This window comes from Lynx rufus, unplaced genomic scaffold, assembly GCF_022079265.1.
Source record: "Lynx rufus isolate CCGP_SWC_20201006 ecotype Redwood Valley unplaced genomic scaffold, mLynRuf1.p SCAF_2, whole genome shotgun sequence".
Lineage (NCBI taxonomy): Eukaryota > Metazoa > Chordata > Mammalia > Carnivora > Felidae > Lynx > Lynx rufus.
This window is the reverse complement of record NW_025814834.1, coordinates 204,604,568-204,728,905: the sequence shown is the minus strand read 5'-3', so window position 1 is coordinate 204,728,905 and position 124,338 is coordinate 204,604,568. Positions and strand designations below refer to the sequence as shown.

The 124,338-nt window shown below is 51.9% G+C and overlaps 3 protein-coding genes across 3 annotated transcripts; all 3 read right to left on the bottom strand.

Annotated features, from left to right (window-relative positions):
- Positions 1 to 19,993: 19,993 nt before the first annotated feature.
- Positions 19,994 to 63,867, bottom strand: MYOM3 (myomesin 3). The gene is made up of 36 exons (XM_047084316.1): positions 63,704 to 63,867; positions 62,163 to 62,243; positions 61,412 to 61,571; positions 60,506 to 60,663; positions 56,260 to 56,355; positions 54,583 to 54,671; positions 52,558 to 52,602; positions 51,949 to 52,089; positions 50,624 to 50,785; positions 49,829 to 49,970; positions 49,063 to 49,262; positions 48,054 to 48,107; positions 47,542 to 47,669; positions 44,695 to 44,878; positions 43,173 to 43,347; positions 39,705 to 39,826; positions 39,111 to 39,298; positions 38,724 to 38,850; positions 37,527 to 37,705; positions 34,461 to 34,575; positions 33,335 to 33,491; positions 32,565 to 32,674; positions 31,293 to 31,337; positions 30,468 to 30,604; positions 28,442 to 28,586; positions 28,269 to 28,328; positions 27,790 to 27,857; positions 26,894 to 27,004; positions 25,056 to 25,143; positions 24,482 to 24,520; positions 24,131 to 24,239; positions 22,804 to 22,967; positions 22,534 to 22,570; positions 22,322 to 22,344; positions 21,533 to 21,588; positions 19,994 to 20,350 (listed from the first exon to the last, which is right to left on the bottom strand). Exons 1-36 carry the CDS (start codon positions 63,865 to 63,867, stop codon positions 20,057 to 20,059), a joined length of 4,353 nt encoding a protein of 1,450 aa, XP_046940272.1. The 3' UTR covers positions 19,994 to 20,056.
- Positions 63,868 to 72,972: 9,105 nt separating this feature from the next.
- On the bottom strand, positions 72,973 to 90,350 carry IL22RA1 (interleukin 22 receptor subunit alpha 1). Its single transcript, XM_047085247.1, has 7 exons — positions 90,004 to 90,350; positions 86,800 to 86,932; positions 85,718 to 85,896; positions 83,879 to 84,054; positions 79,428 to 79,566; positions 75,226 to 75,347; positions 72,973 to 74,214 (listed from the first exon to the last, which is right to left on the bottom strand). Exons 1-7 carry the CDS (start codon positions 90,044 to 90,046, stop codon positions 73,261 to 73,263), a joined length of 1,746 nt encoding a protein of 581 aa, XP_046941203.1. The 5' UTR covers positions 90,047 to 90,350; the 3' UTR covers positions 72,973 to 73,260.
- A 10,143-nt stretch (positions 90,351 to 100,493) lies between these two features.
- On the bottom strand, positions 100,494 to 119,424 carry IFNLR1 (interferon lambda receptor 1). Its single transcript, XM_047085680.1, is given in 7 exon segments — positions 100,494 to 101,746; positions 102,723 to 102,853; positions 103,171 to 103,330; positions 105,602 to 105,744; positions 108,141 to 108,325; positions 115,563 to 115,686; positions 119,106 to 119,424. Coding segments are annotated over 7 exon segments (1,833 nt in total). The 3' UTR covers positions 100,494 to 100,975.
- Between the last annotated feature and the right edge of the window lie 4,914 nt (positions 119,425 to 124,338).

Sequence of the window (124,338 nt, the reverse complement as noted above, 5' to 3'; positions counted from 1 at the left end):
CTCTCTCTCTCTCTCTCTCTCAAAAATAAATAAAACATTTAAAAAAAATTTTAAAACAATCTTCCAAGTGCAATGAGTACCTCTATTACTTGAAATGGAGAGGGTTGGTCTCCTGTAGGCGTTAATATTAAAAAAAAAATCTTAATAACAAAGGCAGAGACAATATTTGTACATAGGAGGGCTTTAATTCTTCTGGGGGAAAAAAAACCCACCTCATTTAATTATGAAAGAGATTGATAGGAACCAGCCTTAGGAAATTGAATAAATGTCATTTGGAGGTGCAGGAAGGGACCAAGAGGCATTACCTCTATGGGCTTAGCCTCATCGTGGGTTTGGCAGATGGGTAATAAAAAGTCTAGTCCAGTCCGATATAAAAACCGCAGACTCTTGTCCAATTTAAAGTTTCTCGGGGCGCCTGGGTGGCTCAGTCGGTTAAGCATCCGACTTGGGCTCGGGTCACGATCTCGCGGTCCGTGAGTGCGAGCCCCGCGTCGGGCTCTGTGCTGACCGCTCAGAGCCTGGAGCCTGTTTCCGATTCTGTGTCTCCCTCTCTCTCTGACCCTCCCCCGTTCATGCTCTGTCTCTCTGTCTCAAAAATAAATAAACGTTAAAAAAAAAAAAATTAAAGTTTCTCTTTCGCCAGGCTTGCAATCTTGCGGAGTGGGCAAGGATGTCTGGTAGGCATCTTCTCTCTTTCTTCTCCCACTTCCTTCCTGTTCGCTGGCTGCTGGTTTGGGTCTCTGTATGGTTGGAGCAGGGAGGGGGGATGGTCTTTCATCCGGAGTTGGTGCCTTTGGGTGGAAGTCCAAGGAGAACTGTCTTGCGAGGCGATTTTGTGGACATTTTTTGAGGTTCTCCATCTACAGTTCCATGGAGAGGAGAACGCCCCCCTCTGGCTGGCCACCCCAACTTGGCTTCCATGTTTGATAGTCCAATATCCAGCCTCTTTCTGCCAATGACACCTAGTTTCTGGCAGGAAACTCTGTCGGTCAGATTTCCTTTTGGGCACCTCACCCCTGGCAGTCCCCTTGGGGTCTGCCCACGGAAAGCATGCCCCTTTACCCTGCTGTACGTTAAATTTCTCTCCTTGGAGATCAATACTTTGTCAGCTTCTTTTCTGTCCTTCTAAGGACAGCCTGTGTTACCGTTTGTGATGCCAGTTAACGATTTATTGTGTCTTAGCACGAAACCCACCCTTTAACGCCCTGCTTTGTGTTACTGAAGCCGGAACCCTGCAACTATTTCTCCTTTGCTGGTGGCCATCATGTGAAGCCTTGTCTGTAGAGCATACTGGAGGGACACTGCCGGGGGAAGGGGACTTCTCGTCCTGATTCCTGTGTTCTTCTTTTCTTGCTCCTGTGATGCATAATGGGCAGTAGTGTTTAGTGGCCACTGGCATGTGGGACAACCAGGGCTGCTTATGCCTAGTGAGTTTTAGAGTCACCCCCGTGGACTTCCCAGTGAGTTTCAGGGGCATCTTAAGTGAGTTCTATTGGCACCTAGCAGGCAGCTTCCCAACGGTTCTTCTCTGACAAGTAGTTTCCCCCCCGGGGTTTTGTTGATGCTCAAGAGGGCAGATTTCCACTTGCCAGCCCCGGCCTGTGTCACGTCAGCAAACTTCTCTGCCATCTAGTGGGCCAAGCCACATCTTCTCCGATGGGCTCTGAATCTCTTTCATATTCGATCGTTACCTATAGTAATGCCGGTCTTCTAGGTCAGCTCTTGTTTCATTCTTTCGAGTTCTTTTTACCACTTAGTAACTAACCCCCTGTTATTACTTAATGAGCTTTCCCTGTTCAAATTACTGTGTGGCTTCTGTCTCCTGACCAGACCCTGACTAATACATTTGTCTATTTCCTCCTGATCTTTGGTAATTTTTTGTATATTCTGAATCTTAATGCTATGTTATATATTTGTCATGTATCTTTCCCCAGACTCTCATTTATATAAAAAGTACGCATACGTATAATTTAATTTTTTTAATTTTATTTTTAATTTTTAAAAATTTACATCCAAATTAGTTAGCATGTAGTGCAACAATGATTTCAGGAGTAGATTCCTTAGTGCCCCTTACCCATTTAGCCCATCCCCCCTCCCACAACCCCTCCAGTAACCCTCAGTTTGTTCGCCATATTTATGAGTCTCTTCTGTTTGGTCCCCCTCCCTGTTTTTATATTATTTTTGTTTCCCTTCCCTTATGTTCATCTGTTTTGTCTCTTAAAGTCCTCAGATGAGTGAAGTCGTATGATTTTTGTCTTTCTCCAACTAATTTTGCTTAGCATAATACCCTCCAGTTCCATCCACGTAGTTGCAAATGGCAAGATTTCATTCTTTTTGATTGCCGAGTAATACTCCATTGTATATATATCCCACATCTTCTTTATCCATTCATCCGTCGATGGACATTTGGGCTCTTTCCATACTTTGGCTATTGTTGATAGTGCGGCTATAAACACGGGGGTGCATGTGTCCCTCTGAAACAGCACACCTGTATCCCGTGGATCAATGCCTAGTAGTGTAATTCCTGGGTCGTAGGGTAGTTCTATTTTTAGTTTTTTGAGGAACCTCCATACTGTCTTCCAGAGTGGCTGCACCAGCTTGCATTCCCACCAACAACGCAAAAGAGATCCTCTTTCTCCGCATCCTCGCCAACATCTGTTGTTGCCTGGGTTGTCAGTGTTTATAATTTAATTCTTAACTGTAGAGACAACTCTTGTGTGTCTTCCTACCCTAAGTCAAGAAGTACAACATTGTAAGCACCCCAAAATTCCTCAGCCTGCCCCCTCCCACTCACAATTCCGTCTTGCTCTCCCTCCGTCCCGCTCCAACTACTACCTGTATTTATTTATTTATTTATTTAAAGGCTTATTTATTTATTTGTTTTGAGAGAGTATGCACACGACTGTGTATGTGACCTGCGTGTGAGAGTGGGGGAGGGGCAGAGAGAGAGAGAGAGAGAGAGAATCCTAAGCAGGCTGCATGCTTGGAGCAGAACCTGACATAGGGCTCAGTCTCACGAACTGTGAGATCATGGCCTGAGCCAAAATCAAGAGTCAGACACCAAACTGACTGAGCCACCCAGGCGCCCCTGGCCTGACTTTTATAATGATAATATCCTTGCTTTTCTCTGTCGCTTTAGTACATGTTTGCATCCTCAAACGATGTAATCGTGTCTATTTTTAATCCTCTATGAACACCGTCTTACTCGATGTGTTCTTCTGTAACTTCTGTTTGTGAATTCATTGGCCTCATTGTGTATAGCTCTAACTAGTTTTTTTATGTTGCTGTAGAGTATTTCCTCGTGTGAATAGATAACATAGAGTGTATCTGTTTTACTGGTGGTGGACCACAGCCTTGTCCACAGTTTTTGGCTGTTAGGAACTATGCAACTAGGAATGTTTTTGAACAGGTCTCCAGGTATGGCTGGGAAAGCTTTTCTACAGTACATACTTAGAAGTGGAATTGCTGGGTCAAAGGAATAGAATATCTTCAACTTCATAAGAGAATTCCTCTTTTCCAAACTGGTTGCACCAGTTTACATTTCCACCAAAAAAGTAGGTGACATTTCTCTTCCTCTACAACCACACCAATACTTGTTATTACCAGATTAAAATTTTGTTGTTGTTATTATTATTATTATTATTATTATTATTATTATATTTTTGGCTATTTTGGAGGGTATGTAAATAGTATCTCATGGTTTTACCCAGCATTTCTCTGATTACTAATGAGACTGAGACCCTTTTAATCTGTTTATTGGCCATTTGTATTGCCTTCTTGTGTGTGTGTGACATTGTATGAAAAGCTCTTACCTATTTTTCTCCTGGGGTTGTCTGTCATTTTCGTATTGATTTGTGGGATGTATTCATTTATTCTGTGTCCTAGTCTTTGGTGTTTTTTTTGTATTTCAAACACCTTTTTCACTCTGTGGCTTGTCTTTTCACTCCCTGTATTATACGATTTGACAAACAGAAGCTTTACATTTTAGTGTTATCAGATTTATCCATTTTTTTCTTTATGGCTATTGCTCCTTGCGTGTTTTTTAAAGGAATCCTTCATGACCCTGAGGTCATGAAGATATTCTTTCTAAAATCTTTTTCTTTTTTTAAGTGTTTTACTTTTAAGTTGTCTTTACCGCCAGCATAGGGCTCGAATTCACAACCCCGAGATTGAGAGTCATATGCTCTACCGACTGAGCTAGCCAGCTAGCCAGGAACTAAAATCCTTATACTGTTTATTTTTCATACTTAGACTTTTTATGAATGCCGTATGGACAGTCAATTGTCTAGCACCATTTATTGAAAGACTGTCTTCCCACTGATGTGGGTTGTCACTTTGTCATCTTATTAAGGCTATATGGAAGTTCAAGTATGTTTCCAGACTCTATAATCTGTTCCATTGGTATGTTTGTCTATTCATGTAGCATCAATTTGTAAATTTTCATTTTCTTATCTTTTTCTTAAAGTATGGTTTATACCCAACGCAGGGCTCAAACTCACGACCCTGAGATCGAGAGCCACATGTTCTACCAACTGAGCCAGCCAGGCGCCCCCAAATGGATTTTTGTATATGTATTTTCTATCCAGAGACTTTGCTAAACTTTCTGATTGACTTGAGTAGTTTATTGGAGGTCATTTTGAATTTTCTATGTATTTACAATGTAGACAAATAGACCAATGGAATGGTTTAGAGACCCCAGAAACAGACCTAAGCTTTTATGGACCCTTGATATATGACAGGATTGACAATTTCCAGTCCTTATAACTCCTATTTCCCTGTTCTGCCTAATTGGCTTACTGCGTTAGCTAAGACCTTCAGTACATCGCTGAAAGGAAATGGTCATCCTGGGCCTCTTGGCCTTCTTCCTGATCTCAAACTTTTCACTGTTGCATATGATTTATGCTGTGGGTTTTGTTTTAAAATAGACATCCACAATCAGATTAAACAAATTGCCTTTTATCATAGTCTGCTAAGAATTTTTACCGTGAAAAGATGTTGACTTTTACCAAATGTATTTTCTGCACCTATTGAGATGATCGTATGACCCCCCCCCCCAACACACACACACAAACTTACTACTTTTTGTACTTCTAGTGCCTAGTAGAGGGCCTGGCACAGAGTGGATATTGAGAAAAATGATATTTGAGTGAAGTAATGAAATACTTGCTGAATAAATTAGGGGACTTGCGACAAGTAAGTAATGGAGCCTTAAGATCTAGGATTTTGGATTTTTAGTCCCAATATAGTTTTTCAACCCCCTACCCCTGTCACCACGATTTTCCCGAGGCCTCTCATATCAACCTCCCAGCTGGGGAAAATTGTTAGAAAGGTGACTTTCTAACATGGTCTTAATACTGTGCTCAAAAACCAGTCTAGCCTCAGGAGTCATGATACTAAGCTTACCATGGATGATTGGCAAGGCTTTCCTGCTCATATGCTTGCTGTATTTCACTGCAATCTACTTGATGACTACGAGATCGATGACAGTTGGTGACACCAAGAAGCTTTATGTCTTCACAGAGAATCTGAAGTTATTTACATAGAGTGTGGGACCTCATGAGGCACGCGGAAAACTATTAATTAAGGAACAATTGGTAAATGACTTTTTAGAAATGGCTAAATTACTTGTAGTTCATTGTGTTTTATGGAAAGATCATCTGGGTTACTTTTCCATTTGTGCTTCAACCCCTGCAGTTTATGATTAGGTTAGATTTTGGATGTAAAGTCGCCAGTTATATTTATCTCGGCATATTTCCTTTACCACAAGCCGTGCTGTCACTCAAGGCTCCTCTGTGCTCATGGTACTAGGGCCAGTCAGTTGGCCTAGAACTTGGCCGTAGATACTGTGGATGCCCAACTCGTGTTCTGGGCCCAACGTGGAGATGATCTGTAAACCATTACTGCAGGAGAAATGGCTTCCTATTTCCCCCACACCTGAAGATGCCCTCAGGCCTCAGGAACTTGCTTGGCTTGTGCACAGGAATACTAGAAATGGTGGAGAGTTAGTGCCCAAGATGAGGGATGCCCTGGTTAATAAGGGATGGAGTTGGGATGAATACCCCAGCCTTGCCCTTTGGGTGGACAACTCTGTGTGCTACGTAGTCTCTCAGAGGATCTCTCAGGGGGTCCCCGGGTCGGTCCCCACCTGGCCACGGCAGCAACCTGCTCCTTAACGCACCCTTTCTTGGCTTCCTCCCTTCCCTCTCCCACTTGCCCACTCCCCTACTGGTGCTTCCTGCCATCACCTCTCAACTAAACCACTTATACCCAAATTCTTGTCTCAGGGGCTGCCCATGAGGGAACTCAAACTAAGACAAACGTTGTTTGGTCCTTTCCTTCTGCCACTCATGAAACTGCATTGGCTCCTTCCCATCCACCGAGTAGAGTCCAAACTCTGCTCCCTGGGGTTGGATGCCATTTGTGATTGGCCACCTAATGTCGCTCTCAACACTCCCGCACCCCATTCTCCAGTTCAACCACTGATCCCTACCCATGCTGTGCGTGTGCCCATCTCTGTGCTGGAGCTTTCTCTTATTCCTCGAGGGATGTCTTTTAATCACCTGCCAGTGTTCTCTTCTCTGTCCCGCTAGACACAGCTCCCCAGAGACCAGCACATAGTAGGTATGAAAAGGATTTGTAGAACAAATCCATTAACGATTGAGATGTCATTTTTAGCCCGTTAGACTACTAAACTATTACAGAGTTTGATAATAACAAGGATTGGTTATTGGTGTTGGGATGTACGTATGTCCTGTGCTGCAGTAGGGGTATAAATTCGTAAGTCTTTCTTAAAGGACATGTGGCAGTATCCGTCAGAAATGTAAATATGCCTAACATTCAACACAACCGTTCCAGAAATACTTTATCCTGCAGAAATACTCTATTCCTTAGAAATATTGCACGTGAGCCCAGTGGTGTGTGAATGAGGGTCACACACTGTGTCTATCATCCTTGTTTGTAAAGATGAAAAAATAGGAAACTGCCTAAGTGTCACTGATAAAAGAATGGCTGTACATTGTTGAGTTCATGGTATAAAATACTCTACCTCAGAAAGGATGAGGAACGGTCATTAAAAATCTTTGACACTTATGTTCAAAAAGCAAGTAGAAGATGCATAGCATGATTCTATTTATATAAAAAGAAAGGTACACATGGGCATATTTATATATATATGTATATATACACATATATATAACATGGGTATATTTATATATATATGTATATATTATATATTTATATGAATGTACAAAAAGACTGGACAGATACACTCCAAACTGTTAACAGCGTTTACCTCTGGCAAGGGAAGTCTTGCATGTGTGACCCTGGACAGGGGATGGAAGGGGAGACTTCTGCTTTGAATTTTAGGCATTTTTGTTCTGTTTGCATTTTTTACAGCGAGAACATAGTTTTTCCATTTACAGTTACAGCAGCGGGCCTATAACCTATCTCTTTTAGCCAAGAGCCTTGGTGGGACGAAAAAAGATCTCCACTCAGATCCCCTTTGCAAACATTCTAGTAACCAGAGCTTCTGCTAAGGAAACAAATGGTATTTACTAGTGGAAAGATAATAGTCTTCATCTGTAAAATGCATTTCGATCTGCCTAGATGGTTTATTGTGAATAAACCCGGGATTTATGGGTTTACGAGGGCATAGCTTGGTGGAAAATGTTACCCATGCTGTGTAATTAATGGGTCATAAAAAGAAGATGCTGCATAACCAATATGCTCCCTCACGTAAGTGATGGCACGTGCAATTGCTTAATTGCTTAAGCCTTACGTGTGAAATCCAAATCACAATGTGTGCCTTGTGGGAGAGGAAGAATTTATGGGGAGCTATGGAGGTGGTCTCAGACTTCTCCAAGGAAGGGATGTTTTGCCAATGTCTTTCAACTGCTGTAGACTTTGAAATAGTAGTGTTTGGTCCTGAGTATGCTCTGTGGTGCATGTGAATCTGATTTATAAATCGGCAGATGGAAGTTGGATGACATCAGCAAATAAATGCACTTTAAGGCCACGGAGCTTGGGAGAATAATCTGGGCTGAGGGCATGGATAGGAGAGAGAAGATCTTAGACCACCGGGATAGCCTCTAACCTGGTCTCCTGGCCTCAGGGCTCTTGACCTCTCCCCAACTCATTCTCCACTGCCTGACGTCACCCTTTGAAACTTGGCAGTGGTTTGCCAACACCTTCAGAATAAATACAAAATCCTCACCATGCAAACAGGCTTCTGGTGACTTCTTGGGCTCAACTCCTGGTGCTTACCCCTTGTGTGCCAGTGGCCCCGCTAGCCTGGCCTCCCTCGACTGCCAGAGAGCCTCTCTCTGGCGTTGCCTCTGCCCGCAGGATCCTTCCCCTGGGACATTCTCTGTGTGGCTGGCATCTCTCATGTTTCAAGTCTCCAGTTCCAATGTCACCCTCTCGAGACTTGCCTTGATAGGCAACCTAAAATAGCTCCCTTCTCGGCCCCAGTCTCTCATCGCCACACCGCTTTCACAGGCTGCTATCTGAAATGGTTGTGGCTTTTGGACAGATTTTTTTTTTTTTTTTTATTGTGGTAAACTCTACATAACATCAAATTTACCATTTTCATCACTTTTAAGTCACAGTTCATGGGCGTCATATGTAACATTCACAGTGTTATGTAACCCAACGCCACTATTTTCCAGAACTGTTTTCATCCTCCCCAGCGGAAACTCTGCACCCCACAAACAATAACTTCCCATTCCCTCCTCCTCCCAGGTCTCTGGCCACCTCTAGCCCACTTTTTGATTTTACGATTGCCTATTCTAGGTTCCTCCTGTAAGTGGAGTCATCCAATACTTGTCCTGGCTTACAAGACTCATCTATGTTGTAACACGTGTCAGAATTTCCTTCCTTTCAAAGCTTGAAGAATATTCCATTGTATGGATAGACCACATCCTGTTTATCCATTCACCTGTTGACGGGCACTCGGGTTCTCTCTACCTTTCAGTTGTCATGAATACTGCTGCCATGAGGCGTACAGGTGTCTGAGTCCTTGTTTTCTATTGTCTTGGGTATCAACTCAGGAGTGGAATTGGCGGTTTACTATTGTTTATTTGTTCACTTGTTCATTGTCTCCTTTCCACTAGAATACAGACCCCCCCCCCCCCCCCCCCACTGCCCGGAACAGTGCCTGACCCACAGGAGGAGTTTAACACATATTTTCAAAAGGGACATATTTCTCAGGTAAACTGAACAGGGAATCATAATCATCACCTACTTCATAGGGCTGTTAAGAGGATGAAATGCAGACACTCACGTCCTAGCACGGGGCCCCAGCACCTTGTCACAGTTCGGGGTATGGTGGCTGTAAATGAACACTTCACAGCTCAAGTTCCTGACCTTCATAACTGCTATTTTGGCTCTGATTTATCTTCCCGTGGCCAGCAAAGTGTTTTGTTTTTTTTTTGTTTTGTTTTTTTTTTTTTGACATTCTCCAGCTGCCCAATGCCATGAAGGCACTAAACATCACAAGGATCGAGATCTCGCCCCTGTCCTCAAGCAGCTTATAATCTAATTAAACTCAGAATATAGCCTTAAAAGCGGGCACCAGAGGAAACGGTTCGTGGAGCGAAGCGGCTTGTGTTTCAAATCGAATCCAATTAGTTTCATAATTGACAACGTGACCTGGGAGTCTTATCCAAAATGGGTGAAAAGAAACCGAGAACAAAAAGTCGCCCCCGTGTTTATACGCTTCTGCCGTGTGTGATGATCCCAGCAGGACCTGAAGTTCTGGGCTAGAAGCGGGCACCCGCCTTTCAGGTTTTCTCTTCACCTGTTGCGTGTCGGGGGGCAGGAAGCTGCTTAAACGTTCGCCAGCCTATACTCTCATTTCATGCTTCTTGGAATTGTAATATGTGAATCTTCGGGGGCAAGTGGAGAGAGGAAGGAAAAGGACGCGGGAGCTGTTAGTAATGGACTTGAAACAAGTATCAAACCACCAGAGGGTTCTTATTAAGTGCCGACTATGTGCTTCTTACAGTGCAGTGAGAACAGGGGTGGGGGCAGAGGGGAGTTAATTTACTGTCACTTTGTCCTCACAGAGGTTATGGTCAGGAAGGGGCAGGTAGGACTCCTGGCTGAGAAACCCCCACCAGACAGAGTCGTAAGTGCTGAGAGATAAGGGGGTTACGGGTACAAACTTAGACTGTCAAGATGGAAGGGCTCATTGAAATAACGAGCTTGTCCCTCATTTTAGAGGGGAGAAACCGAGGCTCAGAGAGGGTAAGTGATTTGCTTAAGGCCACACAGCTAGATGATGTCAAAGGGAAGACTTGAAACTCGGGTCCCCTAACTTCTCCACCACAGTGTTTTTTTCTGTTGCGCCACCGATGACTCAGTGGAACAGTCAAGCTCGGCCGTGTCCAAGTTCTGTAACATGAGCCATATATAGAATTCTAAAATTTTAATGTGGCCACATTAAAAAAAAATTACAGAGAGACAGGTAAAGTTAATTTTCGTAATATTTTGTTTAACCCAATGTACTTGAAATATTATCATTTCATGTACAAACAATATACAATTATTAAATGAGATATTTTAAAATCTCATTGTACTAAGTCTGAGAGATTGATGTATGCTTTACGTTTTAGTGCATCTTTATTTGGACGAGCCACATGCCAAGTGTCTTATAGCCACATGTGGTGAGTGGCTGTTGTGTTGGCCAGGGTTAGCTAGCTATTTGAATTTGCTGATTGATGTGTGACGTTTTCAGGGGAAACACTGAAGAATGTGGAAGGCGTTATGTAGACATCAAGGTGTATAGACGAAAGAGTCTTAAAGTTGGCAGCCTGGGGTTTGGATCTCGATTTAACCTCTGAGGAGCGGTGTAGACTCTTGGCAGATCACTGAACCTCCTTGATCTCCCTTTCCCTAATCGGTTTCTACGCGTCAAAGGGCAATTGTAAAGATCTGTTGAGCAGCATATACGACATATACATGAAAATTATTCGCTAGTATGGCATCTGGTACTCAGAGTATTATTTTTATTCCCCTAGAATACAAACGATTTTGGAATGCTGTCATGTGGTGAAACAATTTGATCAAGCGTCTTTAGCACCCTGTGACATCAGTCCAGAAGCAAGCGGCAAGCAACTAAAGATGTCACAGGATGTTGAGCTGGGAAAGCCAGCTCATCCGGTCAAAGTCAGGAGGTGGCAATCTCTCTGAGTCCCCGGTCTGTTTGCCTCCTGGGCCCAACCCCAGATGACAGCCTGTGGAGTCACCACGGTCAGGGAGATCTGAGCTCTTGGGCCGGCAAACTGAATGCTTTTGTAATCTGCTATGTTAACATAGTCCCTTGAATTTAGGATGCGGAATTAGATGGGGAAAGTTCTACTAGGCACCCCGGTTATCCAGGTAGGTAAGCATGTTTTCATCACCACTTGGCCCATGAAAATACTGAGTTCTGGAAATTCAGAAAATATTGGGTTCCGCGGCGATTAGGCCAAAACAAACAAGCTGAGATTTGAACCGAGGTAGCCTGCCCCGGAGGCTGCGTTAGGGACCAGAGATGGGTATTAGAGAAATACTAGATAAACTGAATGTGGCGAGTGGCTTTCCCCTCTTCAGAAAGCAATCTGGAGGCACCGCTTTAGTTTTATTTTCTTTTTTTTTGACTTTTAATTAATTAATGAATTCTTTTTTTACCCTAAATATAACTTATCGCCAAGTTAGCTAACATACAGTGTATACAGAGTGCTTTTGGCTTCGGGAGTAGATTCCCAGGATTCAATGCTTCCATACAACACCCTGTCCTCATCCCAACAGGTGCCCTCCTCAATGCCCATCACCCATTTCCCCCTCTCCCCCGCACCCCCATCCACTCTTAGTTTGTTCTCTGTATTTAAGAGTCTCTTATGGTTTGCCTCCCTCTCTCTTTGAAACTATTTTTTTCCCCTTCCCTTCCCCCATGGTCTTCTGTTAAGTTTCTCGAATTCCACATATGAGTGAAAACATATGGTGTCTCCCTTTCTCTGACTGACTTATTTCACTTAGCATAATACCCTCCGGTTCCATCCACGTTGTTGCAAATGGCAGGATTTCGTTCTTTCTCATCGCCGAGTAGTATTCCGTCGTATATGTAAACAACATCTTCTTTATCCATTCATCAGTCGATGGACATTTGGGCTCTTTCCATAATTTGGATATTGTCGATAACGCTGCGATACACATTGTATGTGTGGAGGCACCACTATAAATGGGTCTGTTTTTAGTTCGTTAGTGGCTACCTGTATACCTCTAAAGATAGGTTTGTGTGGTTATTTCTCAATGTATTAATTTTAGACATTTCTATTGACTTCTCATTGTGGGTTACACAACCTCCTTTCCTTCCTTCTCGTTCTTGTGTTGATGCATTACATGCATTTAAGCTTCATAAACCTCTTTCCTTTTCCTCCAGCTTTCCGCGGTTACCTTTGGCTTCCAGTAAACAGAGTTTACATATCATCGTCGTGTAAGTAGAGCCCAGTAATGTTCTGACACGGCATTTCCTCCTCTATTAACTTAATGCCCCCGGAGTCAATTTCAAAAGGATTCCTCTTTCATACACATCGCCAATTGTTTAAAATCATGACATGTTTTACTTTTGGATTATGTCTTTCCCATACCATTTCTTCCCCCTGGCATTTCTGAGCCTCTGTTTTCTTGTTGGGAGCAGCTAGTAAAGATTACTAATCTTTTTTGAGCAATGACATGCTACACACATTACTGAGTGCTCTACACGTAATAATTTAATCCTTGCAGGTACCCAAAGGGGAAGGTGTGAGAGGCCTGAGAAAATTGAAACTTAAAAGCTTAAGTTACGGGAAACTGAGACCTAACCAAGCTTAACCAGCTTGTTCTGCTTCTGTACAATTGCTTGGCGCGCCCATGTATTCCTGATCAATCATTGTGATACCCGTACCCCCGGTTGTGGTCTGACCTAAAGGCCAATCGAATACTGTTAAGTGTCCAACTTTAAACACCAACCAATCGCAGCTCTGTAACTGTGGAAAATTCCTGATTTCCCCATGACTTGTTTGTACCTGTCTATAAAAGGGGTGTAAAAACCTCTCTCGGGGCCTCTTGGCGTCACCGGCAACGGGGGCGCAGAGGTCCAGGTTCGAACCTGCAATAAATGACCCTTGCTGCTTAGCTTTGACTCTGGACTCTGGTGGTTCGTTTTTGAGGGTCTCTTAGACTCTGGGCGTTTCAGGTGCAAGAACGTCCCCATTTGACAGATGAGGAAATTGAACCACAAAGACGTTAAGAGATGAGCTGGGATTTAATGCAGACGGCCTGGCTTTATATGCCTAACGCTACACTCTTCTCAAGGGACACATGCCACTGTCACCACCTCCCTACTCCATTCTCGCCCCCTACCCCTTCTGTGTCTTGCTTCCTTGTCTTAATCTAGATCTGTTTCCTTGCATTTAGACCATGTCTTTCTTGTCCAAGTATTACAGCTTATTTCAAATAGACGTCTTTGGGAGTCCATTGCTCTGCTTTCCACACCTGCGGAAGAGGTCCATGTAGGTCCTGGAATTGAGTTTGGAGACTTTCGGTCAGGGAATTCTGGTTTCTGGATACTGGGTGCACAGTTTACAAAAGAGGGATGTCACAGGCTCTGTGTGGCCATGTTCCCTTGGCTCAAAGGACTCCTTGACCCATAGAGAAGGGTGTAGCCAGCAGAGGGTCAGAGTAGCCACTAAAAAAACATGGGGCCCACAAAGGGTCTAAGGCCTGGGTCTTGCCTGGGTCTAAGGCCAATACTTTTTTCCCCAAGAGGTTTTTAACAGCTTTGGAAAATAAACCTATCCTCAAAGCTCAGTGATTCACTACCACTGAAATGATTCAAGAGAATGAACCCTAAGTTCTGACTGTCCAGGTGTGGGTGGCCATTTGAGGTCAGACCTGCTAGACAATCTCTCCAGCGCCAAGGCAAAGGGTGCCCAACCCGATCCCAAATCTGTGTTGCAGATCAAAAGGCAGATGTCAGAAATCCCTGGGGCATTTCCCAGAAGGAAGGGCTGCCCTGAGAGGCATGTCCTCTTGGCCATGTGGGCTCACCACCTAGAAGGGGCTACTGAAGATTGAAGAAAGGCCAGCAAGTCACAACGAGGAGCTGCACTTACGGTATGCCCAAGGAAGCTCTAAGTAGACTGATGCTCCTGCAGACGGCAGCTATTAACTTCTGCTCTGTGTACCTCGTCCTCACCCCCCAGCCACCCATTTACCTGAAGCCCTGGAAAATAAGCAAAAACAGGCAGATCCAGGAAAGAAGTTAACACTTGGAAGAAACGAGTGACACAGGATGAGTTTCTAATTATTTTATGGCTTTCAGCATACTGCAGTCAGCACGCTTCAAGGATGGCTAACATCCCAGTAGAAACCCTACAGTGTTTCTGGCCTGAAAACCCAGAGGACAGAGTTGAGGGCATCCACAGCCCCTGGAAAGTGGCTCAGGTGCCTGGGTGGCTGAAGTCAGTTGACTTCAGCTCAAGTCATGGTCTTGTGGTTTGTGGGTTTGAGCCCCACATCGAGCTCTGTGCTGACAGGTCGGAGCCTGGCGCCTGCTTAGGATTCAGTATGTCCTTCCCTCTCTGCCCCTCCCTTGCTGCACTCTGTCTCTCTCAAAAATAAATAGACATTGAAAAACAAAGCCCACAAAAACCCAGCTACCATCTCCTTGGATGGCCATCTGTCAAACGGCATTTCCCACGCGGGCAGGCTCCTTGTCTGGTTTGTTCATCACCGTATTGATAGCACCTAGCACATCGCCTGGAGTGAAATAGCTGCTCAATAAAAACATGTGTTGGCTGATCAACTAACTTCTAACCTGTGCCCCTGAGGGGAAGGCCCTGGGTACCATCACTGTTTGCTGGCTTGCATTCTTGCCGTGTGGCTAGTCTGTTTTTGATCCAATAACTTATGCTCTTTGACCAAGCGATTCCTCTTCTAGAATCTGTCTTAAATCTTTTAGAGATGTAGGCAAAGATTTATACATAAGGATGTCCATCCGAATTTTATTTATAAGAGGGAAAATTGAAATCGTTTCCATGATATGGAAATATGGGAATGACACATAACTACATGATGGATAAACACAAATATGGGGTTTTAGAGTGCTTTTTGATACTGTGAAAAAATCCTCACAACGTAATGGCATATGAAAAGCCCAGGATGTAAAATCATAAGATTTCCCAACTCTGTTAAGACTAGCAGGAAATATACCAAAAAAATATTAACAAATGGTATGTGAATTGGGAAGGCTTTCAGCTCTAAGGAACTCAAATCCTGACATATGGTGCCTTAAACACAGAGGGGTTTATTTTTCTCTTATAAGTGGTCTAGAGGTTTGAGGAAGTGGAGTTAGCGGTGTGGTGATGTTAGGTATGGCATCCTGTGATTTTTTTTTTTCTTTATGGTCACAAGATGGCCGCCACAGCTCCAGGCATCATGTCTACATTTGAGGCAGGAAGGAAGAAGGGGAGTAGCCTGGTGCCTGCAGTCTCTGTCCCTTTTATCAGGTACATCTAGAGCCCATTGAGGTGCCCCAGCAGATTTTTGCTTAGGTCTCTTTGACCAGAATTGGGTCCTGTGGCTGTCCCCCATCTACAAGGAAGCCCGGGATGGGGAATATTTAGCTTCCAAGTCTCCAGAGTGGAGGCTGCAATGGGGAAGGAGTAGGGATATCTGTTATGTTAATAAACAGTGTCTTTTACACTGCTTATTTCTGGTTGGTGGGCTTATGGACCTTTTTCCTTCTTTTTGTGGTTCTTTTCGGTCTTGTCCAACTTTTCAATGACCAGCCTTTATAATCTTTATCATTGACAAAAAATACAACAGACGCTACTTTAGAAATCCCTTGTGAGTACAGAAAGCATCTGTATTGTCATCAGTCACAAACGTGCAGAAGCAACTGTTGAATTCTGTGGGAGCTGGGCTGACCCATCTATTGTCCCCCCGGCAGACTGTGACCCGCCACCCCCTTTTCCCTCCTCCAAATTAGACACTGTGCTAGTTACTCGGCAAGCATCCCTTCACCTAATGCTCACAGCAGCCACCTTTTTCCAGAGGAGATGCAGGAAGGTTAAATAATTAAGTCACACACAGACTAAAGCAAAGCTGGGTCTCAGAAGATGGCACCAAGCTTTAATTTTGTATGTTCCTGCCACGCCGCAAGCTCAGCAAAGATTGTGTTGAATGAATGCAGAGCAGATGAATCATGGGCATGTGCAATTTTTTAAAAAGATGTTTAATGTTTATTTTTGAGAGAGAGAGAGAGCACGAGCAGGGGAGGGGCAGAGAGAGAGGGAGACATAGAATCCGGAGCAGGCTCTGGGCTCTGAGCTGTCAGCACAGAGCCTGATGCGGGGCTCAAACCCACAGACCGTGAGATCGTGACCTGAGCGGAAGTCGGAGGCTTAACCAGCTGAGCCACCCAGGCGCCCCTGGATGTGCAATTTTTTTCAACTGCAGCTATTACTTGATAATTATTTCTTGTAGTGCATCTATGTTACCACTAGCTCTCGCGTGATCGAAAAATAACGGGCTGTTACAAACTGCCTGCAAGAGAGGAGCTCTGCTCATTACCCTGTATTGAATACCCTTGCCTGAATAGCTGGATAAATAACTTGGTATGACTCCAGGTGAAAAGTCAGCTGAGGATTTATTTCTCGTGGAGCCTTTAAAGATTTTTATCATGACACGTTTCAAACATAAACAAAAGTAGAGAGAATGGGAATAGAACTGCATGTGCCTAGCACCCAACTTCGAGAATCCTTTTGCTAACTTTTTCATTTATCTTCCTCCTTCCACTTACAACAAGACAAAAGAAAACTGGAGGATTTTATTTTATTTTTTAGTTTTAGTTTTAGTTTTTACTTTTTTAAAACTTACATCCAAATTAGTTAGCCTATAGTGCAACAATGATTTCAGGAGTAGATTCCTTAGTGCCCCTTCCCCATTTAGCCCATCCCCCCTCCCACAGCCCCTCCAGGAACCCTCAGTTTGTTCGCCATATTTATGAGTCTCTTCTGTTTGGTCCCCCTTCCTGTTTTTATATTGTTTCCCTTCCCTTATGTTCATCTGTTTTGTCTCCTAAAGTCCTCATATGAGTGAAGCCATATGATTTTTGTCTTTCTCTAATTTCACTAAGCATAATACCCTCCAGTTCCATCCACGTAGTTGCGAATGGCAAGATTTCATTCTTTTTGATTGCCGAGTAATACTCCATTGTATATATATCCCACATCTTCTTTATCCATTCATCCGTCGATGGACATTTGGGCTCTTTCCATACTTTGGCTATTGTTGATAGTGCGGCTATAAACACGGGGGTGCATGTGTCCCTTGGAAACAGCACACCTGTATTCCGTGGATCAATGCCTAGTAGTGCAATTGCTGGGTCGTAGGGTAGTTCTATTTTTAGTTTTTCGAGGAACCTCCAGACTGTTTTCCAGAGTGGCTGCACCAGCTTGAATTCCCCAAAACCGGCGTATTTTAAAGCAAACCCAAAGGTTCATTTTATCATGAACATGTCTATAATTGGAATACAAAGGCTTCTGGGTGACCTCGTGTTTCTCTTTCTTTAGATCTGCTCACATAGGAAGCAGTGACATGAACCTCAGCCAGCCCAATGACATTGAAGGGGCCCAGGAGGGACACATTCCTTCCAGGCTGTGCAATTTGCTTTCCCTCCAACCCAGGCCACTCCTTTGCTGAAACTCCTCTGGCCTCAAGATTTATACTTTTCTCAAATGCTGAAAATATCTGGCTTCCTCTAGCTAGAGACATCTGGGGAGTGTGGCTTCTGAAAGTATTTTTGGCATGAAAATGTCACCCAAGTTGCTGGAAGTGATTTGGAAATTTTAAGGTATTGAAAGCATCTGACTGGCGTGGTGGCTGAGGCCGAGTGGGGAGAGGTTAATTGTAATAATGGACAGTCATTTCTCTTTAGGGCCCTTGCTGCCTATGCTCTCCCTGTTTACAGCTCTTAAAAATAAAAGTTTTTTTAATGTTTATTTTTGAGAGAGAGAGAGAGAGAGAGGGAATGAGCAGGGGAGGGGCAGAGAGAAAGGGAGACAGAGTTCCAGGCTCCAGGCTCTGAGCTGTCCGCACAGAGCCCGACGTGGGGCTCGAACTCACGAACCGCGAGATCATGATTGGAGCTGAAGTCGGGCGCTTAACCGACTGAGCCACCCAGGTGCCCCTGAAGCGTGGTGTGCGTGTGACCATCGTGATCTCCGCCTACCTCCTCCCTGTGTTGGGATGATCTCGTGAAGGAGAAGTGCTTTGTGTCATGACCCAGTACATACATAAGCAAATGTGAGGCTGTCACAGCTCTAGGCAGAAAGTGCATGGACACTGTGCTTTCTGATTTCTTTGAAGCAGGTGACATTTTGCAGTGACACGTGAAAGAACCCAAGTCCCCTCTCCAAGTACAAGAGTGGGAGCAGGGGCTAGCATACAGCCCTCTTTTCCACCAGTCACGGGGAAAGCAAAGCCAAAGGGAGTTAAGTTCTGGGAGGTAATACAACTCTTCGTGTCAGCCAGAAGGCCTTCAAAAGTGATCTTTCAGCTTTCTCGTGTTACAGATGGGACGCAGAGAGAGGCCCAGAGAAAGGGAAAGAATCGCCCAAGGGCACATGGCGAGCCTGTGGTTTCAAGCCTGGGCGTGTTTGCCTCCAAGATCCGCACAATCCCGATACTCGTTCCCAGCCAGGGACAGTCGCGTTCCCCCCACACCCCGTTCCCCCCGGCTCCCCTTGCCGAACACCCGTTCTGATCGCACCACGGAGCCTGGAACGCGAGCCTCTGGGGGGGTAGAAGTGAAGCCACCCTGCGTGCATGTGTAGGTAGTGGATGGAGGGGTGATTCGTTTCATCCTGAACTTCAGAAGCCATTTCAGAAATCGGAGGCGGGAGTTATCTCCTGCTGTTGGGAGTGTTGATGATTTTTATTTTCTCCTCTATCATTTTCAGGGTTTTTCCAAAATATTACAACACGCATCTATCATTTTATAAACCCCACTCCCTCCACATCTCATTTTTAAAAAAGAAGGAGATTGGAGTGCGGCGACACGACCGGCTCTGTGCTGAGGTCCAGCCGACAAGGCCAACCAGTATGGGCCGCGCCAGGCAGAGGCCCCAAGCTGGAGGAGGTCCCGAGGTTCTCCACCTCTCCAGCCTGGAGGCCAAGGCCACCGAGGCAGCGTCATCCTGAAATGTCCTCCTCTCAATACCGTGGCCAAATTGGACTCACTTTCCAGTGTCCAACTCTAATTCCGCTAGTCCTGTGAAGGTGTTTTAAAGCCCACCTTCCCCCACTGGGACGAACACCTATCTCCCTCCTCTGACCTCTGGGGGCACTTTCTTTGGATCTGTTTTGTCATCCTTCTCTGCCTTGTCCTGGAGTCTTTTATATCCAGGTCTGTCTCTCCTGCTGGGCTAAAGCCTCGAGGGCAGGGCCTGCATCTCAACTATCTTTGTGTTTCCTGGGATATTCTCAGCCTGGCACATAGGGACCTCAGAAGAGTGTTTGTTGAACTTCAGTGAATTGAAACTATAGACCCCTAAGGGGGGACGTGGCGATCTATGGGTTTATGGCAGGACTCATGAACCTCGGCACCACTGTCCTTTGGGGTCTGATAATTCTATGTGTGGGGGGTGGGGCGGCTGTGGTTTAGTAGCGTCCTTGGCCTCTACCTACTAGATGCCAACAGACGCCCCTGGTTGTGACAACCATAAAGCGTTTTCATAAACAATCCCTCGGAGTAGGAGTTCCCATTTAGCAGATGAGATAGGCAAGGTGCACGGCGAGTTTGGACTTGGAGTGGGGTCTTGTGTGTAATTCTCCACTCCAAGTCCAGTGCCCATCTCGCTACCCCGAGACCCCTGGGGACCCCAGCAAGGTCTTGGCCTCTGCGCTTTAGTGTACCCACTGCACTCTCACCCCCCCGTCCTGGGTTCCACCCTGTCCCCTTCCCCCCTGCCCGGCCCAGGGGCCTGTGCCAGGCTGTGACCCACGGGTTGACCCTCCCGGGCCATGCACACTAGGCCTCAGGCTGTGTCTGAACACGCTCTCTCATTTTCTCTAGCACCTTGGCCTCCTCCCCATGTTTAAACACGCTGATGGTGACCTGGCCCGTCTCGGAGCCATACTTGTTCTTGACGAAGACGCCATAACGCCCACTGTCCTCACTGTTGACTCTTTCGATGGTGATGGTGACCTCTGACCCCTTCACCTCCATGTGGTAGCGGTCAAGGAAGGTGACAGGCTGGTCGTTCTTCAGCCAAGAGATTTCAGGGGTGGGGTCTCCCGAGATGACACAGGTCAGGCACAGGGTCTGGTGGAAAGCACAGGAAGGGAACACTCAGTCTGGCTTCCCCATACTAACACTTGGCGTTCATCTTCACTACCCTCCCCACCCCCCACCGGAGAGCTCCCAGTACATTTCTCTTGGTGATAAATGTATTACATGTGTTCTCTTGTGACCCATAAAAGGATAACAGTAAAATGAGAGGCAATGTATTTTAATTCCACATCCTTCATCCCTCAAGTTTTCTACAGGCACATGTACTTGTTGGAATTTCAGACCATTGTTACCCTAGCAAATCTGCCCCAGATTGGCCTGAATTTTGCTTTATTGTTTTTTGTTGCATATCTGCCGTTAGGATTTTACCATGTAAAGAAGACTATACTGCTTTAATACAAAGATTTATGAGTTGGCTTTGAAACTTCTTTTTGTTTTTAAATGTTGATTTATTTATTTTGCGGGGGGGGGGGGAGAGGGAGAGAGAGAGAGAGAGAAGGAGAGAATGAATCAGCGTGGGGCTTGATGTCTCAACTTTGAGACCATGACCTGAGGCAGAATCAGGAATTGGACACTCACTCAGCCAGGCGCCCCTGAAATTCCTTGAACAAGCTCTAACACAGAGCGCTACAGTTTAACAAACACTCAGTGGGGAGCTGGGCACAGGCAGACTCTGAATCTCAGCTCTGCCCCTTCGAGCCGTGTAACCTTAGGAGAGTCCCTTAACCTCTCTGGGCTTCAGTTTCCTCAGCACAAAGAGGGACTAGTAATAATCCCATTTCATGTGGTTGCCTTGATGGTTAAACAGACTGAAGTATGTGCACGTAACGGAATAGCGCGTGGCACAAAGTAAGCACCATGCAAACATGAACGATCATTTTCTAGAACACTAGACTTGGGTATTTTCGGGTCTAGAGGGGTTTTTAGGGATCACCAAGTAGAACTCCTACGGAAACGGAAGTTCACTGACAGAGGCTGTGACGCCCAGGGCCACCCAGAGAGGTGGGGTGAGCACCCCCACGGGTCCGACACTAGGCTCAGTGTCTCTCCTTTACACTACACGTGCCCAGTGACTGTGGTCACTCGGCCAGACTCGGGTGGATCCGGCTCCTTCGGCTCTTGAATCCACGGTGCTACCTTGTATCAAGATCTGTAATGGATATGAGAGGGGGCATAGCGTGGGACTGCGGGCCACGGGCGGGGGTTGGTCAGTACCTTATCTTCCATGATGGTGGCTACATCTGGCAGGCCCCTCACCACCTTGGCACGATCTGGAAGGGAAAAGAGAGACCCCCGGTGATGAATGCTTTCCTGCCAGCTGCTTCCCGGGATCAGGTTCCACAGAGCGGGGGTTTTATTTTTAAGCAATGTTTCTTTTCTCCATTTTCATCATTTCGGGTAGAAATCTTTAAGTCTGTATTACGTGTTTCTTTGCCTTCACAAACAGAAGATAGGGACACGCTGTGCCTCTGTTATTGACTTGAAGTCACCCTTATGACCGGTGGTGCCTGAAGGTGACAGTGAGGTGCCCCTCCCCCTCCAGAACTGGGGAGGAGGAACGGGCCGGGATCACCTGATGAAGGTAACGTGTGTGGACTTGGTGGTGGCATCCTTGCTGCTCAGAGGCCAATTCACGTCCCTCTGGGGTTGGGGCTGTGTCCTGGGCTGCAGGAGGCCCCAGTGCCCCAACAGGCAGAACCAGCTTCAGCTTTAAGGCCGTCCCCTCCCCGGCCCTCACCCCTCACCCGGAAAGCCCGCCCAGCCTCCCTCCTGTCTATCCCTGCCTTTCAGGCCCCGGCTGCTGCACCTGCTCAGTCCACACCCACACATCAGGCGTCCGTGGACCCCTTATCCATCCATCCATCTGTCGTCGTGTCCCTGCCGCCCACAGCCACACAGACCCCATGGGGAGCTGGGACCTCAGAGCCCTGCCAGGAGGCACGAACTCACGGGAAGCTGCCCCAAACTCAGACATGAAAATAACAGAAATACGAGTGGACTTACTCTTCTCAATGATGGCCAAGGCTCTGAAAAACAGAAATGGAAAAAAGGCTTGAGTTCCATTTGTTAAAGGACAGGCCTGCCCGGGGTGGGGGTGAGGGGGCGATGAGGGAAAGGCAGAGCTGGCTGAGGCTCCCAGGAAGGGGTCCTGTACCCAGCTCGTGCCAGACCCCAAGGGGCCGATGGTTCACACAAGAAATGCAGGGGGCACTTACTTCAGCCTCTGGTGCTCAGCCAAGGCGTCGTCAAAAGCTGCCAGAAGGAAAGAGAGGGAGGTGGGGATGGGGGGGGAGCGTCAGAGCCTCAGCCCCTGTGACCTGCAGGTTACAGGGCTTAGCGCCGCCTGTTCCTCCATCGTCTTCCCATCCCTGGGTTCTCTCGGGGCAGTGCCAGGATTGGGTGGCGAGATGGGAGTCCCCTGCCCCCAAAAGACCACAGGATTTTCTAAACAGGTTTCTCTGCAGACAGACGGATGGACAGCTCACCTTGTCCCGAGAGATCAGTTGACAGCTGCCGGGTATCCTTCCCGGCGGCTATCTCCAGGGTGTATTTGCCCTTGTCTGAGTCCTTGGGGTCCAGGATGTGAAGCCAGATCTCATCCAGGGTGGTGCCAGCCCTCACCCGATCACCACTCTCCAGGCGTTTTTCTCTGGATATGACGGCAAAGAAATGTTGAACACGGCTCAGCCCGTCAGTGCTGCCCTGCTCGTCAGTGCTGGCTGGCTAGGGGGTCTACAGGCATCCCCCCCCCCCCCGCAAACTCCTCTCCCGGGGTTTTGTTTCCAGATCTGTGGGCTGACCATCCATCATTCATTCATTCATTCATTCATTCAGCAAATTCATGACACATCAACCATGTTCCAGTGCTGAGTCTGTATTTGTGATGTGTCCTTCAGCCTGGGACCTTAAAGAAACGGGGCTCTGGGGTCAGTGATCCCCACGTCCTCCACCCCCGGGGATCACTTCCTCACCTCTTCATTTTCCTCAGCTTAAACCCTCCCAGCGTGTCTTCCCACCATCATCCTTCCCTAGTCCTTAAAAACCGTATCGACTCCTTCCCTTCTTTACTTGTATTTCATTCCTGGAGATGCCCGGTCCATGTCCTCAATGTTGTGTTGCAGAAGTGACACCTGTGGACCTGGTCACAGGGCTCAGAAACTCTGGCTAGGAAAGGAGCCCTTGGCTTTGACTCTCACTCATTTGACAAACTTGACCAAGTCAGTCTAGCCTTCTCCATAGGATGAGTGCAGCAATGTCTGCTCTACAAGGCTGAGGCACGCAAATGGTAAGCAGTACCGGGAAAATAATGCTCTCAAACTGTCTGCAGTCACTTAGCTCCCGGCTGAGTTTCTGTGGGTAACTTACCCATCCTGCCTTCTGGCCCTGGCACGCAGTCCGTTGTCAGCCCCACACATCCCTCTGCCTGCACCTATCCCCTCAGCCTGGCTGCCTGAGTTTGCTAAGGCTGCAAAGACCCACAAAGGCACCGTAACCCACCCGACCATCTGATCCTCCCTCATTCTGCATCCTTCCAAGATGCTTCTCTAAGACAATGATGCTTCTGTGGCCGTGGATGTGCTAGAAAAATGGGTTTACCACCAGGGTTCCCACCTTCCCTGGGGAACCTCCCTTCTGTACCTTTCATTGCTCTTCCCTATCCTTGATTCTCTGTGGACAGTGTGACTAGTGAGAGACCCTGTCTCTGCCACCCCCGTGGGATTGGGCTCTGGGACAGATGCTGTCTGTCCTCCCCCACCCTCTACTCCCCCACCCCCAGAGCTGGGCTAGGGCTCTAGGGAAAGGCCAACTTACTTGTGGAACCAGGTGGTTTTCATGTACTGGATATTGTAGTACTTGACCTTGCTGAAGATCCGGATCCCCTCTTCGGTCCCCTGGATTTTCAGCGGGGTTGCAGAGAGGGCTGGGGAGGCAAAGGAGAAGGCCAAGGCCCTTTGGGCAGCACATCTGGGTGCCAGCCAGCTCCCCCCCTGCTCTACACGTGCGGCGGGGGAAATGCAGCATTGTGAGGAGGTACGAACTTCTCCGTCGATCTTTGAGGTTGGAAACTAAACCCATGCCTGGCAGCCAAGGCTGGCTGGAGGTGCGTTGGAGGCTATTTGGCATCAGGACAGGGCTGAAAAAAGGGTGGGGGGGCTTGCTTACCACCAATCCTGCCCAGCTCAGTGTAGATGGCATCCAGGGCTGGAGGGAGACAGAGAGATGGTCAGCTGACATAGGGTCCTTCGAGGGATGTGCCAGGGGTAGGCATGTCCCTGGGAAAGCCTGGTGGACCTCATGAACAGCTCAGGGTACAGGGAGCTCCACAGGATGTCCCCTCACTGGCTTGGGTCTGGGGCACTCACTGATTGATGGGACAGGGGGGCACCACGGATGGAGGACAAATAGGGCAGCCTGATAATTTTCTTGGAGGCTGAGTCAACCAGCCTGATGGTTGACTGAGCCTGGGGCTCAGTAGGGGGTGGAGGGGTGAACTCCGGCTTCGGGTCTCGAAACCTAGGCTCACAGCGGTATGCTGCAGAGAATCCAGATTTCGGTATCGCAGACCAGGTCCCTGCCACCCGCCCGCTGTGCAGCCTTGGGCAGGTCCCTTAGCTTCTCTATTGCCCCAAGTGATATGGTGATCTCATACATTTTACCCTACAGGTCGTATCACATCTTGTGGTTCTGTGTGATCCCTGGGTCCTCCTGGCCCATCTCTCACATCGCCAGCTCCTACCTTCACCTGTGAGGTCCAGTATGGTGTCATCCTCCCCTCGATTGTCAGAAACCGTTGCTCTATAAATTCCCTTGTCCTCTTTGGACAGCTGGAAAGAAGGATGAGAGCATGAGGGTATTGGCATAGGTTCTGGAAGGAGTGCCAATCAGCCTGGGCTCCAGGCCTGCCCCTAACTCTCTGTGTGATCGCAGGCAAAAACTCTTCTCCTCTCTGGGCCTTGGTTTACCCATCTGGAATGGGTGATTTCTAAGGCTTCTTCTACCTCTGGAGCTCTTTGATTCCAAGTTCAGGGCTGGTCTGGGCCGGGGGGCAGGTAGCGGGAGGTGGGGGGGAACTGAGGGCAGAAGCAGACACCCCACCTTTAGATTCACAGGCAGCTGCACCGAGAAGGACATGAGGACCTCTCTTTGCAGGGTTACCTGAGCTGCCCTGCTCCCTTGAGGCCCCGGCTGGAGGGACCCCTCTGCACTTCTCCAGAAGGAAGCATGCTATCTTTTGGCCAGGACAAGGAGCTCCTTTCTGGCGCGTGCTCGTCAACCCCAAATGAAGCCCGGACTGACACTCAGCAAAGCAAGAGCCTGGGTTGCGCTCCTGAAGCAAGGTCCAGCTGTCACAAGTGACCTCTCCTTGCACAGCATCTCCTTCGGGCCCTGGGAGAACTATCTGCTTCCCTGTCCCCCCTCAAAGGGTCTCTCCCACTCCGACCATCTCTCCATAGTGTGTTTTGAGGCAGAATCCAAGGCAGAGACAACCCTTAACCTGGGGATTGGAGAGCTGAACCCCAACAGACCTCTCCTGCTTGGCCCCCTCCTCCCCCAGTGGAGGCTCCAAAGTCCCAGCCAAACCGGGGGCGGGGGAGGGTGATTGTGTCTTTGCACTTAACCCCTCGGAGCCTCCATTTACTCGCCTGTGAGATGGTGGCATAATCCTCGCCCTGGCCATGGGCTGTCGCTACAAAGGGCGGTAACTCTTTGGAAGCCAGAAAGCCAAAGATAATCCAACCGATTATTACAACAAGCCTCGCGAGCTACGAAGCGCCTACTTGCCACCGAGCCCTGTGCCAGGAGCTTGCGCTGTGGCGACAAAGGCCGGTTGTGGCATCATCCCGGCCGGGATTTGGGGGAAGACCCTGAAGTCATTGTTCCCTTCCTGGTCAGCAAACTCACATTTGCTCCAGTCCTCCGTGGCACCCCGTGAGGCCGCAGAAACCAGCCGCAGGGCAGAGAAGCATCGAAAGTTTGAGCACAGGCCTTGTGTTTCCATCTTAACCAGGCCACCCACCCTCTGAAGGCCAAGTGGGCTGGAGAACGAAGCCTCAGGCCTGCTCTGCTCTGCCCAGACCCGCCTCACATAGCGATCGCCTTCCGGCCCTGAATCCTACACTCTTGGTCGGGGCAGGAACAAATCTTTGACTGAGCGTCCCTTCTGACCCATTCATGTTACAGACGAACGCTGAGCTCAGAGGACAATGACTAGCCCAAGGTCACACCGTTAGTGGCGGGGCCAGAAATGCAATCCAAACAAAAGGAAATATCAGTATCGCTGTTCCTGCCTTTACCTAAAACGTTTCTATTTTCCCCTCCATGGGCTTTTTTTTTTCCTTGCATTAATTTTGGTTCAAAAAATACTGCGTGAAATGTTATTTATCTTGATTACTGAGTTTTTAGTGCCCCTTAAATTCTGTGCTCGAAGTGAGTGTCTCACTGGCCTCATCCTGGTCCCAGCCCCGCTCCTGACTCCGTGCCCAGTGCTCTTGACTGCGTGTCCGGTGCTCCTGACTCCGGTGCCCAGCGCTCCTGGTGCTGCCTGGAGGGTGTGAGACCTGGGGTTGCACCTACCTCCTCGATGCACAGGATTCCCACTCCAGTCTGTGGGTCGTACTGACCGTTCGGTGTCTCTTTCTTCTGGAAGAACCACTGGAAGCAGGTTTCCTTCTTGGTGTTGGTTGCCTGAGGGAGGCAGGGAATGAAGAGACTCTCTCAGGCTTTCTTTTTAAGTAAGAACTCAACTCATCAGATCTCTCTTTTTTTTCCTACAAACTTGCCTCTCCCTCACCCCCATACTCGCTCGTAGCTAATTCCTTCTTAGATCTCAACTATTCCTTCCTTCACACCGCATGTCCTCTGCTCGTTCCACATTCTGGATTTGATCTCTTCTCTCCTCTATGTTTCCTTGTAAGCGTCTGTGCGTCTTACAGATCCTACCCTTCTCCAGGCATCTAAAGAGGCTGCAGGGTGCTGAGAAGGAGCACCGCCCTTGGAGTCTGACTGCGTTAAAACCACGCTCCAGACTTCACCTCCTACCCCGTGGTCTTGAGCTGTTTCTCTACTTGTTCTCTGACCCACGCCTGTCTCACAGATGACTGTGAGGCAGATGGGTGCTGAGCACAGGGTCTGGCAAGGCTACTAACAAACATTAGGGAATCCCTCTCCATATACAGACCCCTCACTTGCTCCTGGCCCCCCCCTGGCCCTACAGAACCCCTTCCTGGAACAGCTGGGAGATCTAGCTGAAGGCTGATGGGACCCCCACTAATTTGGCTCCTGGGGCTATTCCAGGGAGTAGCTTTGTTTTCTAGTTAAACTGGTCCTCCTGGGGCTACTTCTCCTTGGGATCAGCCAAGCACAGGAATTTGGGAAAGCGGGCAAGGACAGCCACCGGGCTGGGGGGGGACGAGCCACATGCTCCCCACATTGGGGGGGGGGCAGGGCTGGAGGCAGGGGCGGGGATTTGCCTTGCACGTCAGCAGCACTTGGCAGTCCTCCGTGACCTTCCACTGCAAGGGCTCCTCGAAATAGGGACCTGCGAGCACAAAACAAACACGCCCACCGTCAGAGCTCCAGGCTCCGCCAGGGCGCCACCTGGTGGTGAGATGGGGGGCAGCCCGCGGGGGAGGGGCAGCTAGAGACCACAGGTCCCTCAGATTCTGCCGCCACCAAGGCAGTGACGGAGGTGAAGCAGGAGAGGTGCCTGGGGCGCCAAATTTAAGGAGGTGTCACTCTCAGGGTTGGGCTTGACCCTCAAGGGTGTCGCTCTGTGTCTTGTTCTTGCACCGGGACAGAGCTGCATTGAATTGCAGTGGCCCTCCCTCGGGGACCCAGTGGGGCTGAGGGACCTGTTAGCCCACCCGTCCCGCAGGTCCCTAGCAGGTCCCCAGCACTGACCGCTGGCTTGGTGGCCACGGCCTCTGAACTTCACCCCAGCAGTTCTTACCCTGTTTTCTCTTCCAGTCTCTCCTCTTAGCGTCCGCTTTCCGCAGAAGTTTGTCAAAATCTGTGAACACATCGGGAGGAAGAGTTGTGAGCCGGGAGGAGCATGGGGATGGACACAGGCCCCGGAGCTGAGAGGCCAGGTTGGGCGTGTGGGGCGGGCAGGGCGCGGCTGACCGTCATCCACCAGTGCCAGGGTGATCTGGTTTTTGGCTTTTCCATCCTGGAGCTGAGCAGTATAGGATCCTTTGTCATCCTCCGACAAGTTCTGGATGATCACTTCCACCAGGCCCTTCGCTCGGTCAAAATTGATTTTGCGGTTCTGGGGAGAATAAAGCCGGAGAATCTTTTTTGCCCTTTTCCTGTCCCAGGGAATTTGTACCGTGGGACACAAATCAGGGCGTACCTGGACTTGAAGGGGTGGGGGGGTGTGATATGTGCAGAGTTAGATGCCTTCAGAGACTGGGGAGGAGGCCCTGGGTAACTCTGCTTCTCCTATAGACCCGGGCTGTGTCACACCGGCCCCGGGAACACCCTGGGGCCCAGCGGGCACAGGAGAGTCTTGGGTACTTGAGTTAACTGCAATTAATAATAAGCCCAAACCCCCTGTGCCACATTTTCTACAAATCCCCATACAAGTTTAAAGGATAATATAAAAAATGCCTGTGTGCTTGCTACCCAGAATTAACACTCATTTACATTTTGTCACGTTCTAACAGTTTTTAAAAGTTTTATTTTCCACATTTAGGACTGTCTTCTCTCTGGACTTATTTGTATGTATGGTTTGAGGGAGCCATCCAGTTTTATTTTTTTTATATTTTTTTTTAATGTCTATTTATGTTTTTGAGAGAGAAAGAGACAGAGGGTGAGTAGGGGAGAGGCAGAGAGAGAGGGAGACACAGAATCTGAAGCAGGCTCCAGGCTCTGAGCTGTCAGCACAGAGCCGGATGCGGGGCTCAAACTCACGGAGTGTGAGATCATGGCCTGAGCGGAAGTCGGACGCTTAACCACTGAGCCGCCCAGGTGCTTCCCCTGCCCTTTCTTCTAAGTTTATTCTGAGAGACAGCAAGTGCAAGCAGGGGAGGGGCAGACAGAGAGAGAAGCAGAAGCAGGCCCTGCACACTGTAAGTGTAGAGTCCCACTCTACCCGCGGGGCTCGATCTCACGAATAGTTTTATTTTTCTGTAGAGACAACCAATAGTCCCAATGCCATGCACTCAAGAGGGCAGACTTTTTCACACTTCCTCTACCATGTGCCAAGGTCGCTGTTAATCTTTGTGTAGAACTTTCATGTCTATTTTCTCGTTTGCTTCTTCTGATCCCGGGACAACCAGCCCCATTGTACACAGAAACGGAGGCACAGAGAGGTGCAGAGGCCTGCCCAAGGGCACACAGCCCACAGGTAGGAGTCCTGACATCCAGCCCTGAGCAGATTCTCCTCTGTCAGAACCAGTGCTCCTCTCTGTAACACATATTGGTCTGATGCCCACTTTGCCATCTGAAAATGCAATTTGCAAACAACATGGCAGCATGATCGAATCTCTCCTGAGACTGAAATTGCCATGTTTGTAAAAACAGTTGACTGTGGGCAACTCATGCTTCAATCTAATACAATCTATCGACAGGCATGATTTTTTTTTATACCACAACTGTAACGTGAAGAAGAAATAAAAATCATATGCACTTCAATAGTAGATGCTCAGCGATAATCTGTCTTGTTGCACTGATTTATGATGAACTGGTTTGAATTTAAGAGAAGTTCGGTAAAGCAAAAAGATCAAAAGCCATTTTGTACAAAAAAGAACAGGAAAATGAACGAAAGAGTGTAGGGTCAGGTGGCTAACGGAGTAACTTGTCTATTCGGTGTATATTAAAACTGTAGAAATACTTTGTATCACAAGGTGAGGGTCTAGGTTCAGAGAATTGTAAGCATGAATGTAGGTTTTTAATCTTAAGAATGTCTAGTAGGACAGTCAAAAGTTGTGGGGGGGCGGGGTGGAGAGTCTTTATCTGTGGGAGTGTTTCTCGCACTGGCGGGCCCTAGCCACCAGGTGTCCCCACCCCCATCTCATCGCTGTGACAAAGCATGTGGCCGTTCCTGAAATGTCCACTAGGGGGTGCTGTTGGCCCCGCCAGATGCCGCGTCCCGGACGGAAGGGGGGGGGGGTGGCACCTCCCCTAAGAAGTCTGAGCCCCCGGTTACCGGTGAGCTGAAGATCTCCTTCTCGTTGAAGATTAGATGCAGCTCAGCGGCGGGAGATAACTTTTCCACTTCCAGCCACAGCCGCACCTCTCCTTGCTCGAGGATGTCAACGTTCCAGCCAGAGATCAGCTTGATCACTGGAAAGGCGGAGGACACGAAGGGGGTGGGTGGGGCACCCGGTGGGGCACCCGTCTCCCCTCTCCACTCCCGACCAGCCCCACCGTGAGCACACCCTGGCCATTTAACAGGCAAAGCGCTTCAAGAGTCTGAGGGCCACGCCACTGGGATGGGGGTCCGGGGACGGTTTCCACATTCAGTCCCTCTAATGCAATTCATCTCAGAGAAGTGTCCCATCTCCCTAGGGATCTGAGGACATGGTTCTCACCCTGGCCGGGCACTGGATCCCTGAGGATTTTTAAAAAGGTGAATGTCTGGGCTCCAGCCCCAGAGGTTCTGATTTGTCTAGGGCACGGCCTGGACACTGGGGCTTTAAAAGTTATCAGGGTGACTCCCAGGTGCACCCAGGTGTGTGACCCCTGCTCCGGGGACCACACGCTACTGCTAAGCAACGGAAGGGGGCGGAGGTTGAGATGATCCAAAGTCCACAGGACGGAAGAGCCAATTATAACAATTACAAGAGGACGAAGCCATCTACTCTGCCCTCCTTTGCATTCCCTTCCCGCCCTGCTGCCCGCCCTTTTCTCCTTTGCGGACCGCAGACTCCCCGGGCCTCTGACCCTGCAGCCCCGTGATGCTCCCATCCTCTGTCCCCTCTGCTGGGCCCCAGTCAGCTCTGCTCCAGACACCCCCGAGGGCCCAGCCTACCTGGGTTTCTGATCTCATGGCTCAACTTCTTCAGCTTGTTCAACTCTGGGACCGGGAGGTACAAGGAGAAACAAAACAAAACAAGGAGAGTGAAGTGCCCGGGGCCAGTGGGGCTCATGGGAGCCATCCTAGCGTCCCGTGCTGGGTGAAAGTCCCAAGAGACCCCCCCCCCCCCCGCCTGGAGTCACTCGCTACACAGGAGGTGAGGGTGAGGGACAGTATTGTAGGCCACCTGAGGCGTGCTACCTCCTCGGGGAAGTTTTACCCTGTGCCGGGCTCCGCGTGCCCTCACCCGTCCTCACACAGCGCTGTGGGGTGAGCACTACTGTCCCCTCTGACCGCTCCAGGCCCACTGGTGGCCGGGGTGGGGCCCACACTTCATTTTCCCTTGTAAGCCCCAGAGCCCTGAGTATGGTGAGTCTCGACTCATGGCAAAGTGAAAACAAAATAAAACGAAAACCAGAAACGTGGCTTTAGTTGGCAGACAGTCAATCACCTGACTGTATCCGCATAACATGGTTTCTGCTGGGACAGCCCCCGGGGATTATAATCTCCCTTTGCAGATGAGCCAACCGAGGTCCAGAGAGGCGACGTGGCTTGCTCCACATCAAGCAGCCGGCAGATTATGGAAGTGGACTCGGAACCTGAGCCTGTGTGGCTTCTGCATCTTAACAAAATCAGAGGGCCTCACGAGCAAGCACTCAGCCGGGAAGACGGCGGCCCGTCGCCCCTCGTACTCTGGGGACAGCGGAGCCGGAGTCTTGTCCGTCAACAGCACTGGCTCCAGTTCTGTCTAAGCCATCAAACGTGGCTGACCCTTGAGACCCAGCATCCCCTCTCTGGTTTGCCACAGTCCCCGCTGCTCCCTATTGTCCTGGTTCCTCAGACCAGCGGCCATTTGCAATTTGCCCTCACCCTGCACTGTGGTATTTCTGGGGCGACAGAAGGAGGTGAAATAATTCTGGTACCTTTGCTTTTTATCAAAAGTAGAAAAGGGAAAGAGAGACAAGAAGAACGTGAACTCTGCCGAGCAGGGATTTTTGACTGTTGAGTTCGCAGTGCCCAGGACAGTGTCTGGACTATGGCAGGTGCACCACAGATACTCGTCAATGGACTGGCTGACTGAATGGGTGGGTGACGGCCTACTTCTCCGGAAATCGCTGCTTTATCAGTTTTTGTTGCTCCTTGCCAGCCTCTGGGGACATTTGTGTTCGGGACTCTTGATGTGGGCCTGTCTCTCTGGGGGAGGTGGCAGTGGGGCAGGGGCATTACCTTCCTCAGTCAGCGTGTGGCTGGCCGAGATGTCTTCGTCAGCATCGGTGACCACTACTGAGTAGGTGCCCAAATCCTCAAGGCCAGGCTCTTTCAGGATGACCTTGGACCTGGTGGAGAGAGGAGAGCAGAGACTCGGTGAGGAGCCTTGTGCCCTGGAGGCCTGAGAACTGCAGGCCCGGCACCCCAGCCCCACCCCTGGCCACGCCTCCTTACACTCCCCCGGAGTGCCCTGCCCAGGGTAGCTCTGGCCTGGCACCTTCAATGGCCCCGTTAGCCAGGCTCTCTGGCACAGGGTCTTCCTACTGGCCACACTGCCCTCTCTCTTGCCCCCCAGGGCTCAAGCCATCATCTGGACAGGGCCGAAGCCAGAGCTGCTGGGGGTGGGCGAGTGAGACATGGGGACGTTTGACCTCTGGTCCCAACCCCTCTTTTTACACGTGAGGACGCTGAGCCCAGAGAACTTTCGAGAGCAAGCCGTTGGCACCCAGGCTAGAAACCACGTGCTTAGCGTCTCCTTGGCAGCGCAATTCCTTGCAGAAGAAGAATCTTTAGTGAATGTTGCCATTTTTGCCCTTAAATGCATCGTCCCCTCATTTCTACCTAAGGTGGCAGCCGGCGTCCTTGGTGAGAGACCAAGCAGCCCCAGCCAGGCCCACTATCGTGAGTCCCCCCCCCCCCCGGTGGCCTTGCCCCTGAACTTCTCCCCACTCACCTGACAGCCTTTGGGACCTGTGGACTAGTTACACCGCCCCTCTGCCCTCACTTACTTGTTAGCTTTCTCCTCGATCTTGACCCTCTGGGGGTCTGGAGGGCCCTTGTAGTCCTTGGACCACTGAAACTCTGACGAGTCAGGGGCCTCGGGGGCTTCGAAAGCCAAGTAGATAAAGCCCTCTTCATCCACACCAACCTCGATCTCTCGGGCATCTGAGGGCAGGACCCAAGGCAGGGCACCAGACGTTGAGAAGCAATAAACCCAAGTCACTCGCCTTCCTGCTTAACCCTTTCCACGGCTGCCCATTTGCGCTCGAATAAAATGATAAACCCCAGTCTCCTTGCCCGGGTCTCCAAGGCCTTGTGTGATCAGCTCCCTTTCAGCTCTAATGTCACACCTCCTCAGAGAGGCCCTCCCTGACCACCCTGGCTAAAGTAAGCCCCGCCCCACCCCACCCCCCTGTTCATTTCCTTTACAGCACTTACCACCCCCTTAAGTCATCACCTTAGCATAAGGTCTGTCCGGTCCCTCCCCCATGCTAGGGCAGGGGCCCTGTGTCCCCAGTGCAGTGTGGGCATCACCAAATATTTGTGGAATGAACGGAGAATTGAAAGACTGGAAAAAGAATGTGGCTTATAGGCCGCAGAGATAAGTGACTCCGTCATGTGCTAGCTGCGTGACCGGACCGGTTAACTTCTGAGCCACGGCAGAGTCAGTTGTGAGTGGGGGCAATGATCCCTCGCCCAGGGGCCTGTTGGGAGGGCCGGGCCGTATGAGGACCTAGTGTAGCACCTGGCGCGTGTGGCAGGAGGGGACCTCGGGAGCTGTGGTTGCAAGAGAGACAAAGCCTCGCGTGGTATCTGGGATGGAGCTGGGTGTTAAATATCCACGAGGAGTTGTGGGAGTTTATGCATATGGCACGTGAAAGAATGGAAAACCCCATCGAATAGGAAGCAAACGTATGTTCGTATCTTGGGGTCCCACAGAAATGAGCAGGAGTGGGGAGTGGGCGAGAAACAGGCAGAAAGGAAAGGCGGAGCCGGATGATGTGCAGGGTGGCGGTGGGAGGGGGGCCCTTCCTGCCGCACATCTGCATGCTCCTCCTGACCCTCCGCTCACCTCTGCCTGTCCCTGATGGCACAGCCCGGCCTCGTGGTGCCCACGCCTCCCCCTGCCCTTACCTGGCTTGTCTTCCAGGAGTATGGGGTCGGTGGGCATGGATGGCTGTCCCGGACCCGCTGAATTCACGGCCTGAACCTGGAACCTGTACCTCTTTCCCGCCTGCAAGTCAGAGACCTGGGGGAGGTGGAGGGGTGGGCCAGGGTGAGCACTGAGGACAGCAAAGACTCGCCCTGGGGTGGGGGGCAGGCCAGGAGCACCCCACTCTCCCGAGTCCCAGTCTGCAGTGGGTTCCTGCACTGGGATTACTTTCCATGCCTGTGACATGTGGAATTCTGCCCACTTAACTCATCACCCGCCTCAACAAGAAAGCACCCCATCTCTTCTCCATCCATCACCCCAGAGAGAAGCCTGGAGATCATCTTTGACATCTTTCTCTTGAGCCCTACACTTCTCATCACTGAGTTCACACTTCCCCAACATTTCTTGAACGTGGCTACTCTTCTCCACATCCCAGCCGTGGCCCTGATTGAGGCTTTATTTCTCCTCACCTGGATTAGTCCAACAGTTCCCCGAATGGTGTCTCTGACTCTAGATCCTTCTTCCCAGACTTCCCCTCTGCCAGTCTTTCCAAGATGCCGGTCTGATCATGCTTAGCATGCTTAGCGCAACATCTTCCTAATCTGGCCCTAGCCTTCTGTGTCTTCTGTGTTCCTGCCGTTCCGTGTGGCCCCTTCACTCCATGACTCCCTCCGGGTGCCCAGATTCACCTGATCGGTTTCCCGTTTCACGTCTTCCTGCCTTTGTCCTTGCTGAGCCCTGTGCCTGCAAAGCCCTCCCCTTGTTCTTGGTCTAGCCAACGCCAGTTCATCCTTGACCACTCAGCGCAGCTCGGGCAGATTCGAGGACTCCAGGAAGGGTCTCTTACCTTCCTCCTTGGAACTCCCAGAATCCCTTTGGGCCTCCCCCTCAATCATACAATACACGGTAAGGTAACTGCTTGCTGCCCAAAGACCGCGGCTTATTTCGCTCTTTACGTCTAGGATCCGGTTCCAGACCTGGCACTAAGAAGGCACCAAGAGGTGTTCAGTAAACGGCCAACCACCCACAATGCAAAAATGGTGCCAAGTCACGAGGGCCTGCCCAGCCTGGCCTGGGCCAAGCTACGTGGGGAGGCAGAAGGACCGTCCCTCTCGTGTGGCTCTCTGGGACCAGCTGTTCAACGCTGGCCGACTCTACTGCAGGGGGCCTGACCCCGTGGGGCAGAAACTGCAGAATCGCAGAGCATTCCACTGGCCAAGGCCTGTCCTCCCCGCTCATTTCCAGTGGCCTTATGGTTATTGTTTCAAAATGAAAGGTTTTAACTGTTTTGATTATAAAAGAAAGACACACTTGCTGGGAAAATATTAAAGCAATAGAGAAGAATGTAAAATGAAGGGTTAAGCTCTCCTGGCAGTCCCACCCCCACAGACGACCAGAAATAACAATTTTTTTCCCCCCAAAACAAATCTGGCTTTACTTTCCAGCGGAAGCCGATCCTAGATCTCACACTGCACAAGGTTTCTTGGACGATGACAAGAGAAGTCCCTTTACACTGCCTCACTTTGCCAGAGAATCCCCATGGAAGGCTTCGCGAATCTGCATGCTGTCCTCCTGCTGGGACCATTGCTCATCTTCTCTGATGGTCCCAATTTTAGTATAGGTGCTGCCCAAGCGAGCACCAGAAATAACAACTCTGTAACACTCCGTTTGGGCTTTGAAATGCACATAAACCATGTAGAAACACGACAGGCGCCACGTTTGTTAGTTTCGCATTCTTTCCACATTGTTTGGGGCATCGTGAACGTGCCTTCCTCTCTCTTGGTGCTAACTGATGGGACGCTAATGTGTGGTCTTGAAAAGTGAGTTGGGGAAGACACATTCCTCCTTTCCCTAGAGCTCCAGAAAATAGAATCTAGTCCACGTCACAGGACTATCCTCACAAATGTTCCTCAAACACAGGCGGCCCCGGGGGGACTTGGTGGCTGCAGAGATGGGCGCTGGGTGTGTGGAAACAGCTTCAGGCACCGGGAAGTCTGGGATTCTGACGGACTGTCTAAGCAGTGATTTGTGCCCACTGAGAACGCTTCCTTGACACTTTGTTTTCTGGCCTGTCCGATATTGGCCAGTTGGTGGAAGTTCCAATGACCATCACAGGTGAATAAAACCAATGATTCTGCTAGATTTCTTATTTATCCAAAAAGTTTAGAGTTTGTTTCTCATTTAAATTAGGAAATACTGGGGCGCCTGGGTGGCTCAGTCGGCTAGGCATCCCACTTTGGCTTAGGTCATGATCTTGCGGTCTGTGGGTTCGAGGCCTGCCTCGGGCTCTGTGCTGACAGCTCAGAAGCCTGGAGCCTGCTTTGGATGCTGTGTCTCCCTCTCTCTGCCCCTCCCCCATGTGCACTCTGTCTACGAAAAATAAACATAAAAAAAAGAGAAATATATATCTATGTATATGTTTGTTAATGTATAATATTATATATATACATAGTATGTTATCGAACATATAAATATTCTACTTTGTATTCTGCTTTCCTTAGCCACAGATGATGGATCTATTTTCATGTCAGTACATACATGTAGGTACACCTCATTTTTTGTACTATTGTCACTCCTTAAACTATCATCGCCTTTCTACTACCTGGCACAGGATTACACGCTAAGGATACACTGATTGATTTAAGCAAACCCCCTACCGATGGACATTTAAGTTGTTTCCAACTTTTGCCTGTATAGGTCTTTGTGCACTTGCTTAATTATTTCTCTGCAATCCAATCCCAGAGCAGAATTCCTGGCTCAAGGGAAAAGGCCTATCCAATGCTGACATACCTGGATGACTGTGAGTGAGGGTTTAGGGAGGAGTCTGCCCAGCTTGGAGCAGTTTAAGGCAACCGGCCAGCAGGTCAGACTGCCAACTTGCTGTGTGACCCTGGGTATGCCACTCCCCGTCTCTGGTCCTGTGCTGACATTAAGTGAGGGCAGTGATCTCTGAGGGTCATCCCAGCTCCGGCGTTCTGTAGTCCTGCTATGTTCAGTGGCAGAGAAGGCTCGGGGTGGGGCAGGGGGTGAAGGGGCAGGGGACTCACCCTCAGGTGGGTGCCAGAGATGTGGTCTGGGGTGACTGGCTGCCACTGTTCAGAGCCTTCTTCCTGGACACTGACGAGGTAGCCTGTGACCGGCCCAGCCCCGGTGTAAAGGGGGGGCTCCCACTTCAGCATCAGGGAGGTGGCCCGCACCTCGAACGCCTGCACGTCATACGGGGGGCCTGTGGGAGGTGGGGTAGAGGAGGAGTCGGCCAGCCAGCCAGCTAGGCAGCGAGCTGGGCGGTCTGTCATCAACCTTGTCAATCTGGAAGCGCCTGCTCTGGGCATAGTGGGGACCTGGTAGGACTTGGCTTCGTGACAGAACTTGGTCTTGGTCTGGGCCTGAGAGAGCGTTAACTTTTCAAAATGTGCTCAGCATCACTTCTTCCGGAAGCATCCACGATCTTCTCCCTCCCTATCCCAGGCAGCAGTAACCCTTCTAATGTCTTTGCTATTTCAGTGATTAGTGTAGGGGCTACGGCATGACCCCCAGAGTCAGATCCTCGGGGTTCGGGCCCCAGCTTCAGGCTTTGGGGCCTCTGCTCAAGTTCCTCAACCCCTATGTTCCTGTCTCCTCATCTATAAAATACAGATAATGGTAATTATTATAATCTAGTGTTGCTGTGAGCATGAATGGCATGACTTGTGGGATCTGTCCACACATGGTAAGTACCCAATAAATATCAGTTGTTCATAATTACCGTCTAAAGCATCACGCATACTAATTATCTATCATTTAGTTAAAAATAAAAACCAGCACTGAGCTGAACAGCATTATGGAAGGTTGCGATCCTTCCTTCCTGGGGAGGAGGTGGGGGCTCATCTGAGAGAAAGTTAACGGGGTTGTGGGGAACGGCGTGCAGGGTGTCAGTCACCCTAACAGCGTGCTCCTGGGGTCTGACATTGGCCTGCGGCCAAAATCAGAGCTCAGATAGTGTGCTGAGCTAGGGGATAGTTTATGTGGAGGGTGCAGAGCCAGTTGATGGCCAAGGTCAGGGGTCCTCTAAGGTAAGGTGAAGACTGTCTGTGTCAGAGATTATAGGGTTTGTTGGTGGAAGGGACCAGGGGTCTGAGGTCTGGGACCAACAGAGCAAGCTTGGATGCACAGAAAGCTTGGTGACGCCCATCCCATCTCACTGGTTGGATTTGGGGGACGGGGTGAGGGCAGGTGCTGGGCTTCGGCATCTTTAGACCCCTCACCTGGTTGGGGCATCGTCCACTCTTTGCACTCAAACAGGCTGCTGGGCGCCGACAGCTCGCCAACACCTGCCCAGTTTGCCGCCCGGGCACGGAACTCGTAGAAGTGGCCTTCACGAAGGTTACTGATCTTGAAGAGCAGAGACAGACAGTGAAAGCCAAGGCTGAGGCAAAAGGGAAAGGGGTGTGGCAGGGGCAGCCCGGAGGTCAGAGCAGGAAGTCCCTGGGGCCTTAAACAAGGTTGGTCAAGTGAGTCTGCATTTGAAAATTAGCCAGATTATTGAGTCCAGGGAACCCGAGGCCTTCTTGGCTTCAGGGCCTCTAACAGTGACCTCTGGTCTCCACCGGCACAGGCCAGGACACGAGGCGGTGGCCACATTCCAGGCTTACCTTGCAGACCCGGGTGGGGATGGGCTGCTGGTTGACCGGGTGCCAGTCCAGCTCCTCTGAGTCGTGCTGGTCCAGGAAGTAGCCCAGGATCTTGCCGCCTCCACGACGCTTGGGGGGCTTCCACCCAATGACCATGTCATTTTTCCCACAGCTCAGGAGTGCGAAATCATATGGGGCAGATGGCGTGGCTACGGGGAGGAGGGAGGTGAGGACAGCCGCTTCCTTAGGGGCGGCCACATTGGGCAGTGGGGCCCGAGGGAGCCAACATGCGTCCTCCAGTGGATGCCCACCTTGCTTTGGGGTACTAATTTAGCCAACAGCATTTGCCGGTAATCCTGACTCCACTCCCTAGAGGGCAGCTGGGCCTCAGAGCTGGTGAGACCTTTGCCCCATGGCCTCAGGCCATTGTCACTTCCTCCCCAAAGAAAAGGCAGGGAGGTGCTAGGGGTCAGCTTTAGTTCCCCTCAGAGGACTTATGCCCCCTTGGTCTCTGGGACTGGACCCTCCAAGATGTGGTCGATAAGCCCCCACTCTCTGCCCCGCTCAGGGCTGCCCCCAGGAGACATGCAGGCTGGACCTGCCCTTTGGACTTACCCAGAGCCTGCTTGACCCTGATGGGTTCGGTGGTCGCTGAGCTCTCACCTACCCCAGCCTCGCTGACTGATCGGACACAAAACTCGTACTCTTTCCCCGTCCTCAGCCCAGGGACCGTAAACCTGGAAGAGAAATGTGTAAGCTTTCAGGGAGGGTCAAACAGCTTGCAGATGTCCCTGAACTTTCTAGAACAATCTTGTGGGCTAAGTGGCCACCAGAGGTAGGATTTGAGGTTTTGGGCCAGTTCTTTGTTTGTTTGTTTTTTTTTTTAATTTTTTAAAGTTTATTTTATTTTATTAAAAAATTTTTTTCAGGGGCGCCTGGGTGGCGCAGTCGGCTAAGCGTCCGACTTCAGCCAGGTCACGATCTCGCGGTCAGTGAGTTCGAGCCCCGCGTCAGGCTCTGGGCTGATGGCTCGGAGCCTGGAGCCTGTTTCCGATTCTGTGTCTCCCTCTCTCTCTGCCCCTCCCCCGTTCATGCTCTGTCTCTCTCTGTCCCAAAAATAAATAAAAAGGTTGAAAAAAAAAATTTAAATAAAAAAAATTTTTTTTTCAATGTTTATTTTTGAGAGAGAGAGAGACAGAGTGTGAATGGGGGAAAGGCAGAGAGAGAGGGAGACACAGAAGCTAAAACAGTCTCCTGGCTCTGAGCTGTCAGCACAGAGCCTAACGCGGGGCTTGAACTCACGAACTGTGACATCATGACCTGAGCCAAAGTTGGACGTTTAACTGACTGAGTCATCCAGGTGCCCCTTAAGCATATTTTTTATTGATTTTGAGAGAGAGGCAGAGAGAGCGAGTGGGAGGGGGTAGAGAGAGAGGGAGAGAAAGGATCCCAAATAGGCTCCGCACTGTTAGCACAGAGCCCAATGCAGGGCTCGAACCCATGGATCGTGAGATCACGACCTGAGCCGAAATCAAGAGTCGGACGCTTAACTTACTGAGCCACCCTGGCTCCCCTAGGGCCAGTTCATGCCTAAAGATTATTGCCTCTGCCTCCAGAGTGATGCCCGCACCCTGGATGGTGAGTTATTAAGATTTTTAAAGGTTGGAGGAAGGTGGTCAAAAGGTACAAACTTCCAGTTATAAAGTAAATCAGTACTCGGGATATAATACACAATGTGGGGACCACAGTTATTATCACTGTGTGATATACAGGAAAGTTGTTAAGAGAGTAGGTCCTAAGAGTTCTCATCACAACGAGAAAAATGATTTTTCTTTTTATTGTATCTATAGAAGATGATGGATGTTAACTAAGCCTATGGTGGCAATCATTTCATAACATACGTAAATCAAACCACCATGCTGTCTACCTTGAACTTACACAGACAGTCACGTATGTCTGTTATCTCTCGATAAAACTGGGGAAAAAAAAAGATGTTAAAGGGTGTGGCTCTTCCGGAGTCCACCATTAAAATGCAGATATGCTGGGAAAGCTACCCCCCCGAAGGCCCAGGCAGCCAACCCCTGAACTGTGCTATCTGGTGTATGTCCAGGACTTTGGGCCTCGTCCTTGAAATACAGCAGTGGTTCATATTATCTGCATGGATTCTGTGATTCTAAAACACAGAATCCTTTCAAAGACCCAGAAGAATTGTCATCCAGCGACATACATGCAGAGACACTCTGGTTTAGACAAAAATGCCCCTTCCTGATAAAACCCAAATGGCAGACCCCTTTTTCTCTCTTTCCACTTATCGACAGTTTCCTGTAGCAAATCTTGCTCTACAGGGAGCTTCTCTCAGCCGGCTGTCCCCGATGAGACCTGAGGACCTCAGTCAAGTGTTGACAGCTGACACAGCAGTAAGTTCCCTGCTCAGGGACATGCATGTCTCATGGGGAGCACACCTCAATGAGAGGGATGGAGCATGGAGGGGGGGATGTTGCTCAGGGAGCACCTGATCAGGGGAGGCTGGGGGTGGCTCCAGGACCAGCCCCTGCTGACAACAGATGGTGACCATGACAGCAATGACGGCAGCCACGCACGCAGGTCTAGCCCTGGCTTTCCCTATAATCTACGTAATCGCAGGCTCTTGTCACAGCACCCTCAGAGGAAGGTACTATTGTTACCCCTATTTTGGAGGTACAGATGAAGTTGAATGTCGGAATGCAGAGGGGCCCTTACGGATCAAAGGGTCCAGTTTCTGCACTTTCCCGGTGGGGAGGGCCTCCCCCAGAAGGAAAGAGGAGAGCCAAGGGCACCCGGCCAATTAGAAACACCACCTGGACCATAGCCCAGGCCTCCTGAGTCCCAGAGCAGAGCCTGCCCATTCGTTAGTCATCCGTTAGGACATTCAGACACGGAGCATACAATGAGCCGGGTTCTGTGGGGCCCGGCGGTATGGCAGACCGGACCCCCACAGTCCAGCGGGGCTCCCTTTATGCCATCACACAAGGCAGCACTCCTGGGCAGTGGTGGTTAGCCTCTTTCCAGCCATGACATATGTAACCGTCAGCACGCACACGTGTGATGAGTTCTCTGGACGTTCCAGAAGAGTGTGCCACCCCTCATGTGTGACGTGTGTCCCAGATGTGCCAATACCTTGAGTAACTCTCTCACCACCCTTGCCTCCCCTCAGGGAAGCACATCAAATGCAAGTTGAAGGAGAGATATTATTCTAGGGACAACCGGGTCACATTTGTCAAAATTTGTCAAAAATCTGATGATTCTCCAACTTGGGAAGTTTTAGCCATAATGAATTCTGAGTGACCCCTCACAGCTGACCACGAGATACCAAAGACTTGTGGGGGTCCCAGGTCCTGTCCCTTTTTCTGGGTAAGATAATCAAGGGGCTGGTGGCCAAGGGGAGCCCAGCCAGGTGTGCTCAGAGCCCCCAGGCAGTCATCTGATGGAAAAGGAGGGGAGCCCCTGACCCCACAGAACCTCAAAACCGACAGAAGCCAGGAGCCCAGAAGCTTCGAGGTTCACTGCGACTGCCAGGACCAGGGCCACCGAGTGAGGAGGGAGCCTCCGCGGAGAGGAGAGTCTGGTCCTACCTGCCCAGATGACGGATGAGGAACCCAGCCTCAGAAGAACGAGTATCCATGCCCGAGCACCAGGCAAGGGAGGGGTGCGTGCAGAATCCGAACCCAGGCCTCCCGGGCTGCACCCTCTGCCTCTCTCTGTCTCTAAGCTCCCGGACAGACGAGACCCAGTCTGTCACCTCTGCAGGCAGCAAGCCCTCAGCCAGCGTTTGCTGAGTAAGAGCCCATCCGGTCAAGTTCCAGTTTTCCACTACTAGCTAAGGGACTTTGACAAGTTACTTAAGAGCTCTATGCCTCAGTTTCTTCATCTGCATAGTGATGAGAAAAACAACAGTCCTAAACTTAGAGCATTGCAGTTAGAATGAACTGACCTAATATAGGAAAAGAGCTTGGAATAGTGCCCAGCGCCCAGTGCCACATTGTGAAACGGCAGGTGCCACGGTGCTTATGGCCCCTCCTTGCAGGAAGGCTGGGGCAAACTCACTTGTTGCCCTGGATGGGTTTGTTGTTAACCGTTTGCCACTCAGATGATCCTGCCTCCCGGGAGTAGATGTAATAGCCCAGGAGCTCTGGGTGGCCTTTCACCGGGTCCCAGGTCAGGGACACAGAGGTCTGCGTGTCTCGGAACGCTTGAACTTGAGCTGGAGGAGGCAGAGTAGCTAAAAAACAGAAACGTGGGTGATGTGATGCTGTGGGGGAGGGGAGGGATGTGGGGAAAGGCTGGGAGGAGCCCCCACCACAATCAAGAGTGGCAGGGGGGTGGCAGTCATGCCCTGGGGCTTTGGGTATTCCCTCCTGGGCCCAGGGGCAGCCCCAGACTATTATTCTCAAGTTCCCTCCCTCTTACCTCCGAACATCTCTGCTTCCTCATGAAAGCCTCCATTCATTAATCCTTAGTCTCCGTTCCCTCCCTCCCTCACCACTGTCTCTCTCTTTGGTGTGTGTGTGTGTGTGTGTCTTCTCATTTTGGTATAATAATTTTACTTTTACAATACAGACAAATGCTTTTTTTTTCTTCCTCCCTTCCCTCCCCCTCTCCCCTCTTTTTCTCTCCTCGCCTTTTCTGAACTATACAGGAACTTTGCCCTGACACTGCCTTCTGGTCCAGAGACTGCCCACATCTGATCACAAACCGCTCACTGGCCAGACTCTGAATCATGTCTACATGTTAACTGGGCCACGATTAAAGAAAAACACCATTTGTCCACCAATCCATCCATACTTGCTAGGAGTGTGTGTGTGTGTGTGTGTGTGTGTGTGTGTATATATGTATATATATATACTTCCTAAATTAGTGAAACAGATCAAATCTAGGACTTTGCTATCTTCCCCAAAGGGGCCCTGCAGCACTTCAGGCTTTTCTTGGATAGGGCGTGCTGCAGCTGGGTTCCTTAAAGGGCTAGTCAGTCGCGACAGCTGCAGGGAACCTTCTGATCTTATCAAAACCAAAGAACCCCAGAATCCGGGGGCCTCAGAAGAGGGAGGGGCCCTGCGAGGTTGGGACCAGGATGGAGACGCAGCTGGGAGACTCCGAAAGGGGCCGGAGGCGGGAGCGGTACCCAGGCTTTCGGAACACCAGGTTTGGCAGGTGAGGACGCCAAGGCTCGCGGCTAGAAAATGACTTGCCCAGGCCCGTGCTGTGTTGCTGATGAGAGGCGCCCTGCCTGGGGAGCCAGAGCTTGGAGTGGGACAGCGTTAGAACTGAGGGACCACTTGTTCGCACTCAGCTCCTGTGCAGGACCAGCTGGATTCTGCAACCTGTGAATTGCTGATCTGGAAAAAGTCTCCATACTCTCACGAGCTCCCCACCCAGAGAAACGTTGATTCCTGATGTTCTGAGATCAGGGCTGAGATCATGCTGCTTGTGAGCTTCGTGATAGGCAGAAGGGGTCAGGGACAGGGACCCTGGAGCACGGCTTTGTCTCTGCAGCGGTGGAGTCCCCGCTCTAGATGCTGACGGCCTGGCCTGGCTTGGTCTGCCCCCCTCTCCTGCATCACGTGGGTACCTGGCTTCCCCTTCAAGGCGATGGGCTCGCTGGGCTCCGATGGATCACTCATGCCATACTGGTTTATTGATCGCACTCTGAAGACATAGGACTTCCCTTTCTCCAGATCCAAAAGGGCGAATCTTGGAGATTTCACAGGAGTTTCTGAGCTGATGGCCTCCCAGGTGCCACTACCTATGACCGACTGTGACAAAGGAAAGAAACCCGCATTAGTTAAGCAGTTGCTTGGGACCGGGCTCTGTGCCCACACAGCTCTCATTAACTTCTAACCCCCGGCCCAGGCTGCCCCTGAACACTGAGTTCTGGATCCCCTATCCCCTCAACCTCTCTGCCTGGATGCCTACTGAGCATCTCACCTTCAACATGTCTAGAACTTGACTCTGGATCTTGCCCCCAAACCCGCCCATATTTGGTTGGTGGGACCCATCCTTCTAATTGCTCAGGCCCAAATCCCTGAAGCCATCCTAGGCTCCTTCCCTCTGACCCTCACGTCCCAAATAGGCTCTATCAACAAATTCAGTTGGCTCCCCCTTCAGAATCTATCCAGAAACCAACATGGTGTATCACCTTATTGACCCCTGCTACAGCCTTGATCCAAGCCATCAACATCATCATCATCATCATCATCATCATCATCACCACCATCATCTCTCACCTGAGCTACGTCACTCTTTTCTCTAAATGACAATCAGAAGGATCCTTTCAGAACACAAGTCAGATCACATCCCCATCTGTCCATCTGACATCTCCCTCAGGGTGGAAGCTTCTTCATGGCCTGACCCCTGCTACCCATCTGGCCACATCCACTTCTCCCTTCCCCCTGAGCCTCCCTGATCTTCCGGATGGCAACAGGCCCAGCTCTTGACTCTGGGCCTTTGCACTTGCTGGTGTCTTTGCCTGGGATGTTCTTCCCTCCAGAAATCTCTGCTAGTCTCCTCATTTCTTTTAGGCTTTTATTCAAAACTCACCTTCTCAGAGAGGACTCCCCAGCTCCCCATCCAAAAAGTCAGCCAACCCTCCCTCAAATACTTCAACCCCTCTCCCTGCTTTTTGTCTTTCTCCCTAGCACCTACCACTAGTTAATGTGCTAAGTATTTTCCTGATTTATCTTCTTTACCGCCCATCCCGCACCCCCTACTCGAATCTCAGCTCCACGAGCCAGGGGTTTGTCGGTTTTATCCACTGCCAAACCCCCAGGGCCCAGAACAGCACTGGTACATGGGAGGTGCTCAATCTATGTTTGTGGGACCAACAAGTGAGGCAATGAATACATTCTCACAATAACCCTGCAAGGTACGTGTCAATTTCCCCACCAATGAGAAAACTTGGGTTCAGGGAGTTTCGGTCACTTGACTGAAAGTCACGCATCTAATAACTGGTGTGTCTGGTATTTAAGCTCAGGTGTGGGTGCCTCCAACCTGCTTCCTCTTCACAGCATAAGGGACCCAAAAGGCAGCCATAGATGCTGCATCTCTGGGCAGATAGAGGGTGAAGGGCGGAGGGGGTGCGGCAGGTGAGTAAGACGCCCAGAGGCCACTACCGCTGGGTATGGCAGTTAAAACCCGGAAGCACTGGGGGAGCTCACTGACCCTGCCCTCTCTGTGCTTTCCCCTCCCAAGGCCCACCTGCCTGTCAGTAGTCCAGAACCCAGCTAGGGGAAAAAAAATCACAATAAAAACCAGGCAATGTTGCTGAGCACCTACTGTGGGCCAGGTTCTATTCTAGTCCTCATGTACTTTAATTAATTTGATCCTCATATTGGCTCTCTAAGGTGCGTACGGTTATTAGCTCTCTTTTACGGAAGAAGAAACTGAGGCACAGAGAGACTAACTAACTTGCCCAAGGTCACACAGCTAGTAAGTAACAGAGACCAGATTTGAACCCAGGCAATCTGACCCCAACATTTGAACCATCACATGGCTAGAGCCTCACAAAGCAAGTCCTCAACGATGCATGGCTTTCCTATGTGGGAAAGACAGGATCACCCGTGCGCGTGCAAAGAGAGGCCCATTTGAACAACCCGAACTTTCGCTAACCCTGTGCTGTCCCCCTACTACGTGCCGGGCCGTGTGCAGCCAGTAATGAGAAGGTAACTCTGGTCTCTTCCTTCGGGGGAGTTGGGAGTCAAGAACGTGTCCCCGGGACGTGTCTACAGGCCCAGAGCTGCGGGCCCAGCTGTGTGCCGCGTTTTATTTCACCCTCTGTTCGATGCCGGAGGAAACTGAGGCTCAGGGAGCTCAGGAAACTGGCTCACACAGCAGAAGTCAGGATTTGAGTTGATCTTAACACCATGCTGTTTTCCACTCTGCCAGCTGCCTCCCCTCCACTGTGAAATCCACTCCCGATGAGCTGCCCGCATCCCCAGACACCTGCCCCCACTTTGTCTGGCTGAGAACTGCCTCCAGCGCTACCCGCCCCCGCCCCCCCTGCTGAGTGAGTGTGGCTGGCCGTGACCCTGGCTCCAGGGTACCCTCCCCGTGTGGCCCTGGCCAGGAAGAGGGGCTTGACTGGATGTGTGACTCCATGCCAGCCAGACTTGGGGGCGGGGAGCTACCCCGGAAATGGTGGATTGTACTTCTGTTATTGTGGTCTGTGTCCCTTAATTCTGTGTATTTCCATGAACGGCCTCGGGAGCTGCCGCCAGTAACTGGCCTGGGAGGGCTGAGGTCACCTCAAAAGGTCTGCCCCGGTGTAGGGCCAATCTCAGCCCTTCCAGGCAGGGATTCCCTTCTAGGGGACACTGCCTGTGGTCTCTCAGTGCTTCCCCCAGCTCCCCCACACCTCCCGGGTGACAGCATGCCTACTCTTCAGCCTAGCCTGGGGCTGGGGCCCTTGGAGTCTCCATACCTTCTCCAGAGAGTATGTCAGTGGGGCTTTGCCCCGAGGCCTTGGCTCATCCCAGCCCAGAACCACGTAGGCATCACGGATCTCACTGGCGTGGACATTGGTCGGAGGTAAGGGGATGGTCACAAAGTCTGGAATCAGAGTCATCAAGGGGCGGAGACGGGTGGGCCGTCAGAGACCCCTCGTTTCACAGAGGAGGAAACGGGCCCAGAGAGGGGTAGGAACTTGCTCCAGGTCACCCAGCAAGGTCAGGCACAGCCAGGGCGAGAAGCCAGGTCTCCCAATATCCTCCCCAGGACTTTCCCCAACGTGCTACCTCCTCTACAAGGGGCACAGCAAGATGGGCCACCGTCACCTGAGAACGTTGGCCTCCTCCGACTGGACCTCACCGCCCTCCCCTCCCCACACCCCACACGTGGACAGCTTCTGCCTCTCTGCCAGTTTGTGTCCCAGAGTTTCCAGAACCAAAAGGAAGCTGGAATCGTGAGGCAAAGGGTTAGGAGGTTCACACGTACCTTCAAAATCATCTGTGCTGACCGTGATCTTGTTTCCCAGGTCAAAGGGGATCTCTAGGGTGGAGAATGGAGCACGTTGGGGAACGGAGCATGTTGGGGGAGAAGTAGGGGGTGCAGAGGTTGTGTGTGGCGGGGGGCTAGGGCAGGAGAGGTCAGGGCAGGACCTGCCAACTCTGGGAGCTGATTCCTCGCCCTGTTCCCAGTCCTGGCTTCTGAGCTCCTCCCTGTTTGACCTCAAGCAGGTGCTGTCTGACCCCCAGACTCTCAGGGGTCTAAAGCAGAACACTGCTGTTCTAGACCCTGAGAGGTGCTCTGTCTTCTTGGGGCAAATGGGGACAGAAGGGAAGTAATGTGTCTGGGGTCGGATGCCTAGGGCACGGCGGAGCTGGAGGCAAACCCAAGTCAGACTGACCCCTCAAGGCTGGAAGGGCAGTGGGGGGGCCCCCACCACATGCCCCCAGGCTGACAGCTCCTGAAGCAGGGCTGTTTTCCTCCTTCAGATTAAGGGCATCTGAAGAAGGTGTTGTGGTCCTTCCTCAGTTTAGCATCTCCTGTGGGCAGATTCATGTTCCTTCCATGAGACTAGCTATACCTTCCCCTTTGGGCTAGGGCTTCCTGAGGACAGCACTGCACTTCCTCCAACAGCCTAGCGGTTCCTGAGACTGTGTCTCCTCCATCAGACTAGCGGTTCCTGAGACTGTGTCTCCTCCATCAGACTAGTGGTTCCTGAGACTGTGTCTCCTCCATCAGACTAGCAGTTCCTGAGACTGTGTCTCCCCCATCAGACTAGGGGTTCCTGAGACTGTGTCTCCTCCATCAGACTAGCAGTTCCTGAGACTGTGTCTCCCCCATCAGACTAGCAGTTCCTGAAGGCTGTGTCATGTCTCCCCCTACCCACCTTGGAACAGGGCTTGGAATGGGGGCTGTGCCACCTGTGTCCTGCATGAGGCAGTCCTCACTGTGCCCTGACTGATGCTCTAGAATGTCCCTTCAGGGCCTCTGTACCCACCTTTCTTTCTCCGGGCTTCGTCATGGTCGCCCATGACAACCAGTTCTGAAGCCTTGGAGGGGAGGCTGGGGCCCGCTCTGCTGACGGCTCTCACCCGGAACCGGTAGCTCTGGCCTTCGATGAGGCCTTGGATAGGGCACCGGCAGGTCCCACTGGGGGCCTCGTGGCAGGGCACCCACTGCCCAGACTCGCCCTGGCACCTGTGGGAGAGAGGCCTCAGCTCCAGCCCCAGCCCATGATTCAACCTTCCCGGTGTGAGCCCCTCCGGAGGCCACTTCTCCACCCCAGACTGCCGGCCCAGCTCACTGCTGCCGGTTCCAGTCCCGCTGTCCGTTCAAAAACCTGGCTCCAACCTCGGGCCCCCAGGAGGACTCGCCACCACCCTCGACACCATGTTGACCAAAACAGCCAGTGCCTCCGTGCAGATTTCCCGTGTGCCTGGAGGTGCACTGCACCCTCACAGCCCTCGGTGTCAGGTGGGATTCCCTTGGCTCTACAGACGGGGGATCCACTCTGGGCTCAGACAGTGGGACAAGCCGTGAGTCACGTGGCTCGGGAGTGGCAGTTAGGATTTCACCCAAGGGCTGTCCCCAGATTTGGAGGCATGGACACCCCTCCCTAGCCCCTAAATTATGCAACCTGGTCTACCTCCTGCCCTGCTCCGAGGCCAAGCATGGGGCTCCCTCTTTCCTGTGGCCCCCACTCTTGTTGTCACAACCAGGCAGAGGTGTCCCTGGGGGCTCTGCCACTCAGGAGGCTGACTCACCGCTCGATGGAGTAGCCGGTGATGGGGCTGCCCCGGGTGTCGCTGGGCGGGGTCCAGGTCAGGATGAGGCAGTCTCTGTTCACATTCAGGCAGCGGACGTTCAGAGGGGAGCCTGGGGCCCCCGGCTTCTCGGCTGCCGCATCTGAAACCCAGAGAGGAGGGTTGGGGGGCGAGGGGAAGATGGGGAAGGTTCTTCTAGTCCGCGTCTACTCGGCAACTGACCCCTCCCCCTCCCGTCCAACAACCTCTTCCGCTTGAACCCTCCAGGGCTCGGTTTTGGTTTTGAGGACCAGGACCTGCATAATGATGGTCTCCTCCTTTTGAACAACGGCATCTGGGGGGTTGTGGGAGTGCCAATTACTAGGGGCCCATTCTACTCCAGGCCCCTGAAGGATCAGTGTCATTAATCCCTGAGCCCCGGGGCATCCCCCCATTTTGTGGACAGGGAAACTGAGCCTCAGAGAGATAAAGTGATTTGCCCAAGGCTACCCAGCTAGTGAAGCGGCAAAGCCAGGATCTGAAACCAGATCGAAGACCAAGAGGCAGAACTCACCAGGCGCTAGAGTCATTCTAGCCCATGCTCAGCCCTCCCTCCACAGCTCCCACTGAGTCTGAGACTCAGCTGTGTCCTAGGGTCACAGGATGTAACAGGGATTCTTAGAGACTCTCACTCAACACCCCTACTTACAACAGGGAAACTGAGACCCCAAGAGGGTGCAAAACTCACCTAAGGTCCCACAGCCAATTTGGTCTCTGGGCTCCAGCTACGCTTCCTACCCGCCAAGCCCCTCTCACCTCTCACAAACACATAGGCGCTCTGATCCTGGGGCCCGAAGGGCGAAGGCACCTGGACGGTATAGAGCCCTTCATCCTCCTTGTAGGCACAGGACACCTTCAGGAATGCCTGGCGGTCTGCGTAGAGGATCTGTCGGCGACCCGAGGGTCTCAGTAGTCTCCCTGAGGAGGGGAGGGGTCCAGTGTGAGCTCTGGCCTCATCTGGGAACCGTTAGGTGGTCTGGGGGTTTAGGCAGAGGCATGGGTGATGTGGCTGGAGTGGCTGTAGCCTGTGGCTTGGCTGGGGACTTGGGGAGGGGTGGTGGCCTCCAGGGCTCTGCCAAGCTAGCCCTGAACTCTCCTCTGTCTTGGGAGCAGGGCAGGGTCCAGGGAAGGGGCCAGTGGGAATGGGAGTTTAGGGAAGCGGTCGGCGGCTCAGTGAGGCGTTGGAGGTGCTGTGAGGAAACAGGAACAGGAGAGACGGGGCCCTTTGTGAGGCCGGTGTCTCTGCGGGGCAGCTGGGGGCTCATTGTGTGTGTTGGGGGCTCAGTGGGTGGGAGCTGGAGGCTCATTGAGGGAGCCAGGGTGTTCGTGAGGAGGGCAGAGGACTCGCTGAGGGGAGTAGGGTCAGTGAAGGGAGCGGGGACTCAGTTGTGTGACCGTAATGAGAGGGATGGGGCTTCAGCGAAGGCACTCTGGGGCTCAGGGAGGGCGTCTGGCCCCGAGGCCACACTGTAGGGCCATCCTGCTCTCCATGCCTCCCTCCTGTCAGGACCTCCGTTCTAGAAGATATACAGGTTTGGGAAGACATCTCAGCCTTATCGCAACTGTTTCTCAGGGCTTCCTGTGGCTTCCCCACCCTTCCGACCCCCTGCCATCAGCAGGTGCAGTCTCCCTAGGGGGGCTTGCTGGGGGCTGTTCTCCTTGACCTGTGGCTGCAGGCCTGGTCACAGGTGGGGAAGGAGGTCCTGCCATCCTTCTCCTCCCTGGCTGTCAACGGGAGTGGCTATGACTGTGTTTCAGCTTCCTCCCTCCTCCTACATGAAGAGTCCCTTGAATTCAGGCACATCTGCCCATTCCTGCCCTGGCACCCAGCACGGGGCCTGGCACCCACAGGTGCTTGCTGACCCTCTGTAGGGTGACCGGATCTGAATCCACCTGCCCTCTGCTCCTGCTTTCTTCTCCCTCTTCAGCACTCATTACTCAGCGTGTACTTGGGCAGGGGCGTAGCTCAATTCCTCTCTCCCCTGACCCAGGGACCAGCGTTGGGGTGGAGCCACGGCTCTAGCCCCTCTCTGGCTTCCACCGCTGCCTCTGAAGGCTGGAGACCAGGACGGCGTCCTCACCGTCTCGGTACCACTGGATGTTCTGCTCAGCATCTAACACATCATCCGAAAATAAGCAGGACAGGGAGAAGGGTTCCTTCTCTCGGGCAAAGACCGGCTTCAGCACCGATGTGAATTCCACGCTGGGGCCAAACATCAGTCCTGGGGTGGGAACAGAAGTGAGGTCAGCAGCCTTCTGAGGCCACCCGCCTAGCCCGGGACATCCCACTCCTCTGGGTCAGGATTCACAGTCTCCGAGGGGGTCTTAACGAGGAAAGAGAGGCCCGGTCCTGGAGGGTGGTGGAGGTGGGGCAGAGATTTCTCTAGGTGGGATCAGATGAAGTAAAATAGTAACTAGCCAGAGTCATGTCCATTTGTCTGTTTGGCTTTGCCTTTCTCACTCAGCTTTGGCCGCTGGACAGCTCGGCAGCTGGGGGCAGCACCTGGGGACAACGCCCCCCTTCCCCCCCCCCCACCAAGTCAGTGTGCAAGTATGAACAGCTCATATGCAATGACATGCCTTTGTGGGCAATGGGTGGCTAATTGTCTAAAGGGGGCTTTGGAAGGTCTGACGAGGAGCCCAGACCCCCCTCCCCTCCCCGAAGGCCGTCCCGCCCTGAGCCTCCTTACTTTTAAAGATCTCCGAATCGAAGCCAGCATCCTTCCCCACGTAGGCTGAAAGTCCAAGGCAAATGGAGTTTGAGAAGGTTCAGACCTCACATTCCTACTAGATTAGAGGTGTGGGTTTGGGTGTGGGTTTGAGTCCTCCTGGTGGGTCCATCTTTGGCTGCTGGAAGTTCCTTCACCCCTGGGCCTCTATATGGGCCTCTATTCCTTTCTTGGTAAAAGGCAGACAGTGGTTCCTAGCTGGTGGTCCTGGGGTTCTGAATAAGTGAGTTCACATGAACCAAGCCCTCAGCCAGAGCCTGACACATAGCTGGTGCCCAATAAATGGTGGCTTTTTCATCCTCTGCCCAAACCCACTGCCAGGATCACACAGTATTCATCGAAGCCAAGTCTGGTCGGACTGGGATTTCTGGTGCAGTTGGGGACAGTCCGCAGGGGAAGGACAGTGCTCAGAGAGCCATGTGGGGGCTCAAGGGTGAAGTCCAAGGTGATGTGACACAGACCACCAGAGGAGAGTAACAGCTCTTGTTCACGTGGGGTGTCTCACGTGCCACATATTAACTCATTACATCCTCACGACACCCTGTCTGTTGATGCCGTTATCATCCCCTCATACAGATGAGGAAACTGAGGTGTAATCACCCCGCAAGTACCCCGGAAGCCTGACGCCATGAGGCGACTGGTCCCTGGTAAGGCCCTTCCTGAGTGAGTCCTGGAGAGGGTCAGGAGGCTGCCCAAAGTCACACAAAGTCAGCGACAGACTCAGGATTAGAACCCAGAGCTCCTACCCCCCAACCCAGGGTCTTCTATCAGTTGCTATGGAGACGACAGCCGGGAAGGGGGTGGGAATGACCGTGAACAGGTGCTCCTAGTAGGTGTCTGGCTGTAGTCTGGGGGCCAAGAAGCTGAGTGGATCCTAGGGTTGCTGGCCTTGAGGGAGGGAGGGTTGGGGGTCTGCAAGAAGCGATGGGAAGGATGGGTGGACAGAGGGAGGCAGGGCCCTGATGCCTGACCTTGGCTTGACTCTAGGCACAGCCTATAAGGACAGCTCAGATTCCGCAGCCAGCCAGACTGGCAGAGGGGACAATTGCCACCCAAGATCTATTTGGGGAACAGGGCAGAGGGGTGGAGAGGGCTGTGAAGGACAGTTTAACAAGGTCTGGTGAGAGGCAGGGAGGGGGACTGGACTCCAGCCTGTCTACTGACCAGGGAGTGTGTGTGTGTGTGCGTATGTGTGTGCACGCACATGCTCACACATGCAGCCTCTCTCTCAGGGCCCTGAAGGCAAGGCAGCATTCTCCTGGGCCCAGAGCTGTGGCTTCCTGGGTACATGCTGCCCTGGTCATGGGGTGGGGGACACAGAGTTATCCCTTCCCAAAGCCTCCTACACGCCAAGCTTTACCTATACCGTCGCATTTAATCAGCCTAAGCACCTGAGCCAGGTAGAAGGCGTCCCCCTTACAGGCCCGGCGGCTCAGAGAAGTGGAGTGAGGTGGCCCAGGCTCACTCAGCCAGTCAGTGGCAGAGCCAGCATATGGACGCGGGTCTGGCTGACTCCTGAGTGTCTCCCCTGCTTTACGCTGTCATCTCAGACGCCCCCGGGGGAACCTCCAGGATTGGGAATCACACCAATTGGGAACTGCACAACTGGGAAATATGCACCAGCACCCAGATGGGGCAGTGAGGTCAAGAGGGGAGTTGGTAGGGCTCAGCCTTTCCCCCTGAGGACCCCTCAGGAGAGCTGGCAGGGCCAGGCCACTCTTCCAGGGGTCCTGAGTTAGATCCGGACCCGAGTCCCACCTAACAAGATGAGCACGCTCTTTGGACACTGTGCAGTCTGAGGGAGGCGACTCTCACTTGCTCCGAAGGCCCCAGGGAAGCGAGTCTCTGTGGCTGCCCAGGTCACCTGATCCCAGGTGACCCCCGTGTCAAGGGCCCTTCCTCAATCTGACCACAGACACATGTCCTCGTCTGCTCATCCCGGGTTTGCTGTGCGCCAGCCTGGCCGGTTGGAATGGGAATACTTACTTCGGACGAGGACCTTGGCAAAGGAGGAGGCCTGGCCGTATGCATTCTTCACCTTCACTGTGTAGGTGGCTGCGTCCTCAATGGTGCATCTGAAAAGGAGAGAAGACACCCCCCCGCCCCAAGATTGCTGGGCTCCACCGGAAACTCAAGTCCCCATGTATGGGTAGGAAAGGCGGGGATTAACACGAAGCCCTCGCAGGGGGAGACTTTAGGCTTTAGTTCAGGCCCCACCTCTGAAAAGCTATGTGCCTTTGGGCTAGCCACTGCCCTTTGGCATGTCTCAATGTCCTTCTCTGAAAAACTAGGGACATAACACCAGCCTAGTCCACCTCAGGTGAAAATATGATTGTTATTACTGACTGTGTAAGATCAGAGAGGTTAAGTGACTTGCCCAGAGTCACATAGCACCCAGAATTCAACCCAGCTTCAAGGTGACAAGCTCTCTTACAAGGCATAGTCTCCTGCCCTGTCAACACCTCCAAATCAGAATCCTGGAGCAGCAGCAGGGCACGGACTTGCCCAGGGCATACTGCCAGTCGGTGCCACAACTGGGCCAGATGCCCAGGTGTTCTCAATCTCAGGCCTGGGTCTCATCACCAGTCAGGCCAACCCTGTCTGGTTCCCAGCGGCGCTTGGGCTGGCTCCATTCCAGAGCCACGTGGTGACAGAGTCACCGGTAGAACGTGGCACATCTGGTCCCATAAGCAAGCCGAGGGCTCCTGGGTGTCCCCGCTCTTACCCTGGCTGCACGGGGCAGGAATCCCTCTTGCTTCTGGAACCAGTCCCACCTGCCCCTCCAGGCAACCCCAGCCCTGCATGCCTTCCCTGACTGTACAGCCCCCGGGGCACGTCCCTTTGTGGCACTGAGTGGTCAGACATGTACGTCCACGCATCCCCACTTTGCTTCTGCAGGGTAGGATCGATGTCCTGTCGTGAGGGACTGGCGTACTGGAAAGAACCCAGGTGGAGAGAACGGCCTCCAACCCGGGCCCTGCCCTGCACGAGCCGTGCAAGACCCCTGACCCTTGGAGCCTGGGTTTCCTGTCCCGTAACATGGACATAACAATGCCTCCCTGCAAGAACAGCGGTGGGCATGATCAATCGTATGCGCACAAACCTAGCGCAGGGCTCAGCACCGGAGGCCACCACGGGGCAGCTCGTGTGAGCACTGTAGCGCCTGCTCTGGGGAGGACCGTGCTCAAATCCCCCAACGGCCTCCCACCATGCACGCTGCGTCTCCCTTTAAAACCATGCTTACGGCTCACCAGCTCCTGACCGGCCCACCTAACTGCTTCCTCTTGTACTCGTGCGTGCGCGTGCACGTGCGTGCGTGCGGGGACGTGTGATTTCCCTCCTCCAGCGAGGAGCGCCCCCAGCATTCCTAGCTCATCACTCAGCCCTTCCGGCTGGCCCCTGACTCCACGTTACTTCTCGTGTATTACAGGCATCAGAATCACGCGGGACTGTCTGCCAAATACCAATCCCCAGGCCCCACTCCAGATTAAGACGTCCTTAATCTGCCTCCTGGGAGGCAAGAGGAGGGTCCCTCCCGCGAATCAGTGTTCTCATAAGCACCCCAGGTTCTTCCGAAGGTGAGGCCGACTCAGAAATCCTGCTCTGGCTTCGGTGCTGGTGGGGTCTGGGGGTCATGGGTCTCTCTAGAGCTCACAGTCTCACCTCCTGATCTCCAGGGTCAGCAGCCCATAGTTGTTGGTGATTCGGTACTTTCCGGCGGGGAAGAGGCGGGGATCGATTCGCATGTCGTTTTTGTACCTGTGGAGACACGGTGGTCTGTGGCAGGCTGGGTGGCTCTGAGCGGGAAGGATCTGGAGCCTCTCAGACCTGGATTCTAACCTCAGCTTTGTGCTCTTTACTTGCTTATGTGACCCGAGGCAGCACTTTCACTGCACGGAACCTCAGTTGTCCTCATCTGTGAAATGGGAGTAATGAGAGCACTGACCCTCAAACGGGAGAAGATATGTAAAGCTTTTCTCCTGGGCCCTGGGTACTGTAGATACTCCTGGGAAGCAGAGAAGAGGGAACCTGTAATTAGGGGTAGCTGCCCCTTCCCCTACAAGAGGTACCCCCGGGGACCTGGGCCCAGCTTTTTCCTCCTCTCTGAGGGCGTTGCCAAGGAAAGTGCCCCCATTTCTGCCTCCCTCATCAACCTCTCAGGATGGCAATTCTGTACTTGGCGGTCATTATAATCACCGGAGAGAGCTTTGAAAATCTCCATGCCCAGTTTCTGAACACAAGGCTTTGGGAATTCGTATCAGGAGCTGCTCATTGGTCTCCAATAGCCGTTCCCCCTTATTCTAAAGGAACAGGATTCATCACTGGGCCACCCAGTGTGTGACATATTTCCTACCCTCTCTTTCTACTAGGTGTGGCCATGTGACTAAGTCCTGTAAAGGAAGTACAAGTGTCACAAGGCTGCTATCGATGACGCTTTGTCCCCTTTTCTGTCATTTTCCCCTCCGTCCTACGCCAAGAACGTGGCCCAGGTGGCCGGCATCTTGCACCGGGAAAGACTGGGGCTGCCGGAGTCCCTGAGGGATCTGTGAGCAAAGTCGCCATGGCCGCCCCACCCTGTCTACATCAGGATCGCAGGTGAAAGAAAAATAAACTTCTTATCTTATGTCAGCCGTTAAAAAAAAATCTCCATGCCCAGGCTGCATCTCAGATCACTCTGGAGTCAGAATTTCTGGGGTGGGGCCCAGGCCAGAAGTAGTCTTTCAACTCCCCACGTGACTGCCAAGGGTGGCCCAGCGGATTGCCCCAGCCCACTGCACCCTGGACACGGCCCTATGTTTTCTGTGGACTCTGGTGTCTTGTTCTCCCTGCTGTGGGCACTGGACTGTGAGGTGGCCTCGCCTCTGTCCACAGCCCGTTGCAGGGGTTTGGAGGCCTAAGGGGTCAGGGCTGGCACGTGAAAGTCTGCGAAGGCTGGGAGGCCTGGGTTCTTGACACAGCTGGCTGTGTGACCTTGGGCAAGTCAGTCTCCCTCTCTGGGTCTCTGGGTCAAGAGGCTGCTGCATGGACAGTCAGCCCCCGTGGTGGTTGAGCTTGAAGAGCAGGCTGAAGCCGAGAGAGGGCGCCCCGGCCACAGTCCGACGCCTTCCTGGGACCTGGCTACCCCCGCACCCTGTTTGTGCCCATGGCAACCAAACAGTGCCACACCCACACCCCATCACACAGCCCCTGGGCTGCACCCTCTTCTGAAAGGAGCCCAACTAAGTTTCCTTTGGGGAGAGCCAGTGCCTAATCTCGGTACCCAATCTTTTTCCACCTCTTCTAAGCCTGGGGACCAAAGTCAGGTTCGCCCACCCCCACCTATCAGGAACTTTCCAGACACCTCGGCCCGGCCAGCTTCCATCTTTCCCAGAAAAAAAAAAAAAAAAAAGCAGCAGCTGCAGCTCTGGGCAAGGCCTGGACAGCCAGAGACCTCAGCGCTCATCTTGCCCTCTCTGGGCTCTGGGCTCCTGCCTGAACGACAGGCCCTCGAAGGCATGGGCTGTGCAGATCTCACTGTAAATGGCAGCCAGTCATAAAACAGTATTAAGTGAGACAACAGAGGCCAGGCGCCCAGCCCGGAGCCTGGCTCAGAGAGGCCCTCATAAAAGAGCGAGATTTTTATTCTTTCTCTAAATGTTCTTTCTTCGCATATTTTGGTATTGGATTTTACTTTTTAAGGCTGCTTGCTTGGCCTGGGAGACGGAGTCTGGTATCAGATAGAATCATGGCCAGGGCCCGTGTCTGCAGAGTTAACATGGCTAGACTGGGCTTTGCCTAACTTGTCCTGCTGGTGCCCCTGCATTCAGGAAGTGCTCAATGATTGCTGAATGAATGTACTTGCCTGACCAACCCGGTGTGCCAGGATCTTCCTCTTGAGCTGGGGGCTGGGTGTCTGCCGGGGCCCGGACAGAGCCCCGGAGGCCAGTCCCAGGACAGTGAGTGGCCCTGCCCAAAGTGATCGATGATGAAAAACCAGACCCCCCAAACCAGGAGCACCAGGGGCCACCCGAGTCCCTCCTGCTGGAGGTGGGCCTGGCCTTGCTTCCAGCACTTACCACGCTCAGCTCCCTGTTGTGGCAACATTGCTGGCAGGGGTGGAAATGAGTCCCTTTCCTGAGAAGCTCCCACGGAATGCCTTAGATATGGGCCTAAGTGCCAGGGCAGGGCAGGGCTTGGCTGCCAGGCAGGACAGCTGAGGCACTGAACCCCGCCCCCCCCCCTTAGCCCAGGCCAGCTGGCGGGAGCCGTCCTCCTACCTGACCAGCCACTTACAGGCAGGGACTGCCTCGGTCCCCACAGAAATCCAGCACTCAACACGAATTCTAGCCCCTGGCACACTTTTTTGAATGAATGTCATCTGGCCATGACCAGCCCCGATGCCAACTCCCTTAATGCCTTTCTTGATTGGTCCTGGCCCAAGGGCTTTCCATTTCTCTGACTTCCGAGGAATTATTTGTGCTTCAACGGAAAATAACAATTGCAAGGATGACTTTCCTACTCTGTAAGCCGGCTGGGAGGAGTCTGGGAGGAGATCTGAGTTTGAATTCTGACTTAAACTGGCTGTGTGACCTTAGGAGTAGACAAGTCACATTACCTCTCTGAGCCATGGGTGGCCACAGGGCTCAAACGAGAAGAAAGTGCTGGGTCAGTAAAAATGGGTTCAAGTATAAGATGTTGCTGTTTCCTTTGTGATCCCTGTCATTTGTGTGCTTATCCCCTCTCTCCTACTAGACCACGGTGTATTCACCCTCAAGATCTGGCTTATGTGTTGCCTCCTCTGAGAAGACTTCCCGGATCCTCAGGAGGAGGGGGAATGGGGGGAGGCAGCCACTTCATCACCTTTATCTTTACTCTTATTTCAAATTACACCCATGAATGCACTTCTCTCTGAGTTGACATTTCTCTTCTGGGCTGAAAGTTCTTTGAGGGAAGACTGTGTGTGGTTCGGGCCTGGGGCAGATTATGCTCCTGGTAACTATTTGTTGAAATCCTTTCCTTCTCCCCTAGAATGTCTGACTCCCTGCCGAAAGACCCAGGGGGAGCTCAGTAAACAGTGGCTCAGCTGCGTGAATGATCCCTCCGGTTAGGACTGAGGGCCCCCAAGCTGCCACGCCCACTTCCGCCTCCGCCACGCCCACCTCCGCCTCCACCACGCCCACCTCCACCTCCACCACGCCCAGTCCGAGGACACCTCCCACCTCCCCGCCCCTCCCTCTGCCAGCAAGGCCTAGACTGTAGCTCTGCTATGGTTACAGTCCCAGGAAGGGCATCTTCTGCTTTCCCAGCACCTTTGAAGTTCTGAGGGCTTCCACGCAGCTGTGGCATTAGATCCTCACCACATGCAGGCTGGGCAGGAGGCCTTCAACCCATTTTACAGAACAGGAAACTGAAGCAGGACCAGAGAGGTTGTGGTGTGACCGAGACCACCCACTGAGTTAGTAGAGAGAGCTGGGTCTGGACACAGGGCTCTCACTCCAGGTCTGAGCTCCTGGGGTGGGGGGGGGGGCTGCCCTCCCCGCCTCCCCTCCTGCTCCTCTGCCCCCTGCCATCATCCTCCTACCCCCGAGACGCCCAGCTCAGAGCAGCTGCCTTCTCATGCCACCAGAATCATATTTTTACAAGTGCTGGCTCCCCGGTGGCCCAGTCTTCCTGCCCCAGGCTGGCTGGGAGGAGGCTAAGAATAACTCGGCCTGAGCCTCCCAGCAGCTGCTGCTCTCTGGGGGGTGGGCAGAGCTCAGGGTCTGTGGGGCTGGGTTCTTCTCAGGCAGCAAGAAGTTCTGGGGGAGGAAGTTCGCTCCTGGGAGAGAGGTGCTGGGCTGTAAAGAACTCACGCTCGCTCGTTTAGCCCTGGAGGCTCGGAGCACGGGGGCAGGGTGAGGACCCCTTCTCTCCTGCCCCGGTGGCTTACCAGGTGACCTGGGGTGGAGGCGAGGCCTGGACAGTGCAGGTCAGCAGAACTGTGGTGTGCTCCCAGACGGCATGGGAGCGCAGAGGGATCCAGAACCAGGGCCCCCGGCCGGAACACAGCTCTCTCAGCTCCTTGGCCTCCCGGACCTTCTCCTCCGTCTGGAGGCGGGAAGGGATCTGTGACTCCCATGAGCCAGGGGATCACATCTCCCCCATCTTTGCTGTCACCTTTCCCCCTGACACTCAGGCTCTGGAGTCACACCCACATGGACTGGAGCCCCTCAGGCACAGGCAGCTGAGAGGCAAGGTGGCACAGAGGGCAGGGGCCTTGGAACAGCTGGCCTGGGGTCAAGGCCAGATTCTGCCACTTCCTACCTGTGAGACCATAGGCAAGTCCTCAGTTTACTCATCTGTAAAATGGGGATGATAACAATATCCCCCCCACCTTTCTGTGGGGTTGTAGTGAGGATGAAATGAGCTAATACGTGAAAAAACATGGGCACGGAGAAAGCCCATGTATGTATTAGCTGTGGCTCTCTTGCCCTGGGGAGGGGGCACGGAGAGTGGCTTCAGCTCCCTGATGTTTGTCAGGAATAGTGTGTCCTGAGGCTCCTCTGTGTTCTCGGCACTGGCAAGGTCACTGGACAAGCTTAGTCTTGTTCAATGGCCACCCCCACCCCGAGAGTTGATACACCACATAACATCCGTTTCACGGATGAGAAAACCGAGGCTCAGCGAGGGGAAGTTGCTTGCCCAGGGTCACACAGCTGGAGGGCTGGGACGCCGGGATTCAAACTGGGTCCAAGACCAGGGCCTGGACTCTTTCCTGAATGTTCAGCTGCCTCTGGAGAAGGGGGTAGATGAGGTGGGCGGCCCGTGATGGGGTGCAGGTCCCAGGACTCCTCACCCGTCGTCTCAGTGCCTTTCGGTCGCGTCTCTGGCGCAGCAGCCACTGGGTCCGAAGGAAGGCGATCTCCGTCCTCTCCCAGTCATTGCCGAAGCCCACCCGCTTCTGCCCTCGCTCCTCCAGCTCCACCGCAGAGATCTGGCGCCTCAGCTGGGCCTCCCTGTGTGGCAGAGGCCATCAGGGGCCGAGGGCCCGGGGTTCGTGGGGGCACCCCAGCCAGGGCCACCCATCCTCCCCCACACCCGGCATCACCAGCTGCTCTTTAAGCTTCTTGAGGACAAGAGCGGCTTTTAATCCTCTCTTGCCCCCAAAATACCTGAAATGGGCCCTGCTTACAGTAGGTGCATAATAAGTACTACGGATACCGTTTACAAGGCTCTTTCACAAATTTTTGTTCCTTTTGTCTTCACGACGACCAAGTGGGCAGGAATAGTCCCCCTATTTTACAGAGCAGGGACCTGAGACTTGGTGACTCGGCCAGTACCAGGACCCAGGCCTTCTGGCCCAGGACAGCCTCCCGCTGCTCTCAGGTGAAGCCTCGTGGTGAAGTGGGGGCCCCCACCCTCTCCACTGGGGATGGTCCCTCACTACTGCCTGTGGACCCATCCGGAGTGTGGTCTGAGCTCTTGCGCTAGACGTGGAACTTTGGGCAGATTCTTTAAGTCCAGTGTGGCAGTGTAGTGGAGGCAGGGGACTGGCCAGGATGGCCCATTCTCAGCCCAGTGTTCGCCGCAAAGGTCACCTGACTTACCAAGATGTCTCTGAGGAGGCTGTCAGAGCCAGGGCTGCTGCCAGGGCGTAGTCTGCGGCGGTGAACTGAAACTCTTCCTCGCTGTCGTGGGAAAGGGGAGTTAATGGCGCCTGCAGGATTGCCTGGGGATCTGGCTGGGGCATCCCTGAGATTAGAGCTGCATCTACCTACCCCTGTCTCAGTACACTAGCAGGCATGGCTGTGCCTCCCCACTAGCTGATCTCTACAAAGCAGGGCTGTGCCTCCCCCCTCAGACTGGGACCTCCAAAAGGCAGGGCTGTGCCTCCCCCCTCAGACTGGCATCTCCATAAAGCAGGGCTGTGCCTCCCCCCTCAGACTGGCATCTCCATAAAGCAGGGCTGTACCTCCCCCCTCAGACTGGCATCTCCATAAAGCAGGGCTGTGCCTCCCCCCTCAGACTGGCATCGCCATAAAACAGGGCTGTGCCTCCCCCCTCAGACGGGGACCTCCAAAAGGCAGGGCTGTGCCTCCCCCCTCAGACTGGCATCTCCATAAAGCAGGGCTGTGCCTCCCCCCTCAGACTGGCATCTCCCCAAAGCAGGGCTGTGCCTCCCCCCTCAGACTGGCATCTCCCCAAAGCAGGGCTGTGCCTCCCCCCTCAGACTGGCATCTCCATAAAGCAGGGCTGTGCCTCCCCCCTCAGACTGGGACCTCCAAAAGGCAGGGCTGTACCTCCCCCCTCAGACTGGCATCTCCATAAAGCAGGGCTGTGCCTCCCCCCTCAGACTGGCATCTCCATAAAGCAGGGCTGTGCCTCCCCCCTCAGACTGGCATCTCCCCAAAGCAGGGCTGTGCCTCCCCCCTCAGACTGGCATCTCCCCAAAGCAGGGCTGTGCCTCCCCCCTCAGACTGGCATCTCCATAAAGCAGGGCTGTGCCTCCCCCCTCAGACTGGGACCTCCAAAAGGCAGGGCTGTACCTCCCCCCTCAGACTGGCATCTCCATAAAGCAGGGCTGTGCCTCCCCCCTCAGACTGGCATCTCCATAAAGCAGGGCTGTGCCTCCCCCCTCAGACTGGCATCTCCCCAAAGCAGGGCTGTGCCTCCCCCCTCAGACTGGCATCTCCCCAAAGCAGGGCTGTGCCTCCCCCCTCAGACTGGCATCTCCCCAAAGCAGGGCTGTGCCTCCCCCCTCAGACGGGGACCTCCAAAAGGCAGGGCTGTGCCTCCCCCCTCAGACTGGCATCTCCATAAAGCAGGGCTGTGCCTCCCCCCTCAGACTGGCATCTCCATAAAGCAGGGCTGTACCTCCCCCCTCAGACTGGCATCTCCATAAAGCAGGGCTGTGCCTCCCCCCTCAGACTGGCATCTCCATAAAGCAGGGCTGTGCCTCCCCCCTCAGACTGGCATCTCCCCAAAGCAGGGCTGTGCCTCTCCCCTCAGACTGGGATCTCCATAAAGCAGGGGCTGTACCTCCCCCCTCAGACTGGGATCTGCATAAAGCAGGGCTGTGCCCCCCCCCCAGACTGGGGACCCCTAGCGGGTAGGGCAATGGCTGGGGTGGGGTCCCTGATGATCCCACCTGGTGCGGAAGGTTCTCCTCCGCACTGAGGAACCCATGTGTAGGTGGTGCTGCCGCTCCTCCTTGTGCGCCTCCTCCTGGCGGTGCTCCAGCCGGTGGACGACCTCCACGGCCTGGGGGGGCCGGGGCTCCCCCACATTTCCGGGGCTGTGGGGCAGAGTCATGGCTGCGAGAGCAACAACCTGTGGAGCCAAGGTGCGCGGTCACACCACCAGGCATCCGCCCGTCCCTTCCCCATGTGGTCGTCCCAGCATCCCTGTGGGGGGTGGTTTGTGGGGTGGGCGTTCATGCTCCAGTGGGCAGAGCGGGGCGTGGAGGCCGGGGCGGGGCAGGGACCTGGCTAACGGGACAGCAGCAGGCTTCGCACCCTGAGCCTGCCTAACGTCCCACGTGCAGCTGAGCGAGTGCAGCCCCGCGTCGCGAGCAGCCCCTGGCTTCTAGCTGCAGCCCAGCCTTAGTCTCTCCCGTGACCTGCGCCAAGCCCTCCCTTCTCTGGGCCTCAGTTTCTCAGGTGATGAGCGATCGGACACCGTGATGTCTGAGGGCTGCGCTATGACTCAAGATGGGCAGATGTCCTCACTCTTCCTACCTGTGCCCGCTCAGCCCCACTTTGCCTGCACTGGCGGCCTGGCCTCTCTTGGAGAAACCTCTTCCTCCTGGCCTTCCTAGCCCCACTCAGGCTTCACAGCCCAAGTGGAAAATGCTTCCATTGGCACATTGGTCGAGCGCGGAAACTCTGGGGCGCGGTCCCGCTTCTCGTGCCAGTTTCCAAGTGTGTCCCCTTGGGTGAGACTGTGTGACGTGGTTTTCTCATCTGGAAAATGGGTCGACTGGCCTCCCGGGGTGGTTGTCAAGGTTGGATGAGTGCTTGGAGCGTAGTGATTCCCATGTAAATGTTAGACATCAGCATTAGTTTTCTAAGAATCCCTGCTAAAAACTATAGGCCACCTAGAATTTTCCCTACTCTAATCCTTGTTAGGCTTTTCTATCTCCACTCCAGTTTAGCTCTGATTCAAAGATGCCTCCTCCTCCTATTTAATGACTTCCTATTTATACATCTTGACTCTTCAACAAGATTATAAGTGAATTAAAAGTAATAACAGTGAGAGGCGCCTGGGTGGCTCAGTGGGTTAAGCCTCCAACTCTTGATCTCGGCTCAGGTCACGATCTCTTGGTTCGTGAGATCAAGCCCAGGTCAAGTTCTGCGCTGACAGTGCAGAGCCTGTTTGGGATTCTTTTTCTCCCTCTCTCTCTGCCCTTCCTCTGCTTGCCCGTGCGCACTCCCTCCCTCTCTCTCTCTCTCTCTCTCGCTCTCAGAATAAATAAACATTAAGCAAAAAAAAGTGACACAGTGAGTGTTTACTGTGTGCTGTCCCATTGTCACCCCATTTTTTAAAATAACTTTTTTAACGTTTATATTTATTTTTGAGACAGTGAGAGACAGAGCGTGAGCAGGGGTGGGGCAGAGAGAGAGAAGGAGACACAGAATCCGAAGCAGGCTCCAGGCTCTGAGCTGTCAGCACGTGGGGCTCGAATTCGTCAACCGCGAGATCATGACCTGAGCCGAAGTCTGATGCTCAACCGACTGAGCCACCCAGGCGCCCTGCATCATTACCCCATTTTACAGATGAGGAGGGAAAGTGCTTGCTCAAGGTCACCCAGCTGGTGGTGGGGCCATGACTGGCACCCAACTCTGAGCTCTCTTGACCTCTATGTCACGTGTCCACTCAAGGCCAGGCCTTGGCTGTGGCAGGGGACACAGCGGGGCCGCACGGCCTTTCTTCTTGTAAGGGGATCACAACCGAGGGATCCCCCTTTTGCATTCTCGAGGCTCAGGTCTGGGCCACAGGTGGTGGCCGGTAGGGTTGGATCATATCGGTGTGGAGGAACCTGTGGGATCAGGGAGCGAATCCATGGGTATGGAGAGGCAGGCAGGGAGAGCAGGAGGCCCATGAGCGAGCTAGCTTTGGATTCTCGCGCCAAGTTCTCTCCCAGATCTGGGCCTCGGTGTCACCACCGGGTCTCTGGGTCTCTGAGGGCCCCTCTGATGCTGAAGCCCTAGGATGCTTGGCGGAATCCCTGGTGCCTTCCCTACCTCCTCCAGGTGGGAATTCTGGCGGGCAGGCCACTGACCTGGGAGGGTCCTTGCCGGGCTTAGGCCTGAAGTCACCCGTGGCTCCAGCCTCCCCGGGGGGCCTCCCGGCAGGAATGTGTGTGTATGCCGGATTCTGACCTGGGTGGGAACATGGCGCCTGGGAGACCACTTCTCTAGGTCCATGACCTGGGAGATGGGCCGCCGGCCTCATCGGAGCTCCGTGGCCTGAGGGGCCGGTTATGGGGAGTCAGGGGGGCTCAGGCTGCTGAGGGGCGATCTTAGTGGACCTTTACTCCTCTAGTTCTGGAAAGCTCGTTCCCTTTCAGTGTCTGGGTTACTGCAGAATGTCAGTCAGGACCAAGGGCCGCACCGAAACTTCCTTGGCCTCCTGCAGGTGGCCTCAGCAGGACGTCACGGCACCGTCACCCCTTCAGCTTCCCATCTGGCCCCTCCTGAGGAAAAGGGTCTGCTGGCACCCAGAGGATGGCTGGCCCTGCTCGTTCTGCCCCTCCTTCCTCACAGCCCCAGAGGAGAGCTCTGGGTACCACCCGAGGCGGGACACCCTCCCCCCCGCCCCCCCCCCCCTCCCCGCCACCACCAGCTTTTCTGGGACACCGTGGCCCTGGCCCTAGCAGCTGAGGAACGTTCCCTGGCGTCAGCTGCTGGCTCCCTTCCTCGGATGCTCTGTTCCTGATTAGCACCGTGCAGGGGTGTGCGTGTGTGTGTGTGTGTGTGTGTGACTGGCACTCATCCTTGACCTCCTGGGCCTCCCGCAACCAGACCCCCGGCTTTAGTGGATGAGGCATCAGTTCTTTTTAAAGCACTGACTGAGGCTTGGGATTAAGAAGCAGTGGGAGGGCAGCGCCACGAGTGCCTGGCGGGGAGGGGTCGGCGGGGTGTGGGCCCGCAGGGAACCCCCACCCCCACCCCGCCCTCCCCCGGGGGCGCAAGGCCTGGGCTCTTGGTCCCGCAGCACGGCCTCCCCTTTTCTCCCGAGCCCCCGTCTGCTTTCCCTCCAGGCCGTCTGACAGGCAATGCGGCCTCTGCCCCTTTCTCAGGAGGGAAAGAGAAGGACACAGAGGCTGAGGGACTCACGGAACCTGATGGCAGAAAGCTGGGTCCTCTGAGTGGGCCGTGCTCCACCAGCTCCCGAGTCCAGAATTCTGACCCTGCCACTGAGTAGCTGGGGCCACCCCTTCCCGGTCTGGGCCTCGGGCTCCTGCCAGTGAGCCCAGGCTGGACGCGTGCCCTCCTGGCCCTGAAATTCGGGCCTTGAGGGCTTACTCCCTTTCCCTGCCCGCCCGGTGGGCCAAGCAGGCCTCCGCCAGCGCTGCTCCGGCTTCGCGGGACCTGCCAGCGCGCCCGGCCCCTTCCACTTGTCGGGCCCCCGCGACGGTCTCTTTTCCAGCCTTCACATCACAGAGGGCTCAGGCCAGAGGACCGAGGGCCACACAGGACAGTGAGAGGGGGCAGGGGTCTCCAGAATCCCCTCCCAGTTTTACTCGGAGTGCTGCCTAAGTACGTGTGTACTTTCCAAATCCTCCAGGGTCCTTTCCCAACACACACACACACACACACACACACACACACACACCTCACTTGCTAATGGAAAGCTGAGGGTCTTACTTTCTGAAGCCGTCCCTCCCCACCTCTGATCCCTGGAGGTAACTCACAGAAGCAGCTGTGCCCACTTAGGCGTCTCTGGGGAGAAGATTCCAGAGGATGAGAGGGACCTCGGTTCCTTCTTGCCCTGGGCTCAGCGGGGACTGGAAGAAGAATGTGATCCTGGAGCCTGCATGGGCCTTAAATATAGCAGTGCTGAGACAGTTGATGACAATGGATGGGAACTATGGGGGGGGGGCACAGAGAGGAGGGGCCGTCCCATCAGGCCAGCGCTGCTCAGGCGGCAGCAACAGGTGGAGCTGTCCCCACCCCCACCCCAGCCTCCGCACACAGCTCCTGCCCTCTGCGTGATCCCTTCTGCCCAGTTCTAGCCCCCACCCCCTAAGTGCGGTAGAAAGAAGGTAACAGCTCTGGCCTGGTCACGGGAAAAGCAGATAAGGGGTGGGGCTGCTGGGGGCTCCGACTGGTGCCTCCGACTGGGGGAAGACCCCCAGCTTCTCCGATCTGATCCCCCTGTGAAAAGTGGACACGGTGAGACTGGACACCAGTCATGAAGACAGTGGAAGGAATGTGACCTGAAGCGGGTGTTTTGAGCTTGTATGTTATCACTGGCCGGAATGGAGGCATGTGGCCTCTCATGCCAGCAGCTACTGGCCCGGCCCTGCCCAGCCACGGTCAGCGGGGATGGGGCAAGGCCCGGGAGGGAGAGGAGGGGGAAGCTACCTCTTCCTGCACCGTCCGCGTCTCTCAGGCTTCCAGAGTGGCCACGACAGGACCCGTCTTTCCAGCCTTTGGCACACCCCTCCCGTACCTCGGTTCTTTCCCCCACGTTCATTCACACCCACCCTTCGCCAGGCAGAAGGGAACAACACCCATGATGTGAAGGAATGGGAGGGAAATTTAATCTAGGCGGGGAGACAGGCAGTTAGAGCAGGGGGTGAATCGGGAAGGTACACCCGAGCCAGGTCTCGGGGGTTAAGCAGGTTTGAGGAAGTGGGTGCCGGCTCCGGTCCAGAGAGCACAGTTTCCCACCCCGGCCTCCTCCCAGGACCTCAGGGCAGGGTGGGGGGGAGGGCAGCAACACTACATCTGTCACTTTTCCTAGCGTCTCAGGGACTACTCATGTGAAAGAGGGGAGAGAGAGAGAGAGAGAGAGAATGCAACTGAGCTTTTAGCTACCATGTTAATCTCCTGCCCTATTTGAAAACCCCTTTCTAGGGGTGCCTGGGTGGCTCAGTCGGTTAAGCGTCCGACTTTGGTTCAGGTCATGATCTTGCAGTCTGAGTTCGAGCCCCGCGTCGGGCTCTGTGCTGACAGCTCGGAGCCTGGAGCCTGCTTCAAAATTCTATGTCTCCCTCTCTCTCTGCTCCTCCCCTGCTCATGCTCTGTCTCTCTCTCCTTCAAAAATAAAAACATTGAAAACGCCTTTCTAAGTATGCCTGTGTCCCCCCTTCCTCCCTGGCTGCAGTGTTAAAAGCATCTTTTGCGGGGAGAACATTTGGTGGCTTTCTTCCATCTTGTACTCAGTCAACCTCAGACGGCCTTCCCAAGACCCACATGTATACATTCTCCGTGAGGTGTGAGAGTGAATCGGACGTAGAGCAGGGGCGGTGTGGGCTTCTAGGCCAGCCCGAGACAGGCATTTAAACTGCTCCTGGAACCCCCTTCCCCCCAAGGCAGCCTGTGGACCAGGTGGCTGTAGGACCTTAGGGAAGTCAGTTAACCATTCTGGTTCTGTTACCTATACAGTGGCGTCAACTATGCTGGCCTTGCAGTGTGACTGAGAAGGTTCCGGTAGGGAAGGTGGAGCCGGCAGCACGGTGACTGGCACCCACAGAGGCCTGTGAAACAGGAACTCCACTGATAACTCCACAGCAGTCGGAATGTGGGAGCTCACCCTCCTTCCGTGTGTGGGATTCCCATTCACCCCAGTGATGCCCTCACCCCTCGCGGGGATGTCACCTCAGGGAGAGTCGGATGTGCCGTGAAGTGCACACAGCCAACCCCGCAGGTCACAAGGCTGAGCAGAGGTGAGGCTTGGAATTACATAAACCTGGGTTTGTTTGCTTGTTTATTATTTAAAAAAATGTTTATTTATTTTTGAGAGAGAGAGGGAGAGAGAGAGAGAGAGAGAGAGACAGAGCATGAGCAGGAGAGGGGTAGAGAGAGAGGGAGACACAGAATCTGAAACAGGCTCCAGGCTCCGAGCTGTCAGCACAGAGCCCGATGCGGGGCTCGAACTCACAAGCTGTGAGATCATGACCTGAGCCAAAATCAGACGCTTAACCGACTGAGCCCCCCAGGCGCCCCTAAACCTTGGTTTAAATCCCGACCTCTGGTACCTGCACTCACTCATGGAGGAACCCTGGCCTCCTCTCTGGGCAATACTTATCCTGCAGAATGATTGTAAGAGTCAAACGAGGTTAAAATGCATACATTGCCCGATAAAGTACCTGGCTGGCGGCCAGTGCCCCTCCATATTTCCTTGTCTCCTTTCCTTCTCATCTTCCCCCTTTTTTTGCGTTCCCCGGATGTATGAACATTAAGGACAGTTGTTTAAATGCGCCCAGCAGCCACCCTGAACTTCCATAGCACTTTTTCAGACCACAGCCAAACTGTGGTTTTTGGGGGGATGGCTTCACCTGGTGGCCAAGCAGAGTGCTGTCTGGCCCCATGCTTTCTCTCACCACCTCCTTTCTGCCTGCTTGTCTCCCATCCCTCCCTCTGTTGTTCTCCTCCCCACCCCCTCAGTTAATTCCAGGTACTGTTCTTGTCATACTTTCGGTCTAAGCGTATCTTCCTTATGCCGCTTCCTCCTTAGAGTGGGAAAGGAAAACGGGCTCAAGCAGCCCAGGGGCTGAGCAGGGGGCTAGGGTCTCAGGGCTGTGACCCACCAGCAACAGCAGGTGAGGCCATTCCTGTCTCTGTCCCACTTTCTGGAAGCTGGGGTGGGGACAGCGACAGGGGACAAGCCTTGGCCCTGACATGTGGTCATAACATCCTTGTTCAGGCTGACGCTCAGACCTGGGAGGGGCACAGAGGGATCCAGCCTCGGGGACCCCAGAGGGGTCCAGTCCCAGGGGCCCTATTCTCTGGGTAGGAGACTCAGGCAACCCCTGTATGTTCCTGGGGCCGGGGGCCTTGAGAGGCCAGAGGTCTTCGGACTTCACAGGTGCATGTGCTACCCGAGTAGCCTGGACCCCCACCCCCACCCAGGGGATGGGTGACTCCAGGGAGGTGATTTGAGGCTGTGGACAGGGAAACTGGTGGTGTGAGGGCATTGTTCCCTCCACCTGCCCAAGAGGAATCGCCGAAGGTGTTTATTAGAAATACAGATGCCCCAGGAGCGGTGGATTTAGCAGGGCTGGGGTGGGGCCAGGGAAGCTGTGCTTACTCCTGGGCCGGGCTCTGCTGTGAACACTGGGCTAGATGGGGCCAGGCTATGGGGAGTCCTGGTAATGGGGTCAGGGCCTAGGACACTCAGGGATGCCAGTGCCTCATCCCAGCTCCAGGGGGCCTCAGACACTCTGCCTTCTAGCTGCTTCCAGCCCTATCTGCAGGTCTGGGCTGCCTGCTTGGGAGACCAGAGACCTGGTGCCTGTCCCTCAGTGGGGACAGGGCGTCCTGAGGAGGGTCACAGGGCTCAGAGCCATTCATCTCTCTCCTCAGGCACTCAGACGCCACCCTCCGAGAGTCAGGGAGTAGTTGGGACATCTGTCTGTCACCCTAAGTTGCTTAGAGACCTTCGCAGCCTGGTGAGTCAGAAGAGGTGTTTAGGGCCTAAAAAAATCATCTCTGTGACTCCTCAACCCTCTTACCTGGTGAGAACAGTCAAGCTGTTTCTCATTACTGAACAAGGTGAAGAGAGTCAACCTTTGGCCAGGTTCACCTCAAGGGACAGAAAGCAGACTTGTTTGCAGTGTGGGGGGAGGGGAACAGTCATTGGGGCCACCTCAGCGGCTGCTGGGAGAGAGGGCTGGGGTCATCAGGAGGGTGGCCCACCCCTCTGTTATGGAGATATTGGGCCTAGACCAGTGACCCTGAAGATGTTAAATACTAATTACAAACAGATAAGAGCACCAGCACCTGGTGCTGTGTTGGGGGTGGGGGGGTGGTGAGGAAGAGGAGGGGAGACATATCTGGGTACAGAGCAGAGAGGACACTATATTCGGGAAGGTCATGCTCAGGCAACCCGACTTTGGCCCTGTTTTTCAGAAATATTCAGAACGGGCTTTGGGACAGGAGGGTGATGACAGGGCCTGACCCCTTAAGGACCCCATTGGGGCCCCCGTCTTTAATCTCCGTGAGTCTCATCTCTGAGCATCCAAACCAGCGTGGAAAGTTCCTTCTCGTGATGAGGATGAAAAGCACTAGGTTTGAGCTCGAGCTAAGTCATGGCTTCCGCGGGGGTGCCCCTCCCCGAGTCCCTTCTCTCTGGGCCTCGGTTATCTTATCGCAGGGCTCATCTGAGAGGGAAATGGGACAAAGGACGTGCCAGCCCCCTGCGGCATGAGCAAAGAGCCCTTTCCTTACGTAGGAGCAGGAGGGGCCGTGGGGGCAGAAGGGCAAGAGAGATGTTCACCGCCTCTGGTGAGCTGTCCTCTGGGAACGGCACCCCCACCCTTAAACAACTTCCTCCTACAACCTCAGCCAGAAGGTTCCCTTTGTCTTCAGACCCTGTTTCCTTCCACCTCCCCCAGATAGCCCAGCCCCTCTGGCCTGGCCCAGAGCAATCCTGAGAAGATCAGGGTGACGTGAGCCCATGAGAAAATGCCCAGCGTGAAGCCACATCCTGACCTGGGCCGGGGTGGGGGGGGGGGTCACTCACTGTAAAACATCACAACAGGACATTTCCTGGGCACTGTGCATGTGCCAGGCACAATTAAGTACTTTACAGACATTTCGTTAATTAATTTCATCCTTGCCACACCGCCGTGAAGTAGGTGTTATTATCTCCACCTTACAGATGAAGAAACTGAGGTTTCGAGTAGTGATTCATTTGCTTGAAGTCAGACAGCCGGTAAGTGGTAAGGCTGGAATTTGAACCCAGATGAGCTAAGTTTCCAAAGCTGTCAAGTAAGTGCACTTTGTTGTTGTGTCTACTTCAGGGGCCACATGACCCCATGTTCCTTACAAACCCTGCTCTCAAGACAGGGTCTGAACCCTCTTCGTCCGCCGGCGGGAAAGGCTTGTGTGTGTCCTCCCTCCCTGGGACCTGCATTCCAGGGGAGGGGAGAAGCCCCCGGCGGGGGGATGAAATTGAGATGGTGTGATTTCAGGCAGTAGCCGGGTTGGAATGAGCCCCGGGCCGCGCCCCTCCCTCGCGCCACCTCGGCCTTGGCAGAGTGCAGGTTGTTCTGGTTCTGCCCAGCCTGCTATGAGGCGTCCTTCCCAGACTCAGTTTCTCAGGATAGGGGAACCACAGAGGTTCCTCACTCTGTGGACCTCACTCTCTGTCCAACTCGTTTACGAATCTGGCCGGGAACGGGATGGGGAACTTGGTGTCCAGCATCTGGGGGGGGGGCGCTGGATCTCCGTGAAGCCTCCTGCGTTAACTCCCCACACTGCTTCTCCCCTCAGGGCTCTGCTTGCACACGCTCATTTGCATACGATGCATACCCAGAACTCCCCGGCTGCAGTCCTTATCATGCCGTTTTGCTCCAACCATAGCTCACCCATGGCAGGGGCCCCGTGTCCTTCTTTCCTTCGGTTCTTTCAAGGGCACTCACCTGCGGCCGGGCTGCATAGTGTGCAGCATGGTCGGGTGTGGGAGTGACAGCCAGTGATGGGAGGTAGGGCGGGGACAGGGAGGAAGCCCCAGGCCCGCCCTGTTCTCCGCTCAGGCCTCCCACTGCACGGTCAGGGCCAGGTCTCTGAAGAGAGAGTCTAGTTCTGTGGGCTGCTTCAGGTCTGATGCCTGAGGGGCCGGGCTCTGGGCCTCAGTCTCAGATACAGGCTCCTCGTCCTTGGGACACACGAGGGACTCCAGCAGGCCCCAGGGACTTGGTTCCTGGTCTGTGGGGGAACAGGGGAGGGAAGGAGTGTTCAAAGGGAGGGATACAGGGTGGCCCTCGATCTGGACAGAGGAGAGGAGGGGGAGCTGGCCCTTCAGGTACGACGGTGTCCCTAGTTCCCCTCTGTGTAGCACACTGGGGTCAGGTACTCTGTCCGTGTGAACTCCCAGATGCTGGTGGAAGGAATTTGCTTCCTGGGGGTCCCCCATATCCAAGGAGGTCATCCCTTGCAGAGAAAGGCCATCGGGGATATACCTTCCAGCTGGTGCCTCTTTCTGAAGCTGACATTTAGGCCTGAGGTGTTTGGGACTAGAGAGTGTCACAGGTGGGGAGTCTTTGCCAGAACCTTCTACACACATCCCATAGGAAGAAGGCCAGCTGTCTGGAGTGGTCTGAGGAGTGTAGGAGGGGGGCTGGACCTCAGAGATGGCCTGTGCCATGTATGATGGAGGTTTAGCTTCGGGGGTTACTTGAGGTGCATAGGGTGGGGGCCTAACTTCCGGGGAAGCCTGGGGCGCACAGGACAGTGGGGAGAGTGCCTGGTGAGGCGGCACTCCAGAGGGCCGGAGGACGGAAATGTCTGGCTGCCCGAGGTAGGTGATCTCAGACAGGCTGTGCAGTGGTGGGGCTCCCGGGGGCTCCCTGGGCCCGGAGACCTTGACTTGAGAGTACTGGACGGGCTGGGCCAGACTGCTGGGGCTGCTCAGGTCGAAGACAGGGATCAGCACGTGCTCCTGGATGAACCGCAGAGGCTGGAAGGTCAGGACTCGCTGGACGTTCTGTGCAGGGACGACAACAGTCTACCCGTTAGGGCACGTTCTCAGCTCCCTGAGGGTGCCGTGGATGGTTGGGGTCCTCCAAGGAGAGGCAGAGGGGATGGGGTAGACCACCTGGGGCACTTTTCAAAATGCACGTGCCGCACACCCCCTTGGCTTTCCAGAGATTTCTCTGAATGCTGGGCCTCTGTGAAGGGACAGGGCTCCCAGTTGAGGCTTTAGTGGAGGGCCACTTCTAAAGTCTAGGCTATCTGAAGGAAAGAGAGCGGGGCTGTGCTTTCTCGAGGAAGTAGGTAACTCACATTGGGGGTTACCTTGGGGGTATGCTCTCGAGGTGGTGGCCCATACTGTTCGTCACTCACGAGTCCCCAAGGGCCTGATATAGGGGGCCGGGTGCAAAAAGGATGGGGGAGAAGGGGAGGCAGGGGAGTTCTACAGGAAACGGCTCATCTGGGCTTTGACATTGCGAAATGCCCTCAACTCCTCTGTCCCTCGCATAAACGAGAGCCGGCTCCTAGAGCCCCAGACCCGTCAGGTCGGGCCTCTGCAGCAGGCCCTGTGGCTTTAACAGAGAACCGGTTTCTGGCAGCCATATTGGGGCATGACTTGGGGGGCTTACATAGGGCCTAGAAGCCCTGGCTACACTGGCCCGGATTCCAGGGAGGCCCATTTTGACAGGACGTGAGCTCCAGGGCTCCCCAGAGTGCCCACCCGCTGTCAGCCCCTTGTAGCTGCCTGCTCTCCTAGGTTACCTGCCCGGACGTGGATGCTTTCAAGTCACGTGGGTTTTCTTTACCAAGCCCACTGTCCCCCGTCGCCAACCCTTCTCCAATACACCCTGCTGGGCCATGTCTTTGCCGGCTTTAGGTTGGAGAAGAGAAAGGAAGTCTAATTTTCTGTACTATGTGCTTCTCCCTCCCCTTCAGGGAGAGCCAGGGGTCCCTGGGCCCATGCCCCTGCTGCTTTGGGGTCCCCCCTGGACCCCTCCTTCCGGCCCCAGGCGCAACTGCTCACCAGGGAGTTGGGAGGCGGAGGTGGCTTGGTGACATATCTGTAGCTCAGGTAGCAGAGCCCTGCGACGAGGAAGCCCATGGAGAACAGGAAGGCGCCCGAGAAGGAGTATGTCCACGTCCGATCTGGGGGGGGGGGGCGCAAAGGGGCCAGAGCAGGAAGACTGAGGCTGGGATCTGGTCTGGGCCGGATCCCATGTGGACGCTGCAGGCTGGGTGCTTTCCCTGCCCTGCCCTCTTGGGCCAGGCTTGGGAAGGTCTCTCCTACTCGCAACGTGTGCAGGGCGGGGTCAAGAGCACAAGAAGGGGGCCACATACTAGATGCCTAAGTATCCAGAATTTATAAATCATTCTGACACTAAGGAAAATATGTTGTATGCTCCCACCCCGATGAATATATTTTTCATAACAACCTGGCTCAGCGCAGAGCCTGCTTGGGATTCTCTCTCTCTCTCTCTCTCTCTCTCTCTCCCCCTCTCTCTGTCAAATAAAAAATAAATTAAAAAAATACATAACAACCTGGAAGGCTAGGTTTGAATTTTGGATTCTTAGATTCCTTGGGAGTCCCCGTGCTGAAATGTGGGGGTGCAGGGAGAGCCTGCCACAGGTCCCTGACCCACCCTGGCTCTATCCCTCTCTGGCAGGGGCCTTGTGCACATGGATGTAGACTCCCCAGCCCACACAGCCAAGCTCATCCATGTGCCCCCCCGCTCCAAACAAATAGCCACAAACAAACGGCCATCCTTTGGGCTAAGGGTCTGCACATCAACAGTGTCTCCTCTTGGGAGGAAGGACGCAAGGAACAGATCCGCTAGACTGGACACAACCTCGCTCAGGGCATTCGTACAGGGGATTTTAGGGTCCCAGGTACTCAGAGTGTGGTCTAGGAGGTCACAGGCTCCGGGGGAGAATCTGTGCATTTGGACCTAAGGACTCTTCACCTTGTGGGGAGGGTCATGGCCAGAGTATGGCCGGAGCAGAGCCTTCTAAAGTGACCTCTGTTGCCTGGGTCTGAGGACAGCCCTACCTCCCTAGCAGGGGGCTGGGGGCAGAGGCAGAGGGGGTTGTGTGGGGGGAGGTGGCAGTGGGAGGGGCCTGTCCTCTGTGCCTCCCTACAAAGGTAATGGGCTGGGTGTTTGGGAAGCTCTTGCTCAGGAGGGAGCCCGGGAGGCACCGCCCTTTCTAAAAGGGAAAGAGAAGGACGACTAAGGGCTTTAATGTAGAGCCTTCTCCCAGTGGTCCCGCATCTTTGAGACTGATGCTGCCAGTTCTTGGCCTGACACACTTCCTGTCACCAGCCCAGGTGGGACCGGTAGGAGGCGTGGTAAGAAAGCAATAGTTGGGGTTTTGCGAAAACTGGTGATTTGTGTTCTCCAGGGGTTTTGACCCTCCAGGCCACCCTCCTTCCATTCCCCCATGTGGTGGGATGCTGATTGCCAGCTGTCAGTGACCTTGACAATTGCTGTGAACCCTGGGAATCTCTGGAGCCTCCACTTCTAGCCCACTTCTCGCCCTTCCCCAGCTCTGACTGTTGACCTCTCTGGGTCAGCTTCCCACCTCAGTGATAACCCTGTCCCCTGTCACACGGTATTCCTCTTGGTGCTCTGGAATGTGGGGTGTTAGAGGTCTGGCTCAGCCACTGACGTGCTGAGAACCCTTCTCTCTGCTGCATGACCCTCTCTGGTCTACTATTTATTTTTATTTTTATTAAAAAATTTTTTTTCACACTCATTTTTGAGAGACAGAGAGAGACGGAGCATGAGTAGGGGAGGTGCAGAGAGAGAAGGAGACACAGAATCTGAAGCAGGCTCCAGGCCCTGAGCTGTCAGCACAGAGCCCAATGCGGGGCTTGAACTGACGGACTGTGAGATCATGACCTGAGCTGAAGTCGGACGCTCAACCGACTGAGCCACCCAGGCGCCCCTCTGGTCTACTATTTACTAAGAATAGGAGCCAGCAATTACTGAACTCTTACTATATGCACGGTGTGGGTGCTCTGCCTATGACATCCTACCAAACATTGAGGGCCAGAGATGCTCCTTTCTTAGGGATAATGAAGCTGAGTCTCAGAAAGGCTAAGTGACTTGGCCAAGGGCACACAGCTGTTCGGTGGAGAACCAGGATTGTCATGTTCAACTACAAAGCTCTCCTCATAGGCACTATACAAGGATGCCTTAGTTTCCCCATCTGTAAAAATTGGATATGGGGTGAAATGACCCCTAGAGTCCTTTCCAGCATCAAGATGCTCAGATGTTGCTCTGTGACCCTCCCAGACATCCTGAGAAGTAAAGTGGAAATTCTGGACTCTGGGATAAGACAGACTGTGTGATACGGGGTCAAGGGCAGGACATATCACTCTGAAATGGAAATAAGAGACATAAATGTGCAGTAGAGAGGCCTAGCCAAAAACAAAATTGCAAAGTGCTGGTTAGAGCCCAGCTTCAAGATTAGATGAACTGACCAGCTGTGCAGTTGCTTGTAAGTTGCTTAGCCTCTCTGAGCCAGAGTTCCGCCTCTGTGAAATGGGGGTGAGGCTACCCAACCCACAAGATTGTTATAAAGATTAAATGGGATAATGCATGTAAAGCATTTCACATAGTGCTTGGCAATGGAGTGGGTGCTTAATAAATGGCGGGAATTGTTGTTAATATACTTAATTTTGAAGGATGAGGTGACTTCTAGATGTCAGGAAGAAATAGCCAATAAGAAATGTGACTTATGTAAAAGTATCTACGGTCTTAGAAAAAAAATAAAAGGTATCACATCATGAGCTAGACCGTGTAAGGACAAGCCAATAGAAGGATAAGGGTAGAGGGGGCTGCACATTGGCAGAAAGTGGGGTGGGGCAGGGGTAGGCCAGGAATGGGGGACATTTGTCTAGTCCATCCAGGGGAAAGAGTCACAAATCATATACATGCTCCCAGCTTGGTGCCTGTACACCAAGTCGGTTTCCTTTTCTAGCTCTGCTCTTGCCAAGTTCTATTCTGGTGTCCCCGTGGCCCTTCCCCAGGAAAGGCATGCCCCGCGCAAGTGGCCAGTGCTGGCCTTTCGACCAGGCATCTTTTCCCCCGAAAATTAATGCACTGGGACTTGGGTGGAGACAATCAGTCTCTTGTGCATTCTTGCGGCGACTGGTGAGTTGAGTTTCTGAACAACACCGGGGAGGAGAGCTTCCCCGAGGATGATTCTACCCAGCTACAGGCATGCCCTACGGCCCAGCCTCTGACAGCTGCCTCGCCTCCTCATTAGCACAGAAATCACCTACTGACATCATGAATCTGAACCTGATGACTAAGGAGGAGACTCTTTTTCCAAATCCATCCGACCCACTCCTATCACTTTCATCTTCTCAACTTGCACCATCTCCCTGAGCCAATGACTCAAAACGATTTCTATGGTAGCGTGGTGATGAGAACATGGTCTCCTGAATTCAGCCTTGTTCTATCCCTCACCGCCTGTGTGCCCTTGTGCAGGTTACTTAACCACTCTGAACTTTAGTGTCTTCAGTAAGACAGGGTGATAATCGTACCTGTCTCATAGGTAGCTCATGAGGATTGTGGTTAGTGGTTCCTGGTCCCTGGCTAGCATTGCAGAATAGCTAGTTCTTGGGGTGCCTGGGTGGCTCTGTCAGTTAGGCGTCCGACTTCAGCTCAGGTCATGATCTCATGGTTTGTGGGTTCGAGCCCCGCATCGGGCTCTGTGCTGACAGCTCAGAGCCTGGAGCCTGCTTCGGATTCTGTGTCTCCTTCTCTCTGCCCCTTCCTCACTTGTGCTCTGTCTCTCTCTGTCTTTCAAAAAAAAAATTAAAAAAAGAAAAGAAAAGAAAAAATGCTAGGTCTTATCACTGTTACTGTTCTTTGACTTTGGAAGATACTGAGGGAACTTTTTATCATCTCTGCTTTCCCTTCTGCAGATTATTTCCCAGTATATCTCACCTGGGTTAATATTAAGGTGGATTTGCCAGGGTATATACAAAGCTGGTCAGAGAGAGGATATCCAGCAGGTTGGAGGGTAGGGATTAAACACGTTTAATAACAGCCCATCGGCTAACTCAATGATGGATAAACAAACATTGACTTTGGCAATACGCTAATAATCCTTCTGTAGTTTTTGGTGGGCCACCAGACCTCACCTTGGTTAGAGGGAAGAAAGCACAGAGTCAAGAATTCAGGAGTCCCACCTCCCTCTGGCTCCAGTTGAACTTACCTGGCAAGGTCTTCACTCGGCACACGTAGGGGTCGCTCTCTCTGACCAAGGCTGGAACAAAAATCCTGATGGCTCCAAGGAACTCTGTGTCGGGGGTCAGGCCAATGAACTCGTATTCCCTCTGCTTGCCTCCAAGGTGCTGAATTTGATAGAGAACGCAGAGTGACTCCTTGTACACACTAGTCTCCGTATGGGGCCCAAGCAAGCCTGTGTACCCCTCTGCCTGGGTTATTGCACTCAGGGTCCACCAGCTACCCACACCAAAAGCTGGTGGTTGGTCCGCAATGCTCCATTCCTATTCCCCTACCCTCTGCTTTATCTGCAAACCCAATCGGTCACCGAGCAACACGTGCTTTCACTAGAACAGGGTCTGGCCCATGAAGCACTCTCTTTAGGCTAGCTGCTGTTACCATCACCGCCTCCACCAACATCACCATTATCTCCCCTTCTCCTAGTTTTTCTCCTCCTCCTCTTCCTCCTTCTTTGTCAAGTATCAAAAACCCTTGAATATCCGTCCCTCTCTTATGCCTTCCTCATTGCTTCTGCCTTAATTGGGCCTCAAAAGCTAAGAATTTTCTTCTTCGTTCTTTGCCTTTCAGCTACATCTTCCCCTTTGCAGGCATGTGGAGGCCAGGGTTTAGGGTTATTTTTATGTTTATTTTTGGAGGGGCGTGTAAGTGTGTGAAGGAGTATACAAACGGATTTTACAACTCACTGTTTTGTGCAACTCATACGGTTGAAATTGCACACGTTAAATATCGTGTGATACAAGTCCAGCAAGTTGCCAAGGCCCAAGATTCCTCCTTCCCCAGATTTTTTTTACTGCCGCTATCGGCACAGAGCCCGACGCGGGCTGTACTCACAGACCGGGAGATCGTGACCTGAGCCGAAGTCGGACGCTTAACCGACTGAGCCACCCAGGCGCCCCATCTCATTCACTTTCATATTCGATCTCTCTTCTTTTTGCTCCCAGTAATTTATAGCTTCTTTGGACTGACCCTCCCTAAAGCATCAACTGTAAACTCTGGCCAAAATAAAAACCACCTGTAGGCATTAGAGAGTAAGCAAAGGCAGGCAGATACAGGAGAAAGCAGAAAGGGAAAGGTATTAGGTGGATTTGTCATCTTTTAAAATGTCTTTTAGCTTGCGGTGTGGTTTAAACCTAAATAGAGGGGCGCCTGGGTGGCGCAGTCGGTTAAGCGTCCGACTTCAGCCAGGTCACGATCTCGCGGTCCGTGAGTTCGAGCCCCGCGTCGGGCTCTGGGCTGATGGCTCAGAGCCCGGAGCCTGTTTCCGATTCTGTGTCTCCCTCTCTCTCTGCCCCTCCCCCGTTCATGCTCTGTCTCTCTCTGTCCCAAAAATAAATAAACGTTGAAAAAAAAAATTTAATAAAAAAAAAAAATAAATAAACCTAAATAGAAACCTTGTAATCTTACTGGTTTGAATAATAATAAGAGAGAGTTCTGGGCAATCAGAACAGCTAAAAGTGAGAGGAGAGACCACAGAGAGGACTGGTCCATAGAGAGGCAGGAGGCCCAAGTTCTGAGTGTAAACCTGGCCCAAATCCCCGGCTGGCCCCTAAAGTGAGTAGGATAAACTCCAAGCAGTCCAGGTAAAGGTCAAAGAATGGGACTGACATTTTGGAGTTTGAAGCCCAGCCAAATTACCTGCCTGCTAAAATAAAACGGAACAAGTCAATTACTCTTCGGAAGAAAAGAACAGAATCCAGAGCCCCCCCCCCCCAGTATACCATTCACAGCATCCAGGATACATTCTAAAATTGTTAGACGGGCAGAGTAAGAGAAAATGTGATCCATACTCAGGAGAAAAGACAATCAGTGGTGACCTCCTCCAAGATGACGCAAATCTGGCATTAACAGGCAATGATTTTCAAGCAGCTGGTAGAAATACGCTCAAGGAAGTGAAAGAAAATGTGCTAAAACTGAGTGACTAGGAAGTCTCACCAGAATAGAAACTATGAAAATTGGAAACTTTAGAACTGAAAAATACAATATTTGAAATAAGAATCGCACTGGAGTGTTCTTAATAGCAGATGGGAGGTGACAAAAGAGTCAGAGAACTCAAAAACAGATCAATAGGGTAAGGAGAATTAGCGTGATGGTCACACAACTTTGTGCATGTATTAAAAGCCATTGAGTTGTACACTTTAAAAGGAAGGATTTTATGGTATGTGAATTATATCTCAAGGAAAAGGGCCAAGATGGTCAGAATGCTGTCTTCAAGAGATGTACTTTAAATATGAGACAGTGAAATTGACAATAAATGGAGGTAAAAGGATATACGAGGGAGATTAAGTATAAGGAAGCTGGAGAGGCTATATGAGTAACAGGTGAAGAAGACTTCAATACAAAGAATCATACTGGGGAGAAAAGGACATTTCATAATGATAAAAGGGTCAATTTAGGCCCCAATGAGGCCGTGACGATCAGAACTGTGTATGTGTTTGATAACGGAGTTTCATGCACACAATGCCTGGCCAGATTGCACAGAGTTAAAGGGAAAATAGACAAATCCACAGTCTCAGGTGGAGGTTTTATTTTTTTGTTTATTAAAAAAAAATATTTTTAAAATCTTTATTTATTTTTGAGAGAAAGAGAGAGACACAGACAGAGCATGAGCAGGGGAGGAACAGAGAGGGAGGGAGACACAGAATCCGAAACAGGCCCTAGGCTCTGAACTGTCAGCACAGGGCCCGACGCGGGGCTCGAACTCACGAAGCACGAAAGCCTGACCTGAGCCAAAGTTGGACGCTTAACTCACTGAGCCACCCAAGCACCCCTGGGTGGAGATTTGAATACTCTCAGCAATTAAAAGAACAGTAGACCTTCCCCAATCAGGAAAGACATACAGCATGTAACACTATCAGCTGCCTTTATCTGATATATTTATAGAGCGCTCTACCAAGCAATGGTAAGATACACATTCTTTTCAAGCACACATGGATCACTCACCCAGATGGGCCATATGCTGAGCCAGAAAACAAGTTTCCATACATTTAAGAGGACTGCAAACACACAGAGTATGTTCTCTGGCCACAAACTGAATTAAGTTGTAAGTCATCTCCCCACAAGGAGCGTGATAAGGACTCTTCCTGCTCAGTAATCTCTGCTCCCCTGACTGTGGAAATAAATAGAACTTCTCTGTCCACCACCCAGGTTTACCTCCCGTGGCTCGTCTACCTCAGTGGTTGTCCCGCTTCAGGGTGGGTAAGAAGCACTTGGGTTGTTCACTGAAAATTCAGATCCCAGACAGGCAAGTACAGAATTTCAGTGAGTAGATTGGAAGGAGGCTGCATTTTAAATAAATATTGCAGGAGAGTCTGATGCCATTGATTGGGGGCCACGTTTTGAGAAACAGCCCCTGCGCTCCAGCCAAACCAGACAATTTGGTGCTTGTCAGTAGGGCTTTAAGTTTTCTTGCTTCTGTCTCCGGTCATGGGGGGGCAGCCTAGGCCAGTGAAGGGAAAATGTGGGCTCTGAACAGAGCTGGATAGGAATCTTGACTATGCTATTATTTGCTGAACAATCTTGAGCGAGTGCCTGAACCTCTCTGAGCCTCTGTTTTCTCGTTCAGAAAATGGAGATAATAGCACCTACCTCCTAAGGTTATGGTAAAGATTAAGGGATATCATAAGCATGTATTACTTGGCACATCTCAGAAATTGGCATTGGCACCAGAAAGTTCTGGGAGTTTTTCCAGAACTCTTTGAGCTGCCATTTCCCCCCTCCCCTCCCCACCCCTGCTCCACCACACACGATACCCTTATTTTCCTCTTTCTATAACTATCTGAATTCTTGTTTTTGCTCCTTCTTCATCTACTAGGTTATAAACATCTTGGGTGCAACGATAGTCATTCAATGGAATTATGGACTCGTGGCACCTGCTGGGAGAAAATAACACATGTTTCCTGGATATAAAAGAAATACCTTGTATACGATTTGACCCTTTGTACCCTTGCTTTCCACCTTTCCTTGTTAGTGATCTTAAGACACTGCCTGTATCCAGTTACTGAAAATAGAGGAGAACCAGCAAAAAGAACTACAGCAGTGGAAATAGATTCCAGCATTTTCCAAAGCGGACACCTGAAGATGTTAACAGAGGTTGCTCTCCAGGATGTTATAAGGCATTAAGCAAAAGATAAAGTTTAAAAAAAAAATCATGCAAAGTAAAAAGAGCTTCTCTGGTCAAGAGATTTGAGAGAAGTTGTATTCAATGAATTAAAACTGAAGACTTGGCTTTTCAGGACTTGTCAGAGACTTCAGTGCTATTGTGTATGTGATCTACAAGAAGGAGGGCTGTGTTTCAGAGAATGCTAAAAAATACATATATATAGAAAACACATCTCCTTTCTACTTAAAGCGATGCAGATCTAATTGAGAGGGAAATGAGTTTCCAAGGCAGGGAAGGACCAGGGAGACATATACACTTACCATCTGGTAGGTGTGGTTGACCTGGAGCTCTAAGTGGTAGGACAGGTCGGGGAAGACGTCCTCCAGGGTTAGCCGGTGGCCATCCCCTGTGTGGATAGGCGTGGTGGTGGGATGGACAATCATCTGGATGGATCTCACCTTGGGGATACAGGTCACATTGGGTGGTTTGATGGTAGCTAGAAAGGGGAGAAGGAAACGCAAAAAAGAAAGGGCTAGAACCAGCCAGTAGTGTCTGAGACTGCTCCAGACCCTGGTATGGGACTGACTGCTTCCCTTCTCCTCCCACCCCAACCCCAGCTATGCTCTGAAAGCATCAGCTACACAAACTCGTGAGAAGACAAAAGTTCTGCAAGCAACTGGTGTTTGGGGTTGAGGTTGGCAAAAGGGTGCCCAGGGGTGAGTGGGAAGCACCCAGGGAGAGGGGCAGTGGCCCCCTAGATTAACCATGACCTTACCCTGCCTTCTCAATCCCCACCTCGAGTCTGGCCAGAGCACCCTTCCCCAAGTCTATCGGCTATGACAGCTTTGGGGACTGATGGCTCAACTACATAACCTAAATAATGTTTGGGGGGCCTCAAATTATTGATTCGGCCTCAAAGGCCAGACCTAAGACTTCAATCTCGTTCAAGACAAAATTTTCCCAATAACCAAATAACCCTTAGGGGTTTACAGACCTCTTTAAGAATTTGATGAACGCTATGGAACTTCTCTTCCCCAAAATGTACCTACAGATACAAATATTTTCCGCTCGATTTTAGGGATTCATGAACCCTACTCCTCCTGAAGCTAACTTATAAAAATCCCTCAAGGGTCCATTGACCCACCAAGATCAAAAACATCTGAACTAGAAGAATGTGAACTTCAGTTTTGTTTATAAAAAACTGAGTTAAAAATCCTCAAAAAGGGAATGAGGGAAGTAAATGAAGACTACGTCCATCGAACAGATCATTTTGCAGCCATGAGATGTCCACGTCGTGGAAAAATGCTTAACAACAGGGGCAAACGTTCCTGATAGCATTCTGTGAAAAACACCTACCAACCAGGTTACGAAAGAGTAGAAAGGGTCCCTAGCAACTATGTTTATGTTTAAGTGTTCAGATTCTTTTGGGCTACTTTCATGTTTGTTTGTGGATTTCTACATTTTCCAGATTTTCTGCAGTAAATACGTATTAATTGGACAAGCCAAGAAAAAATAACTTGTTTAATTTTACTTTTTAATTTTCTTGGACAGCCACACGGCTGTTAAGTCAGTAAGTGAACATCACCACCTGCTTAACTTGTGTGGGGAGTTTGGCAACTCCTACTCCATTCATTCATTCATTCATTCATTCATCAGTTATGTATTAATTCCCACGTGCCAGGCCCTACGCGAAGGACCGAGAATACAGGGGATTCCACACCTCCACATGGAGTCCGTGTTTCACTGGGGAAGGCAGATGCTATACACGTAAGCAAATGGTGACATGAGCTGTCGAGACAATGAACAGTTGACTGTGGCAGAGAATAACAGGTGGCGATGTAGTGAAATGAGGTCACTGGGGCCGTGAGCGGGGACGCCCACTTAGGAGGTGATATTGAGGCAGAGACCAAGACTGAGGACCGGAAAAGAGTCCAGGCCAGAGTAGGGCGCTGAGTTAGGAGGCCTTGGTTGTAGTCAAGAGGCGAGGTGAAGGCGACTGACCTCGGGAGGTCGGGATGGAGCTGGAGGAAGATGAACAGTGCACATGGGATGCTCTGTAGTTGCGTCTACCTTCCCTAAAAGCCACGTCTCTAACGGCCCCCCAGAGCCCTCCTGGGCCGTCCCCCTCCCCTTCCCTGCAGTGAGGGGCGCCCACTCACTGTGATACAGGGAGCTGAACCGGTCGGTCATCTTGGTGGCCGACGGGCCTGCAGCGCTGATAGCAGTTACGCGGGCATAGTAGTGCTCCATGGGGTTGCCCGTCTCCAAGGTCAGGTTGCAGGATTTCCGGGTGATCCGTTGGCAGCCCTCCTTTGCCAGCCACTCTCTCTCTCCGTACCTGGAGGCGAGGGAGGGACCGGAGCACACGTTCAATGAGCGGGCCTGGCACTGGGCCCGTGGTTTATTAATAATGATAACGATATCTAGTATTTACTTCGCGTATTCTGTGTCCCAGGCCCCTTATGCGGATGATCTGTGAGTCCTCACCGTGATCCCGTGAGGTTCATATATCGTTCTCCCGCCTTTTCGAATAAGGAAGCTGAGGCTTAAAGAGGCAATATCTGGGCAGGTGTTTGGAGCTTACGCCTGGGGAGCCGGGATTTGAACTCAGCCAGCCTGAGTTCATATTCTGGGCTCGTCGTCACCAAAAGCCTTTGAGGAAGGCACTGTTATCCCCGTTTGACAGATGAGGGATCTGAGGGGCAGAGAGGCGAAGTGACTTGCCGCGGGATAAAGTGGCAGGACCAGCAACGGAACCTGGGTTTGCAGACCCCTGAGCCCACGTCAACCTCCTCCCCTGCATGGGAAGGGAGACGGGCAGGAATGAGGGCATGGGCTCGAGGGGGTGGGCATGACTTTCTGTTGAGCTAGTCTCACTGATGAGAATAAAACAATTATTTTCCAGGCACGAGTGTTCATGGGTCTATCTTAATTAATCTACCTAACAATCCATGATGAAGGTCCTCTCACTTTACGGATGGGACACAGGCTTGGTGCCCATCGCCCAGGGTTATAAAGGCGAGAGCCGGCCAGTCTGACCCCGGAGCCTGGAATTTTAACAATCACCATATTCTCCCTTTGCAAAAGAAACCACAAAGCAGCAAAGCTCTATCTGGCAGGCAGTGGTGCAGGCTGTATAACATCAGGTGGGGGTGTGGGGACATACCGCACAGGGGGATTTTCTCGGAAGGGTCGGTTTCAGAGCAGAATCAAAAGAGGTCATGTGGAGAGGGAAGCCTACTTTTTATACTCAACACTGTAGACCGTGTCTGGGGCGCTCTCCGGCCTGCTGTCCCACGTCAGGATGTTTTCGAAGTTGCTGGACTGGAATTTTACGTGTTGAAGAAGATCCGAGGTGTCCTCAGCCACGTGAGCTGCAGGAAGTGGGGGAGCAGCGTGAGGAGATGGGCACGAGGACCCTGCCTCCAGCCTTCCAACAAGCCGGCCGATGAGGGGTCCTACTCACCAGAGAGTCTGCAACGGACCATCACCGCTCTCCTTCACTTCTTTTTCCATTCTTTACTGAGCTACTTTTATTGTTGTTATTATTATTTATGATTATATTCAGTACTCATTATATATTATTATATTTACTATTTTCATTCTTCACATCCCATAAAATTCGCCGTTTTATTTTATTAAAAAAATTTTTTTAATGTTTATTTATTTTCGAGACAATGCGAGAGACAGAGTGCAAGCCCCGGAGGGGCAGACAGAGGGAGACACAGAATCCGAAGCGGGCTCCAGGCTCCGAGCCGTCAGCCCAGAGCCCAATGAGGGGCTCGAGCTCACGAACTGTGACATCATGACCTGAGCCGAAATCAAGAGTCAGTCGCTTAACTGCCTGAGCCACCCAGGCGCCCCTCAGAGACGTTTCTTTGCTCAGGGTCACAGTTAGTATATGACAGAGCCTACAGAACTCATCAGAGTGCTAGACTGGTCATGGGGGGATACAGGAGGGCAAGGAGGGGACAGCAAAAGGCCAGAGCCCCAAGAAGAGGACCAGGGAGGGACCACTGCCCCTGAAGCAATTTTTACTATAAATGAGAGCTTTCATTTCCAAAGCTCTTCTCTCAGCCCTCCACGCTTGGTCTGTGGAAAGGAAGAGGGGCGCAGGAAAATGGCAGCCGGAACTGACAGCTGGCTCTGAGCGTGCTCAGAAGGGCCTGGGTTGGCCGGGGTGGGAAATAAACAGGTGCGGACCCACTTGCGCCAAGGCCTTGGGGCCTTGTGTACATATGTGTCTTTGATGTGTGTGTGCCTCCACCCACCCTGGACGTGACCATGACCACAACAGGCCCAAGGAGTGGGTTGTTATTTAGTCCCCACTCTGAGTCTACATACGATATTTCTGCAAGAGGGGTCCGTGGGCTTAGGAGGCACCTGAGAGGGTGGGAAAGAGGGTTAGGACAAACCTGACCCTGCTGTGCATCCACTGGCAAGGTCTAAGGACGCATTCCTCTTTGAACCTGGGTTGGTCAGTCCCAGCAGCTATAGAGATCTTTGCGTTCCAGGTTTCTTGGAGCTCTCAGAACAAGGCCTAGGGGTCTGGGGGTGCAGGGGGGTGTCTTACTGCTTCTAGCCAATGTGGTGGCTATGCTATTGGGCCCCAAGGTGTGGCTGACATCTTGTTTGGATCTGAGTCTGGGCAGAATTGGGGTCTGTTCTGGAGGGAGTGAGCGATCCTGGATTCAGGGCTGGGTCTTAAGTTGAGGGAGGGAGTCCAATTTGAAGTCAGAACTGAATGTTGGCTACTGGTGGGGTGGTAAAGGTAGGGCAAGGTGGTAAAGGAGAGAGCGAGGGTGGATTTGAGAGAAGGTCAGGGTCTGTCTGGGGTGTCTAAGCCACCCCTCGTTAGGGGCTACAGTGGAAAGGTTGCTGGCTGAGGTCAGTATGCTGGTGGGCTAGTTGGGTTGGGGGGGAGCCTGGTGGCTGAGGCTGAGACTTGCTTGGGAGGTGAGGGGCCCAGGCTGGGAGGAGGTTGGCACCATTTTTCAGAAGGGAACTGAAGTTGGCTTCCAGAAATGAGGAGGATGGACCTTGCCTGGATTCTTCTTTTAGGGGGGATTGAGGGCTAACAGGATCTCTCCTCTCCTCCTACCTCACTCATTTCGTTTTCTCCTCAACTCCATCATGCGTTCCCCAACCTGTGTTGTGTCTGCACTTCCTGGGTGAAAGTCTACATTGTGAAATCCTGGACACCCATGTGTTGTCTAGAAACTGACAGACCAGTAGCCTCTAGAAAAGGAAGTTCCCACGTTTGCTTGGAAAAACAATTTTATGTCAACAAGTCGGAAGCTAAGGAAAAATGAACAAACAAAAACAATTCAAAATATTCTGGAATCAGCCTCAGAATGCTAGGGCAGAGGAGACCTGGGTCCCAGAGAACCTTCTTGGCTCTGAACAACTCCTAAGACTGTTTCCCTTCGGTCCCCATCTGAAAGGGTCAGGAGCTTGTAAGACTTCCAATCAGAATGGAGTCTTCGGGGGAGGCAACAAGTCTTCCTCACTCATCAAGGGCGCAGCGTGCTGGGAATACCCATCTTGATGCCGGAGTTGGACAGACTGGAGGGGCCCAGGCGGCAGCCGGAAGCACTGTGGATCCCACCAGCTTATGCAGGGGACAGGGGACAGCAGCAGAGGGGGCTGGGAAGCCCCCGGCTCTTTATGGGCTTTATCCTGCACTTGAGCCAGAAAGGGCCTTGCAGGGACCCTCCCTCCCGCTCTTCAGTCAGCACTATGCATTCACTTCCTGGGAAAGTTCCCTGAATTGTACTACCCCTCTCCTGGAGCAGAGACACAATCTGGGATCTCACGCATCCGTTTGAAATTTCTCTATAACGGTAAATCAAGAAACCGATTTTATTGGGTTTGGAAACCATGCCTTCTAGTTCTGTTTTCAAAGGGTGTTTTAAGACCCGTTAACGCGGCAGGCCTGGCCGTTGTGGGGCAAAGCGCTCTCTGGGATCTAGAGTGAGGGGCCGGAAGAGCCCCCCAGCCCCAGAGGTGAGGAGGGAAACAATGGCCGCACTCGGGTTTTGTCCCTCTGTTGTTCTCCCACCTCCCCTTGTTGGGCCAGTGAAAGCCAGAAGCAGAGGAAGGGACCATACAGCTATCAGAATGATTCGAGTGGTCCAAGGAGGTCTGCGTCCCTCGGGCCAATTCTCTAACCACTGAGGTGAGGGGATCTGGCACCCCCAGTTCAGACAGCTGGCTGCATCCCTGAGTTTAGAGGTTAGTTGAGTCTCCAGAAGAACCCAGGGTCTGAGTTTTCCCCAGTACCCTGAGGTTTCCCCCAGTTCTCCAGGGAAACTTATCATCCAGTTCAGCCCTAGTGGAGAGGAAACCGAAACTGGCTGGGATGGGGGAAAAGACCCCGATCAACCCTCCCGGGTGTCGGGGGAGGTGGGGGGGGGGATCTGACCACAGGGTGACGGGCACTCACCGGCCAGGGATCCCGCGGCCAGGATGGTCAGTAGCGTCCTCATGGGGCCGGGCTCAGGGCCCTCTTTTGGCCTCCGCTCTGGGCAGAGCACGGTTGGAAGACTGAGAGGCTTTGCCGCCTTGGCATCGGGCTCCACCCAGGTGCAGGGGTGGGGAAAGATGGGAGGGTGGGGCCAGAGCAGGGGGAACGAGGTGCAAAGGTGTCTGGTCTGTAAGCTTCAGAATTCCAGGTCCTGGGCGGGATCCTCGGGGAGTTCCTTTCCTAGTTGCAGAGAACAGTAATAGCGACAGGCCAGCTTGTTTATCTGGTCTGGTGGCTGACTCAACCCAGGCTGTTCAGTGCTTTATCAGGAAGCTAAGAGACAGAAAAAGTAAAAAAATAAAAAGGCAAAAATAATCCATGACACGCAGCCCCGTCGGACAGCAATTTGGCACTGCGTCTCAAAAACCTGCAACGTGCGGGTAACTTTTGCCCCAGAAATTTCCTTCTCAGGAATTTATCCTGAGGACAATCACTGGAGCAGACAAGGAAGGGAACAGGAAATATGTTCCAGAATGTTCCTGGTGGCAAAGGAAAAGCTGTGACTCCTTGGCTTTGTTCTGGCAGGAGGAGACAGAGGAAACCATTTTCTCCTTGTTGCTGGGCCTCAGGGAGGCTGGAGGGACCTGGACGCTGTTCAGGGTGGACCTGATCAGAGATCTGTGCTCCTGGGAAGAGTTTGGCTCTCCCCGGCCACACAGCCGCAGGCCGAGGCCCAGAGCAGGAGAGCTGGCTCCTAAGGCAGCCAGTGGAAGCATCCAGAAGCCTATGGCTTTTGGATGTCGTAGGCTGTGATGCCCAGCAATCTGTATTTAAGTTTTTCTTAAAAACAATTGTTAGAATTGTTTCCTTTCTATCAGCTTTGAGTCTTTGGTAAAGTTTATTTGCCGACATAGCCAAATCTCAGCAATACAAGAATGTGGGACTATCTAGACTTCATTTCTAATAGGAAATAGTAAAAAAGAAAGAAAGAAAGAGGAAGAGCCTCCATATGCCCCACAGTAGAGGGCTTTCTAAATGAATAATGATACGTCCGAAAACGCAAGCTGAGCACAACCTCGCATGTGAATGGTGCTGGAGAAAATGTTTGGCGGCCGAAGATTCCCCATATTTTGTCAAATGAGAGCGAGCATGGCCTATACTATGTACGACACAAGCCTGATTAAAACAAATACACACAGAGAGGGGGAGAAAGTCTTAAATGATATGATTGTAATATGGAAATATTAATGGAATTATCTCTGGGTGGGAGTAGAATTACAGGTGATTCTTATTCTCTTTCCTTTGCTTATCTGCACTTCCTAAAGTGCTTATAGGCAAGATATATATTTTTTTTATATTAAGGAAAAGCAAGGCTACTGAGCAAAACAAAAAGACATTAAAGAAATGCGTTGAGCTAGGCTGTACCCACCTTCTGCAATTCCCTTTCCTCTCTCTTGGCCAGACTCCCTCTTCTTCAAAGCCAGCTGGGATGGTTTCCTCTCCTGCAAGATGCTCTTGACAAGTTTAGCCCCCAGCAGGTTCACTTAAAAAAAAAAAAAATTATTTATTTATTTGAAGAGAGAGAGAGAGAGGGAGGAGCAGAGAGAGAGAGAGAGAGAGAGAGAATCCCAAGCGCAGAGCGCGACATGGGGCTCGAACCCATAAACTGTGATATTATGACCAGAACCGAAGTCATGAGTCAGATGCTTAACTGGCTGAGCCACCCAGGCACCCCAACCACAGGCTCACTTTAAAGGTCCCTTTAGGGCTCTGATTCTGCACATTGGCATTGTCCAGTGCTATTCTTCAGGTGTGCTCCTGTTTAAGACTGGAAAGGACAAGGGGCACCTGGGTGGCTCAGTTGGTCAAATGTCAGACTTTGGTCACGATCTCATGGTTCACGGGCTTGAGTCCCATGTCGGGCTCTGTGCTGACCGCTCAGAGCCTGGAGCCTGCTTTGGATTCTGTGTCTCCCTCTCTCCCTGCCCCTCCCCTGCTCATGCTCTCTCTCTCAAAAAAGAATAAACATTAAAAGAAAAAAGACTGGAAAGGACAACTCAGGCCAGGGCAAGGTGAGACATTAGCACCATCTTTGAAAAACCCTAACTGTAACCCTAACCCTAACCTGTTGCGTGAATAAGAGTCTCCTTTTATGTAACAGGAAAACGGGGGTGGGGAGGGGAAGTGGGAACACATATTAAGGAGACAAATTCTTTTGATTTAAGGAAATAGCTTTCAGTACGGCGGTGTGGCTGATTTTAGGATGGGCTGCTCTTGGTTGCTGGCGGTATTCAGTGAATGGCTGTGACCACTGGTAGATATTTCATTATAATTCCATTCTTTGGTCTTTAAAATTCAATGGCTCTTGTCTATCCAGTGAGGGAGAAAACATTCTGAATGCAAAGAGATCTTCCACGTGGCTGAGTATAGAGCAACTATCCAACATTCAATTGGCCTTTAAAAAAAAAATTAATGTTTATTTATTTTTGAGAGAGAGAGAGAGCGAGAGCGCCAGGGAGGGGCAGAGAAAGAGGGAGACACAGAATCTAAAGCAGACTCCAGGCACTGAGTTGTCAGCATAGAACCCGATGCGGGGCTTGAACCCACGAACCGTGAGACCCTGACCTGAGCCGACGTCGGACACTTAACCAACTGAGCCACCCAGGCGCCCCTAAATTGACCTTTATAGCAGCAGATTCACCCTGCTGGTTCTCTCTGGTTCAGCTTCCCAGAAAAACGCATTTGTTTGCTTTCTAATAAATTTCACCAATGTACCTTGCATCGTCTTGCCTCTGAGCCTTTATCCAAGCTGTGCTGCTGCCTGGAATACACTTCCCACCCCCCTTTTTTTCCTAATTCTGGCTCATTCTTCAGACCTCTTCTCAAATTCTCTTCCTCCAGGAAGCCTTCCCTGTGTGAGCCTCTCACCAGGTTGGGTTAGGAGCCCCAGTTGTGTTCCCCTGGCCTCCTGAATCTCACCCGTCCTCAGGTATATCACACTGTAGGATTAGTTTCCTGCTGTTGCCAACTGTGGGGACAAAAGGTGTAATTTGCTCCCCTCGATCTCTCAGTGGATCAGCCGAGAGGAAATAGCCGGTAATATTTTCTCAATGAAAAAAAAAAAAAAAGCACATCTTAAAATGACAAATACTCAGGAATGTGACGTGCCTGCTTCCGTCCCTTCTTTCAACACCCAGGGATGTCGGAACCAGTTCTGCAGAAGCAAGAGCACCAGAGGGCAGAGGGCTGGGGGAGGGGGGAGTGCTGTTCCCTTGGTTGATGACTCAGCAGTCAGAGAGCCTGAAGGGGGTCCCTGATCCTTCATGGCGGGGAAGAACGAGGCAGGTGCAGAGCCCTGGTGATCTACCCCCAAGCCTCTTCTTAGAGAAAAGCCTGAGAATCAGACTCACTTTGCAGTCCGTGGCTCCAAGTCTCAGCTGTGTCGATTGGGGACATTGACTTACTGTCCCAGGTCGGGAGCCTGGGTCTGGTCCCAACCTTGCACCTGACTCTAGGTGACCTTAGTGGGCCTTGTCCCCTCTCCGGGCCTCAGTTTCTCTGTCAGTGAGGAGGCTTGGCCCAGAAGGCCTCTAAGAGCTCTTGGAATTTGAATGGCCCCCGTTTCTATGTCATTAAGGGGTTGGAAATCCCGGAATTCCATTCATGGCTACTGCCAGTGACACACGCACACATTCAGCCCAGTGTTTATTGACTCTCCTTATAATTTCAGCTGTCTCTCGGGGTGAGGAATTCTTGAAGCTCATTACCTGCTTAGAAGACCATGCTTCTGCATAAAAACAAGATCTGTGTAAAAGACCTCTCTGACCTCAGCCGTAGCAATCTCTTACTCAACACATCCCCAAAGGCAAGGGAATTAAAAGCAAAAATGAATTACTGGGACCTTATGAAGATAAAAAGCTTCTGCACAGCAAAGGAAACAACCAACAAAACTAAAAGGCAACCAATGGAATGGGAAAAGATATTTGCAAACGACATATCGGACAAAGGGCTAGTATCCAAAATCTATAAAGAGCTCACCAAACTCCACACCCGAAAAACAAATAACCCCGTGAAGAAATGGGCAGAAAACATGAATAGACACTTCTCTAAAGAAGACATCCGGATGGCCAACAGGCACATGAAAAGATGCTCAATGTCGCTCCTTGTCAGGGAAATACAAATCAAAACCACACTCAGATATCAGCTCACGCCAGTCAGAGTGGCCAAAATGAACAAATCAGGAGACTATAGATGCTGGCGAGGATGTGGAGAAACGGGAACCCTCTTGCACCATTGGTGGGAATGCAAATTGGTGCAGCCGCTCTGGAAAACAGTGTGGAGGTTCCTCAGAAAATTAAAAATAGACCTACCCTATGACCCAGCAATAGCACTGCTAGGAATTTACCCAAGGGACACAGGAGTGCTGATGCATAGGGGCACTTGTACCCCAATGTTTATAGCAGCACTCTCAACAATAGCCAAATTGTGGAAAGAGCCTAAATGTCCATCAGCTGATGAATGGATAAAGAAATTGTGGTTTATACACACAATGGAGTACTACATGGCAATGAGAGAGAATGAAATATGACCCTTTGTAGCAACGTGGATGGAACTGGAGAGTGTGATGCTAAGTGAAATAAGCCATACAGAGAAAGACAGATACCATATGGTTTCACTCTTATGTGGATCCTGAGAAACTTAACAGGAACCCATGGGGGAGGGGAAGGAAAAAAAAAAAAAAGAGGTTAGAGTGGGAGAGAGCCAAAGCATAAGAGACTCTCAAAAACTGAGAACAAACTGAGGGTTGACGGGGGGTGGGAGGGAGGGAAGGGTGGGTGATGGGTATTGAGGAGGGCACCTTTTGGGATGAGCACTGGGTGTTGTATGGAAACCAATTTGACAATAAATTTCATATATTGGGAAAAAAAATAAATAAATAAAATAAAAAAAAAACAAAAAAACAAACAAACAAAAAAAACAAAAAAACCCCCCCAAAAAACAAAAATTGGTTAACTCAGAATTTAAAAACATGTAATTATATACCTATATGAAATAAAGTTACAGCCTTAAAAAAAAAAAGTGAATTTTACTAATGTAGATTATAATGTAATAAAGCTGACTGAAAAAATTCAAAAAAAAAAAAAAAGATCTGTGTCTCAAGCTAGAACTGGGGGACAAATTTCACACACACCGTGGGAGCCAGGAAGTGAACAGAATGTGGGCTTTGGGCAGACAGACCCCAGTTCGAATCACAGCTCTGAACCCGAGGTGTGCAGGTAGGTCTGTAGACCGTTTCTGAGGAGGGGCTCTCATGTGTCTCCTTTGTTGCAGAAAGAGGAACCAAAGACCAAGGGAAGTCCTTTAAAAACCTTTACAAAAACCTGGACCCCTGGGCGTGTGGGCATGGGGATGGCTGGAGTGATACACATTCCCTCAGGGTCTGAGTTGCCCATAGCTCCTGAAGCCAAAATTCAGGGACAGGGGAAGCAAGGGCATTGCATTCTACAAATTAGGCATTGCAGCTGGACTGCAGTTATTTGCGGGGCTGGGGGTGGGTGGGGTGGTATTCCGTGACAGAGCCTGGAGCTCAGAGATAGGCATGGGGGGTGCGGGGAGTCTGAGCCCCTCTTGGAATCTGGCTGCTGAGATGTCCGTGTAGCGCCCCGAGAAGCCGGGGCTTACAGTGGGGAGTATGATTTGCGCGAATGGATGGGACTCACCCTGGAGGGAGGCACTGACGCCTGGAGAGAAGCCTCCCACCTCCTGCTGATGATTTTCCCAAACCTCTCATTCTGTGTCATCACGTGCCAAGGGGTGGGGCTGCCTGGGCTGGAATGGGTCCTGGGGCCAACCAGTATCTCTTGAGTAATTGACTCATGGAACCGACTCGCTCATTTAGATATAATTTCTGGTCTTTTTTTTTTTTTTAACCCCCAAACTCTCATCACGTTAGCCCCACTTTGCGCACAGTGAATACACTCAAGGAAGCTGGAAGCTAACAGCCATCGATCAAGTCCTCAATGACGGGAAATGAGAAGTTACAGTTAGGGGACAAAGGTACTGTTTGGTCTCCCACTTCTGTTCCTTTCCTCGCCATTCACTCACCGAGCAGCACCGATCGCCCCTCGGAGCAGATGCTGGGTTGAGGAAGGACGGTTATTCACGTGGGACAGGAATTTGGGATCTGGGATGGTGTCACCTAATGCACGATCTCTGGCTGTCTTATATGTAAGCCAGTCAAGGCCAGCCCTTTACCGACTCCAATTCATAGATCAGTGCCCTCGTTCATTCCTTCATTAATTGATTCAAAACCAAACTTGCACCCCATGCCAGGTGCTGGTGCCAGGAGGAAAACTCCCTTCCCTAAAGGACTTCTTGGGATGCGACACGCGGTACCCTAACCACTCCCTCTCCCAGCTCCAAGAACCCGTGCAATTCAGCAGCCCTGCGAACCCACCTCTGTCCACATGATGGGCAGCAAACAGGTCAAGAGACCCTCCAAAGGCCTGGTGTCAGAAGGCAGAGTGGGAGGTGATCAGGATCACTCAGAGAGAAAGTTCTGCCCTGTTGTCTGGAAAGGATCTACTGTACATCCATTCAAGGAGATAGCTGCTGCAACCGGACCACAAGCTGTAATATGCACAGTCTCTTTGTGAATTGGTGAGGATATCTGGTTACAAGAAACAGGCAGCCCGGGGAGATGGTTTAAAACTCCGATGCCAGAAGGCTAGGGACAGGGCTGCAGCTGGGCTCCGGGGATGGACGGGAGCCAGGGTTTATAACTTCTCATCTCGGCAGCTCACCTGGATGCCTCATTCTTGTTTCTTCTGCACATGGTGCTTTCCTGCTCCTTGGAGAGGGAAACAGGGCCATCGCAGGTTGGAATTTACATGTTCTACACCCAGGCAGCCAAGACTTCTGAATTCCCCGGAAAGGGACTTGTTGGATCAGCTCAGCGTGGGTCTAGCACCTGCCCTGGCACCGGTAAATGGTGACAATCTGCAGGTACCGTGCTGGCCAGTTACCAAGTGGCCTTGGGACAGTCACTGGAAGCTGGGAGCTTCTTCTCGGCAGAGATCTACTGGAATGAGTTCGGGTTTGCAAGGCCAGCCACAGAGGATGTTCTGTATCCTTCCACGGACCACTGTTGCAATAGGGTGTGATGTCAGGGTGGCGGACACAGCTTGGGCCTGACTGTAGCTAGCGGTGTGAGTGTCCCGCCCCCGCCCCACGGCACTCACCTTTCTCATGCACTCAGCTTGATGGCTTCCAATTGCACATGTCTACGACTTGTGGGAGAGAGTGGCCCTCTGTATAGGGTTGATGGGCATGGTGAATACATTCCCAGGTCCTGCTCCTACAGAACAAATCTGCAGAGTTCCATACTGAACTCCCAAAGCCCTCCAGGGGGACTGAGTCCCAACTGCCCAGAACAGTGACCTATCTGGTTATGTACCTGAACAGGCTGCTTTCTCTCCCTGCTTGGCTTCCCACTCCCCTCTTGGTGCTTTCTGGAATCCCAGAACTGCCTCTTACTCCCAAATCCCAGTCTCTGGGGCAGCCGCTGGGGACCCCAACCCAAGATCCTTGTGGGATGAGTGGTGAGGACCCTTTGAGAAATAATAGCAGTACATCTCCATTCAATCCTGCCATTTTCTCTAAAAACAGATACCAAAGACCATTAGGGGATTATTTAAATGTGATATAAAACTAGAACATTAGAAATAGATACAAACACCTAGGTACAATACATAATCTCAGTGCGCTAAAGAATTACAATGTTGGGGCACCTGGGCGGCTCAGTTAAGCATGCAATCCTTGATTTTGGCTCAGGTCACGATCCCAGGGTCTTGGCATGGAGCCCTGCGTCAGACTCTGTGTTAAGCAGGGAGCCTGCTTAAGATTCTCCCTCTCCCTCCACCCCTCTCCCCTGCTTGCACTCTCTCTCTCTCTCTTCCAAATAAAATTTTAAACAATTATTTAACAAATTTTTATTCACTTAAAAAAATAAAGAATTACAATGTGGCTTTAGCATAAGGCATCTCCCCCATAACCTTCAACCGAGGCCGCGGCCCTGGGGCTCACGCTATGCACTTCCCGGCTGCCCTGTACACGAGGGCTCTGTAAACAGTTGAGTGCTGAGCATGCCGAACAAATTATTATACTGAACATCATGCTCTCTCCTAACGCTTCCTATGGCTTTTTGTTGATGACTTAATGACTCTAAAAGAGCTGGCACTGAGAATTACTAAAAAAAGCTCGGCCTATCTCAGAAATGAAACTTGGAAAACAATGCTTGAAAAAATAACAAGGCTTAAAAACACACACGCGCGCGCACACACAACAGCAAGGTTTAAGGAAAGGGATCGAATGGTTCCTTCTCAGAAGCCCAATACTGATGATAGCTTTTGGTTTTTTGAAGTTACCTCCATGAAGCAGCTGGGTCTCAGAAAGAACGTCAGTTAGCAACCGTCTGGGCATTTTCCTGAAGACTTGGCCCTGAGCCACAGCCTTCCCTAGCTCTGTGGCTTTCAGTGTGTTTTCCCTCCTCTGTGCTCAGGGATGTGGACAAGCCCTAACTCCTGCAGAAATGCATACGTGTGGGTGTGTGCATGTGCACGTATGTGGGAGCCCCAGCAGTGGCGAAGGCCTCTTGTCAGTTTAGTGCCCCTCGGAAATCCTTGCTGAGACTGACGCGGCCAAGGGCACAGGGGTTGGTCCAGCTGGCCAGAGACCAAAGAGCTCATCTATAGTAAGAGCACATTTCTTTGTTTGAAACAAAAGACAGGTATTCAATCAAACAAGCAGTGTGCTAACTTTTTCTTTAGCAGGGGAGCCCCCTCCCCACCGAGCACAGCCTCCCACGGAAGGCCATGGGGTGGAGCGGGACACTGGGAGACCGCTCTGGCTGTCGTGGGGGTCCAGTAGTCCCTGGCAGCCTCCGCCCATGAAACCCAAGACTGTTTGGGAGCGTGGTTGGAGAACCCCTAGACCAGATTCCCTTTTCTGGATCCTTCATTTAATGTCGTGCCTTCTTGTTGCCTTCAGAACAACAAGCTTGTGTGGGTGAAATGGCTACAAAGATGCTTTTTTCACAAACGTCGAAACGTAAGTTCTGGCTACACGGCAGGGCCCAGGTCTCGGAGCCATGATTGTTCGGATGCTCAGCCACAAAATGACAAAAAGCTTGGTCCCTATAGGCGAACGCTCAGCTCTGCTCGCCCGTACCCTGGTGGGTATAGGTTAACAAGGCAGTTGTTTGAGAACACCCGTCGCTACCCCCCGGGTAAGGCTAGTCACCTTGTAGGAGGGCTGACAACACTGACTCCATCTTTGGCTTTCCATCTTGTTCATGTCTGCTCCACGACCTTCCTCAGGACTATGTGTCCCGGGCCCTCGGAGATTAATAGATATATCTTAGAAATGCCCACCAAGGCCGGGATGGGGGGCGGCTTGTTTTAGCCTCCCACGAATCCGTTAGAGAGAACATAGTCTTTCTCTTTCCTGATGCACAGGATCTAATTAAAGGCTAGCTGTCAACCAGGGGCACGCAAGCCCTTTGAGGTGCAGGCGAACCCTCTGATCTCACTACAACGGCCTTCTGAGTGTCCCCTGGCCCCTTCAAACCTGCAAGCTGAGGTCTGGATTTTGCAGAGAATTCCGATGCAGCTGCGTGGCTTATCCTCCCCCCAACAACGCCCCCTCCCCCCGCCACACCCCATCAGTAAATTACCCTGAACAAAACTCTGTGTAAACTGCACGGAGCCGCCTGCTTCGTTTCCTGGCCTCAAAGCGCCATCTCGGTTTGGGGGATACTTTACCGTCTCTCTGCCACCTTCTAACATACCTGCTTCCAGGAGACACCGAGTCTCATAATTGGAAGGGAAAATGGGACTTCTTTATAACCAGAGGTCTAAAGTGCGGTCTAAAACAGGGATCACAGACCTAGGAGTCCAGTTCTCTGACGGGTCGTTACCCCACCCCCAACAAATCAGACCCGTTGGAGGGTAGATCCCTTGGTTCTTTCTTTTCTGGGAAAGGGGAGAGCGATCCGGGTCCTTGTTGGCTGGGCTCGGACTTCTGAGAGTGAGGTTTCCTGACCAGGAGGAGAGAGGAAGTGAAGGTGGAGGGCAGGAGGTAGACGAAGGGGAGACCAGAGAAAAGTGAATGCTGCTAGTCAAAGTCACGTGACTGGTAAATGGCACGGCTGGGATTTGAAGCCAGGTCTGTCTGATAATAAAAGCTGCGGAGGGGCGCCCGGTTGGCTTCGTTGGTTAAGCGTCCGACTCTTGATTTGAGCTCAGGTCATGATCTCACAGCTCGTGAACGTGAGCCCCGGGTCAGACTCTGTGCTGACCGCGCAGAACCTGCTTGGGATTCTCTCTCTCCCTCTCTCTTTGCCCCTCCACTGCTCATGCTCTCTCTCTCTCTCTCTCTCAAAAAAAAAAAAAAAAAAAAAAAAAAGCTGTGTTAATTCCGTAAGCCAGAGACTATCCCCTGCTTACTGGGTTTTTCTTCACTGAGGCCCACGCTAGAGGACTCATGAACCAGGAGGCTGAGACTCAGGGGCGGCGGGAGCTCAGCAGGTGCCGGAGAAAGGTATGACTCCAAACCTCCCTCCCCCCAGATCCAGATGGTCCCTTGTGGTGTCTACTGTGACCTGACCTTTGACATTGTCCAGGGATGCTTTCTGTAACTGTCCCGTCACCCCAAAGGCAGTGGGGTGATGTGACAGCCAGTCAGCCTCTGACCTCGGCCCATTCTTGTCCTCACCCTTCTTAGAGCCCGGCCCGAAGCCGGCGAGTCAAAGGATGGGGTGGCTGCTGCGGCTGGGGTTTCTAAAGTGCCGTAAGAGCCCTCTATGGACTCAGGCAGGATGCGCCCAGGCTCTCAAGTCGGTGGCATCTTGGGTCCTTGGAAAGCTTAGACTTGGAGGGATGCTGAAGAACGCTTACCTGGCCATGTAATGCCCTAGTGTCCCGCCTCTGACTTCAGCCTTCTGGAGGCTCTCAGCCCTCCAGTTGCCAGTAACGTCACCCTCGATTTCTGATTCCCTCTCCCCTCCTCCTCCTTCTTCTTCCCCCTCCTCCTCCTCTTCCTCCTCAGGGCTGCTGTCCCAGCAAAAGGTCAGTGTGTGAAGAGACACTGGGGGCTCCCCAGGGACCAGATTGAGCCCTGGTGATGAAAAGCAGCTGGTCCAGGAGGAAAGGTTGTCTTTCAGGGGATCTTCCAGGAAACTCAGGTCCTGGGAGAATTCGTGGAGGAGGAGAGGCTCCTGACACCCATCCCCACCTGGCTCTTGGCCCGGTCCCTTCTTGGTTAAACAACAGGACTCGGGCTCATCCCGGGGAGAGGAGCCCCCAGTGCTGGCCCCGCTTCTGTCTGAAGCATCCGCAGCTGAGGAGCCTTCGGCCTGGCTGGGAGGAGTCCAGGTGCCCCCCACCTCCGAGTGCCCCGGGGTCCGGTGGTCCTGCCCCAGGAAGGGCGGTGGTTCAATGTAGGGCTGGAAGCTGACACCGTCATCTGTGTCCTCCTCATCGTCCTTCTCCTCCTCAGCACTGTCCTCCTCTGATCCTGCCTGGACGGTGGCTGGGGTCCTGACACTAGGGCTCGGCCTGACCCTTCTGGTCAGTTCCTTTTGGGGACAGAGGATCAAGGCATCTGGGGACTCAGGGCCACAGGGCTGAAAGGTTGCCACGGGGCATCTGTGTCCAGTAAAGTCCTGATTTGGGGAGGGGAGAAAAGAAGGGAAAATTTAGGCTTTCCTGAAGCCTGGGTCCCCCCGGAAACAGACCCCGAGACAAAGATTCAAATGTAAATAGTTCTTTTGGGAAGTGATCCCAGGAAACACTAGCAAGGGAGTAGGAAATTTCAGTGGGGCTGGGGAGAGCCGCCCATAAGAGGGTATCATCAGGCAAGTTACCCCTGGGGTAACTGAGCTGGGGGCTCAGGGCACCATCGGGTGAGGGGTGGGGCGGGGCGCAGAAATGTCTAACACAGACGTTGTCATTCAGTTGGGATTTCCCTGCGGGTCCCAGCGCCAGGGACTTTGAAACCACTCCTGTGTGGCCAAGACACTCAGAACCATCCTCAAAGCCATCCTGACCCAAGTGCCCACCACACCTCACCTATGGCCCAGCCACCCTCAGCAGACCCTCATTTGAACAAATTGGACCCATCTGACCTCTCCAGGCATCCCCCCTGCCCCAACTGGCCCACATCCTTAAGGAAGTGAGGCAGCAGGCAAGGGAGGGGATCCCAGGGTCAGCCGAGGCAAGACTCACCCTTAGTTAAACCGTGAACTAAGTGTTGGGACCCTTCTAAGATTTCCCCTTTTGGTACCACCCTCTCCCCTTCCCCCTTCTGGGCATCTCTCCTGAGTCCCAAGGCTGGTGGCCCTGCTCTCAGTACCTGACAAACCCGATGAAGTTATTTCACTATGGAGACTGAAGGCACTGCTCCCTCCCATTTGAATGTTGGCGAAGTTCAATTCAAATTGAGTATCTGCCATTTGAATTTGGCGCCAAAGGAATGAATTACTAATGGTGGAAATTTAAACACAAAGACAGGAGATGTTCGCGGTGTGGACTATCTTGATAGTCTGGTCTGTCCGTCTGACCTATGGTCTAAGTCCAGCCCCATTTCCTTACTCTTAAACAACCCTCCCCCTCGGTTGCACATGCCCAGATTTGCCATACCAGGGCCCATGGCATCTTTGCCTGCTGAAACCAGGGGTTGTCTGTGAACCTCCTCCAGATCACATGGCCTATGGCAATGACCAACAGCAGTGGAAGCAGAAGCAACAACCCCAGGAATACCCAGTTGGCTCCTAAGGAAGGAAGAAGAAGAACCACAGAAACAATGACCATGGCTCTCATCTATCAAGTGCCCCTGTGCAGCGGGCTTCGCATACATTATCCCACGTGATCCTCATAAGAATATACCGCCCCTACAGATTATGGAAGCCAAGATTCAGAGAGGTTATGGAAGCTACCCAAAGACACACAGCGGGTATGGTGAAGCTGGGATTTTAATTGAGGTGAGTCTATCTCTAGACCCATGCTCTTGACCACCTTATGATAAAGATGGTCTGTCCCGGGGTGGGGAGGGGTGGGAAACCTCACTTCTGTACCACTTTGCACTCACCTGGGGCCCCCAGGAAGAAGCAGGTAGGCTTAGAGAACCCACTGTACTTAGGATCACCAAAGGTGTAGATGGTTCTGGCACTGAGGCAGTAGGGTCCGCTGGTGTCTGGCTGCAGGGGGATCTGGACTGGCTGGCCACGGGGAGTGGCTGGAAATCGTGTCTGTTCGGAGAGAGAACAGGGGTGGGCAGACCTGCTGCGGGGATGGGCTCCGCACAACCGGGACAGGGTGGGGCTGGCAAGATACTGCCGTGACCCCCACATCTTTCCCTGCGTTAAAGTTTAAGCATTAAGGGAGCACCTCCCAGCATCATCTGACTTCTTTTCCACCGAGTCCTGAGGTACAGATGGTCTGAGCTCAGAGGCAGCCCTGCCACTCAAGGTGCCCCTTGTGTGCCGCCCCCCAGGGCCTGCGGGGCCTTCTTTGAAGGGCAGATTCCGCAGGCTGCCTGCGCTCGGAGCCTCACGGTGTATTTGGGAGTAGGGAGCATCCTTCAGCCATCACAGACCCGGAAAACGCTAGGCCTTCCCTGCCCAGTCCGGTGTGGGTCACATGTGGTGACTAGCACTTGAAGTGTGACTGGTCCAAACTGAGATGCGCTCCAACTATAAAATACACACGGGCTTCCAAAGACTGGGTGCGGGGCGCCTGGGTGGCTCAGTCGGTTGAGCATCTGACTTCGGCTCAGGTCATGATCTCACGGCTCCTGAGTTCGAGCCCCACGTCGGGCTCTGTGCTGACAGCCCGGAGCCTGGAGTCTGCTTCAGATGCTGTGTCTCCTTCTGTCTCTGCCCCTCCTCTACTCACACTGTGTCTCTCTGTCTCTCTGCCTCTCTCTGTCTCTCTCTGAAAAATAAACCTTAAAAAAACCTCAAAGACTAGGTGCAAAAAGTATGTAAAACATGCCAACAGTTTTCATATTATTTACATGTTGAAATGATAACATTTTATGGGATGAGATAAATTATTAAAATGAAATTAACTTGGTTTTCTTCATTTAATGAGGAACATTTAAAATGACACATGTGGTTCACATTATATTTTTTTTAATTGTTTAAAAATTTATTTATTTATTTGTTTATTTATTTACTTATTTACTTATTTATTGAGAGAGAAAGAAGGCAGAAGTGAGCAAGGGGCAGAGAGAGAGAGAGAGAGAGAGAGAGAGAGAGAGAGAGAAGTGGGACTCGTGCTCACCCGATGTGGGACTTGAACTCATGAACCGCGAGATCATGACCTGAGCAAAAGTCAGACACTGAACAACTGAGTCACCCGGGCGCCCACTCACATTCTACCTCTATTGGACGGGGGTGGTCTAGAATGTTTGAGTTGTTCTTGAAGAAAAAAAAAAATTTTAAGCTTTGTTTATTTTTGAGAGAGAGAGAGAGAGAGAGAGAGCGAGCGCAAGCGGGGGAGGGGCAGAGAGAGAGGGAAACACAGAATCCGAAGCAGGCTCCGGGCTCTGAGCTGTCAGCACAGAGCCCGACACGGGGCTCGAACCCACGAACCATGAGATCACGACCTGAGCCAAAGTCAGATGCTTAACTGACTGAGCCACCCAGCTGCCCCTAGAATATTTGAGATATCCTTAAAGGCAGGGACCGTCTGAAGACGATCTATATCCCTGGCATCCAGAGTACATATGCAGAGTGTCAGGAGTGTGAATGCTGGTTCAGCAAGACAGAAAGAACAGAAACAGGGGACAGTAAACTACACGGGTCAAATGTGGCTTGCCACCATTTTTGTACACAGCGTTTTCCTAGAACACAGCTATGCCCATTTATAGACCTAGTGTCTATGGCTCCTTCTGTGCAGTAGATGTAGAGTTGACTAGCTGTGAAAGCCCACATGACTCTCAAATTCAAAGAACATTTGCTATCTGGCTCTTTACGGGAAAAGTTGGCCGACCTCTGCCGTCAATAAACATGTGCAGACAGGCACATGTTCGTATGTGAGAAACGAGTCTGAAGCTGGGTATTTGTGGTAGTCTCTGGGTACTTTTAGTTTTCTTCCTAGAGCATATCTGTACTTTCTGATTTTTTGGTAATGAATCCAGGGGCTTGGCAAGCAGGCTTCCTAGCGCCTCTCATGCTTCAATCAGATATCATTGGGAAAAAAGGATTTCATAATTAAAAATGAAATATATATATGTATATTGGGTAGAAAAACTGTGCTGTTACCACCTATAATGCGAAGGGGCAGGATACCCTGTACTTGGCCTCTTAGGGGGAAAAGGGCAGGGGTGGGCCGCAGGCCAATCGTGCTGCACAGAGTCAGGGAGTGACTGCCAGGGGTGGGGGTATGCTGGGAAGGCTTCCTGGAGTTGGTGTGCAGAAAGCAGGCAGGGAGGGTGAGAGGCACTGGGTTTTGGTGGGGGCGGTAGGGGATGGGGGGGGCGGGTCCAGCCAGGGGGCAGGAAAGAGGCTTCCTACCTTATTCTTTGTTCCCTCCTTCCAGAAATCCACCTCGTACTTCAGATCCGGTGGGGGCACGCAGTGTGGCAGCTGATATGTGGCATTGATGCTCAGGATCTCCTCCTTCCGGGTGACTACCAGGACGGGTGGGGCTGGCTCCACTGGCAGAAATAGAACCGGACCTGTCAGCATCTATCCCCCTGCCCCCAGGCAGGTCTGCTCCCCCACCCTCCAAACCCCCGCTCCCCCCAAGCCCCGCCCCCAGCCCAGAGACCGCTCCTAGAAAGGGAAAAATGGCTCTAGTGTTTGCATCAAGAGCCTTCAAGCCATTTGGTTGAAGTCTTGCAGTGACCTTGGAAGGGAGCAACCACTATTCCCATCTTACAGAAGAGGCAAACTGAGGCTCGGAGAGGTCAAATGAACAGGCCAAGCTCACAGCTAACCTGCCTTTCCTCATGCTGTCCCTTGCACCTGGGCGCCCTTCCCGTATCGCTGGGCTGTCAGAATCTTGCCCACTTGGTGCCATATCACCACAGAGCAGCTACAAACAACACACACGCGTTATCTCGGTTCTGTGGGTCAGAGTCCAGTGGACTCCGATTACATATTAAGCCCTGGGCAGGGAGCTGGAGGGAACGGGGATCTTGACCTCCAGGAGCTGGAGGAAATTCGGGGGAAATGAAGTATGCAAACTACCAAAACTCAAGCGAGAAAATGACCAGGGCCACAGCCGAGGGCAGGAAAAGGCAGGAAAGGTCATTCCGGCATGGAGTGTGCTATGGGAGAATCAGGAGAGCTTTAGGGAGGCGGAGGCAAAGCCAACATTAATACTACTTACAAAAGTAACCTCCTCGCCGCCTCTTTCCTTCTAATCTCTTATTCCTGTCCATCCTGTCCGTCCGTCCATCCACCTGTTCATCCTTCGCTCTTCTAGCCTGTCTGCCCGCTCGCCTTCCCACCCTTCCTTCCTTCCTCTTCCTTTATACTGTCTTCCTGCCTTTAGTCTAGCCAACCACCTGCTCTCCTACCATCCACCCTCCCCATCCATCCATTCTTCTTCACTTTCCATACATCTTTCCTTCTTGTCTGTCCCCCCTCCCTTGTTCTCCTTCCCTCCTGTCCTTCCGTCCCTTCCCAGGCAGCCAGTCAACCTTCTATTTGCTTCCATCTAGCCCGTGACCCGTCCATCTGCCTTTCCTTCCTGTTCTCCATCTTTCCCATCCACACATACTTCCTTCCTGGTGAGCATGTCTTTCCATGTAGCCTTCTTCCTTCCCCTCCTCCACCGTGTCCTCTGCACCCCCTCCATGCGTCCTTTCTTCTTACCCATCCGTCCTTCTACCCTTTTCATCCATCCACCCAGCCAGCTTGTACCCAAGTCAGTTCTTCTTCCTTCCTACTCTCCCTCCCTGGCACCCTTCATTCAAGCCCTTCCTCCTCTCCATCGGAGCCTTAATTTGCTCGCAAGTATTTTGAGAAGGCTGGGCAGCGAGTTACAGATCTCAGCTCCGTGAGGATATTGTCTTCTCCTTCTTACCACCCCGCCTCACTCTTGGTCTGGTTCAAATACCGTGTTCAAGACTAGAAAGACCCAGATTCACGTTCCATCTCCATCCCTTATTAACTGTGTGTCCTGGCAATTTCCTTAACTTTTGTGAATCTTACTTATTATTTTTTTTTAAATGGGGCAATGAAAATGAACCCCACAGGTCTGTCGTTAGGATTAGAAATAAAACATACTGGGAAGAGAAAAGTGCTCTCCTCACTCAGTGTTTGTTTGTTTGTTTGTTTTTATGACATTTATTTATTTATTTTTGAGAGACAGAGCACAAAGGGGGGAGGGGCAGAGAGACAGGGAGACACAGGATCCGAAACAGGCTCCAGGCTCTGAGCTGTCAGCACAGAGCCCATTGCGGGGCTCGAACCCATGAACCGCGAGATCATGGCCTGAGCAGAGGTCGGACACTTTACTGATTGAGCCACCCAGGCACCCCAACACTGGTGATTTCTGAATGTGGTACACATGGGGGATGATTTCCTCTCTATTTCTATTTTCTTTGCCCCCCCACCCCCAATTTCTACACTGTACAGGAGTTACTTTTGCAACTGGCATTTAAAAAAAACTGTTTCTTTTTTTTTGTTTTTAATTTTTTTTTCAACGTTTATTTTATTTTTGGGGACAGAGAGAGACAGAGCATGAACGGGGGAGGGGCAGAGAGAGAGGGAGACACAGAATCGGAAACAGGCTCCAGGCTCTGAGCCATCAGCCCAGAGCCTGACGCGGGGCTCGAACTCACGGACCGCGAGATTGTGACCTGGCTGAAGTCGGACGCTTAACCGACTGCGCCACCCAGGCGCCCCTAAAAAAAATTGTTTCTTAAAGAGAACTTGAACATAAAAAATAGCACCAAGCGTATGCCGGCAGAACTCCCCTGACACCCTGCCACGATGCCAGGCTACGTGGGGCTGCCTCTGCTTTGGAGAAGTGGAGACAGTGGCCGGGACAGCAGGGCCTGGACAGGGAGCCTCCCACCCGGTCCCTTAGCCACAGACCTACCGTCAAAAAGGTAATCCAGGTACTTGGACTCCACCGGGGGGGACCTGGAGCCGGTAGACACTGCCCACACACGCCCCTTGAACTTGTTGTACAGGTCTTGTTTCTCCAGGCACATCAGAGAACAGGCCAGCTCTTTGGTTCCCGCACACTGTTTCACTTTTCGCCACCGTCTGGGGGTCGGAGCGCTGAGGGAGGAGACAGGAGAGCGTGGGCTGCAGACTCAGCCTCTGGGGCCAGGGAGCTTGGAGAACACCGGCTCCCTTGTCCCTTCATCCACCTGATCGTCCACCCGTCTGCCCTATCAGCCAGCCACGGGCTGGGACAGAATGAGAACAGTCCGGTTAGGAGCTCAGGCTCTGGAGAGAAGCACGCAGTGGGATCCCGGCTGCGTCCCTCACTAGCTCCGGGGCCCCCGGCAGGCCAGCCTCCCTCCTCCTCCTCCTCCTCCTCCTCCTCCTCCTCCTGCCTCCCCAGGGCTGCATGGTGCTTGCCATCACTGGTACCAGCATCCACTCCCCACGTTCTTCTCCGCTCAGGCCTTGCGGGCCACCTGCTGTGTGCCAGGCATCGTGCTGGATGCTGCGTGGCTGTCAGCGGGGACCCGCAGGCCTGTGATGTGCGTGTTCTGAGAACACCGGGGTCCAAAGAAGGGACCAGCACCCCGGGCATTATTCCTGGGGAACTGGCAATGCCGGGCAGGTCCTGCCCGCGGGAACGTGACGGGGAAGGGGTGAGAGGCAATCATCACATCACTGAGGTAAATCCGGGAGCAGGTAGGTGCAGTGACAAGGGGGAATGGCATGGCAGGTGGTGGGGGGGGAGGGGGAGGGGGGAACTCCTTTCCACAGGTGGCTCAGGAAAGGCCAGGAAGGTAATATTGAGGCCGCAATGGCAAAGCAGCTGGGTGAAGGCCTGGGGGAAGGAAGTGTCCAGAAAAAAGCAAGGAGGCCAGCGGGGCTCAAGGCCAGTGGGTGAGGCGGGGAGAGGTGTGGGCACAGGGGTGGGTGGGAAGAGCAGGCAGGGCCTTTCCGTCTTGCCAAGGAGCTTGGATTTTATTTCAAGTGTGCTAGGAAGCCACTGGAAAGTTCTGAACAGGGGGGGCTGAGGTGACCTAATTTCTGTTTTTGAGAGATCAACCTCTGATAAACCAGCTGGGAGGCCGCAGCAGCGGTCTAAGAGAAAACAGAGGTGAGGATGGCAGGAATGGGCTGGACTGGGGTTATATTTTGGAGGTAAGGCCCACAGGACTTGCTCGTGGACTGGATGTGGAACGTCGGGCAGGGAGAAACCAGAGCGACTCCTGGGTTTGGGAACTGAACGACCCGTGAGTGGAGGAGGCTAGATGGGGGCAGCAGAGAGGACGGATTTTTGGAAAGAACTCCTGTTTTGTTTCTTGGTGGAGCTACAGTATATAAACGTTAACAATAAAATGAAACCTGGTCTAGTTATATTCAATTTTTTTATGTGTATTTATTTTTGAGAGAGAGACAGAGAGAGACAGAGCACGAGTGGGGGAGGGGCAGAGAGAGAGAGAGGGAGACACAGAACCCAAAACAGGCCCCAGGCTCCAAGCTGTCAGCACAGAGCCCAACGCGGGGCTCGAACCCACGAACCGTGAGATCATGACCTGAGCCGAAATCAAGAGTCAGACACTCCACCAACTGAATCACCCAGGCGCCCCTATATTAACATGAGACAAAATATAAACTTCAAAGTCCAAAGAAATACGAAAGGGGAAAAGAATCACCACATAACGAAAAATTATTCCGTGTCCCGGGATGATATGAAAAACACTCTCCCCGGGGCGCCTGGGTGGCTCAGTCGGTTGAACGTCTGACTCTTGATCTCGGCTCAGGTCATGATCTCATGGGTCGTGGGACTGAGCCCCGCGTCTGGCTCCACGCTGAGCATGGAGGCTGCTTAAGGGTCTCTCCCTGCCCCTCCCCCACTCACACTTTGTCTCTCTCAAACTAAATAAATAAACATTACAAAAAAAATTCTCCCTGACTATTATGCTAAGTGAAATAAGTCAGTCAGAGAAAGATCGATACCATATGTTTTCACTCGCATGTGGATCCTGAGAAACTTAACAGAAGGCCAGGGGGGAGGGGAAGGGGGAAAAAAAGTTACAAACAGAGAGGGAAGGAGGCAAACCATAAGAGACTCTTAAATATGGGGAACAAACTGAGGGTTGATGGGGGGGGGAGTGGGGGATGGGCATTGAGGAGGGCACCTGTGGGGATGGGCACTGGGTGTTGGATGGACACCAATTTAACAATAAATTATATATTAAAAAAAAATTCTCCCTTATATGTGCCTGCTAAATAGATACACACTCTAGACAGCAAAACCAGACAAAACTATAGGAAGAAACAGAAAAACCACAATTATAATATGCCTCACTCAGTAATTGAAGATTGAACAAGTAAAAATAATTATTAAATACGTAAAGCACCAAAAAAAAGAACAACGTAATTATCAAAGTTGGCTTAATGAACATAAATAGGACTGAAAAAATTGGTTGAGCCACACGTGAACCATCAGCAAATTATTATTTTTTAAAAATTTTTATTTATTTTTGAGACAGAGAGAGACAGAGCATGAGCAAGGGAGGGGCAGAGACGGGGGTGGGGGGTTGGACACAGAATCTGAAGCAGGCTCCAGGCTCCCAGCTGTCAGCAGAGAGCCTGATGCGGGGCTCGAACTCACGAACCATGAGTTCATGACTTGAGCTGAAGTCAGACGCTCAACCGACTGAGCCACCCAAGCGCCCCAAACCATCAGCAAATTATTAACCGAAATATTAATACATAGTCCTATTGGCTTAGGGCCCCACCCTTATGACCGCATTTGATCTTAATTTCTTCTTGAAAGGCCCTATCTCCACATACAATCATGTAGGGGGTTAGAGCTTCAGGCTATGAATATGAGGGTATACAATTCCGTCCGTAACAGAGCTCTTATGAATTACAGTGCTATGAATGTTCATGTACAAGTCTTTGTATGGACATGTTTTCATTTCTTTTAAATAAAGCTTTAGGAGTAGAATCTGGGAGATTTGGTAACTGAAGGGGAAACTTGACAAGAAACTGTCAAGCTGATTTCCAAAGTGACTGTACATTCCCACCAACAATGCAGGAGAGTTCTAGTTCCTCCACATGCTTGTCAACACTTAGTATTGTCAGTCCTTTTAATTTTAGCCATTCTAGTTGGTGTGTGGTTGCGTTTCATTGTAGCTTTAATTTGCCTTTCCCTAATGACTAAGGTTGTCGAACATCTTTTCGACACTCCTTATTGGCCACTCGTGCACTTTTTTGTGAAGTGATTATTCCAGTTTTTTTCAGGTGATTTGTCTTCTTATTGAGATGCAGGAGTTCTTTATCTATTTTGGATACTAGTCTTTTTCCAGTGTATATATTGTAAACATCTTTTTCTCAGTGGCTGGATTTTTTTCATTTTCTTTAAGCTTTTTTTTTAAAGACTAAAAGTTTTAAATTTGATGAAATCCAGTTTATTAGATATTATGGACTAAATTGCATTCCTCCCAAATTCAAATGCCAAAGCCCTAACCCCCGATGACTGTATAGGCTTTTGGAGATGGGGCCTTTAAAAAGGTGATTAAGGGGCGCCTGGGTGGCTCAGTCAGTTGAGTGTCTGACTTCGGCTCAGGTCATGATCTTGCAGTTTGTGAGTTCAAGCCTTGCATCGGGCTCTGTGCTGACAGCTCAGAGCCTGGATCCTGCTTCAGATTCTGTGTCTCCCTCTGTCTCTACCCCTCTTCCACTTGCTCACTCTCTCTCAAAAATAAAAAGAAACATTAAAAATTTTTTAATAAAAAGATAATTAAGATTGAATGTGGTCATAAGGGTGGGACCCTAAACCAACCGGACTTAATAGTTAAAAAAAAATTTTTTTTAATGTTTATTTATTTTTGAGAGAAAGACAGAGCATGAGTGGGGAGGAGCAGAGAGAGAGGGAGACACAGAATCCGAAACAGGCTCCAGGCTCTGAGCTGTCAGCACAGAGCCCGACACGGGGCTCGAACTCACAAACCGCGAGATCATGACCTGAGTGGAAGTCAGACGTTTAACTGACTGAGCCACTCAGGCACCCTGGACTTATAGTCTTTAAAGAAGAGAAAAGGCTACCAGGCATACTCTCACACAGAGAAAAGGTCATGTGAGAACAGAGAGAAGGTGACCGTTTTCCACGGCCAAGGAGAGACGCTTCAGGAGAAAGCAAACCTGCCGATACCTCGATCTTGGACTTCCAGCCTCCAAAACTGAGAGAAAATAAATTTCTGTTGTTTAAACCACTCAGGCTATAGTATTTTGTCATGGTAGTCCTAGCAGACTAATACAGATTTTGGTACCAGAAATCAGGTGCTAATGTAAGAAATAGCTAGAAATGTGAAAGTGGCTTTGCCCCTGGGTTTGGGTAGAGGTGGGAAAGATTTTCAGGTGCGCGCTAGAAAATGCCTAGAGTGCCTTGAAGAGACCATCGGTAGGACTATGGAGCCAAAGGTCGCTCTGGGGAGAGCTCAGATGCCAAGGAGGAACGTCTTCCTGGAAACTGGGGGAAAGGCGATCGTTGTTATAAAGTGGCAGAGACTTGGCTGAATTGTGTTTTGGTGTTTTGTGGGAAATAGAAGTTGAAAGTGATGAACTTAGATATTTAGCTGAGGAGATTTCTTTCTTTCTTTTTTTTTTTAGAGAGAGAATGTGAGTGGGGAAGGGGCAGAGGGAGGGAGAGAGAAAGAAAGAGAGGGAGAGAAGGGGGGGAGAGAGAGAGAGAGAGAGAGAGAGAGAATCTTAAGTAGGATCCACACTCAGTGCAGAGCCCAATGCAGATTCGATCTCACAACCCTGGGATCATGACCTGAGCAGAAATCAAGAGACAGATGCTCAACTGACTAAGACATCCAGGCGCCCCAGCTGAGGAGATTCCTAAGCAAAGTGTTGAAGATGTGACCGGATTTCTCCTTACTGCTTATGGTAAACGGAGAGAGGAAGACAGGCACATAGAAGGGACTGTTAAGCAAAAAGAAACCAGAAGTAGAAAATTCTCAGCCTATGCATATGGCAAAAAATTAGAAAGCATGTTCTAGAAGGAACACCATGGGTGTGGTTGAAAACTCATTTCATAAGGAGATCATGGATGGGGCTTGCTGATTTAATCACCCATCTCAGCAGAAGCCAGGAACAGAGGTGGAATTATAGTTATCTATCTACCCATTTCACACTCACTGAAAAAATCTAAAGCAATAGCTAAGTAGTGTGATCAGCACAGCTAACATACACATTGTGTCCTTTAAAACCATTTTCTAGGGGCGCCTGGGTGGCTCAGTCGGTTAAGCATCTGACTTCGGCTCAGGTCATGCTCTCGCAGTCCGTGAGTTCGAGTCCCGCATCGGGCTGTGTGCTGACAGCTCAGAGCCTGGAGCCTGTTTCAGATTCTGTGTCTCCCTCTCTCTCTCTCACCCTCCCCTGTTCATGATCTGTCTCTCTCTGTCTCAAAAATAAATAAAACGTTAAAAAAAAAATTAAAAAAAAAACAAACATTTTCTACTAAGTGGACAAATGGCTGATTCTGGTTTTAGGTCAGGAATTGTGCAAATGATCCCGGAACATCTTGTTATAACAGCAATAATCAAAACTACCAGAGTCAAATTAAAAGGACTCTGGAGCCAACCTGAAAAGATGTTTTGCTGGCCAGAGATGGGACAATTCAAGTTTTAACGAGTAGACAGGTTGCAATGGATTGAAACCATCAGATATGTTTAAGCACTCGAGTTCATAACGATTAAAAAAAAAAATTGATCACCTTTGGGAGATGAGAAGGAATTCAATTCGTGATCTTGCAAACTTGAGAAAAAAAAAAATGAAGGATATGTCCCATCTTGCCCATCTGAAGAGTACCACTGAATATCACATACTGCAGGAGAGGAAGCATGTCTTTGTAAAATAATTCCAACTAATCCATGAAAAAAAAATGATACAATTAGAATATCATCATTTTAGAATCCTCACAGGTGTTTAAAAGCGTCAAGGGGAAGGAAAACATCATAAAGTCCAGAGGATGGACTTTCAACCCTAATCAGTTTATTCTGGGTCCACTATTCCCAGCTTTGGGGCTTTGAGCAAAATATCCTCTTGCAGAAGGCCTCGGCTGCTCCCTCCTCACAGGGCTGTGTGTCAATAAAGACACTTAATGTGCCGACACGGTACATGTCAGGTGTTTTCGGCCTCCTGATATATTTCTGTACAGTTCTTTTTTTTTTTTTTTTTAAGTTTACTTACTTATTTTGAGAGAGAGCGCACACGAGCAGGGGAGAGGCAGAGAGAGAGGGAGAGAGGATCCCAAGCAGGCTCTGCACCGCCAGCTCAGGGCCCAACGCGGGGCTCGAACTCACAAACCTGAGCCGAACTCATGACCTGAGCCGAAACCAAGAGTCGAATGCTTAAGTGACTGAGACCCCCCCCACGCGCCCCCCCCCACAGTTCTTTTTTTTTTGAAAGCTTGCTGGCCCGTGTGCCCTTTTGCAAGGCAGGCCCCCATCGCTCGTGTCTGGACGCTACAGAAGGAGGGACCATGACAGAACAGGAAGCGCACGAGCTTTGGGGTCGGAGGGACTTGGCTGTTTCTTCCTGTTCCATCCTCGGTTTCCTGGGGTAAGTCACAGCACCTCTCTGAGCTCAGGCTCCTCTCGCCTCTAAAATGGGGGAGATGCAGGCTTGCCTGGGGATCCAGCCTCTTCACGCGAGACCTTAGCGCTCAGCCTGGCACAGGCGGGTCCCGCGTCCACAGCGCTCACCTCCCCCTTCCTGCTTCCTCCTCCTCGCCAATCCTAGAGGAGTCCTCCTGCCTCTCTGCTTTTATCACCTTACCCTCCTCAAGTGACCTCAAGGTTCTTGAGGAAAGAACCTCCAGTGACTCCCATCTGGGTGCAAAGATGGCAAATTTGCTTCCACTTTCAGATTCCTCTGGGTCGGCCTGGACTGCCCGTTGGGCAGGACCTCAAGTCGCCGTAGGGGGAAGGTTGTGGAGCGACGCCTAACACAGGCTCTGCAGGAGATACGTGTGCCCTCCCTTGTCAGCTGGCACAACTCCAAGCACCTCCCCCAGGCCCTGGAGAATTCTACCACTGGGCCCTCGTAGCTCTCCTCAAGCCGTGTTCTGACTCTTCTCAGAGATCGTCCCCACCCCCTGCGGGCCCATCACCTGGGCCCTGTGCCCTAGTCGACATCATTCTCGCCGCCAGACCTTTATCTCATTCTCTCCAGGTAGCTGCCCATGCTATCTCCCCCGGGACACAGGGAACCGGGAAGATGGCCACACCCCGCAGCGGGCCCACACAAGCCCCTCCAGCCTCGGCCCACCTCCTCAGTCTCCCCGAACGCCAGACTGGAGGCTCCCCTCTACCTTTGGTAGGCCACAAAATAGGTCACATTCTGGGAGTAGCCAGGCCCTGGGAGCCATGTCAGGTACACACTGAAGTTCCGGGAGAGCAGCGTCACGTTCTGAGGAGGAGCCAGATGGGGCCTCCCTGTGGGAGAGAAAGAGGTCCTGAAGCCTGGAGCTCCTGGCCGCTCTTGACGTGGGCCATTTGGAGCTGACCAGTGGCGGGCTGGGCAGTCAGGCGCTCACTGAGTTTGAGAACCAGGAGTCATCTGGGGTGGCTAGAGCACAGGGGACACGGTGTCGGCTGGGAGCCCAGGGTCAGGATTCCAATCACGGCCTTGCCACGGACCGGCTGTATCGCAGGCCCTTCCCCTCCGTAGGCCTCAGTGGCTGCTCTGTCCTATGGACAGGATGTCCTGCCCATCCTGGCACATGAGGGTTTCAGAAGCACACTGCAGGACAGGAGCCACCTACTGGATTTCCTGGACTCCAGGAGGGAACAGGGTCTCAGGAGCAGGGGCTCAGCTCTGTTCGTAGCCACGTCCCCAGAGCCTGTCTGCAACGGTCCCGGGCTCAGAGTAGGTGCACAATAAATATTTGTTGACTAAATGACTATTGTGATAATTTGGATTAGTCCAAAGGCCGCCCAACTGGTCTCCCTGCTTCTAATCTTGCCCATTCTCCACAGAGCAAGCAGCAAGGGTTAAGATGAAAGTCAGATCATGTGGCGTTTCTGCTTTAAACCCTCAACTGGCTTTCACTTCATTCAAGGTTAAACCCAAAGTCTTTATAATCCTCCACAAGATTTACCTAATCCCAGCCACCGCTCTCCCCGTGCTCGCTGCTCTCCAGCCACACTGGCCTCTCTGCTGTTTCTAGAGCCTGCCAGGCACCCTCTTCCTCCAGGCCTTTCCACAAGCTGTTCCCTCTGCCTAGACTGTTCTCCCCCTGGATCTCTAGCAGGCTCGCTCCTTTGTTTCCTTCACATCTCTGCCCAGATGTCACTGTCCCAGTGACACTTGCCCCTACCACCCTTAACTGGCTTCTGCTTCCCCTCTTCGGCACCTCTTCTTCACTGCTAACCCTCATCTTCTGAAATATACACCTGATGACACCTCTTCCCAGTTCTATGCCCTTCCCTCACCCTTAGAAAAATGTCCACGCTCCTTATTGAGGTACATGACCGGCCATCTTGTCAACCTCTCCCCAGTCGGCTCACTAGGCTCCAGCCAACCTTGTTTCTTGTCCTTCTCAAACTACTGCGTTCTCTTGGGTACCTCTGAACCCAGGGGTCTTCGACTGCCTGGTGTTTGTTCACCTTCTAATTTTTTTTCACCATCTAATCCTTTAAAGACTCGATTCCAAAGTCACTTCCCTCGGGGAGTCTTTCCTGATATCTCTAAGAAACGGTAGTGGTGACTGATGGTGGGACACATCTGACTGATGATGATGACCGCAGCTAATGTGCTTTGCATCCTAACTATGTGCCAGGAACTACGCTAAGTACATTGGTTGCATTTCTTTGAATCCTCCCCACATCCCTAGGATGTAGGTACCAACTGTGACCATCACATTACACATGAGGAAACAGGCCTTCTCAGGTAATAAGCTGTAGAATCAGAATTCACATCCAGGCCTAGCCAACCCCAAATTCTGAGCTCCTGATCATACTTCCTCCTCTACGTTCTCGTGGGGCCTGTTCAGCTTTATTCTTCCAACATCTGTGAACCGCTATTGGCCAATGACATCTGTGCCACGAGTTTCACAGGGGAACACAGTTCCATTCCTGCCCTTTAGAAGCTCGTGGACCCAAGGGAGAATTCAGCGCCCTGAAGTGTCACACGGGCCATGGTGGAAATCCATACAGGTTACAGAATGGTATCAGGGTGGAGGGTGGTTGTACCGATGGCTCTCAGCATGGCTCCCCGCTTCTGGTCTTTTAACCCAAATGTGGGTACCTGCTTCCACCCCATCCTGTGATCTTTGGCAGGAACTGGGTCACTGGGGTACAGGTGCTGTCATTGTTCCCAGCTTTCCGGCTGGTGACCAGCAGAGGCCAAAGTCTACCTGCAATCAGCTTATAAGGTATCCTTTTTTTTTTTTTTTTTTCAGCTTATAAGGTATCTTGTGGGCAGGACAGGCCCAAAGTCTGAACTTGGCCACAGTGGAGAAATAGCAACGACAGTAGTTACCTTATTAACTGAGCCTTCAAAGGGTGGGAGGCCCTGGTCTGGCACTTTATCCACAAAGCCTCATTCAACCCTCAGGACGAACCAGCCTATAGGGTAGGTGCCATTCTCCTTCCGTGCAGGGGCACTAGATTCACAGACAGACAGTAGGCAATAGGCCTGAGGCTACACAGCCAGTTTGCGTGGGGGCCAGGATCTGAACCTGGATCTGGCTGACCTTCACCCTAAACTATCACACAGTTTGTGTTGGGTACATTAAGTGTTCCTCCGGTAAAAGTAGCGTTAGGCCCAGATGGGAAAACTATTGAGTTTGACAGCGAAACAGGGGGACAGAGGACCCCCACCCCTCACACACAGGTACACTGTCCCTTACCAGCTGCAACAACAGTCACTGCGCAGAGGTGTCAGGGGCTGGGGCATCCCTGAGCTGACCCAGGTGGACGGACGGTCCTGCTCTAGCCACCCACCCCACAGCCAAAGCTGGACGAGCTTGCTTCAGCCTTAGCCTTCTCTTCAGGGGTCTCACCTGCCCTTTCCTTCCTGGGCCATTCCCCTCAGTGCCCTGGGCCTCAGCTTCCCCATCTGAAAAGGGAGAAAATAGACCCTACCTCATAGAAGGGTTGGGTTGTTTCGCTTTAAATAGGGTAATGTGCCCAGCACAAAGAAGTCTTAGTATTAATTATCAGTATTAGCTTGTGCCCCAGGGCCCTTCTGGGTCTTAAATTGTTAGCGGAAGACTAGGAAGTCTAAGACTGGGGGCAATATTGGGACCTTCTCCTGACTGGTTGGGGTTTGGCGGGTAGGTCCTATCCTGGGGTGTTTTGTACCCTGCCACCTTATTTACCAGTGGGAGCTCAGAAAAAAAGGTGGCTTTCGTTAGAGTAACAGCAGCACACAGACTAAGCCAGAGCTCCCTCCCCTCAGGTCTGGGAGGAACTTCTGAAACCGCCCAGGGGGAAAGGATGGCGGCTCCGGGGGAGGGCAGGGCACTCCCCTGACTTCCCCGGGTACCGAGGATCCAGCGTCCTGTGAATGCAGAGGACAGGGCTCTCGGGGAAACCTGAAACAGCACTCTGTAAGTCAATGCAGCTGCGTTTCAAACTGCCACCGTCTTTTCCTGTTCACCTGGAGCTGGATTGGCAGTAGGAATCTGGGTCTGTTTCCTCCCGGAAAGCAATTGCAAAGACTCGGGTGTGTCGAGTTCCAAGCCCCCGTGTAGAAGAAAACGGGCGGTGGGTGGGCAGGGCGGATTCGCATCCCCTCCTCTGGCGGCGGCCGGGCTGAGGCCACTTCCCTCCTTCCGGGAGCTCCGCCGCCCAGGGCAGGCGCCCCGCGGCCCCCCCCCCCCGCCCGCCCCGCGGCCCCCCGCCCTTACCTTGAGTGGACTGCAGCAGGCACAGGAGCAGGGGGACCCACCGGCCGAGCCCCGCCAGGCCGGCTCCTGCGCTGCCCGCCGGGCGCCGCCAGGTCCCCGCTCCGGCCCCGCCGCCCGCCGGCCGGCAGGTGGTTGCGGACGGCAGCCAATGGGAGGCCGAGCCGCGGGCCCCGCCCCCGCGGGCCGGGACTCGGCGGGGGCTTCCCCGGGGGCAGCCCCGCCGCGGCGAGCTGGGCGGCCGGCCGGCTCCCCGCGCCACCGCGGCTCAAAGACGGCTGGAACCTCCTCCGGGTCTGCGTGGCGGTTTGCTGCGCCGCATCCTGGGGGTGGCGGATCAGTAAAGCCATGCCTGGGGGGAGGGGAGGAGAAGGGTTGATGACCGACGGCCACAGTTAGGGGTTCCAGTACGGGAGCTGAGTCAAACAGCACGAAGAGTTCAGGGCCAGTTCAACAGCACAGCCTCAGACACCATTGGCGGTGTCCGAGCGTGTTTTATGTGCCGGGTACTAAGCCAAGCACTTCCCGCACGTTAGCTACTTTCATCCCCCGCGAGAATCCGGTGGGTCAGTCCTGTGACTCTCTGCCTTCTTCACAAGGGGGTGACAGCCTCGAGAGCCGAGGGCCTACTTCCGGAGAAAGCTGGGGCCTCCGACACCAAAGCCTATGGTGTGTTACCAGTCACCCCGACAGTAACAGCTTCCGAGTGATGGAAACAGCCTCACCGCAGAATTGTCTACCGTCATTAAAAAGGAGGCTGCCGGGGCGCCTGGGTGGCGCAGTCGGTTGGGCGTCCGACTTCAGCCAGGTCACGATCTCGCGGTCCGTGAGTTCGAGCCCCGCGTCGGGCTCTGGGCTGATGGCTCAGAGCCTGGAGCCTGTTTCCGATTCTGTGTCTCCCTCTCTCTCTGCCCCTCACCCGTTCATGCTCTGTCTCTCTCTGTCCCAGAAATGGATAAATGTTGAAAAAAAAAAAAAAAAAAAAAGGAGGCTGCCGAGGGATATGTCACGGCTCGGCGAAGTTGGCAAAGTACTGGAGAGGCAGAAAAGCAAGTAGCAAAATATGGTCCCATTTAAAAAAAAATATGTGTGCGCATAAGCATGGATAACAGATCGAGGATATACACCGATATGTGGGTGGTTGTTAACTTCTGGGTGGTGAGGATATAAATATATATAATACATCACACATATGTAATATACATATGTGTATATTATACAGATTATATGTATACATATTATACACATGTGTGTATACATATATGTATATTATATACGTGTGGTGTGTGTTATATATGTATTATGTATATTGTTATAATACATGTATTATATATGTACATGTATATATGTAATACATATGTATTATATAATCTATAATATATATAACATACATACTCTATATTATGTAATATATATGTATTCTATATTATACACATGTATTTTAAGTTTCTTCCTTCTGCTCATGTTTAGTTTCTAAGCTTTTCAATAATTTGTATGTATCACTTTTCCGACAAGATTCTAAAGGTGATCATTGCTCTCCTTTATTAAATGTTATCTTCTTCTCTTTCTCTTTTCATTTTTTCTATTTCCCAGTACTTCCAAGGAGGTATTGCCTCCTCTTTACAGAAGAGGAAACTGCCATTTTGAGGACCCAGAGAGCTTATGCAGGTGCTGGGTTCTGGATTCGGCACCCGGCCTGACTGCATGGCCGCCCTGCCTTCGGGTACTTGCTTTGTCCACTCTGTGGGTATCCGTGACAGGCTGAGTGACCATTGGTGGGCATGATAAAGCCGGTGAACGAGGAGCAGATACAGAGCACAGAGAGTCCTGCTGCAGGTGCCAGCTCTCAACCTGTATCCCAGCAGTTCTCGTTGAGAGAATGCATTTTCACAGAACTAGGTGCATCCAAAAGTGGCCCTGAGTTTGGCCCTGGGTGAAAACATTCAGGAATCTCAGGATAGTTCTGAGATTCGCATCTATGATTTCAGCTCAGTCAGCACTATTTAAGTTTATTGATTTATTTTTGAGAGAGAGAGAGAGAGAGACGGAGGGAGACAGAGAGTAGGGGATGGGTAGTGAGAGAGGGAAAGAGACAAGCAGGCTCTGTGCTCTCAGCGCTGGGTCCGACATGGGGCTCCATCCCATGACCTGAGCCAAAATGGAGAGTTGGACGCTCAACTGACTGAGCCACCCAGGTGCCCCTCAGTCAGCACTACTTGACAGGGGCTTACAGGGACCATGTTTGGACCTCAAAGACAAGGAAGATGGAAGAACCCCTGCCCCCCCCCCCCAACCAACTTCATCCAACCCACTGCAGCTCTTTCAGGCCAAGAATCCCAGTGAACTGGGAGCAGGTTGGCAGTGGGGACAGGGCGCCGGGGAAATGTCTTCATCTGCCACCTGCTCCACCCCCTTGGCTTGTCTGAATCTGGCACCTGTTTTTTGTTTTGCTTTTCAGTAGGCTTCAAGCCCAGCACAGAGCCCGGTGCGGGGCTTGAACTCACGACCCTGAGATCAAGACCTGAGCCGAGATCAAGAGTCAGACGCTTAACTGACTGAGCCACCCGGGCGCCCCGATGGCACCTGTTCTTTTTGACAAAACCCGCCACGTGCTTGTTCTCCCCCGCCCCTTTCCCCCATACCCTATAATCTCAAGCTAGGAAACTGTACGTCTGGATGACATTCTGAATCAACATGAAAGAACATTTTGTGACCATAAAGGTCAGGTTAGTTACGTCTCTCAAAACCTTAAAGGAAGTCATCTTGGATGCGGGTCAGAAAAATCTCAGCCAGTTACCACAACCTAGTGTCTATGCGGGTCCTCAGTGTGCCACTCCAGTACCTTTCCACTATCCCCAGTATTGCTCGTAAATCCATTCTGGTATAAAACGAGTATACTTCTACTGAGCTCTCTTTATCTAAAACGGCATTCAATACCCTTAATATTTATTTGAATCCTTGCTGTACAACAGCCTCTGCAGTTTACATATATTGTGGTGTTTAATCCTCACGACAACCCCACGAGGGGGGTATTTGTATCCCTTTTAACAGATGGAACTCTGAGAGGTTACGTCGTTTACCCAGGATCACACAGCTGATTAGTGATGGGGCTAGGATTTGAACCTTGGTCTGGCCGTCCTCAAAGCCCGTGGGTTTCAACTTCTGCTATTTATCCTCCAGATGGTTAAGGGCAGACAAAAATGAAATTCCCCGATCTTGATCACTTCCTGATTTGCAAAGATCACAGCACTAAACTGGGAGGTCAGCTGGAAAATGTTTAGCAAGTGGGTCTGGGGGGGCGGGGAACAGGAGGAAGCCCCGTGTCGGTTTCTGGGGTGACTCTCTCCATGACAAGTTCAACGTGAGGTCACCCAACACGGAGTTGTGAAGAAATGCACCCAGTTGGTTCTTCTGAGCCTACGTAGGCCTGCATTTCTACACTGGGAAAGAACCATCACTGAGCTTCTCCATGGTTAGAACAAAGCACATCCCAAGCCCTAAGTGGGGAATAAGGCTTACGTTCCACAGCACAAGGCTCAAGATGTCTTACACACGGTCAAGTTTACAACGTGGCCTCCACCTTCCCTTTGACCCTCTCTTCCAATTCTCTAGGCTCCAGCTACACAGAATGCTCTGCTGGTTTCTCTCCCCCATTCTCTCCCTCCCTCCCTCCCTCCCTTCCTCTCCCTTCTGTCTGTCTGTCTGTCTGTCTCTCTCACCTCCTGGGGTTTTCCCTTCCCAGGTTGCTCTTCCCCCTTGTCCCCTAGTCAGTGCCTGTTGCTGCTTCCTGTCTCAGCCCCTAAGTCACTTTCTCAGGGCGCTTTCTTCACTTCCTGACTTTGGTTTCTTCCCAGTCCCCACATATGTCTCCTTCGTAGTACTTAATCACCATTTCACGGAAATCATATCTGTGCCTCGAATCTCTTTCTTCCTGAGTACATCCTCAGGACCTGGCACAGGATAGGTAAGACCCACGCACCTTCAACATCCGGGGCTCAAACACAATTCTGCATGCTCCAAACAACCCAGCTTCCCTCCTGGTTCTTGGCAGGAAGCCACTCACTTAAATGTTTACTAAGCTGAACTTGACATTGACTCATACTTACAAGACCTCAGTATCTCTTTTGAAAGTATGACTTCACAGTCATGTTTCTGTCCACAGATGGGATTTTATAATCATGCCTCTTCCACAGACTCTGAGAATAATGTGTATAAAACCACACTGCTGTACGAGGATTCCCAGCCTCTCCCTCTCCTGCCTGGGCCAGTAAGGGGCCTAGCGAGACTGGATCAATAAACACTGGAAAAGGCAGGAGAGGAGGGAAAAGTTAAGAGCCAACTGGGGCTTAGGCATTTGGGGAAGAAAGGAACAGAGGCTGCGAAGATGAGACATATGAAGGGAGAGGTGGAGAAAATGGATTTTGGAACTTTTTGTTCTGTGTTAGGACTGGAATCCCTGTGGCATTTTTCCCCCCAGTTGCATGACTTAATGACTATATTAAACACTGTATGCTTCTTTTTTTAAATAATTTTTAAATGTTTATTTATTTGAGAGAGAGAGGGAGAGAATGAGCAGGGGAGGGCAGAGAGGGAGACACAGAATCCCAAGGGGTTCCAGGCTCTGAGCTGTCAGCACAGAGCTCGAACTCACCAACCCCGAGATCATGACCTGAGCCAAAGTCGGACGCTTAACTGAGCCACCCAGGCGCCCCAAACATCATACACTTCTAAAGAGTGAATTTTGTAGTAGGTGAATTCTACCTCCATTGAAGAGAGGGGGGTTGCTAAGGGCACAGACAGGTGGAGCCAGGATTTGAACCTAGGCAGCCTGGAAACATATGGTAGCCTGGAAAGAGCCTAGGATTACCCAGCCTGACACAGCCCTTCGCCTGGGGCCCCTTCCCTTCCAGCCTCAGCCGCTCCTGCCGCTCCCTCTGGGCCTGGACCGGAGGGGGACTGCGGGGAGGCGCGGCCACCCGGCGGGGCGGGGCGGGGATGGGGACGCAGAGGCTTGGGAGAGGAGGGGCAGGGCGGCGCTGGCCGGGAACCCCTTCTCCCTTTCCCGTAAGAGCAGCCTGGCTCTTTCCAAACCTGCCTCAGTCTGCTCCTTCCAGGCCTGGGAAGGCCCCCAGGCGCTTGAGAGCGGCTCCCAGGTGTGCTGACCGCCGGGCGTGCAGAGACGGCCAGGCACCTGCCGGGACCCGGCCCCAGGCCCGCCTGCTTCTTCTGGGAAAGC

Coding starts and splice junctions, on each gene's coding strand:
- IL22RA1 (XM_047085247.1), bottom strand. CDS start 90,046: ATGAGGACGCTACTGACCATCCTGGCCGCGGGATCCCTGGCCG. Junction 85,897..86,799: donor TACAGTGTTGAGTATAAAAA/GTAGGCTTCCCT, acceptor CCTCGCCTCCAG/GTACGGAGAGAGAGAGTGGC. Junction 75,348..79,427: donor CCGAGTGAAGACCTTGCCAG/GTAAGTTCAACT, acceptor CCCCCCCCCCAG/ATCGGACGTGGACATACTCC.
- MYOM3 (XM_047084316.1), bottom strand. CDS start 63,867: ATGACTCTGCCCCACAGCCCCGGAAATGTGGGGGAGCCCCGGCCCCCC. Junction 62,244..63,703: donor AGGAGAACCTTCCGCACCAG/GTGGGATCATCA, acceptor TTCCCACGACAG/CGAGGAAGAGTTTCAGTTCA. Junction 27,858..28,268: donor AGACTGGAAGAGAAAACAGG/GTAAGAACTGCT, acceptor TTGTGCTCGCAG/GTCCCTATTTCGAGGAGCCC.